General features: G+C 37.4%; 6 protein-coding genes across 10 annotated transcripts; 3 read left to right on the forward strand and 3 right to left on the reverse strand.

The window, feature by feature from the left end:
* The first annotated feature begins 16,276 nt into the window (after positions 1–16,276).
* Positions 16,277–37,431, forward strand: LOC110678781 (zinc finger BED domain-containing protein 4). 3 transcript variants are annotated; one of them, XM_021852124.1, is made up of 8 exons: positions 16,277–16,608; positions 25,805–25,930; positions 25,997–26,650; positions 26,992–27,109; positions 31,886–32,188; positions 32,379–33,103; positions 33,551–33,743; positions 36,507–37,431. In XM_021852124.1, exons 3-8 carry the CDS (start codon positions 26,420–26,422, stop codon positions 36,953–36,955), a joined length of 2,019 nt encoding a protein of 672 aa, XP_021707816.1. In that variant the 5' UTR covers positions 16,277–16,608; positions 25,805–25,930; positions 25,997–26,419; the 3' UTR covers positions 36,956–37,431. The 3 variants fall into 3 exon arrangements, with proteins under 3 accessions (XP_021707816.1, XP_021707818.1, XP_021707817.1); XM_021852126.1 differs by having other exon boundaries at positions 32,379–33,007; positions 36,507–37,430; XM_021852125.1 differs by lacking the exon at positions 25,805–25,930.
* A 17,173-nt stretch (positions 37,432–54,604) lies between these two features.
* Positions 54,605–65,417, reverse strand: LOC5573360. Of its 2 annotated transcripts, XM_001660788.2 has the most exons (4): positions 65,279–65,417; positions 55,300–55,528; positions 55,097–55,255; positions 54,622–55,027 (listed from the first exon to the last, which is right to left on the reverse strand). In XM_001660788.2, the coding sequence occupies exons 1-2, from the start codon at positions 65,314–65,316 to the stop codon at positions 55,375–55,377; spliced, it is 192 nt and encodes a 63-aa protein (XP_001660838.1). In that variant the 5' UTR covers positions 65,317–65,417; the 3' UTR covers positions 54,622–55,027; positions 55,097–55,255; positions 55,300–55,374. The 2 variants fall into 2 exon arrangements, with proteins under 2 accessions (XP_021706074.1, XP_001660838.1); XM_021850382.1 differs by having other exon boundaries at positions 54,605–55,027; positions 55,097–55,528.
* Positions 54,622–65,417, reverse strand: LOC5573361 (mitochondrial import inner membrane translocase subunit Tim10). Its single transcript, XM_001660787.2, has 4 exons — positions 65,279–65,417; positions 55,300–55,528; positions 55,097–55,255; positions 54,622–55,027 (listed from the first exon to the last, which is right to left on the reverse strand). The coding sequence occupies exons 3-4, from the start codon at positions 55,245–55,247 to the stop codon at positions 54,900–54,902; spliced, it is 279 nt and encodes a 92-aa protein (XP_001660837.1). The 5' UTR covers positions 55,248–55,255; positions 55,300–55,528; positions 65,279–65,417; the 3' UTR covers positions 54,622–54,899.
* A 16,190-nt stretch (positions 65,418–81,607) lies between these two features.
* Positions 81,608–103,335, forward strand: LOC5573358 (dr1-associated corepressor homolog). The gene is made up of 4 exons (XM_001660790.2): positions 81,608–81,924; positions 82,112–82,184; positions 100,591–101,342; positions 102,124–103,335. Exons 1-4 carry the CDS (start codon positions 81,883–81,885, stop codon positions 102,643–102,645), a joined length of 1,389 nt encoding a protein of 462 aa, XP_001660840.2. The 5' UTR covers positions 81,608–81,882; the 3' UTR covers positions 102,646–103,335.
* Positions 103,336–111,781: 8,446 nt separating this feature from the next.
* On the forward strand, positions 111,782–114,933 carry LOC5573356 (protein NRDE2 homolog). Its single transcript, XM_001660792.2, has 2 exons — positions 111,782–111,910; positions 111,977–114,933. The coding sequence occupies exons 1-2, from the start codon at positions 111,862–111,864 to the stop codon at positions 114,751–114,753; spliced, it is 2,826 nt and encodes a 941-aa protein (XP_001660842.2). The 5' UTR covers positions 111,782–111,861; the 3' UTR covers positions 114,754–114,933.
* A 12,654-nt stretch (positions 114,934–127,587) lies between these two features.
* Positions 127,588–129,500, reverse strand: LOC5573357 (muscle M-line assembly protein unc-89). 2 transcript variants are annotated; one of them, XM_021851612.1, is made up of 3 exons: positions 129,407–129,500; positions 129,218–129,348; positions 127,588–129,148 (listed from the first exon to the last, which is right to left on the reverse strand). In XM_021851612.1, the coding sequence occupies exons 2-3, from the start codon at positions 129,315–129,317 to the stop codon at positions 127,665–127,667; spliced, it is 1,584 nt and encodes a 527-aa protein (XP_021707304.1). In that variant the 5' UTR covers positions 129,318–129,348; positions 129,407–129,500; the 3' UTR covers positions 127,588–127,664. The 2 variants fall into 2 exon arrangements, with proteins under 2 accessions (XP_021707304.1, XP_001660841.2); XM_001660791.2 differs by having other exon boundaries at positions 129,218–129,476.
* Positions 129,501–144,179: the final 14,679 nt, after the last annotated feature.

The following is a 144,179-nucleotide window of genomic DNA, read 5'->3' on the forward strand; positions in this document are numbered from 1 at the left end:
TACCAGTACCATACGTAGTTTTTGAGCTTTTTTGCAAATTTTACTTCACATTTTGGAATTGCAATGCTCCTGGCTTCAACAATGGAATTTGTTAAAGTTTCAAGAGCATTGTCAATATCAAGTTTAGTTTCTAAAGAAATGTTAACATCAAGATTAGAGTCAATATACGTTTCATATATATTCCAGTCGGCTCGTAAATAATTAAAAGTGGAGCTGATAGGATTGAGAAACGCTTCATGGGATATTTGAAATGTAACAGGCACATGATCAGAATCAAAATCAGCATGAGTAACTAATTGGCTACAAAGCTGACTAGAGTCGGTTAAGACCAAATCTATCGTAGAAGGGTTTCTAGAAGAGGAAAAACATGTAGGGCTAACAGGGTATTGAATTGAGAAATATCCTGAAGAGCACTCATCAAATAAAATTCTGCCGTTGGAATTACTTTGCGAAATATTCCATGGCCGATGTTTGGCATTAAAGTCACCAATGACACGAAATTTTGACTTATTGCGAGTCAATTTTCGCAAGTCAGTTTGGAGCAAATTAACATTGAAAAGGCAAATAGGCAGCTTTGAAAGTATATTTACCAAGCTGTGTTTCAACAGAAAAACCTAAAGTTTCAAAAACTTGTTTCAAATGACGAAAACAGTTGATGTTGTATACGCCTATGAATGATGATTGAAACTCCCCCACATGCCTCATCAAGCCGATTATTACGATAAACAAAAATGTTAGGATCTCTTTTGAGTTTGGATTCAGGTTTCAAATAAGCTTCAGTGATAACTGCTATATGTATGTTATTAGCTGTTAGAAAATTAAACAGCTCGTCCTCTTTACCATTCAGAGAACGAGCATTCCAATTTAAAATATTCAAATTATTCTTTGGATCCATTAGAAAAACGTAATCCAATAACAATTTGATTAGTAAATTTTACACCAACCACCAGTCATGGTGGTGGTTTTGAACATTGCATCAATCATTGGATTCAATTTTTCAGTTAGAAAAATAAAATCAGAGGGAGACATTTTACTTGAAGTGGGTACATTATCTGATGATTTTCCGTTAGAATTTTCGGTAGATGAAGAGGCGAAGTAGGAGTTTCCTGGAGTTTTTTTTTTCATTTGATTTGAAACAATTTGAACGGGTACTCATAGTATGAAAAGGGGAGGAGTTCAAATTACCTGCTATGGTATCGCGATATCGGCATATGATTTTCCTTGGGTAGATCCATTTGAAATTAAAAGATTCGAAAGGCTACCCGGCGCAATAAAATTAGTTTGTGAATGAGCATGATTATAATCCTCCTGATGGATATGATTCTTAATCAAGCGATCGTTAACTAAAAAATGAGCATTGTTCGATACCAGGGGAATTCCGGAAACGACCGTTATCGTTACGGACATTACCGTCCATCTGCCTGGCACGACCCTCGACGACTCGCCTACGTGAATTGCAAGCCCAAAAATTTGACTTAAGATTGCCCCCGCAATTTGCGCATTTGAACTTATCGGACAGACCTCCTTGAGAGAAAAAGTGAGAAGAACCTCCGCAAATCCTGCATTTAGCATCCATGCGGCCATGTTTTGTTCCATGACCCCTCTTTTGGCACCGACGGCAATGAGTGGGGTTCTGGAAATTTCCTCCAGGCTTCTGAAAATGTTCCCATGTCACACGGAAAACGAACATAAATCTAGCTTTTTCTAAAGCTTTAATATTATTTAGATCTTTTTTGTTAAAATGAACTAAATAATATTCTTGAGAAAGCCCTTTCCGAACAATGCCAGATTGGGTTCTCTTTTTCATAATGATTACTTGGACTGGGGAAAATCCAAGTAAATCATTTATTCCATTTTTGATCTCTTTAGGTGACTTATAGTCACTTGAGAGACATTTCAAGACGACTTTGAACAAACGTTCAGTTTTGTCGTCTTATGTAAAAAAATGTGTCTCTTCTTTTCAAGATGCTTGAGAAGAAGCTCGCGCTTCCTCACTTGAATCAAAGAGCCTGAGCTAGAGACTGCTTCGATTTGGTGTTCGGAAAACTTGTCTAGAGCATCGAACTGATTGCTCATTTCGATGCAATCATCAACATCATCCATTTCACCATTGGGAGAAAGTCCGCATTCCGGAAAACGTCCTTTCTTCCATTCTTGCCACGTTTAGTGATAGTTTTAAACCCCACTTTTTTGGAAGGAAGTTGTGAATTCAGAGATTCACCCTTCCTTCTGTTTGTAGTTGCAACCTTGTAATGTGAATAAACGAAAGAAGACGTGACCTTCGATAGGTTTTTTATCAAGACGGTGTCCAAGAAGGACTACCACTGCTAGCTTTCGCTAACGGATCCAACGAAAAATCGAAGGCACGGGTCCTAACAAGGATCGTAAAGGGATCAATATTAGGAAGACATAGTACTGAAAAGTACTGTTTTGGTAGCATTGAAAATTACTGTTTTTATAGCACTGATAACAGCATTTATTCCGGTAGTTTGAAAAAAAAAACTTCCAAGAGCAGAGAGAATTCGTGTACGCACAGCACGAAGGTACGATGGGCACTCGAATTAAATTCCTAAGTTAGCTTAGTAAGAGACCGATTGTAAGTATTGCTGATAATTGGCCCATTATGAATTGAAAAAAAAAAGAAAAGTTTGAACCAGTAACACAGCCGCTGCTAGAATTTACGGTCTGAGACCTAGCCCTAGAGGGTATGGCACATGAAAAGCGCGATGGGTCCCTCTTGTAGGCTTCATCAAAGATCAAGAGAAAGGAATCTGTAACAGATGTAATCTACAAGACTCAATTAATCGCATATATTTCCGAAGATTTTTCTCAAAACAACAGAAACTCAATAGCGTTCAAAGACATTAAAGCGACCTATATTTACTCAACTCAACAGTAGCAACTGCTTATCTAAAATTAGAACAATCACTATTTCCATCGGGAAGTTTACTCCCTTGTTTTCCATGTCGGCTGTCTTTTCTTGAAACATTTTTTCTTTGTTAGATTCGTGGGAACTAGTTGATACACACAATCTAGTCAAAGCAACATCCAGTTATGGGCCCAGAACACATGAGAGCGAGAGACACATACAATCACGAAATTCACATGCATCCGCGCATTGCATAGAGTAAAGCAAGTCCGCCAACCAAACCGCAAATTATATGCATCAATGAATTATAACTGCAAAAGCACACTGCCGGCGAAGCCACCGTGTGGTGGATGACTATCAAATGCAAAACAAGCCAGGGAAATCGCACGCCATGAAGTGTTAGACATAGAAGGAAAAACGAGAGCTAGGGAAACCATTACAGATGACGCGTGAGTGAACCAAATTGTAAATTACCGTTAGAACCGCCACCTGTTTAAGAATGGGACCCACCACAACAAACTGTAGAATATGGACAGAAATGCGCCTTAAAATTCGAGCTTAGAGTTAACAGAAAGTAGTAGAGGGCACATATCAAAAAGCAAAAGTATAGCGTCTTCCCCTTGAGAACCTTACAAACCGAACGAACAAAGATCAAAACGATCACCTACACTGTGAGAAATCTTGCCTTACCTGTAACCGTGTACATATTCAATAAGTAGAATTCGCAAATCAAACCGCAATGAAATACTGCTCATCGTTTAACTTTTATTTGAATGTAATTTCTTCGATGATCTGTTGTTTTTTAGATATACACCTCTAGCGAAGTAGTGGAAATATTGTTTATTTAGTGTTTCATATACACGTTTTCTCACCGTTTCCAATCTCGAATGTTATCCGAATGATAGGACGATGACGTAGACAATATAGATCTTCATGTAGTTATTTTTACAACTGTTGTTAGCGAACAAGAGAATCTCCAATATCAAGCATTTTCGTTCTGTCAAATATTGTTTCGGTCATTAAATTTGGAAATCTATACACTTAGGATAATCCAAAAAGTGTCCACAATCAACACCCATCAAGTGCCTCCTGGAGCGTGTGACAAATTAGTCCCCCACCCATTCTGTAGCGATCAAAAAATTAGATTCCACAATAATGTACTGAAAAAAAAAACAGAACAGAAATCAAAAGCATGACTGATGATTGTAAAAGAAAAATACTGACGTACTTAGAGAACTTGCACCTGATACATTTGCTACTTAAATGGACAAATTTTGGCCCCGTGTCATTCGAACGGCTAAACTTCAGCCGAAAAGTTAGTGCGTTAAGATATTAAAAAAAAGAAAACATGTATTTAGTAGGGTTATTATGATCATTTATACACCATATAGGCTTGTTGTTATTTCGTATTTGTGGAAACAGTATTCAGTTGTTTTCGGAGAACTGAAATCAGTAGAGGAAAGCAAAGTTATGCAAAACAATATGCATTAGTGGTTATAAATCCCCCTGTAGGTATACAACACTGCAGGCAGGCAGCAGAATCAGCAGCTCAGAATGCAAAAGCAATATTAAAATCAAAATAAATTATGATATTGAACGTTTTGTGGTGCTGCCTTCAGTTCGGAAATGTATAGAGAAATCCGTGTCCTCTGCAGGTCGTCGTCATGGTCCAAGTCTCATGGCTGTAGCAGACAACAATCCTACCCTTTCTGTTATCACTGTTTGTGCCGTGTCAGGTTTTGCTGGTATAGCGTAGGTCAGTCACTTGATAACTAGGGCCAACTGTTCATCTGTAAATTGTTCAGATGCACGATTAACCCTTTCTTTCCCACTGCTTTGTTCGACAATTTAGCTATCAAAATGGTGTTTCTAAAAAAAGTGCTTGAACAAAAGTTGTTCCAAATAAGCTATATTATTCAAAACCACAATAAAAAAAATTGATTGTTTTTTAATAGTTTGACCCTTAGGTCACTTATTTCGATGTTTGATAAGACAAATGAGCGTATAAATTTATTTAAATTATTATTGAGTTACTCGCACCAATTCGGTTTAGCCCGCGTTCGTTCAAAATCGGTGGATCACCTGTGCTACCATGGGAAAGAGAGGGTTAACCACTATTCCATTTATGTTATATGTATTAGGTTTTCGAGAAAGATATGAAAACTTTGGATTTTGATACTATACTTCATTAATTTTTTCTGCTAGTAATTTTTATTTTCTCTCTGATTCACGATATTCTGCTAGTTTTACTTTTGTAAGGAAAATTTGAAAATTATCTTGGAACTCTTTTGCTAATTTTAGATGTAGAGAATAGCATTCCAAAGTTTTCACGTTAATTCTACTGTAAAGTGTTTAAATAGATCGTCTTAAAAGTTGCATTTCGACGCCTTTTTAATAATATTCGAGTTAGTAATGTCTGTTTTTTTTTTATAATTACTTTGTGACTTATGGGTGTAAGCCTGTGCTTTTTACACTGCTTTAAAAATAAATATCCTTATATAATTCAGCGATGCGTTTCTTCAACTCGATGAACTTGTTTCGCTCCCTTGGTTTGGTTTCCATTTTCACTACACTAAGACCCAATTGACAGTTAATGTAAATCAGGCGTTTACAAATTTACATGCGACCACTATAACAAAATGTACATAGGAAAAACAAAAAGACACTCTCAATACACGTTTTAAAGAACACGTAGCAGAAGTTACAAAAGCACACGAAGACACAGAAAAAGGACTAGTACACCATTTCAAATCAAAAGTTGCAGAGCATATTTACAATGAACAGCATTTACAAACAAATATTAATCTCTTTCGACATATTTTAAATCGTTGGAAGCTTGACGTAGCGGAAAGCATAGACATTTTCAAACAAAACAACAATAAATTACTAAACAAAGATCAAGGAAGTGGGTACTCTTGGCTGTTTAAACTTATACCTAACCTTCAAACACACAATACACAAACACATCAATTGACCACCTGTCAAACAAGTAGGAATTTGTAATAACAGTGCTTGCCCTATGGCCTTTAGTGCCGCATTTTCTGCACATCTTACTTCTGTCGGGACCATTGTAATTCCACGACTTATGGCTCTTCCCGAAACACTTGAAGCAAACTTCAGGAGGCTGTTGTATGCTCAGCCGGCAAAGCGACCAGCCTACCTTGAGTATGCCCAAGTTCTTCGCTTTGTTGGCCTCTGCGACCGGCAGCCTGATCGCCGCCACCTGGGTGCCCTGCAGGCCCTTTCTAAAATGGATGGACTTACTGGCTACGTCGATGTCACACTGCTCTTTGAGGGCAGCCGAGACCTCCGCTGCATCGGTGACCTCATCCAGATTTTTACACTGGAGAGTCGCTTCAGCAGTGAGGGATCTTACATCAACCTCGTCGCCAAGTACTTCTTTTGCCAGTTGATTATAGACTGCACCCCTTTCCTTGCCGTCCTTCTTTAAGATTAGTCCCCCTTATGCTCCGCACATCTGCGCCCAATGGCGATAACTTCGCCGTGCTTCGCATCGCCTTCAGAACCTCGGCGTATTTCGCTTCCTCCATTTTGATAACGAGGCCTCGCCTAAATTACTTACTAGGTCTTCTACAAACTTATTATATGGAAATACCATTTGTTAGTTCAAAATAACATCCAATTGTTTAGCATTTTCTAAAATTACTGAGGGTTTCTTCACGAAATGATGCAAGGAATTCTAGAAGTCTTCCCAAAATTGTCTTCAATATCACCAAACGAGGGTTCTTTCCACAAACTCTTCAGAGAGATCACCATCCGTTTTTTCAACTTTGCCTTTGAGGTATCTCCTAAAGTTTCTTTTGAGATTCCTGTTACAAATCTCTCGAAAAAATCTTCAAGTATTGCTTGAAAAATAGACTTAAAAATTTATTCAGAAATTTCTACTAGAAGCATTAAATGGTACTTCCAGGTGCTATTTCATCCTTCTAATATTTTACAAGATTTCCATGAGTAATTAAATTAAATTCTCAGATAAGTTTTTGTTTTGTATCTATATTTGTTTCACATAACTGTCCCTAAATATTTTATTAGAATTCTCCAAAAATCAATTTGATGTTGTTCCCGTATTCCTCCAAAACTCTCTCAAGAATTAGGTTCTTTAACTTTTTTTAAAAATGCCTACTTAAGAAAATTGAAAAAAAAAATCAAACATTTCTATTCATTTGCTAGCGGAATATGTTCAGTTCTTTCGAAAACTCTTCCGCGAACATACTCTTAAATTTCCAGAGAAATTTATTCAAGGATTTTTTTAGAGAATTATACTAGTGTTTCCATGGGATATCGTCCTAAGATTCTTCTGAAAAATTCACCAGAGATTCATTAAATAATTTTACAGAGACACTTTGAGAACATTTTGCAATACTTTGTTGAACTTTCAAAGAAAATCTTCAGAAATTCCACCAAGTATCCTTTCACGTTCTAGAAACTACTTCATACATTTTTGTTAATTCCGAGAGTCTTCCATAAATAACATCCAGAAATCTAAACACTCTTCATTTTTGGTTCAAAAACTTCTTCATGAAATCTCTGGCCCTCCCCTTGTTTATGCGACCTTTGCGCGATGGGAGGGCATAATCCATTAGCCCATATGATGGAAACCAAAGGCGTAACCTGTAGTGGTGGTATCACATTTTGGCTTAAAGCCGCGTCATAATTCATATGGCATAGACGCACTAATATGTCGGATGTGATCCAACGGACATTCTGCGTCATTAATAGAATTGATGCCCATTTCAAATAATCAATCTATTCGAAGTGGACATTAATACTATTGGTAACGATCAGTTTGCCTTTTGCTAACCAGAATGATCCGTAGCCACTCTTACTATTAGCTAGCTAGACACATGGTTATCATGTACAACGTAGGGAATAATACTCTGAGGAAAATGACTAGTAGATTCACTGAGTAGAAATAAGTGGCGACAATCTTATTTTAATATGGTTTTTACATTGCCATAAAAAGAAATACCTCTTTTGTAACAACGGTATAAATAATCTAATTCCAGCTTCATTTTCGCAAAACTTACAAGTAGAAAGTAGGCGTTGTGAAGCATTGCATTTGCCACCGAAAAGTGAATCTTGTAGGAGACTGTTACAGAAGCCTAAGGTAACTTTACTCTTAAATATTCACTATAAAAATGACTATGACTAAGACGCTGAGATCGATCATTAGGGTTCACTTGCTAGGTTCGAGAAATTTTTGAACAGACAAGGAAAGTGACTTTATTCTTTAAGGATATATGAACGTAATGATCAATAAATACTTTTAACAATAAAAAATGAAATTAACTAGAACTACTACTAAACAGCCTAATTTTGTTAAGACTTCACGACAATTTACGTTTAAGCCTCTAATCTTACGTTAAAGACAGGAGTAATCAGAATAGCACTTAGATGACAAATTATTCAAAACCATTTTACCTAGACAGTATTAGTAATGACACCACTACACTACTATTTCAAACAAATTCTGATGAAGCTGCTTTTTTTATTAGTATTATTTCAAACATTACATTCCTTTATTATATCTAGGTGTTCTGTGTTATTAGACAACACTATCATCCTAATTTGGTAAAACAAATTTAAGATTTTATTAACATTTTTTTAACAACATATTACATTTCATTTGCCGTAGCAGTTCAGATTTTTTACAGGTGAGTTGATTTCACCTGCTTATAAGAGAAAAAAAAACGCTTTGATTATACTCAACCTAACTTAACCTAAACATATAACGCATTAATCGTGGCAACGATTTTTGCCTGAAATTATTTATTATTTTATTTGACATTTGTTCCAATGTTTCAACATTGGATATTCTATGTAATTCATTGTTACTATACCAGGGAGGAAGCTTCAGAATCATTTTCAAAATTTTATTTTGAATTCTCTGCAGAGCTTTCTTTCTGGTATGACAACAGCTAGTCCATATTGGTACAGCATACAACATGGCTGGCCTGAACATTTGTTTGAATATCAAAAGCTTGTTCTTAAGACAAAGTTTTAATTTTCTATTAATAAGGGGATAGAGCCATTTTACATATTTATTACATTTCGCTTTAATGCCCTCAATGTGATTTTTGAAAGTTAAATTCTTATCTAGCATGAGCCCTAGATACTTAACTTCATCTTTGCAGGGAGTCAGTACTAGTATGAAGCGGGGGGCGCCATTCGGTTTAGTGCCAGAGGGACTATATCTATTTAATGTATCTGAAACTTGTGAGACCGCTTTAATTCCGGCGCCTGTTTGTGGAAGATCCCGGTGTGCTAAACGGTTTAGGACATGTTAACGGGGGAGGCTTGGTAGGTCCTCAGCCCGTGTCTAGATTGGTGGATAATTGTCTGCCAGGGTGTGGATTGAGCAATTACAATTACAATTAGAGCTTAAGCAATAAGTTTATTCATGCGAAATTGCTTGAAAAAATTGAAGTGAAATCAAAGAAGAAATTTATCGCTAGAATAGAAAACTGTGATCAATTTTTTTGGACTTTTTACACTATGTTAAATTTCAGTCATTCATCTGAAGAAAGCTAAGCCAACTTGAAATTCCTTGAAGAGATCTGTTATGAGCAGTTAAGCCTTATTTTTTTTCATTTATTTTTATTGATGTACAAGGGGGTCAGGGGCCAAGTCTCCAGCATAAGTTTAAAAACTCACACCTTCCATAATACACCGGAGGTTTTGGAGTTTCGGAAGTAGGCAACGCAACAGCTTTTACCAGAAGGTTCTTTAAATTTTGCTTCTACTCCAGACTTCCACTACACGTATGAATGATGCAAGGTCAAAAGAACATGGAATCAGTCATAAATATAGCGGTAGTGAAGTGTTTTGCCTAAGGATTTGGGAAAGAAGGGATTATGTTTGGTGTTTTGTAAATAGCTCTGTGGAACAAATTTGTTATTAGTTAAATCTTATTTCCCTTTTATTTAATAATAGGAATGATAATAGAAACGTTATACTCATCGTTTTTTCGGCTATTAAGCTGTCATGCAAATCATCTACTTATGTAGCTATTACTTGTTTCTGTTTGTCTGTTATTTCGTAACTAGTCATCTGAACTGCGTGTGTAAAAAATTTGTTCAATGTCGTTGCTGTACCAATATTTTGTTTTGTCATTTCATTTGTATGATATTTCCAATTTAAGATTTGTCGTTTCAGTAACTAGAATCCACATTGTTATCCAAACTTCTACAAACAAAGTCAAGTAAACTACCTGTGTAACTATTTATTTAATCTGTTTGTTTTGCCCTCAAAGTCTTTTTTACTTATATCCCCTTGCTCTTTGGATTCCCACGATAACAATCTCTGAAACTGATTATATACCACAAGAAATTAATCTGAAAGAGTGAAAATCTTAATGTTTCAATGTAGTACAATCCAGCTTTATTGCATGTGAGAAGTTCTTGGTGATATTCTCACAACGGCCATTCAGAATGGTTCGAGGGATGTAGATGAAAGATCATTATGATAAAATTAACGCGACGACATGTTAGTAAGCTCAAAAAGATTATTGTATTTGCAACTGTTAATTTAAATAGTTAAGCTAAGGGTCGGTTATTGCATATGACTTTATAGATAAGGAGAAGTATCCAGCTTTTTACGCTAGCTTGCTATAATCTTTGATTCACCCCTTTCTGACGTACCCTGAGTACACTATAATATTTTTATAGTTTAATCAAAGCAAACTATGCAGTTTTGTTTTTTTATGTATTTCATTTCATATAATGATTTTTTATGTTATTGCTGATTTTCTGTATTTACCACTATATTTTTGCCATTTTAGATTTATGATAAGCGCTCATAGAACTAAGGATTGATTCCTGCTAGTTCTCTATATTCCTTAAACTGAACAGCGTGAATAAGTGTTAAGAACTGTACGATGTAATATAACGTGGGAGATTGGGTTCTTAACTGTTAATTAGTTAATTATGACCGAGACTGTGATACGGTATTGGAAACGTAGTCAAACGCGCGTCTGTTCGGGTGTGCAGTCAGTAGATAAACTGTTTCTTTTATTGATACGAATCCACTGCTGTACCAGACAGCCAGTGGTGTAGCTAGGGTGGATGCTACAGTTCTCCCCCTTTTAGTTTTTAAACATATTTACAATGAATACGCAGCAAAACCTGACTGCCGCTCTACTGACTGTCGGCAAAACTCGACTGCCGAAAACTTCAAACAAAACTACGGCGAAACTTCACTGCCGTCTAAACAATTTGATCGGTAAAAACTACCAAAACTACAGAACACGGCAAAACATGACTGCCGATAAACTAATTCACTTTTGAATGCCTCCATGGCATATAAACAAACACAACAGTTCAATAGTACTCGTAATCGAAATCCTTCTTCAGACGCTTAGGTCGCTTAGAACGCCTGACACTCTCCTGTCGATTCTTCGATGGTGACGACTGGCACACAGCTCGATGCGACGGACCAGTCTGCGGCTCGACCTGCTCAGCCGGCAAACTCGACGATCTTCGTAGATCCTCCTCCACGTGTGACGCACTTCGACGGCGCGGAACACCAACCTCCGCCTCAGGACTACGACTTGCAACCCCGTTTCGACCGCCCCCGTCACTGTAGATGAATGAATCCGAAGGAAAACCGTAAAAGTCCTCTTCGTCGTCGTCGCTAAACCTATCGTCATCGTCATCGTCCTCTCTAGTACGTTTTCTGCGTTGGTTCCTCTCGCTCCTCCCCAAGAACAAACCTCGGCGCTTTGGGGTGCCAACCAGCTTGAGCTGGTTTCGGTGAGCGGAGTAGATTCTCCCTCCAACGGAAACCTGAAAAACATTTGATGAGATACGTCTGAGAAATTTGGCTTCTAACCATCGTCTAATATCCGTAGGTCTGAAATTTTTATAATAAACAGTATCTCCAGGACGCAGCTTGTCGATCCAGTCATGTTTCTTACGACTAGGACTATATACAACACGCTTATCCACTTCCTTGGGCTTCGTCGAATGATGTTTAAAACTATTCTTTGGATGGATTAAATCCAACAGCGTCTTAGGCTTAAAACTAAACAATCTTTCGGACGGAAACGAATGTCCATCTTCCAAACAAGTATTCCGGTAACCAAACAAGAAGTACGAAACCATGTCTTCAGTACTCAAACCAATCATATCCGGATCCAACAGAAACTTCTTTAAACCTTCCTTCACTACTCTGACCATGCGCTCCGCTTGACCGTTGCTCGATGGGTTGTACGGTGGACTCTTCATCACCTTCACTCCATGTTTCTCGAAGAAAACGATGAACTCTTTCGAGCTAAACGGTGGTCCGCCATCAGTAACAACTACGTCAGGTAACCCAAACCTAGCGAAAACGCTCATAAACTTTGAAATGACTTTCCTGGCATCTGTTCCAAACTTCATATACTCAACTTCAATCCATTTTGAAAAACTGTCCACAATGACCAGGAAAACCTTCTTGTCGAAGTAGAAGAAGTCTGCATGAATACGTGTAAACGGTTTTGTTGTAGGAATCCAACTGGAATTCGAAACTGGCTTTGAAACTGCATTCATCTGGCAACACACACTACATGATTTGACGAAACTTTCAATGTCACTGTTCATGCCATACCAGTAAACTGTCCTTCTTGCCATCTGCTTGATTTTGGTAATTCCTGAGTGATTCCGATGCAACAACTTCATCAACTGCTTTTGCAAACTAGCAGGAATAAACACACGATCCTGGTACAATAAACAACCATCGACCAGTTCGAGATCTTGATGTTGTGCATAAACGTCCAACAAACAACGTTCCAACTTTTTTGGCCAACCATGCCTCATGTATGAAACAACTCTTTGGATAAACTCGTCTTGTTCTGACTCTTTTGCAATTAAAACATGGTCCAAAGGAAACTCATCGTAAACATTCAAACTTTTGATAAACTCCTGTTGCAACGAAACTGGCACTTCAACTGGTAAAGGAAACCTTGAGCAAAAATCTGCATTGCCCATTTTTGATGACGGTCTGTAAACAATGTCGAAATCGTAGATGTTTAGTTCCATTACATATCTCTGCAGACGCGTCACAAACAACGAATTTTTGCCTTCCTTGCCAAATATGCCTATCAACGGCTTATGGTCGGTATACACAGTAAACTTCTGTCCAAACAAAAACTTATGAAACTTTTTGATAGTGCTTACAACGGCCAACGCTTCCAAGTGTAAAATTGGGTAGGATTTTTGTGCTTTAGTTAAACTGAAGGAGGTAAAACTAATGGGCCTCTCTTCTCCATTGATTTCATGAGCTATCACGCCACCTAACCCATAACTGCTAGCATCTGTCACAACAACGACAGGCTTTTTTGGATCGAAAAACACTAAAAGTTTTGAAGACAACAACGATTGCTTACTTTGATCAAACACACGACGACACTCATCGGTCCAGACAAACTTAACGTCTTTTTTGAGTAAACGATACAAACAGCTTAAACATGAGGATAAATTAGGGATAAACTTACCGTAGTAATTTATCAAACCCAAAAATGCCTTGAGCTCGGTGACGTTGTTCGGAACCTCTGCTCTACGAATCGTCTCGACCTTCTCTGGACACGGCAACAAACCTTTATCAGTCAACACATGACCCAGAAATGGCAAACTTGTCACAAACCACTTGCATTTTTGCAAACTAACTTTAATGTTGGCATTAGAAAGTCGCTCCAAAACCAAATAAAGCTTTCTCAAACAGTCCTCATAATTCTCACCCGCTATTAAAACATCGTCTAAGTAGCAATAAACACCATCAATGCCTTTCAAAACTTGATCCATTACACGTTGAAAAATAGCAGCACTTGAAGAAGCACCTTGTGGCAAACGATTATACGAAAACAAACCTTTGATCGTATTAATTGTCATGATTTTCCTTGACTTTTTAGACAACAACAACTGTGTATACGCTCCGGTCAGATCTAGGGAACAAAACACTTTAGCACCAGCTAGTGAAGCAAACATATCTTGTGCTAACGGCAACGGATAGGTATTCGGGATGATCACCTTGTTGATCGAAACCTTGCAGTCGATCACCATCCTGATTCCGCCGTCTTTCTTCACTACAACGATCACCGGCGATGCCCACTCACTCGCATCTATCGGTGTTATGACGCCATCTTTTTCCAAACTTTCCAAATGTTCAACAACTTTGTCCTTTAAACGCAATGGAACGTCATATGCACGCTTAAAAACCGGTGCTGCACCTTTCTTCAACACTAGATCTGCCTCAAAACCTTTTATAGGAGTAAACAAAGACTTATCAAAAACATTGGCAAACTTACTTTGAATATCGTTCACGACATGCTCCTCTGAAGTCGGCAACGACAGCTGGTTCAGGTTTGTACCACTGCCAAACGCATTCCTCCATTCAGGGAAAAAGATATCCAGCCAATCACGTCCAAGCAACGGTGTAAACGAACTTCCGCAGCGCAAAACAACCAGTTTAACGGATTTCCGTCTTCCGTTCAACTCAACTTGCACTGGAATCTGTCCTTCGACCACCAAACGACTTCCGTTGATCACCGCTAACTTCCTTGTACACTTCTGCAACGGTATATCGCCGAATTCTCCCTCGTACGTCTCCTTGCTGACGACAGAAACTGCAGCTCCACAGTCTATCTCCATTTCGACACGGATACCTTCGATCAAAACGGATCGAAAACACGGTTCATTGATTTTTCCGATGGAAGAGATCAACAAACACTCCATATCCTCGTCATCCGAGACAGATCTGTTTAACCGACGACGCAAACTTTTCTGGTACTCCGTCATCTTCGGCTTTGCTGCTGGAGAATCGACAAACTTCACGGATTTCTTCTCTTTGCTCTTCAAGTCGTAGCAGAAGCGACGCGTGTGACCATCTCTGCCACAGAAATTGCAGCGAAACTTCCGTGATCGTGATGAAGAACGATTTCTACGGTTAAACGAAACTGATCGGCTACGGCTCCTGTACCGATTACTTGGTCCACGACTCCTACCACGGGATCTCGCACGTGAAACTGTTGGTTCTTGCCTCTTACCAAGCCTGTTCAACACACTCACTCGACCGGGTTCACGAGAAACTAGCTTTCGGTTCGCTCCAGCTAGCTCCCTGTTGATGATGATCTTCTCCGCTTTCGCAAGTGTCAAAGCTTCCTCATCAAACAAACGCTGTTGCACATCCGGATCGCGAATGCCACACACAAGCTTGTCGCGGATTGCGATGTCCTTAAACTCGCCAAACTCACACAACTCCGCTTGCAGCTTCACAGCTAGAATGAAATCCTCCGCACTTTCAGTAGGGCCTTGAACTCGTTGATAAAACTTGAAACGTTGGATCATGTCGCTTTCAGTCTTGTCGTATCGCTTCTTCAACGAATCGGTGATTTCCTTGAACGACACCGTCTTCAAATCCTTTCCAGGAAACAAAAGCTTCAACTCGCTGTACACCTCCTTTCCGCATGCCGCCAGAAACGATGCTTTCTGTTCATTCGCATCCGCCATCTTGTTGTCGATGAACACCCATTCCATCTGCTCCAAGTACTGGCTAAACGGAATCGTGCCGGGTACATACGGCTCGATATGATTCACCAACGGCATACTGACAGCGATGAAAAACGACAAAAACTGAAAACGATTCGACAAACTATTACACGAAATTCAACTACAAATTTCTTTCAGTGTAACAATCGAATAAACTTGATCAAAAGAAACAGTTGACTAAACAAACGCAAAAATTAAAAACTTTTTTGCAAAACTTTTTTTTTTCCTATTTTGAAACAATTTGTCCCACAGTGCAAAACATAAACTGGTACTGTGTCAAACTAAACACTTTTCAACTTTTTCGAAACGATCGTATGCAACATGCAACGACAAACTTTATCAACGAAACGTGAAACACACAAACAAACCAAACAATTTTGTTGCTCAACACTAGCATAAACTTCAGTTGCTATCAAACATGAGCATAAACAAGTGCAACAATCTCTCGCTACAAACCAATTTCTCGCGATACAAACTTTGTTGCAAACAAACTTTGGCGCAACACACTACAATGTTGGCGAAACAAACTCCTCGTACGTGACAAACACTTCGGCTGTGATTGATTTACTTTTTATTATGGTTACACAAAGCCGGATCACAGTACGGGAAAACAAAATGAAACGCAAATTCTTTGCTTGCTAGGCAGAAGAAAATGGCTCATTAAACTCACTTTTAACACACAAACGGCATGCAAATAAAACACTTTTTCTCTGTTTATTTCCACTTTACGAGAAAAACTTACGGTTTTTGCAGCAAACCTGTGTTAAGTGAAACCAAACCAACTTCAACTGCAGTGTAGGTAGGGTTGTCGCAAATTAATCGATTATTTCGATTAATCGATTAATTGACTCATTAATCGATTAATTTTTCATCGACTGCGCAATCGCTCAATAATCGAAATAATCGATTAATTGAAGTCGATTATTTTTGTCGATTATCGCAAAAAAATGCCCAATCCTAGTTAGTGTCATGTTTTCCCTCCAAAATATTTTCTCTCTCTGTCCATTCTCTACATACCACCATGTGCAACGAAAACTGTTCTTGCTCTGTTGCTCTGTTCTTCTGTCAGTCTCAGTCATTCGTGTGAAGTAGTGCAGTGCGTCGTCGTTCCTAGTGCGTGTCTCTAATCTTTTGTAAGCTGTAATTTTTTTCAATCGCCGGAATTTCTAATCGCGTTCCGAAGTGAACAGTTCAATGGTAAGTTTATTAAATTATAAAGTGCAAAAAATTAAAACCAAGATAAAGCACAAACTGAAATCTAACCACAAACAGAGACCGCGAAATCAGATGGTTCCATTTGATTTCGCGGCCTCTGTTCGAGGTTAGATTTACATTTGGATAATTATTTGCGGGAATCAATGTGCATTATTTCTTTATCCTCACTATCCCATTTACGATCATTTAAAAATACAGCTGAATTTACCACTCCTCGAAGCTGCATTTAGAAATTCATATAAATTGTTACACCAATTCTCCCGTGAATTCATGTAAAAATGCAGGGTATCTACTACCTGGAAAAACCTGGAATTATCAGGGAATTTTATTCAACCTGGAAAAACCTGGAATTCTCAGGGAATTTCGGCTCCACTCAGGGAAATTATTTTGAAACAGTATAAAATGTCGTTTTTGTGACAAAAAATGTCCTCAATTTAAAAAATTTTCGGCTGCGCCGCTATAAAAACGCTAGTTGACATGTTCAGTCTTTTCAACGATTTTTAATTAATTAGCGTAAAACATATTTAGACAAGGACACTTAAGATTAGCAAATTGGTAAAGGCAAGTACAGCTCCAATTAGGTGTCGTTAATAAGCAGTTGATAAGTTGAAAAAAATCAAAAAATTTTACAAAAATGTATTTTTGTCTATTATACCAAAATAATAAACTTTGTAAGGAAAGATCAAAAATTACAATAGACACGAAAAATATTACATTTCTCAAGTGAGCAAATTTTCTTTTAGAGTCTAGATTACTGTGCAAGTCTCTATTTTTGGTTATGGTCTCTAAAGTCTTTTTTAATAAAAATTATCTCTAAAATCCCTTTTTAATCTGCTTGCAGTGAATTCTGATGCAAAATTATATTATAACTATTAGGCTTTTAGGCAACTAATCCACAAGTTCTGGGATCTCGCGAGGAATAAGGAGTACTTAGAACTCACATAAGCTTCATTTGAGGTTACTCTAGGATTCATCGCAGATTTTTTTAATTTTTTCTCCAAAACATCTAAAAAAATTTCTTTATGTTTCACTGGATGAAAAAATATTTAAAGACTTCTTTAAGGAATGTTAAAAAAAATAGGTATTTTGCATTCTTGAAGATGCTCTAAACGGGAATGCTGGAGGAAGTCCTAGGGAAATCAATGGAATATTCTTTTAGATGGATGATTCCTGATGTGATTATCCTTGGAATAAACCCAGATTGAATTATTGAAGATATATAAAACAAGATTCATGGAACAATTACTAAGAAAGTTCGTGACAAATCTCAAAACAAACTCATGAAGAGATCTGCAGAGTAATATGTGAAAGAAATCTATACTAAATCGAGCTGTTATACTTGTCGTAATGTCATAAGAAATTTCAAACAGGGCCTTAGGTCTATAAAGCTTTTATTTGTAACACGGTAATACTACTAACCCTGATTTCCCCAAAGAAAAAAATACCGAAACGCTCTCCAGAAATCCTGAATCCCATTTTAAGGGAAATAATATTTTTTCCTTTAAATCGAATTGACTATTTTTTTATGACTGATGATTTAAGACACTTTCAGATCATTTGTAAACATTCTTGATTTTCGTGGCAGTTAAGGTGGAAATGAATCAAAGCCAAACTTCAAATTTTCAAGGGCACGAATCTGGAGAACCAAACACCCGTTTGAGCTGAAAATTTAATCGATTGGTCACTACCAGCTAGTGACCAATCGATTATGTTTTCAGCTTAAACGGATGTTTGGTTCTCCAGATTCGTGCTCTTGAAAATTTGAGGTTTGGCTTCGATTCATCTTCACCTTAAATAAAAATCGCCTTTTTCCTGTATATACTAAAAACAACACCGATAATTGTTTTTTTTTTTGAAGCGAAAAATACTTTGAAATTTATTGTTCAATAAATTTATTTTCAAGGATACTTTTCATTTAAAAAAAGTTTTTTGCCAACTAAAATTGACTACAGTGGGATTCCGTTTTTGGCACGCTCCGTTTTTGGCATGCTCCGTTTTTGGCACCCCCCGATTTTGGCAACAAAATGGATCCGTTTTTGGCAACATTTTTCAATATCATTGAAGTTTGTATTTTTCTGTAAATATTATTGTGTCGTTTATTTTAGTCACGCTTTATTACCAGCCCACTTGAGTATGCCGGTAGACAATTGTTATTAGTGAAAGTCAGTTTTTTTTCAGATTTGGAACAGCTTTTCTTAACAAAGCAACATTGACATAAGAGAAACAAAAAGTCTAAAGATCACACAGATTTTCAATCTACAATTTCGTTTCGCCATTTCAACTCAATGTTCTTTTTATTGTAGAATTGAATTGTAGAACATGCCATAGCAAAAGAAGTAAATCATTTTTTAAGAAACGATCCAACATTATATTCCTGTATTACTCAAGCTAGAGTATATTACGTGCCATATCAAGATTCAATTCAAGTATGCCTGCCGCATGAAATTATCAAAATGTTCCTTACGAGATCCTGGTGACCCCTGGCTGGGTCTAGGGATTGTCTAACTGGATTCTGGAGAATCCTTACGTTTTATGACTCCTATGTTTGAGCTTCTAAGGATTTTCAGCGAAGTCTTGGAAATACTGAGCGAAATTTGGGAATTCCTATCGAATATTACTTAGGGGTTTCTTGCGGGAACCTGAGAATGTATATTGTGGATGCTGCGCAAAATCTGTTGATTCCTTGTAAACTTCTAAGATTTCTAAAGCAGCCTGTGAATTTTTAGAAGAATACTGCGGATTCTTAATTGTATTTTGAATATTTTTTGGTGAGATCTTGAAGACTCTGAATAGGTTTCCAGCGGGATGTGAGGATTGCTAGTGGCACTCTGGAAAGTCCTTATAAATTTTTGAGAATCTCGATCGGAAACTTGAGAGTTTTCAGCAATATCACAGCGGAATCTTGAAAGTTTGAGCGCTATCTTCAAAATTATTTAATATCATTGGGACTATACATAGTCTGTTGATGTAAACCTAAATAAATAAATAAATAAATATTAGCAAGCTCTTGGGTAGATGTCAATTCCTACCTGGCTCATAAGTAAGATCCAAAGAATTCTAAGCAAGATTCTGTGGAATCCTAGCCAGCTAGTTTAGAACACAAACGGGTTCTATACCATTAATAATTTGCAGAGGATTTTTTCATCCTTATTTAAAAGACAATATACACCGTCTTAAACCAAATGCACTTATATTATACAACGGACACACGCAACAATCATTCATTGAAGATGAAGAATTTTTGTTTGACGAAAAGATTCCTCCGACAGGGGCGAACCTCCACGAAATCGAACCAACACTCCGTAGTACAATACACCTAAACGATTGACTCCGCTAACCTCACGGCTACGAAACCCACATTTCTTTGATGTTCCTATTGAACGCTTAGTCAATATTATGTTCCAAAATATATAATATTTTTATGATTGGTACAGCAAATGATTTCAGCTGTTTTTGTGTGCTCTTTGACTGTCAAATCAATCATTTGATATCAGATGCCTTACTGTGCAAGAAATTTAATTTAAAATAATCATTTTAAAATTATCGAATATTGTCAAATTTGACGCTTGGGATTAAAATAGAAACCGTTTTTTCTGTAAGTTTATTTAACTAGAATCATTCAGTTTTGTAATACCTAGAACTTTTTTTTTGTTAATACGCTTCCAATGAAATTTCTGTATTCTTATACTACTTTGAGGAATTGTTCTATTCTTGAACAAAGGTCACTTATGCGATTATTGTTTTTACATGACCTAGGTATACAAATAGTATACATAAAGTTTATAAAATAGCATTGAAGATATTTCAGCTATAAAAAGTGTGTAGAACGTCTGTCAAAATAAATATGACGGATCTTCAGATTAATAACATAGTCATATCCTACGGAAATCTACTTTGAAATGGACCGTTCGGAAGTCTGCCATCATTTGGTTACATAATTATGATGGAACAACGTCAAAATGATATTTTTGAAATTAAAAAAATGGGTTCCGATTTTGGCACGGTTCCGTTTTTGGCAACTGAAAATTTCAACTTTGTTGCCAAAAACGGAATCCCACTGTATTTGGGTATTTTGAGGGATTTGCTCATCCTGGAATTATTTTTTAAAACCTGGAAATCTCAGGGAATTTCATTTCTGTAAATGAGTAGACACCCTGAAATGGCTTCATAGATTTTTCAAGGGATGCCTAGTAGAAGTTCTCCAAAATTTACTCCAAGAAATCCAACGTAAAGGTAATAATACTACAGGGGTTGTTGCGAGTCTTTTTTCAGTGACTTGGTCGCTATTTGAAACAAAAAGTCGCTAAAGTCACTTTTTTCAGAAAAATTGTCACTGAAATTGAAATTGAAAACTCATCTTTTCAAAAACAAACAGCATTGATTCTTCATAAGGGTTAATCAGCATTGATGGTTTCTCTTCATTGTTGCTCTCTTTGCATTATTGCAAAAAAACTGAATCACTGTTCGTAACATTTTTTTATGCTATGGAATAAAGAATCACTACATCTTGATTTATGTACAATAAATATTTCAAATTTAATTAAGTTGGAGGGAAATCAATTTGTCAAGAAAATAGTGGTTCCTGGCTGAATTTCTGAGTGAATTCAGCCGAATATTTCGTTTCTATGACATTTATGAAGGAGAAAGTAAAACTTTTTACAAAGACAAATTATATGAAAGATGCTGCAAAACTTAGGAAATGACATGGCCCGAAATTTCTGGCCGAAATATTTAACCTGCTAAATAAATTGCTCGTGAACTTTCTACAGTAATCTGCAATTATAGAAGGAATCTTAAACCTTCCCTTTTAAAAGAATTTCATCAAAAGCTCCGAAGTCAGAGACTGTATTTGTCCTGATCTTCAAAAGCAAGTACAAATTTTACTGAAAAAAAAAAAATTGTTTAGAAATTACAACAAATAAGTTTCCATTTTTACATTGTTTCTTTTTCTTCAACTATTTATGTACAAAAAAAAAACGTTTCTATAATAAATGCTTAAACATTGTATCATGTAATAATAATTGTAATAATTAATCATCAATGCAGTGGCAGTTTCCTGTTGTCAAATATACCTGTTCATGAGTTTTATCCACAAATATCATTCTAACAAATAGAGATTTATAAATAGACTATTTCAATCCTTACTATTTTATTTAAGTATGGAAAATTAGTCATTTCCAGGATTGTAGAACAGATAAACTTGAGTCGTCACTGAGTAATATGATTGTTTTCAATAATTAATTTACTAAAACTTTCAGTTGAAATGTAGATATGTTAAGTGCCCACATAATCATTTTTTAAATACGTATGCACAAACGCAAAAAAATTGTGCGGTAAAAACTAACATTTTAGGGGGTTAACATAAGCGCTCGCACCGACAATTTTCAGCAGACCAGAAATGTGCTTTTTTTTAATTTCTTGATTGATTTTACCATGTCTGTAGTCAAATTTAGATTGATGAAAATGATTCCTGTCATATGTACCAGTAATGTGGTGGGATGTCCCGCAAACATGGTAATTGTCTGAAATTCCATGGTAGTTTCAAGAATGGGCATAGTCAGCTAAAATAGTATTTTTTACCGCATATTTTTTCCCGTGTAGCATTAATTTGATTCGGTTTGTCTAGATTTTGTTAAAATCAATTGCCTTTTGAGTTACTTTTTATGTGGAAGAAAGGGTTTTATTTTGCAGAAATTATGCCATAGGTATAGTTTCTATTTCTATACCTGAGTTTCTATTCAATTTTTATTTTTAACTTTAGATTCTGTCACAATTTATTTTTTAAGCCAGTAAGTTGCTTATAAACAGTAATTTCGCTAAAAATTCTATCTCGACTTTGTTTCCCATCGTTCATGTATTTTACAAACTACGAGTTTTTCCGACGGAAATAATAAATTTAAAATAGTAAAAAAAATGTGAAGTGAAATCTCCCATTATGGCAATCAAGTCTTATCCCACAAAGATAACTGTTAAGAAATTTTTCAAATTACTGTAGTTATCTACATTCTTATTTCAAGATTTTTCATTTCTAGTCATTTTAACGACTATTTTTTGTAGTTTTGAAGCTACCTTTAGGTCACTTTTTGTTTACTATTTTGAACATTTTTGTCAAAAAAAGTCCAAATATTTTGCTGTCTGACCGCAATCAGCTCTTTAATACCAGCAATTTTCACAGGGATTACTCAGAAAACTTTCCCAGATACTCGCACAGCATTTATCCCAAATATTTTTTCACTAATCCTTCCTTTCTCCAGTTGTTGCTAGAACAGCAGATTTTTCAAAGATTCTTTCTGGAGTTCCTACCTTTCACCCAGGGACTACTCATGTAGTTACCGTGCACCCCCGCTAATTTGAACGGTACCTCATGCAAACCATCAGGGTTCATTATTAATTTGAACATCTAGTAACCCTAGAAACGTGTTTCTGGTTACCTCTTTCACTGTTTTGTTTTGATTCTGCGTTCCGTTCCACAGCGTTCCATCTCACTTCACTCCGTTCCATGAGCTAAATGACGTTTGAACCATTTTTAATCAGAACGATGTGCAAATTAGCGGGATATAGATTAAAAAGTGTTCAGATTAAATGTGGTCAAACCAACGGGGGTACCCGGTATTTTCAAACATTTTCTAGTAATTTAAATCTCTCTGATTTGTACAACATTTAAGCCCAAAGCTTCTTTTAGACATTATTGCAAGAGTTCATAAGGAATTTCCACAGTGGTTTTATCAGAGATTATTTTAAGATGTCTTTAGAAACGAATTTTCCTTTTAAGTATTTCTCCAATAATTTGTAGAAATTTCTTTGACGATTTTCCGGACACATGACTGGAAAAAATCTTAGAAGAGTTCTTTAAAGACTTCTTTTAGAAATTTCACACCGAATTTCGGAAGGAATTTTAATAGGAATCTGTAGTACCAAGATGCAAGTTTATTATCATGTTTTCATTTTAGACCGTTTAGCAACGATGCAATCTTGCGTCCTAAAGTGAATAAATGCTGACAAATTTGCATCATGTCACCTTTACACACCGAAGAGAGGATCGATGAAGAGATATCGATCATGCGACTTACAGGACAGTGACAAGATTACTGTTCTCAATTGCACATTTACAATTATACTTCTTGACGACATGCTACTGCAATACTTTGCAATTTTTTAAGTAAACAATTTTCTTATGTAGGGGAATTCGGGGCATAATGGACACATCAAGCAAATGCTTGTTTTAAGACCATATAATGACATGTTTGCAAATTACTCCCGCCTAGTTTTCAAGTTCAATATCAGTACGACGTGCTACATTCATTCATGGTTATAAAAATCATATCATATGCCAGAATAGTGAGATAGAAAATTAGGCCTTAAACAAGGCTAGTAAAAAGGTATCGGGGTAAAATGAACACTTGCATGAACTTTAATGATTCCAAAATATTTAATGTCTGTCAGTCGTTCCGATGTGTCAAAGGGCTCTCCTTCTATCATAAGAGCTAAAAAGAACCTTTCTAGGTTCGTTATTTGCTCAAAAATGAGATTCTCCCACCGCCTTGCTTATATGCCAATACTAAGCAGAGAAAAACTTAAAATCAAATTTTAAAGGACAATTGAAGCAAAACAAAAACTTTTTTGCCATCAAACATTTCTAATGCAATACAGATTTCATGCAGTGTACGAACTTTTGATGAAGTATGCATTTCTCAGAGATTGACGGGGTGTCCATTTCGCCCCGGGTGTTCATTATGCCCCTAATCCCCCTACACGGGCAAAGGGCGTGCACTGGGGCAGATCGCTGTTTTCGACGGCCAAAACCTCTAGTACTCTGCATCATAGAGGTTTTCTGTCTTCGATAAAATATTTTGGAATAATTTGTACTACATTTTGACTCATTCAAATTTGATCTAGATAAGTGAAAACTAGGAGCGTCCTAGCAAAAAAAACTTTCTTCTGCAAAATTATTCGTTGAGGCATTTTTGACATTTCTTCCGAAGACACTTACACTCTATCACTGACGTGGGTGGCGCTGTAGGCACTTTAGTGAAAACAGTTAAAAAATCGATTTTGACCATTTTGTTTTTCATATAAAAAAATGGATAAAAATGTTTTGTCATCGAGTTTGCAAAGCTGAACAATAAAAAAGTAATAAACCAACATTTACTAGCAAAATTTTAGATTTAATGATACCTTTAGTAAAAACAGTCCAAAAATAGTGTTTTACAAATCCTGGATAATCCATGAGCTGGCAGATGATGGCAACTAATTTTTTGTCCACGACTAGTCAATACATACGTTTCATTGTCGTGAAGGAAACAAAGTAGGCCGTATGGGGCTTTTATGCTAGAATAATTTTAGGATCGAAAAAAAAACAGTTATATCAGTATGTGATTTAAAATGGGATATATGTCATTAAATCTGCTTTCAGATTTTGAGAATAATGAGGTTAAAAAAACTATGTGAACTTCTAAAAATTCAGACGCATTTCATTTATTTGCATCGCCTTTAATAAACACAATACTATACTATAACTTTAATAAAAGTCGAAGGATAGATACACTCCCGTGCAAAAGTTTGTGTACACCCCCTCGAGTGTTCTGTCCATATCTCTGTGATTACACGTCCAATTGAAACTCTCTAAGCCGCATTCAAAAGTTTAAGAGTTATTCTTACTTCGTAAGTATGTTTCCAAAAACATGTTTTGAATTTTGTATACTAAATTTTTATTTAAAATTGTGACATTTTTCAGAAAATACACTGAAAAAACAGCTAATTTCCTCAGCATTGGATCGACCAAAATTTAAAAACAAGGTGTCATTAGAATCGTAATCTTATATTCTTTGAAGAGCACTCACGATTTTTTGCGGAAAAATCTGAAAACTATTCAAAATCAATGAAACAGTCATTCAAGTCATCGTGCAAAAGTTTGGGTTTACCCCTTAGTATGTATGTATCGTGCAAAAGTTTGGGTTCACACGAACCTTAGGTTCACACGAAATTAGGTTTATCACACGAAGAAGCTTTAGAGAAGTTTCTGCTTCAAAAACTTGTTTCCGTGTTTTTTGTTCGTGTTAGGGTCGATTTCTTCACCATGGCTTAAGCCGTAAACCACGCTTACCCATATAGTTAAACTAGGTTTAAGGCCTAAGCGAGAGTGAAGAAATCGACCCTTAGTCAAGGATTTTTTTTATAGCTTAAAATACTCTTGGACGATACGGCATGCATCCCCACGATACCATTTTAAAAAAAATTAAGGATCAACGCGAAAAGCATCAACAGCTAGTACACCTAATCAACAACTTGCTGCATACCGTGTTATGTAAGTTGTTAGTTAGCTAGTAGTTAGTAAAAAGAAAGTAAGTATGCTCCTTTATCTCTTTCACAGACGCACAGACTCTTGCGCTGGAAATAAAAACGGATATAGATGATTTGTTGATTCAGTTAAATCGCTCACCCGAACCAGTATTGTCTCCTACACCTGGCAATCAGCAAACATCTCTCGATCGTCGCCCATCGTCACCACCAACTCGTCAATCACCACTTCCCATTCTCCCACCACATCGGAAGGAATCGCCTGATTTGTTCCACATAACGCCGCCTTCGTTTTACAACCATCCGTTATCACCATCTCCTCGTCATCATCAGCCATCACCACTAGCATCCCCGGAACAGAAGCGTTCCAAGCAGCAATCACTAACTTCGTTTGAAGCATCAAACTCACTGCGTAATCCACAACAACAACATCAGCAACATAATAGAAAGCGTGCGGAAACGCCTGCAATTGGGAAGTGGCTATCAAAAAAAAACAATGGCAACAGGAAGAACAAAAATTAGTGCCGTTTGGCGACATTTTACAAAAATAAATAAGAGCACTGCACTCTGCAATTTGTGCAGAAAAGACCTTAAATTTTGTGGAAACACAACAAACTTGAAAAATCATCTTAAACTCAAACACAAAATGAGGGAGTTCATCGATCAAACAAAGCAGAAACATACTGACAAAGCAGAAACATCGGATCTTTCGTCCGATGAGGATGAGGTAAGAACTAAGAGAATTAGTTGTATAAGGATTGAAGGTCTTTTCTCATATTCCTTCCTTTTTTTGCTTAGACTACAATAATTCCACAAAAAACTCATCACGCAAATTTGCTTCCTTGTTGTCTACAATTCTGTAATTATTTAAAAAAAAACCTTCAATTGTCAACAAAACTTGAAATTTTATCTCCCTAAATTTGATGGTCATTTTTGTTAGAGGCTATTGTATTTTAACACTTCGTTTTTCTAAAACATTCGAACTGTACGTAAATTTCTAAGTATCTCAAATTTATCTCCTTTCTTCGAAAATTTTGTGTAAATCATTATTTTTTCTATGTTTTTTAGGACGAATGTAACGTAACCAGAAAATCAAAAGTGGAACTAGACACGAAAGAAAATTACAACTTTGGACTGCGTCAGCAAACAGTATCCGAGGCATTCAATAGACCGATGTCTTTCGAAGGTAAATTCTTTTCTTTGCTACTTTGGTTACCATAACAGTGACTGGTCGTCACAAATGCACTAATCTTAAGAAATAGTACAGACAAACAAAAGTAACAGCTAGAACAATAATTAATTTAAAACATAGTCTGATGAACCATAATACCTAATCACAGACAAACAGATGAAACACGTAGAATGATTTCACTTTGAACAATCCACATTAGTGACCATTTTGCACAAACACGATTATGTGTGACGGGTCACATAGAAAGCGCTAGTGTGACGCGCGCATCTGTTTGTGAGGTATATAACATATGGAATTTGAAATGATCGTTCAAAGCGTGATCGACTGGAATTTCATCAGTTTTTGGATTCTAAGCTGTTTGTTCTAACTGTTAACTGTTCTAACGCACAGGGTGTAATAGACACCCCCTTGTTATCTGACGATAAGCATATTTCACCAAAATTATATACACCTCTTTGGAATCTGTTTAATGGTAAAAAAGTTTATTTTGCTTCAATTGTTCTCTGAAATTTGACTTCAAATATTTTTCAACTTCATATATAAGCATGGTTGTAAATACTAACAAGTTTTTTCTTGTCAATGTGATTGAGGAGGAGCCATTTTGCATATCAGAACGTTTAACACTTAACGGGCCTTCCTTTGCCGGCCTTAAGGTGATTATAGAACGAAGCCACACCTCAAATTTTCAAGAACACAAGACTTGAGAACCAAACAGCGCTCCGCAGTTGAAAATCTATCCCATTGGTCACCACCAGCAAGCAAGCATTTTGATTAATTTTCAAAGCGAACTGTTGTCAGATTTTCTCGTCTTGTGCACTTGAAAATTCGAAGTTTGGCTTCGTTTTAAAATCACCTTAAGAATAGATTACCTATCGTGAGGTCCATTTGTTATCAGAATATCCCTAGAAATTACAGACTAACGTAAAATAGCAACCAATAATTCAGTAATCAACATTTCCACATTTTTTGTAACAACATTTGACAGCCACTCAGGCAGGCATGAGATCTTTTTGATCCAGTATGCGCATAATACTAATCATTTGTGAAAACTGATTTAGTGGTAACAGGCCTACTTCTTACTTGTAAGATGATACAATTTCTGGTTAAACCATTTCCGATTTTTTTTGTTGGTTCTACATTTTACATATTTTTCAGCAATTTTAATCAAACTTTCAAATGGAGCGTTAGTTTCTTGTTCAATGGGATGTTTTCTTCAAATGGGTTTAGTTGTAAGCATATTGGAAACATAAAGAAGTCGACCATTAAGGTTAATTTTAAACTCGTCTCCCATATAAGGACAAACGTGTCCATTTATGAGCCCCCATTCCCATATCCTCGAAACGAGTAAAAATGCTTTTCAATTAAGTGAAGAAACAATTTATCCATACATTTGTGATAAACAATTTTGCGAAACTTCACGTAATTTCTATTTTTCTTTCTTTAAACAAGAAGACATAGAAAAACAAGTGTTTTACTCATTTTGAATATATCGCAATTATTTGTGAAATTCATTCCAAATCTCAAAACTGAAAGTTTGATTAAAATTGCCAAAAAACATTTGAAATTTAGAACCGAAAAATAAAAAAATATCGGAAATGGTTTAACCAGAAATTGTTTCATCTTACAAGTAAGAAGCAGGCATGTTACCACTAAATCAATTTTCACAAATGATAAGTATTGTGCACAGACTGAATCAAAAAGAGCTCATGCCTGCCTGAGCGGCTTTCGCAAAAAATGTGATAATGATGATTACTAAATTATTTGTTGCTAATTTATGTTACACCCGATTCTGTTTTTGCACGGATTTTTTTTACACGGCCGTGCAAAAAAAGTTTCCATACATTTTTTTCCACCAAAACCTTATTTTTGCATGAAACGTCGGTACGCATCCCCCGTGCAAAAACAGAATCGGGTGTATTCTGTAATTTTCCTAGGGATATTCCGAGGAATATGAATGTCACGATAAGTAAACAATTATTAATGAGTACCTATCGAAATATTTAGAAATTGCAAATAACAATGTTATCACATTTTTTTACAGACATCGTCTCCTGATAAACCGATAAGCGCATGTAAGACCACTTACATGTCAGTGTCCAACCTATATAAATTTTGTATTTCTGCTGAGAGTTTATTAGACCAACCAGCCCATATATTCACATCACATCACATCACAGACACATAAATTTTCCGTAGTCGTATCCTTGTTGAACTCAAATGTTACTGGACTGCATTGCTCATTGCTTTATAAAATGGAGCAAAAAATTAAATCCTAATCAAGCATCTTCTTGAACCTATAATAATTATTATATAATGAACCAGATGGGTGGAATAGAAAAATAAGTAGTATTTATATGGTGCACATCCTCGTATGCTTGTTTAATGATCGTTAACATTCCAAATTCATATACAGTCAACTCTCCCTTACTCGATATTGAAGGGACCATCGAGTTAGGGAGGTATCGAGTTACAGAACACAAAACCAGTGCAAATGCAATCCAATGGACCATCGAGGTAGCCATGAAAACCAACTCTTACTATGGTTCTCTTACTCGATATCGAGATACAGAATATCGAGTAAGGGAGAGTTAACTGTATAAAAATGATGCCAATATTTTTCTGAAATGGTGCACGTTTCCCTGAAGCGATCTAGGGTAAAAAATATTGATTTGACTAATTCAATGGTTGAATAATTGAATTTGAAAATATATTGATATTTTGCTTATCACGCTTTTTTTGATGAAAAATGCAAAATTTTCAAACTTTGTCAAAAACTAATCCAGGGGTGCTGCAAATCATTTGAAAACGGCCTCTTTCTACACTTTTCTTGCACTTCAAGACCCATATAACCGCGTCCCTGATCCAGTCAAAAAAATTGTTTTGTCGAACAGTGATATAACTCCGATTTGTTTGGTATCAAAGCTAATTGGACTGCTTCTATAAACGCAAGCATAAAAAATAAAAATTTCAATTTTCAAATCAGAACTAGCTCAGTAAAATGTGAATTTCATTAAAAAAAAAGGAGAAATTCAGAAACAGGGTGAAAATTGAGTGCAGTCAACTCTCCCTAACTCGATTGTAAATATATATATATATATATATATATATATATATATATATATATATATATATATATAAATATATATATATATATATATATATATATATATATATATATATATATATATATATATATATATATATATATTTATAAAGACCATTTAGAATATAGTGAATTTTCAACATTTCAAAACGAGGCGTGAAAAGGTGAACTTGTACGGCAAATTGAAAGAGACAGTATCAAGTCTCGGGCATGTTGTTGGAGAAGTATCGACATACATTTAAGGGTCAAAGTATTAAAGTGATTATAGAGCGAAGCTAAACTTCAAATTTTGAAGTTCAAAACTCTTTTTTAATTGGGTAGGGGAAAGTTGACTGAATGTTCTCAGCACTAAACATTAAACGCATTTTTTGTTTCGTATTGTCAAACTATTTTGCAAAGGTATATCCAAAGTAGGTTGTGGTATTGATTATGCTTTTCAAGTAGCTGGTATATTGATTCCTTTATTTGTTGGTGATCTACCGTATTTGTTAGATTTTTTCGAAGAATTCTTCTTGACCACAACAGAAACAATGGCACCATTGATCAATATTACAATTTCTGTGATTTTCTACCAAGTCGAGAAGAGTTTCACGGGGTGGATCTTTTGAAATAGACTGAGTGCTTGTTGAAAATCAAGAGGTCCGTATTGAACCATATCAAAAGGTCCGGATTGGACAATACTCATTTTGTGATTTTCAAACTAGTTGTATACAAACAGTGCATATACAAGTCAAACCCATATGGTTATTTGAAAGTTTAGGTTAGGGGGATTCGATAATAAAATAACACAGAATGGTTGGAGAATTATTGTCACTTCTTTTACTTCTAAACTGACAGTATGGTTTGCCAAATCGCTTCGGTTTCTGTTTATGTCTTCCATCACATGAATATTTCAGTTATACAGTCATCTCTCCCTTACTCGATATTTCGTATCTCGATATCGAGTTAGAGAACCATAGTAAAAGTTGGTTTTCATGGCTACCTCGATGGTCCCTTGGATCGCAGTTGCATTAATTTTGTGTTCTGTAACTCGATGCCTCCCTAACTCGATGGTCCCTTCAATATCGAGTAAGGGAGAGATGACTGTATTATTGTTGAATAAGCCTTCTAAACATTATTACCTTGAAGCACTATGAGCTGTACTCTAAAAAACGGTTGTTTACCAACGAACGTTGTTTGAATAGATGTGAGTTGATGGACTCTCATTTGATTCCTGCTCTCATATTTATTCATACTTTGTCTCATTTTTGCAATATCGATAAAGAAGATTTGGAAAGGTTTTGACAACACAAAATCAACAATAATAATACCATTGTTATGATTGTATATTAATATTGGATCAATCATATCTACAGTTAATTCAACTGTTTTGTGTAGTTGAACCAATCATACCATATAGTTAAATCAACCAGTCCTATAACACTTCGCCGAATACCATTACCCCGAAAACCATCTCCCCAAAAACCAGTACCGCGGGTTTGCTCATTCTTATGGGGGATAACATTGGGGTGTTTCATCAAACACTGTCGTTCTTTTCCTAGACCTAGAATTTTGTACCTTGAAATAGTTGAACATCCATATTAATTAAATGTAATTAAAATTATTACAATTTGAAGTCAATACAACTTCCGTATCTTATGATACGGTACTTTGTTATGTCATTTCAGCCGGCGGCGAAAAATTTGAAAGTATTACGAGCTCCGTTATGTACATGGTAACGAAGGATGGACTTCCGTTGAATACCGTCGAAAAGCGTGGATTCAGAAGATTGATGCAAACGATCTGCCCGTTGTACAAAGTCCCGGGTGAAACCAAATTTACATCTTTGTTGCACGACAAGGAACAGAAGATGCGACAACTGATGAGAAAAAAACTCCAAGCTCAGCCACACATCTGCTTGACAACTGACATCTGGACCGAGATGATGCATATGAAAAGTTATTTGGGCGTCACAGGACATTTTGTACATGGTAATTTTGAATATTCTTTATTTAGTTTGGTATTTCTTTCATGAAATATTGTTTTGGGCGATATTTTTTAAGAGAGTAGTTTGAATTTGTGAATGTTCTAACTTTTACGTCTATTTGTCTTTGTTGATAATTTGGTGTCTTTGTATGTATTTGTCTTTGTTGATAATAACATTTTTTATTGGATTTGCAGAGAACAAGATCGAATCTTGTATGTTAGGAGTTGTGCTGTTTGATGATTCCAAAACCGGTGAGAACATTGCTGACACCTTGAAACACATCTGTGATCAATGGGAGATAACCGAAAATAAGGTTTTGATGGTGGTAACCGATCAAGGTGCTAACATCATGAAAGGAGTGAAGTTACTCTTTGGCAGTAAACGTCATATCCCATGCTTTGGTCATATAATAAATCTGGTGGCCAGCAAGTCGGTTCCAATATACAAACAACCGTATACTGCAAGACTGGAGCCAGTGATTGATGAGGAAGAAGATGACAGCGAATATATTGATCCGGATTCTGATTCACAGTTCTACGAAGTCATTAGTGTCATCAAGAAATTGAAATTGATCATAAAGTTTTTCAAATCCAGCGAAACCGCATCCCGAATGTTACGGGAACAGCAAATGACAGAAGGAAGGAAAGAAGGCCATCGTCTAGTTCTCATGCTTGACGTTAGAACAAGATGGAACTCAATATTGTCAATGGTCGAGCGATTTATTTTATTGACGAATCACGTTTCTACAGTACTATTGAGCTTGCCGAAGAGTCCACCAATGCTGTCGGGACAGGAACTGGGTATACTGAAAGAACTCATCAAGGTACTCAAACCTCTGGATAAGGTCACTGTTGAGATGTCGGGTGAAAGCTATTGTACTTTGAGTAAAGTCATCCCTCTCGTCCGCCTGCTAAAATTAGTACGTAATTCCCTATTAACTTCCCCTATTTCCTCATGTATGTTTTGTCACTTTCAATTTGCCTCGATGTGTCTTAAAAGTCATTCATACTTTACTTGGTGCAAACATGTGTTTGCTAATACATAACCATTACCCACATAACATTTATTTGCATCGACATTAAATTTAGATTGTTTTATGAAAATTTAATCAAATGTATGGAATTGCGATTTTCAGTTCATGATGAATTTCAAATAGTTAGTAAAATGTTAAATGCTTTTTCACTTCACTTTCATTTGCAGCGTAATTTCCTTTTTTTTTTATTATTGGTAGTACAAGTTGGCACATGGTTAGTTTTTAAATAATTTTATTTAATGCAGTATTGTGGCAATTTCTGCTTTAATGATCTTAATTTTTTTATAACTGTGAAAGGACTAATAAAATTTTCATTCCTATTTTTCTTGACAGGCATACTCTTCTATGGCACTGGAGACTCCGGAGATCATCGTTGTAAAAACCAGAATTGTAAAATCGATCGAATTTCAGTTCCGACACGTGGAAGACGTTGAGTTGATGGCAGTCAGCACACTTCTCGATCCGAGATTCAAAAACATACATTTCGAGAGTGCAGCTGCATCTGCCCAAGCTGTGAAGGTTGCAGGTAATAAATGAAGTTCTCATCTATGCATCTATTGCGTATTTCATGTACAACACTAGCTAACTAATTCACTAACTTGTTGCACTATAAATCACTAATAGCATATATTTAAGGATTATAAAATCAATGTGATAAAATGAGTCGATTTAATTTTTTGGCATTAAAAGTTCAATAAGGAATTTATAATATAAGATGTTGTTTAGATCCTAATTTTGACTGATTGATGTTGAAAAGTGTTTAAGTCATCCCGTTTGACGGTACAAGAGTAACATAAATAAAAGCGTGGTTTCAATTGACCCTTTAATCGACACGACTTTAATCGATTATAATTGAAGACGAAATACATTTCGAAATCAGTATGAAAACAATTAGCTTGTTTTTCAAAAGTAAATTGATTGTTCGTCAATAGTTTTACTATTGAAACAGTTAGTTGAGTATTGGGTTAATCTGATGTATATAGAATCATATTTATGTAACTATTGCATAGTATTTATTTGATTAGATTTGTCTCAAGTTCGTCGAAAAAAAAAAAAAGTGGTGCTACCATGGGAAAGAGAGGTTAAACTCTAATCCTCCAGGTGACTAAGTTGCGATTATGAACCATTGAAATGATGAATGTTGAATTAAATAGTTATTACATACTGAGTAACGCAAAAATTGGCAAATCTGATTATTTCTTCTAATCTAACTGAGATAGAATCTAATTCCACAATTATAAATTAAGAGTTTTATTTTTTGCCATCACGAACTATTTACCTAAGTAGGGGTGATCGGGGCGATATGGGCCACCTGAGGTAAACATCATGGAATGCATAGAAAACAGCAAAAACTATTGTGCTTGTACTATAAAATGTTTTCTTCCATGTTATGTCGATAATGATTGTTAACATCAACATGAAAATTAATTTAGGAAGGTTTTTGAGAACAATGTTTTTTTCTTGTGTTCACTACAGAGTTGCCTAATTTCAATCATATCAGCTGATGGCTGATGGTCTAAAACTATCACTATCACTTGCGAGCTATCAATATCACTTTGATTTGACAACCAACAGCAATGATGCGACATCGCACTCTAGATCATAATCACTGCGGAATGAGTGATCACGTGGTAATTATCCATGCTCTTACTGTTGTTCAGTGACCAACAAATAGTTTCAACCTATCTGCAACACTGTCAAAAATGTCGTACTGGTAAATGGCCATTTTAACTGCTTAGTTTAAGGCTAAACTTAACCCATCAGTGATATCCATAGTCTATCGCCATCAATGCACTTGTGATGGAGTAGACAGCGTGATGTTGATATGATATAGATTGATTCGAATTGTATCGCAGTTGGCCTGTACAAATCAGCAAATTTTAAGCGTTGATAGTGACAGCGAGCAACTCTGGTTCACTAACCATGGGGCATTATGAGTCACCTAACGGGGCATTATGAGCCACTTCATTTAGTCGCATGATCTCTATTCAAAAAAAATAGAGAAGTATGCTCATATTGCCCCCATTGCCCCTACCAGTGGTTCACAGCTCGATTTTATTCAAAAAATGGTCGACATAAATAGTTTCATAAAACAATTTATTTTTAATTTTCATACAAAAAATCTTACCATTGGGGGAGGGGGGTCGAAAACCTCGAAAATTGTCTTACGTAATTAATGAACCGTCCATTTCTCCAGTGATTTGAATTTCATCAAAATTTGGTCTAGAAAATCAAATTCTATCGCTTCCACTAAGGTTTCTATCACAATTTCAAAGTTAAAAAAACTGCAGTAATTTTCACATAGCGTTTATCTCAGGCTTTCCTCCAGTAATTTTTGCATTGATTTTTTTTACCGATCTCTCCAGTTGTTACTTCTAGAAGATTTACTGTAGATTAACAAAGGTTTATTACAGAATTATCGTTCCGTCTTTTTTTTTTTTTTCAATAAACCCTGCATCTAAGATCTTACTTCTTACAAATTTCTTTCCTCTTTTTTTCTTCAGCAGAAATTTTTACTTTATTTGAGCAAAATAGCATACCTAGCACTTTGTAATGAAGTTACTTTACTATTGTTGCTTCTATAATACCTCCCGGATTTTTATAAACATTTCTTCAACAATTTCTAAAATAAAAATCCTTGAAATTTTCTTGCCAAATTTCTTAAGAGATTTCTTTGGGAAACTTTTTGATGAATGTCTGCAATAATTTCATTAGAAATTTAGAAAGACTCTGTGCAAATTCTAATGGTAATATCAAATAAATTTCTTATTGAAATTCTAAAAAAAGACAATTTTGTACGAACTCTTCCAAAATTCCTCCGTTAAATACTGGTTGAATTCTTGAATATCTAGGTCCATGAAAATTTCTCAGGATGGATGGATTTCTTAAGAAATTCATAAAAATCACTCCCGAAGGAATTTTTAGATCAATATCTAAAACAAACTGTTTACAAATATCTGAATTGATTCCTGCAGAAGATACTGAAAAAACACGAACAGTAAATACTTTGTGTAATGTCATGAGGAATTTACAAAAAAAAAACTGCCAAAACCATTAGTCCTTCCACACATTAAGATCATACTAAAGACGAAATAAAGACCTTAATATTACGTGTAGTTGCCCAAAATTGTATGGCCCATGAAGTAACAGAGCAAAATCCAGAAAGCCATGAAAACTATACTGTGATCTGTCAATGTCTTCATTTTGTATTTAACCATACTGTTGATTAGAAATTGTATGTAAATCATGTTATGAAGGGTAAATTATATTCGTATTTTTTTATTTCCAGGAAAATTGCTGAGCGCTCAAATTGGCGAAACCACAAAGAACGTCGAAGATTCCATCCGGCTGGATAATCCACCTGATGCGGAAGACTTGTGGTCCATTCATGACAATCTCGTGGCGAAGTCATCAAAAACGTTTGTGGTAGAGACTGCTGGTGGGGTACCGATAGAGTTGAAGCAATACCTGAATGCTCCAGTGGCCCCTCGAACGACCAATCCCTTGGAATTGTGGGATAAGATGAAATCGCTCTATCCAAATCTTCATAAAATTGCGCTGCAGTTCCTTCCAATGCTGGCAACATCGGTTCCATCGGAACGCCTATTTTCGAAGGCTGGACAGTTGCTGACAAAAACTCGAAATAAGCTTAGTGGTTCTAATGTAGATATGCTTCTGTTTCTTCAATCATTGTCTGAGGAAACATGGTTCTCTGACAAATGCAATACAGCAGAATGACGAAAGAAATGGAAAATTTAACATATAATGCAATCGCGCTCATTGACTCAAGAACCTGTTAAATTGTTCATTTAATTCGCCGTTGCGGTGTATAACGTTTGGCAGACAGTTATTTTGTTTTTAAGAATTATAATATTGACAACATGATCAATAAACAATACATATTAAATACACTTCAAGGAAGTTTTTCAAAAAGGCGTGATTGATTTTAACTATTAAACATTTGTGCGAACGCAATAAATAGTTTAAAGCTTGTCAGAAAGAAGCATACCTGTCTAAACAAATCAAAAGTGCCAAGAATAGAATATGTCTCCCTCTAAAACTTTCTTTTTCCATCTACCCACAAGGGCTGATTTAAATTTCTCAAAACCAAAAGTTCGTATGATCTTCTGAATTCGATCCTTACAGATAAATCTCGAAGTTTGATCCCAAATACATTCACCCTCATTCTTGTTTTCGGCGGATCCAACTTACGATCGAATCCTATTAGTTTAAATCCATGACCCACTTGATATTGTTGTTTGCAGTTTTCGATCGAAAGAGCATTCGAACGTAAACAAGAATAGGGGTGATTGAGATTTACAAGAAACGCAAGAAACTTGAAAGCGATTTTTAAGGTTGCAAAATATAGCCTCAAATGAAATTTTCATAACTTCGTTATTTTCCAATCAATCTTGTTTTTTTAGCACCATTCTCTACAAAATTAAATTCATGGGCTTCAGTTTGTAGAACATCTGAAACTATCAAATTGTTCCATTTTAGTAAAAAGCAGCGATCTCCAAATGTATCTTCATTTCACTAAACATATTTAACTTTGCAAAATGATTGATCAAAAGAAGAAGAAAATTACTTTTTACTAATATTGCAGTTAACCCTCCATGACTCGATGATGAAGTGAAACATCGAGTTATGCAGTTTTTTAGACATTTTCCAATTTAAAAAATGGTCTTGATTTCTTAAAAACTTTTCTCACAAGCAGGAGTAAACTACTTTGCCATATCATGTTCATTAGTTACAGTCAAAAATACTTTACATTAACAGATTTTCGAAACATGCATACATACTCAGTAACCAAAGTTATTTAAGAAAAAAAAAGATCATAAAAAACAATAATTTGTTATTTAGCATAAATGTTTTCTTGCTTTTAAAGCGATAAGACAATAAAATAGAGTTCATTTATTATGTAATGCTATAGTATACAATTGACAATATTCAACCCCAACCTCCTCAACCAGCAAGTAGCAATAGAGCATACCACCCCTCCCTCCGAAGCGTAAGTAATTTGCGGACGGTGCCTAAAACTTAGATTGTTGCCTGAATATATTCACCTTTTTCTTGTGTTTTCTGTCAACTTGCACTTGTACTAAACCACCTAGCCATTAAGGGGAACAAAATATAGGGTCAAACAAAAGCCTTCTTCTTCTTATTGGCATTACGTCCTCACTGGGACAAAGCCTGCTTCTCAGTTCAGTGTTCTTATGAGCACTTATGAACTGAGTATATCGTGTGACAGGTACGATGATACTTAATTCCCAGAAATCAAGGAAATTTCCATTAAGAAAAGATCCTGGACCGAACGGAAATCGAACCCAGACACCTTTAGCGTGGCTTTGCTTTTTAGCCGCGGACTCTAAATAGGCCCCCAGACAAAAGTATCTTAGTATTTATTGAAAACCTTCAAGGCATGACACAAATGAAACTATGTAAAGGAGGTCTTTAATGCTCAAATTTGTGACCAAGGATGTCTACAACCGTTCTTAAATTGTTTCGCATTCTATTTCTTCAATCATTGATTGTGTCAGGGTTTGATTACGAGATATTTCTCCTTAAGATGACAGTTATTGGAAGGAGTGTGCGTAAAATATGGGTATTTAACGCCATTTTTGCTGTTATAGTAAGTCTTGTCATAATCAATACGATAAATTAAGTTATATTTCCAATGGGCTGTGAACCGTTCACCGATTCGTTTAACTTTTAGTTGAAACTTGTAAGTTAAATAGTAATTTTCCCTTCTGTTAAGAATACCCCTGCTCGGGTGCATGGTTAAATTTGACAGTTCAAAAGTTAGTTTCTACTCCCGGTAATTAGAGAATGACTAGCCGTCTGCTAACTTTGTTCTAAACTACTACTCGACTATCAAAATTCAAATGGGTAGAAGTTCAGTTTCGCCACTTGAAGGGAAAATAACTAACGAAATGTCATATTTTAACTAAAAGTTTAACGAATCGGTGAAACGGTTCACAACCCTAGACATAAATCCACTTGAGATTTGGTTTGGAACTAGTCAAAACTGAGTTGAACCGCGTTCACGTGGTGCTTTGCAGTACTCTATCGACGGATTACATTGATATACATATTTAATTATGTATATTATCCAGCAATGAGTACTCCTAGTTGAAAAAATAAGTCGATTAATTCGATTAATCGAAAAATACTGGACGATTAATCGCTAAAGATAATCGTTATTCTTGGACTGTAATCGATTATCAACTAATCGATTAATTAAGATTTTGCGACAACCCTAAGTGTAGGTACTGCCAGTATAGTGCAGCGCAAACTGTTGCTTTCCCTCCGTCGGCAGCAAAACAGCCCAACGGGATGAATGGCTCGCTCGTAGCAAACAAACTTCTCCCAGGTGAAAATCGCCAAAATATCACTGGGAAACCGGAAAACTTTCACTGATGTGCACTTCCCGGGACGCGAAAACAAATCTCCACCTCGTCGCCACTGTAATATAACGTGGGAGATTGGGTTCTAAACACTAATCAATTACTTATGACCGAGACTGTGATACGGTATTGGAAACGTAGTCAAACGCGCGTCTGTTCGGGTGTGCAGTCAGTAGATAAACTGTTTCTTTTATTGATACGAATCCACTGCTGTACCAGACAGCCAGTGGTGTAGCTAGGGTGGATGCTACATACGACAAATTTGGTGCCAAATCAAATACTTCAAAGATCAAATACTATTGATTTTGTTTGAGCTTCTTCGGCAAGACAGATCTTGGGTGACAGATGAACGTATTTATGGATTTCAGAAAATACTCTCGCCGAATTAAACAGCCCAAATCGTGGTCGTTTTATGACCTTTTTTATTTGAACGAAGCTTTGCCACAGCTCCACCCTAGGTCATGTTTTTCAGATCCTATACATGGTCTGTCTCTTTCAAATAATGAACCTATGGTTTAAACCAACTTACTTCCCAGTTGAGGCTATGTAATAGCATGTATGGAGCTTGGATCTGTTCATGAACGACATAGACATTGTCGAAGATCAAAATTTATACATTTAATACAGTCACAATCTGCAGATAATTCATAATATACAAGGAATATAAGTTTGAATTTCCTATTCTTTCGTGAGATCCACGACATACACATGATATTATAAACCGTGGTAAGATTCATGAGGTTTACGGGAGTTTGTCAAACATACAACGGCCGAGCCGGGTTTGGTTGTATTAACTCCTTGTACAAAACGCAGTTCTCTCAATAATACAGTGACTCAATCTCATTTTCGTACGGTGCACTGTTTTCATATCAAGTTGGTATAAATCTATTAAATGGTGCATGGACTTCGATATACTTTATCAATAATGTAGGTTGTAGATGTCATCTATTGTTTGGCAATGACAAACTGTATTCATTTGCTTAAATCTTTGGAATAATGGAAAAGCATTGAGATTGTGTCTATAATTGACCCAATTCCATATTCGTACACCTAACAAAAAAGAAATATACAGCATTCAAAACTAATTTTTAATGGACTAGATGATTACTTAAGCTCTTCGTTGTGTTGTTCAGATGCAGTAGAATACATTTGGAAAATTTAAAAGCGGACATATTTGAAACTTTAGTAAATTTTAGAAAAATACCAGTTTTCCCATGTTTTTTGCTAAAATATTCGGTAAGTCGAACAATAAATTGCATTTTTTTCTACATCACTTCCTTAAGAATGATAACTGCGAATATTGCACAAGTTTCAAGAAAATATAATCAGTTTTAGAGTAGCTAGGAGTGGTTATCGACAACTTATACTTTTGAATCTTAGGTAGTATAACATTTATAACTAATCCAAAACCAAAAATTTTAGTAAATTTCTTTATGTTTGGCTCCTAAATGTATATATATAATTCATAGTTAATGTTTTTTTTTTGTGTGGTATTCAGTTGGAGCTGCCTGACAGCTTAACTTGTCAAGGCTGAACCCTCGGTCTGGCTTTTGCCAAGTTTCCCCTCTACCAGGACCAATACTCAGACGGACTAGGCAATGGCGCACAGTGCTTCGAACGTATGGCACTTGGGGACAAAAGTCAAAACTGGATGTATTATTTGGTTTTGTCCTACGATGTTGAGGAGAAACTCGTTATACATAAAAAACACATCATTATTGGCATGAATGACACATATCACACCAGTAATGGCATAAGTGGCTTATACGTCAAGTTTTACATCTGACGCCATTGAACAGTTCTCGCTTTGGAATAAATTTTCAAAATAACAATGCACGAAAAAGTACTTGAGTCGTTTGCATAAACGATGTATGTGGTACGCGTAACCGTAAAAATGTCTCAATAACCAACTTTTTATGGAAAAAAATTGAGGTATGGATTATTTCAACAAATAAAGGAAACTTTATAAAATAAAATTATGTTAATCTTCTGTTTTTTAACAATATAATCGATTTACTAGCTAATAATCATACGAGAATACATCAATTGAATCATTATCTTCTTTTTCTACAAAGAAAGGGTTTCTATTTGATGATTATTAGAAACAATTTTTCTCTTTCCGGAAATTGATGGATTCGTGCAGAGGAGCATATAATGCATCAAGTCCTTGTTACTGTTTATTCTTAATGACTTTCTGGTATGTTTCAACCGATTTACCCTGGACAGGCTATGGATTACTTCCATCGCATCTTCGGATAAATTACCGATAAGAATTTCTAAAGCTTCCATTATGTTTACACTGTGCATCAGAAGTTTGTGCACAGTTACATGCATAAAATACCTACCATACTCCTTCAGGTAGAGCTGTCATGTTTGACCTAGAAAATTTCGGAATTTGGGAAAATCGATTGTTCTCCCTGAAGATATCACTCGAAGAATTGTTCTAAAGTTTTCAATAAGATCCAAATGAGAATAAATTATATGTTGCAAACTTTTCCATCTCCTACCGATAAGCGGAATTGCAGTTGAAGCTTCTAATGAGATATCCTTCATTATATTGGCTGCAGTACAATTCATGAGCTGTTGTAGATTGACCGTAGCAAATGTTTCTGATGCAGAAACTCTTGCCTTAGTGCGTAAAGGCTAGGAAGCAAGTTCGGAGGCGTCTGATTGCGCGGAAGCTGAACTGGCTTTGCTAACCAGTCGGAGTTTTGCTTCACAAACATTTTGTATGATCCTCCACATTAAGCCCATGTTTGGTTCATTTTGCAACCATAAAATTTGCAAAATGTCTATAGCTCGTTTTCAAATATCTGGAAGAAAGAATCAGTGCCTTAACAACTGTACATAAAATTCAAAACATGATTTTTTTCGATTAGGTGGATCGGCAGAATATAACTGCTCTTAACAATCTCTATTGATGATTGAGGCAGCATAACCTAAAAATCATAAAATGACATACAATCGGCAAACATATGCAGCTGGAATCACTTCCAGAATTAAAAATTTCTTCAAATTTTATTTTAAAGCGGATTTCAGAGAGGTACTTTGAGGTACTTTTTTGTATAGGCCAGAAGAAGATTAAAATTATTATTATTATTATTATTTGTCTTTATTAAAGAGGCTTTCAACCTGGCGGCCGGTTCACCTCAAAGGATTAAAATTATAATTTTCTTCTGTATTAAAAAGCTTATAGCTTAGAAGCATCTTTTTCTACAACTGTTGAAATATATCACAGGAAATAAAATTGGTACGACTTCTACTTATTTGTTTCAACATGGTCCATAACGATTTTTACTTTGAAAATATAATTAGGATGAGAATGAAGTGAATTTAAGAAAGATTGGGTTGACACGAAAATAATAAATAATATATAATGATGAAACAACTTATCAACACGTGGTGTTTTGGTTTGGTTTGATAAGCGCACGAACTTTCTAGTATTTGTACTACACTCTCAAAACATATGTTGACATCATGGCCTACTTATTTCGGTCGAATTTGAAAGTTGATTTTTTGACTTTTGTCCAAGGGACGAAGCACTGTGTGGCGCCCACATGAACACTTTTTTTTTTTTAAATTTCTTTATTAGTATCATTCCAAACATTACATTCATTTCTTATATCTAGGTGTTCTGTGTTATTTGACAACACTATCATCCTAATTTGGTAAAACAAATTTAAGATTTTATTAACATTTTGTTAACAACATATTACATTTCATTTGCCGTAGCAGTTCAGTTTTTTTTTACAGGTGAGTTGATTTCACCTGCTTTTAAGAGAAAAAAAAATGTTTTTAATATACTTAACCTAACTTAACCTAAACATATAACGCATTAATCGTGGCAATAGAAGATTGTAACGATTTTTGCCTGAAATTATTAATGATTGTATTTGACATTTGTTCCAATGTTTCAACATTGGATATTCTATGTAACTCATTGGTACTATACCAGGGAGGAAGCCTCAGAATCATTTTCAAAATTTTATTTTGAATTCTCTGCAGAGCTTTCTTCCTGGTATTACAACAGCTAGTCCATATTGGTACAGCATACAACATGGCTGGCCTGAAAATTTGTTTGAATATCAACAGCTTGTTCTTAAGACAAAGTTTTGATTTTCTATTAATAAGGGGATAGAGACATTTTACATATTTATTACATTTGGCTTGAATGCCCTCAATGTGATTTTTGAAAGTTAAATTCTTATCTAGCATGAGCCCTAGATACTTAACTTCATCTGACCAATTTATTGGAACCCCTCTCATCGTGACAACATGTCTACTTGAAGGTTTTAAATAAAGAGCTTTTGGTTTATGTGGGAATATTATTAGTTGAGTTTTGGAAGCATTAGGAGAAATCTTCCATTTTTGCAAGTATGAAGAAAAAATATCCAAACTTTTTTGCAATCGACTACAGATGACACGCAGGCTTCGTCCTTTGGCGGAGAGGCCTGTGTCATCCGCAAACAAAGATTTTTGACATCCCTGAGGTAGCTCAGGTAAGTCAGATGTGAAAATATTGTATAATATTGGTCCCAAAATGCTGCCTTGAGGAACACCAGCTCTTACAGGAAGTCTTTCAGATCTGGAGTTCTGATAATTAACCTGAAGTGTACGATTTGACAGATAACTTTGAATTATTCTAACAATGTATGTTGGAAAATTAAAGTTTTTCAATTTTACAATCAAACCTTCATGCCAAACACTGTCGAATGCTTTTTCTATGTCTAGAAGAGCAAGACCAGTAGAATAGCCTTCAGATTTGTTGGAACGGATCAACTTTGTTACACGTAAAAGTTGATGAGTGGTCGAATGTCCATGGCGGAATCCGAACTGTTCATTGGCAAAAATTGAATTTTCGTTGATGTGGGCCATCATTCTGTTCAAAATAACCTTTTCAAAAAGTTTACTGATGGAGGAAAGCAAACTGATTGGACGATAGCTAGAAGCTTCTGCAGGATTTTTGTCTGGTTTTAAAATTGGAACAACCTTAGCATTTTTCCATTTGTCAGGAAAATATGCTAATTGAAAACATTTGTTAAATATATCAACTAAAAATGATAAGCTACTTTCTGGAAGTTTCTTGATGAGGATGTAGAAAATTCCATCATCGCCAGGAGCTTTCATGTTTTTGAATTTTTTAATAATAGTTCTCACTTCTTCCAAATCAGTCTCCCAGGCATTTTCGAAAACGTTCTCTTGATTGAGAATATTTTCGAACTCCTGAGCAACTTCATTTTCAATTGGACTAGTAAGTCCTAAATTAAAATTGTGCGCACTTTCAAACTGCATAGCAAGTTTTTGAGCTTTTTCGCAATTAGTTAGTAATAATTTGTTTTCCTCTTTCAATGCCGGTATTGGCTTCTGAGGTTTTTTCAAGATTTTCGATAATTTCCAAAAGGGCTTAGACCCAGGGTCCAATTGAGAAATTTTATTTTCAAAATTTTTGTTTCTTAATTGAGCAAAACGTTTCTTGATTTCTTTCTGCAAATCCTGCCATATAATTTTCATAGCAGGATCGCGAGTGCGTTGAAATTGCCTTCTCCTCACGTTTTTAAGACGGATCAAGAGTTTAAGATCATCGTCTATAATCACGGATTCAAATTTTACTTCACATTTTGGAATTGCAATGCTCCGGGCTTCAACAATGGAATTTGTTAAAGTTTCAAGAGCATTGTCAATATCAAGTTTAGTTTCTAAAGAAATGTTAACATCAAGATTGGAGTCAACATACGTTTTATATATATTCCAGTCGGCTCGTAAATAATTGAAAGTGGAGCTGATAGGATTGAGAATCGCTTCTTGGGATATTTGAAATGTAACAGGGACATGATCAGAATCAAAATCAGCATGAGTAACTAATTGGCTACAAAGATGACTAGAGTCGGTTAAGACCAAATCAATCGTAGATGGATTTCTAGAAGAGGAAAAACATGTGGGGTAATCAGGGTATTGAATTGAGAAATATCCTGAAGAGCACTCATCAAATAAAATTCTGCCGTTGGAATTATTTTGAGAATTATTCCATGACCGATGTTTGGCATTAAAGTCACCAATGACAAAAAATTTTGACTTATGGCGAGTCAATTTTCGCAAGTCAGTTTGGAGCAAATTAACTTGCTGCCCAGAGCATTGAAAAGGCAAATAGGCAGCTATGAAAGTATATTTACCAAACTGTGTTTCAACAGAAACACCTAAAGTTTCAAAAACTTTAGTTTCAAATGATGAAAACAGTTGATGTTTTATACGCCTATGAATGATGATTGCAACTCCCCCACATGCCCCATCAAGTCGATCATTACGATAAACAAAAAAGTTAGGATCTCTTTTGAGTTTAGATCCAGGTTTTAAATACGTTTCGGTAATAACTGCTATATGCACGTTATTAACCGTAAGAAAATTAAACAGCTCGTCCTCTTTACCATTCAGAGAACGAGCATTCCAATTTAAAATATTTAAATTATTATTTGGATCCATTAGAAAAACGTAATCCAATAACAATTTGATTTGTGAATTTTACACCTACTTGGACTGCTTCAGTCATAGTGGTGGCTTTGAACATTGCATCAATCATTAGATTCAATTGTTCAGTTAGAAAATTAAAATCAGAGGCAGACATGTCATGTGATTTCCCATTGGAATTTTCGGTAGACGAAGAAGCGGAGTTACCTGTGGCGGTAGGGTTTTTTCCATTTGATTTGAAACTAGTAGAATGGGTACCCATGGATCGAACAGGGGAGGAGTTCGAATTTCCTGCTACGATATCGGCAAATGATTTACCGTGGGTAGATACATTCGAAATAGAAAGATTCGAACGGCTACCCGACGGAATAAAATTAGTTTGTGACTGAGCATGATTATGATCTTCCTGATGGGTATGATTCATGATCAAGCGATCGTTAACTGAAAAATGAGCATTGTTCGATACTCTACCAGGCAAATTCCGGAAACGACCGTTATCGTAACGGATATTATCTTTCATCTGCCTGGCACGAGCCTCAATGACCTTTTTGCGTGAAGGACAATTCCAAAAATTGGACTTATGGTTAGCCCCGCAATTACAACATATGAATTTGGTGGTATCTTCCTTCACTGGACAGACGTCTTTGGCGTGAGAAGAACCTCCGCAAATCATGCATTTAGCATCCATGCGACAATTTTTTGTACCATGACCCCACTTCTGGCACCGACGGCACTGAGTGGGGTTCTGGTAATTTCCTCCAGGTTTCTGGAAATGTTCCCATGTCACACGGACATCAAACAAAAGTTTTGCTTTTTCTAAAGCTTTAATATTATTTAGTTCTTTTTTGTTAAAGTGAACTAAATAAAATTCTTGAGAAAGCCCTTTCCGAACAATGCCAGATTGGGTTCTCTTTTTCATAATGATTACTTGGACTGGGGAAAATCCAAGTAAATCATTTATTCCATTTTTGATCTCTTCAGGTGATTTATAGTCACTTGAGAGACCTTTCAAGACAACTTTGAACAAACGTTCAGTTTTGTCGTCATAAGTAAAAAATTTGTGCTTCTTCTCTTCAAGATGTTTGAGAAGAAGCTCACGATCTTTAAGAGTTTCCGGCAAAACGCGACAGTCTCCTTTCTTTGCGATTTGGAAGGAAACCTTGATTCCCCTAATGGAGTTCAAGATCTCCTGCCTAAATCCCCCAAATTCGGAACAACTGACCACGATAGGCGGCACTCTTTGCTTCCTCACTTGAATCAAAGAGCCTGGGCTAGAGGCTGCTTCGATTTGGTGTTCGGAAAATTTGTCTAGAGCATCGAACTGATTGCTCATTTCGATACAATTATTCATTTCACCCTTGGAAGAAACTTCGCATTCCGGGGAAGCGTCCTTTCTTCCATTCTTGCCACGTGTAGTGACAGTTTTAAAACCCACTTTTTTGGAAGGAAGTAGTGAATTCAGAGATTCACCCTTCCTTTTGTTTGTTGTTGATACCATGTTTAATTAATAAACGAAAGAAGACGTGACCTTCGAAAGGTTTTTTCCCAAGACGGTGTCCAAGAAGGATTACCACCGCTAGCTTTCGCCAACGGGTCCAACGAAAAATCGAAGGCACGGGTCCAAACAAGGATCGTAAAGGGATCAATAGTAGAAAAAATAGTACTGAAAAGTACTGTTTTAGTAGCACTGAAAAGTACCGTTTTTAATTTTAGCACTGAAAAGTACTGTTTTTGTAGCACTGAAAAGTACTGTTTTATTGCTTTAGGTAGTTTTTAAGAAAACTTCCAAGAGCAGAGAGAATTCGTGTACGCACAGCACGAAGGTACGATGCGCACTGCCCACATGAACACTGTTTTTTTTTTATTCGTATTGTGACGTGGTAGTTTTTGAAAAGTACCCATATTCCCTTGCTTCTGAGAAAAGGAAGCATTGTGAAAATCAGCAGCTCCATCAGAATTTGTTTGAAATAGTAGTGTCATTACTAATACTGTCTAGTCGAAATGGTTTTGAATAATTTGTCATTCAAGTGCTATTCTGATTACTCCTGTCTTTTACGTAAGATGAGAGTCTTAAATGTCAATTGTCGTCAAATTTTAACAAAATTAGTAGTTTTAGTTAATTTAACTTGTTGTTGTTTAAAGTATTTATTGGTCATTACGTTCATATATCCTTAAAGAAAAAAGTCGCTTTCTTTGCCTGGTCAACAATTTTTCGAAACTAGCAAGTGTACCGTAATGATCGATCTCAGCGTCTTACTTTTCATAGTCATTTTTATAGTGAATAATGAAGAGTAAAGTTACCTTAGGCTTCTATTACAGTCTCCTACAAGATTCACTTTTCGGTGGCAAATGCAATGCTTCACAACGCCTACTTTCTACTTGTAAATTTTGCGAAAATGAAGCTGGAATTAGATTATTTATACCGCTGTTACACAAGAGGTATTTCTTATTATGGCAATGTAAAAACCATATTAAAATAAGATCTTCGCCACTTATTTCTACTCAGTTAATCTACTAGTCATTTTCCTAAGAGTTCCTAAGTATTCCCTACGTCGTATATGATAACGATGTATCTAGCTAGCTAATAGTAAGAGTGGCTACGGATCATTCTGGTTAGCAAAAGGCAAACTGAACGTCACCAATAGTATTAATGTCCACTTCGAATAGATTAATTATTTGAAATGGGCATCAATTCTATCAATGACGCAGAATGTCCGTTGGATCACATCCGAGATATTATTGCATCTATGCCATATGAATTATGACGCGGCTTTAAGCAAAAAGTGCCAAAATGTGATACCACCACTACAGGTTACGCCTTTGGTTTCCATCATATGGGCTAATGGATTATGCCCTCCCATCGCGGCAAGGTCGCATAACCAAGGGGAGGGATAATCCATAGTTAATGTTCCTATCAAAACATTTACATTTCATTACATTACATCATTTTTAATTTACATTTTACTACCAAACATGATTATAGAGATTTAAAGAATAAATATTATTGCCATAACCGCAACACAAACGTTTTTTAAAATGATGAAAACAACAGGATATATTCTATTAAATAGTATATCAATGCTCTCTGCTCATTCAAGTTATTTTGTATTTTTCTTATAAAATCAATAAATTGCAAAATAGGGTGCTATTATGAATATAATTTGAATATTATTTCAAAGATAATTGAATATTACGATGACATCAATTATGTGGAGGTATGTATAGCGAGGTTTAGGGTACTTTATTGTAAAACGAAGTTCGTAGTTCAAATTATTTTTACAGACAAATTCAAAACTAACATTTACCTGTTGTTTAGAATGAAAATTTGGTTTACATTGATTAAAAATATCATTTTAGAAGAGTTTTGAACTTATGGCACAACAATTTTCTGAACTCAAAAGGGATAAAAACTGTTTATGATTTCTGTAAACTATATATATTCCAACTAAATGTCTATCAGAGCTTACGAGTATAATCTATAGATTGGATCCAATGACAAAAATAAACGTTATTGTTCGAATTATAGGATTTAATAGCAAAAATCATTGGAAAACTGGCATTTCTCATAACTTTACCTAAATTTCATATATGACCACTAATAAATTGTCCAAATGTATTTCACTACATCTGAACATCATATGAAAGCATTTCAGTAATCAAATAGAGCTTCTAAATTTAGTTTTGAACGTTGTGCGTATGAATTTTGGTAGGTGTACGAATATGGAATTGGGTGAATTTTAGACATCAATTCAATACTTTTCTATTAATTCAAAGATGAATGTAAATGGAAACATTTTGTGATTGGTAAACAATAAATAACACCTGTTACCTTCAATGTGGATAAACTATTTGTAGCTCAAAACTTCATTTAATAGTTTTTTACTAACTTGATGTGGAAACAGTATCCTGTACGAAAATGAAATTGGGCCACTGTATGTACCCCTTCATGTCAATAAATCAACCGTGCCTAGACTAAACGCCATTCTCGTATCGATACCTAAAATTTGAAAAAAAAATAGATTAGTAAAAAACGAAGCGGCTTTACAAAAAATACTCAGGTGCAAAACAGATCCAGTGAAAATTATTGACATTTCAATCAACAATCGAAAAGCATGGCTTACTAAGACTTAATTATAAACTTGGTAAGTAAGTAATGTCAAAGTCAAATCACCCCCCACAGTTTTATAGCTAGCGTAAAAAGCTGGATAGCACGAACGCGAACGCGAACCTTCCGTCCTATCTTCAAGTGCTCCCCACAAGCACAACATTTCATTCTGGCACTTTAGAACGTCCATGTTCTAACTTGTTCACACAAAAAATCTGCCTCTATTCTGCCGAGTTGGCAGAACGCGCCCGTACCCCATTCTGACCCAAAGGACAGGGTTCAACTAATACCATGGTACCTAAACTACAAATACAAAAGTTACTTCTATGTTATTTCCACTACTACGCTCACGATAATTATGTTATGATCGTTAGAATAAAAACGATAGAGGTTACTACTACATAAAATAAATACTACCCAAAGAACGCTAATGTCGCCAGTGTTGGTGTGAATGCAAAGTAGTGCAAAACTGTTTAGAGAATTAAATAAGTTATTAATTACTGCATTCTGTTCAAAAATATTATATAATTTTATAAAAGAAAGTAAAAAAATGAAACATTTCAGTAACAACAGCGTCAACCTAATATAAAAGTCTATTTTCAATGTGTGAGACGCAAAGACTACCCACACCCACTATTGCGCCTCGTGGACTATTGAACACGACTTGTGTATATTGAACTAACACTACTATTAGAAATAGTGCTACTGATGAAGGTGATCGTTGGTTTCCCAGTCCTGTTAGTGATTTGAGTGTTAGTAGAGACTAGTAGTAGGCCCTGCCGCGTAGTTATCTGGTGTTAGATCATGCGACAGTAACTAAACTCTTGCTGAAGGTGTAATAAATCAAGTGTAAAATATATTTAAGCATTGAAACACCTGTCATTATATAACTTAAACTACTAGATTAACTTACATTTTATAAGTTATAATTACGATCAATTTTAGCGATCAATATATAAACATAAGAGTAATTTCACAATATCAACAATATGTAATGCCAACTTGATGAATCACCGTCAATCCCATCACTCAAGGGCAGGGTGTTATGAGTAGTTAAGCCTTATTTTTCGACAAAAATGTAGAAACATTGCGCATATCTTACAGAAGAGCAAGTCTGGTTCAAACGGTAACCAATCGAGCGACAGCCAGACGGTTAATCCTCTGGGTGTCGCAGGATTCACCGAAGTTAGAACCGCTATGCTGATGCTGTGTACGACAAGCGAATTTTTTTTCACTGTTGCTGTACAAAATAAAAGAACGTAGAGTGCGTCGTGGAAGTCCAAGCAATCGTGTTTTTGAATTTTTTTTGTCGTGGCGTCGTGTCTGATTCATGTTCGAGTGCGAGAATATTTACGTGTTCAGTCGAGGATGAATTACCAACTGGTGAGCTCGTTTCATGCTTATAATTAACGCATTTGTTTATCGTTGCAACGTAACATTAGTGTTATGTTCATACAAACTATGGCCGGTTCGTCATTGCAAGTGTTTGCATTAACCCTCATTTTTGTTTTAAATAATTTCATTATACATACATAGCTTTTTTTTTTATTACTAAAAATAACCTTTTTTTTATTTTTCGGTATTTTGAATGTCGACGTATTTTTTCCAAACTTCTACACGGAAGAAAATTCCGTGGTTAAAATTACTATTTTAGCTGATTACGCCCATTCTTGAAACTACCATGGAATTTCAGACCAATTTACTATGTTTACGGTACATCCCATCACTGGTACGTTTGACAGAAATAATTTACAACTGATTTCGACTACAGAATTGGTAAAATCAAGCGCATTTCTGGTCTGCTTAAAATTGCAGGTGCGCGCGCTTAAATTAACCCCCTAAAATGGTAGTTATTACCGCACCATTTTTTTTTGCGTGTACTGATGTATTTTCATCGCCAACCTGCCCCCCCCTGTTTCTACGCCAATGGCCCTATCTTACATAATTGGGGTCGTACTGGCGTTAGTTCGAATGTGCTCGATGCTCTCGTAGTATACTCGTAGTTCCATACCTTGTCCGTTTATGTCGCGACCAGTATGCCTTTATCAGGATCTTACTGCCATCAATCCTGATATGCCGGTTGACACTCTTATGTCCTATCCACTTTATGAAGTGAACAGTCCTTAATTGTGGATACTGGGCGGAATCAATAAATTTTGTATTCGACCAACAATCATAGTTAAAGAATTTCGCAATGTTTTTTCAATTGTTGATGACTTAATTTGAGTAGAATTGTTCGCATAATACAAAATTTTAAAACATGATGATTTTCTTGCAAAATTCTTATTTGTTGGAATTTTGTCAAAATCTCTGAAATTATTTATAATAGAAGAATAAAAATTCAAGAAATAAGTCGGAGATTCCTTTTAGATCTCTGCTGAAGATTATAAAGATTCTTGCGCTATTGATTCAACAGGGGCCTCATAAAATTCGTACCGTCAAACGGGGTGACTTGCAACACTTTTCAACTTCAATCAACTAAAACCTTGATCTAAACGTAATCTAAAAATCTAAATTCCTTGTAGAGCTTTGAATGGCCGGCTCGCCTACAGAATGAGATGATGAAAAATTGAATCGAATAATTTTGTCATATCAAAAGTCATCAAAAAGGTGAAATTTTTTAAATGTCCTTGTGCGGGGTGACTTGCAACACTCACTGCTAATTTAGTTTTTTCCAACAAAATGTTAAGGGGGGTCTGTAGCCTTGAGGTTACGCTTTCGCTTCATAAGCGGAAGGTCATGGGTTCGATTCCCAGCCCCTCCACAAAAAACCCGTCCAGCCACCAGAAGACGCCTCACGGAGGACCGTGCTTTGGGGAGCACGTCCATCCTCCGTCAGTATCAGATGGTGACTGAGACAAACTGACCCTCTTCGCAGGCAGCTAGCCTCACTAACAGCTGAGCTCTCTTCCTACCTGCTCGGTGTGAGAGTAAAAGAGTAGGAGAGAGTGAAACTAGATGTAAATATAGATAAGTTGAAAATAGATCTGTATCGGTAAAAAAGCTACAAGATCGACTGAGTCCGGCACAGTAGTGGCCACGAGCACAGAGTGCCTTAAAAAAAAAAAAAAAAAAAACACTTTATAAAAAAAAAAAAAAACAAAATGTTGATATTTTTTATTAGTCACACTTGTTAATTATTGTTATTCATGTATTTAAAGCATTCGAACCAGTACAAGAACATTTAGAATACATTTTTGTAAGAAAATAATTGAGCTATTTTTGTATGGGAAAAAGAGGCGTTAAATCATCAAGGTCCAATATCTTAACTGAACAATATTTTTAACGAGTGTTTGTAGTTGATTGATGAATTATTACTCTTTTGATTATAAAGTAGACCTATCACAAAAGTTTTTAACTTTTATAAAACTCTAAATTGCTTAGAAATAAAGTGTTGCAAGTCACCCCGCATGGGTACATGTGTATAAAAATTATTTTTATTAAAAAGTTATTGCTACAATTTCGTAAAATAAAGTTCGTCATATAATCACTTATTAGTTATAGAAACAACATCTAGAGTATTACTTTTGTACATTTAATCTATCTCATGTTTTCAGGTCACGATTTCGAACCTCCATCATGTATCAGTTTTCTAGACATTTAAAAGAATTATGTTTATTGTATGAACATATTTATAATAACAGTTTTAATCGTGGCCCCTACTTGAATTGTGAGTCACACGTATTGAAGCACCGTTTTAAAACGAATTTTCTATTGAAAATTGTGTTTTATAGTGAAATTTAGTTGTAAATTACAATGTGTTGCAAGTCACCCCGCCGTTGCAAGTCACCCCGTTTGACGGTACCGTTTTAAATTCGTTCAAATCTAGCCTAAAATCATATCTAAAATATTCCCAGAATTTTTACCGCGAATTCTCCTACAATCCCAACAACACAATTTCATGCAATTCACCAGAAATTTAATCACAATATTCACAAAAAAAATAGGAATGTCTTTATTTCTTGACACTTGTGCTTATTCTGCGCGGCGTGTGAGTCGAGACGAGTCGCTCTCACCTCGAGTGACGTAAGACGATTATTGTTAATCAAATGGAAGCGACTCGACAATTCTAGACAAACATTTGAAACACGCACATCGACATTGGTAAACAGTGGATTTGCAAGACGCCGTTGAGCCCCATTCAACTCGATCACGCTCACCAATATAGGTACTTACCAGTATCATGAAAAGATAACATTGATCTTCCTGATAGGTGTGTTAGTTTGCGTTGGTGGGCTAAAAAAGGCTCAACAATAACGTTTCTGAAAAAAAAAAAATGCTGAAGACCTCCTGGGCCCTTTTCTAATGTTTGTCCAGAATTGTCACCTCATACGACTCGTCTCAGGTTCTTTCTCAGTAGGGACCTAACGCCAGAAGGAAGAATATAAAACTATTTCACAAAATAAATTCACATTTTTCGAACACCATTATTCTGGTTGAACATTCCTTTATTGCTTCGCATTCAATAGAACATTCGCTTCTAGGCGTATTTCATACATAATAAAACTTATGAAACGCTCCGAGGCCATTCCACGACTACGAGCACTGGAGGTTTTATTTTACAATCACAACGAAAGTGGTTTTAACTGCATTCTTGGCGCAATCATAAATGAACAAGGAGAGTTAAATAAAAAAGAATCAAAACTAACAAACTATAGCCAATCTACTATTGAGCTAAGGATTAATATATTGAACCAGCAACAGCTCTTTATACACCCATCTTCTTCTTGAGGTCATCGTCCTGGGCGGACATCGCCGTAAGCTTCTTGCCTATCCGTTCGTGAATCTCCAGATACTTGGCCACGCAGCGGTCCAGGCAAACGGATTCGCCTTTTCCTGCAATAAAAAAGATAAAGTGTCTATTGTTATTGAACGAATTCCATGGAACGGTCAAAGCAATATTACCGAGTTCTGCATCGCTGTACTTGGGTGGGATGCACTTTTTGTGGCACGCCTGGGTCATCCGACTGTACAGGTCGGACATCATCTCGATTTCCATCTCCTGCATAAGCTGCAGCTTTGCCTGCTGGGCGGCATCCATCTGGGGCATGCTCATTTTGATCGCTGGGGGGATGTTTCTGATTTACTGAATCCGAGGTAGTAAGCACCTTTTGTTTGTTCCTTTTTCCAATCTATTATTTTATATTATTCCAATAGTTTATTATCTTCGATTTTCCAGTAGCCTAGGACTGATAGCGACGGGCGTTTTCTGCTAGATATTCTCCTTCGTTTGATTTTCTCATCCGTTCACGAATTTTCATATTTTCATAGCGGTTCTTGTCGACGGTACGCTTTGAATAGACGAAGCCAGAGATTCCTGCGACGGTGATAAAGCCCCTGTTTTGGAAAAAAGATCAATAATTTTAATTGTTGCTGTTAACTTGTTGCTTTTTGAGAAATTCGAGAGAATCTTTTTAGGCTCTTGAAGTCATTCTAGAAATTCTTTAAGGACTCTTCATTTTATAAAGTACACCTTGTTCATTTTTTTTTTTAATTACTGAGATCGTAATCGATTTTCTGTGCATCGTTCAACTACTTTCTATGAGGTTACGAAAATATAAGGTCTAACAAAATGCGTCTGGTGTAAGAACGAGATTTTTTTTCCAAAAGCTCATAAGAAAAGCTGTTCTTCAAAGTTAAACATTATTTGTGCATAACAACTTGTAAGGAACCGCGGGGCAAGTGGGTAAATGGGGTAAGTGAAAATAATTGGTATATTTAACTGAATATGTGAATTAACGTTTTGAACTCATGCGTAAACCTTTGAGTTCATTGAGAACATTACGATAGTTAAGAGATTTCTGAGATTTTTCAGCCATTATTGCTTAATAAAACGAAATATTGTTAATTTGTCAACTATCACTCCGTAACTAGTTGACGGCGTGCAATATTATTTTAATATTTTCAGCGGAAAAAAGTTGCGGAAAATAATTTTCTGTACCACTTCTAAGTTGTCCTCTCTGACAGTTTTAAACTGCAATAAAAGAAGTTTTAGAATTAATTCGACATATACCTAAAAAGAACTAAATTGAAACACCTTCAATTTTCTAATCACGTGGGGCAAGTGATAAGTTTCTCATTAGTGTTTTAATTCATGTTTTCTCTTTAGATAGCTATAGGTGTTCAAGGTTCGCAATTATCATAGAACAGAACGTGCTGATAAATCAAGTGCTAAAAAAATATACTCAAAGCGTTAAAAGCTATTGTTATGGCCAAATCATGGAACTTCTCTGAAAAAAAGGTTGCCAAATATTACGAAATTAATATGTTTACTTCGGACAGCCGAAGGAAGCCGTTGATCGAAAAGTTCCAATATAAGAGAACGCACGGAAATCTCGTGGAATGTATATGTAAAGCTAGTTCAAAATATAAAAATAGGGTATATGTGTATCCACATAAAAAAGTTTCTAAATACTTTATGAAAAATTCCATTTGATTCCTCATGAAGAATTATCCGACGTCATATCCAATTTTCTTAAAAACAAAAAAAAAACGAGCAATGGAAATTCTACAGAGCAGAAATGCAATGTAAGTACTAACATTGGAAATGTTGCAGTTATAATGTTGTCGAATCATTTCAACAAACATAACTGAACAGAAGAAAATTTAAGTAACAAGAATAAAATTTTCTTTATTTACATGTTACTTATGTTATTGTTCATTAGAACGCCTTAACAAATGTTAAAGGTAATAGGAATCGTGAATGTAACTGTTAGTTTTTGAATTTATTGTTCAAAAGGATAAACTTTTCATTTGCACCACCTGTGAAAAGTAAAGAGACGTTTTTAAAAACTTTTTCTTTAATTTTACATAAAAATCAATTTCAGCATACTGCTTATATTTGGTGGTAGTCAAGCTAAAAAATATACACAACCTCATTTGTTTTAATTTAAAGTCTCCCAACATACAAAAATTGACCCGACATACAAAAATTGAGGTCAACCATCTAAATTAACAGTTGCAGTTACAAAAGTTTTTTTCTGAGTTTAGTAACATGTCGTCACGTAATTTCCGTTGTGAGAATATCACCAAAAACTTCTCACATGCATTAAAGCTGAATTGTCCTACTTTGCAACATTAAGATTTGGTTATCGTGGAAATCCAAAGAGCCAATTTGGTATGATTTCAGTGTAGGCCAATCCAGCAATAAAGCATGTAACAATAGGGTGGGGCTTATTTCCAAAAATCTTTCGTAGTCAGGATTTACAAAGTGGAAAATGATCATCGGTCCCAAAATAAAATCCTGTGAAAATATGAGAATTTTTGGTGAAGGTTTAGAGGTGGCGCAAAGGGCGTATGTGCAGTTTTCCCATTTTAGTGAACTTTGAAAAATTTTGGTATGTTTTTCAGCTTGTTTTGGTGATTTTAGGGCCCCTTAGGGCAAAAAATCACCTCAAAATTGCGATATCTCCACTCCTTTAGATGATATTTGACGAAATATATATTATGAATGCGATTTTTGGCCCTTGAATGGGTTACGCTGACTGATTACTATGAACCCGAATAAGCATATGAATAGCTGGGGAGAATTCCTATGCTAGTAGAATGGAACAAAGAGCAAAGAAGAATGAGAGAAAGAACAAAGAACACAGAAGAATGTAAGGTGGGGTGGGTTAAACAGGTGGGAGGGTGAAACTAGTGATGTCTTGAGCGTAACTGAGGAATCTAGAAAACGATGAATATATTTATTGACTACATTTTTTTTTTTTCAATTTTTATTAACGAGATTTTTAGCTCTCGGGACCAACGGGTTTACTTCCCTTCCGAAGGATGTCGCCACTGAAATTTTTAGTGACTATCTCGGGGATGGGATTCGATCCCAGATCGTCAGCGTGAGAGGTGTGTGTTCTAACCACTACACCAGGTCCGACCCCTTGACTTCTATTTAATATTACCTACTTCAGAAATATTTCGAGCAATTTTTCTTCAAGTAGGGGAAGAGCACCAATTTTTTAACCATCTCTAGTTTTCGACCCATGTAAACGATTTCATTGAAACTTATTGGAACTTTATTGGACTTTATGGAAAAATTGCAATAACGGCTAAAATGTCCTTAATTCCATGCGAAGTTTCATCATTATTCTCCTGGTAGATATAGATAAATGCACGTCACTTTACTGCTTTAGTTCAATAATCGTTTGGTTGTTTTTTTTTTCTGAATGATGATAGCATTTTATCGAAAGGGACCGTTGCAAATTTACATCCTGGAAATTCAGCCTCACGCAGTATCTATTAAATTCATAACTACCGTGAGGGCCCCTAACTCTGCGCAGCTCCTAACTCTGCGCACTTTTACCAAAATCCACCAAAATCTGGTAAAATACTTAAATTTTTGTTTACATTTTTTTTTCATATATTGCTACAATAGTAATAAAAAAGTACGCGAAGAACTTTCTTGACACATTTACGTTTATTACTTTAATAAAAAATAAAATAGCTTTAAAAATATTGAAAAACGTCCAAATTGACTGCCCGTTAGCAAAAATGCTAAGGGAGTACCTCATCACTTAAGTCATTTGAAGCAAATTAAACATAATATATTTCAGATTTTTAGTACGTAGGCACTAGTTTATTTATCGAGCAATCATCACTGGTAAAGTGCAACTTTTTTTTATTCATTTTCTTATTCTTCTTAAGTGCGCATAGTAAGGAACCATTTTTCAACTATGTTCCTTACTATGCGCAGCAGTTATAAAACGTTATTTTCAACAAACAATCAACCCTCCAGAGGTCGATATTGAAGGGAACCATCGACTTATCGACACCATCGTGATATGGAATAGAAATGCTTTGGAAAATGGTTTGAGGGGACCATTATAGTAAGGGAAGATTAAAAAATGACGTCCATCATATTTTAAGGATTTCTACATTCCGTCCGCTCAATCCCTGTCGCGATTTTTTTACAGTACCTAATGCATGCATTGTCACATTTTCATAGACTCTTCCTCCCCTCAATTTTGGACGTAATTTTTGAATGCTCCCTAACCATGCAATAAAATTTTTAATTATTTAATAATTTAGATTTTTTGTATAGTTCCATGAGTCAATATCGAGTAATGGAACATCGAGGTTTAATCGTATTTGCTATATAGAAACGCCCATAAAGTACTGTTATTGATCTGCAATAGGAATCGTTCATTAATCGAACCCGAACCGAACTAAAGAAAATTTGGTTTTTATATTTTCTAGTGAGAATACATAAACAGTCCAAGCTAATTTTCCTTTACACGCCTACGAAACGAAGACGTAGTTTGTACCCTTTTTGTATGTTGGTTTAGATTTTAGAAAACTAAGTTAATTACATGTTTTGAAAATCATATACACCCCCATTCTTATTTATTATTTTGAGATTGCACTTAATGGCATTCATTAACAGTAATTATCATGAATTCAATTATAGATAAAATTCAGTTAATGTTAGAAACATTCCACGCTCCACTAGGGACGTAATGCCGAATATAGTAAGAAAATGAAGATTAATTCAGAGTTCAACTGCTAGTAATGCTTTTAGGAAAATACTTTAACTATTATAAAGAATTTATCGAGTGCGCAGAGTTAGGAACCTAAATGCGCAGAATAAGGAGCATTGCAAAAATGAGTGCGCAGAGTTAGGAACACGGACACCCTTAAGAAAAAATAAAAATTTGCAATAAAAATCATTACTTAGTGAAGCTTTTATATTTTTTCTTATACATAAGATCAATAAGTATTTGCTCCCAAAATTTCAGACTATTGTGTTTAGTTTTCAATTAATTACAGCTGTTTGAAATTTGAAAAGCCTTAACTGCGCAGAGTATGGGGCCTTCACGGTAATTTATATAATTATTTATATATACATAGGACATCCTGTGAAAATTCCTTCATGTAGCTCTGTCCTAAAAATATGTTTCAGAACTGTGACGACTTAATTTCGGTTTTATTTGAGAGGTTTTCAAACTGAAGTGCTTCATCTCTTGCACCCTATAGAAGCTCGTACACTAATTTGAATTTTGACTACCGATTTTTTTTACCTTCTGCTGTTGTTTATACACATCGATTTCAAATACAGATGTAGAACGATGTATTGAACTTCATCTGCATTTTCGTTTGTCCGAAGTTATGTTGAAGGTGTTATGGCGGAAGTGAAGTATTGGAACCCCAAACGCAATTAATTGCTGAAATGGCATCATAATCCAGAAATTCCTGTGGAAATTCTAAAAAGAAGTGTTATTGCTGGAAAGCAAAAATCGTTTATGGATTTACCTAATAAGGATATATCGTGTGGGATCAAAATCCGAACACCTAAGAAATGAATCTAAACCCTTCCACTTCATATAAAACTCCTTCTATTTGTATGAAGTGTACGGATTTTGAGCCTGTGTGGATTTGGGTCCCTCTGTAATTTCTTTCAGATTATAAAAGCAATTGCTGGAGTTATATCAAACGGACATTCTAAAATATTAAATGAGTGTTAAACTTGCATATAATCACATCTCATACATCCAACCGAGATATTTTCACGACTCCATAGTTGATTCTAATATAATATCATCAGTTACACCCTCCCCCCTGTTTAACCCACCCCATCTTACATTCTTCTGTGTTCTTTCTCTCATTCTTTTTTGCTCTTTGTTCCATTCTACAAGCATAGTAATCCTCCCCAGCTATTCTTATTCGGGTTCATAGTAATCAGTCATTGTAACCTATTCAAGGGCCAAAAATCGCATGCATAATATATATTTCGTCAAATATAATCTAAAGGAGTGGAGATATCGCAATTTTGAGGTGATTTTTTGCCCTAAGGGGCCCTAAAATCACCAAAACAAGCTGAAAAGCATACCAAAATTTTTCAGAGTTCACTAAAATGGGAAAACTGCATATACGCCCTTTGCGCCACCTCCAAACCTTCACCAAAAATTCTCATATTTTCACAGGATGTTATTTTGGGACAGATGATCATTTTCCACTTTGTAAATCCTGACTACGAAAGATTTTTGGAAATAAGCCCCACCCTAATGTAACAATCACTAACATTTCTTCTCTCTTTATCTTTGTTTTCATATCAAACCCGCTATTACTACGAGGAACAATTTATCGGAGAGGAAGAACTAAGGGAGCGTACTGGCTGAGAAAAGATAAGTCAAGCGTGTGCTAGAATAAGGGCAAAAGTCGCATGATCGATTTCTCTTCATCGATCCTCTCTTCTGTGAATAAAGGTGATAATATGAAAGTTTGTCAGCATTTTTTCACCTCAGGACGCAAGATTGCATCGCAGCCAAGCGATATAAAGTGAAAAAATGCTAACAAACTTTCATCTTGTCACCTTTATTCACAGAAGAGATGATGGATGAAGAGAAATCGATCATCTCTTCTGTGAATAAAGGTGACAAGAGAAATCGATCATGCGACTTACGCCCTTATTCCAGCACACGCTTGAAGTATTATGTTTAAGATTAAGATGAATTAAGATGTTGCGTTGCCTACTTTCCAAACTGCGAGACCCCCAGTGTATTATGGACGGTGTAAGTTTCCAAACTTATGCTAGAGACTTGGCCCCATGACCCCCTTAAACATCAATAAGATAAAAAAAGAATTATTTTTAAATTTCATCGAGGACTTTTTTGACCAATTTTGTGAAAAATAGCATTGGATATCATGATTATTAATTTCATTTATGAGACTTTCAGCCCACGGACTGGATCATTCATGATCGAAATCTTCGATAAATCTCAAATGATTCCTTAGGAGGCATTTCCAATGAACCTCTAATGATACAATGTATAAATTCCAAGAGAAATTCCTCAGGAAAATTTTCCGTACGGGAATTTCTTGTTGAAATTTGAATGAAATTTTATACAAACATTTTGTAGGAATTTCCTGAAGAAGCCCTGTACGAAAATATAGGAGGAAATGCCCGAAAATCCGTGGATAAATTCCTAGAGGACTAAGGATTTTCTTGAGGAATTGCTGGATGATTTTTTAAGGAATATTTGTAGGTTGTAATTTTTGAAGCTCTGTATCTTAAGAAAAATTGATTTGGTTTGACCTGGTTGATTTCGTGGAGCGAATTCGTAAAAGAAGCATTATGATTCCGAATTCCGAAATTCTATTCAATCAATTCCGAAAAATATCTTCATGCAATAACTGGCGTAATGTGACGAGATATTGCCACAGAGTATTCACTAGTCTTGTCTGGTTTCATTTTTCCCTAAAGTTCCACCCCAGGGTAAACCGAATCATAGTTTCCCTAACATCACTAAAATTTTCACAGTTGCTTGTGGGAGTTCAAATGAACAAATTGGAAAGGTCTATCTGAAGATTTTTACGAGTTGAGTTATTTTTTCTTATAAAATGGGCCTTCTTACTACGTAAGTATTAAATCAGTCCAATAATTTGATTGATGTTCAACATGTAGGTGGACAAAATTTAACACAATCGCATTGTTGCTAATGTTTGTAACTTACATTTCAAGGAAGTCTTCAAAGACTTTTCCAGGCATTTGTTCAGGGAAAATGTCATGGAATTTGTCTAGAAAATATTAGATTTAAAAAAAAACCTGTGAGATATTTCTACAAAGAAAATCTTAGAGAAACCTCTAATGAAACTCGAATAAGTTCTAAATTCACCCTCGATGAATTATAATTTATGAAAGAGCTTATGGAATCTTGTGAAGGTTTTAGTAAATTTGTTAGATACATTACTAAGATAATTGGAAACAGAAATCAATCACATCTCGCACATTTTTCAGTAGGAAATCATGGAAGAACATCGGACGAAATCCCTAAGTAATTCATGTAGGAATGACAGGACTGGGAAAATTGCTGTAGTGTAACATGTGTGCAACCTTGGATAGACTTTTGCAGATTCCATAGGGTTTTTTTTTATGAGAAATTCATTTAGAAATTTTTGAATGAAATGCTGGAAAATACCTAGCAAAAATTCTAGAGGCATTAATGATGAATCACAGGTCGAATTTATTGAGGAATTCTTGGAAAAGTTTCTCATAGATTTTCTCAAGGACTTCTCTGAGCAAATTCTTGAGGGTAACCATGAAAGGCGTAGGAATTTTTGTAGGGTTTCTTGGAAAAATCTTTATATTCTTTTTAGTAGTGTTTGATTCTTTGGTCGCGTTACTTGCTCATACGGGGGCGAGAGATGAACACTTGTTCGGCGTACTACGTACTATCCGGTTAAGCGTGATATATTATTCTCGGCGTTCTGAAATTTGTGAATGCACCCTAAGCTAATCCCAATCCCCATTCATTAAACCTCTGTGCAACTTCGATTGCTCTGGTCAATCACGGAGTTGCAACCACGAATTGTACGGTCATCTATGCTCATGCTGAAGCCAAAATCTTTTAGTTTTTTCTTAAACTCTGAAATAAATCTTTGAGAATTTTCTCGACAATTCGGCTAAAGTATCAGTAGTGGAACAGAATCTGAAAGAAATCCTAGGATAGTCTGGAAAAAAAAACAAATTAAAGGGAAATTACTGGAGCTAGTAGCACAAGTGTGTTCGAGGATTTTCTGGAGCAAATTCTAGAGAAATTACTCTAAGGAGCCTTTGAAAATTCGCTGGTAAAATTTCTGGGAGAGACATTTCTAGAAGAATTCATTGGGTGCCTTGAAAATAGGAACTTTAGAGACCTTATGCTTGTAAAAAGAGACCGAACGAAAATCAAAAAGAGACCATGAACTTTACTTGGTTCAAAATTACAAGGATTAGTGTATGCATTTTTTCAAGATTTTTGTCAAGAGATTTCATTAGAATCTAATTCAGGTATTTTCCCAAAACAATATATCTATTGATTCTTGAACGGCCTTCTTAAGGAATTCCTCCTGAATTTAGTCCAAAATACTTTCAAGAACGCAACTTTATTTTTTTCAAGGATATCCCCAGAAATTACTCCACAATAAATTTCTTCAGGAATTGATTCAAATACTCTATCACAAATACTTTGATAAAATCCTGGAGTTCATCCAGTGGTCATTCAAACGATTTTGCTAGGATTAAGTCCAAGATTCCCGTTTATTTCCATGAGTTTTCATTAAATTTCTCCAAAGATGCTTCCTCTGAATTCTTAGTATTTCCTCCAGAATTGTCGTTCAGTTTTCCTGAGATTTCAATCAATAATCTCTACCTTCAGAAGTTTCTCCAGAAAGTACAGTAGAAATTCTTTGAAAATTTCTCAAGAAAGTGCTCGAAGAATTTATCCAGATTTTTTTCCAGGTATGTCTCCTGAAAAATCTGGAAATTATCGCTAAAACAAATCCTGTAGAAATCTCTAATGGAACTTATGTAGAAGTTCCTGATGAACTCTTTTGAGAATTTCTGAAAACTCCTTAACTTCAGAAGAAGTTTTGGAGGTTGTTTTAGATGAACTGATAAGATAATTATTAAAAAATAATCAATTGAATTGATGTAGTATTTGCTGGAGTGAAACCTCGACTAAAATTTTGAAGAACCCATGGAATTCAAGTATAATTGCTCAAGAATTGTTTGGTAGAACTGGAGATATTTCTAGAGAGATTAATTTCTGGAGGAGTAATCACTGGAACTCCTTCAGGAATTTATAAGTATTCCAGAAAAAAAACCCAACGAATTTCTTCAAGTATTTGGGTTACCTATTATAAGTGTCTCTTTAAATGAAATCTTTGGAGAAATCACTAAGGTAAATTCCTGTTCATCGAGAAATCTGAGAAGACAAAATCAGAAAAATAGCGGCGTAATAGTCTCTGAAGGTTGTATAATTTTGCCTCAGAATTCATTGCTAGCAGAATATGGGAAAATAGACCTTTTATCAAAAATAGTCTTTTTAGAGACTTACGTTATAATAGAGACCTGCTACCAGCCCTGGTTCTTAGATTCTCAAGCTAAGGTTTTCAATTTGATCATAATAAAAGCTTGAAAATGTGGATTATATACAGAGTTTAACTATGCTGTAAATCATGTTTAAAATTTATTTGGAAAGGACCTGTCCCAGGTTTGAGAGAGGCCAGTCCCCTCCCTTATTTACGCCCATGGGCCCATATTGAATATGACTCGGTATAACCTTGTAAGCGCCGTTTTGCTTTGAGCAATCACAATGGAAACCCGAAATCACTTACCAGCCAATTCCGATTTTCGCTAGATGGTTCAATCGCATAATTTATTACGAAACCAGATAGAATAAAACTGAAGGAATCACGTTTTTCCAGAAAAATGTAGTCCACCAACAGGAACAAAACAACACTTCGAGCTGCTGGTTCTTACGAAACAATCATCCGTTCTGCACTGCGGGATGGATGTTTGAAGTTTCTGCAGCGAGGCTTGTGCGTTACGAAGAAGCTGTCAAAGTGACGTACAACTCGGAGGGTTCGGATTGTTTAACCGCACATAACGTATCCCGAATGATCGGAGAACATTGTGCATCCTATTATACTGCTTCGCGTTGAAAAATGGGTTAGGCCCCAAGCACAATGTGAACGGCAACGCGGTACAACGGCAAAACGGCATGCCCATCTTGATCTACACTGTACTTATCAATCCAGTGTTGACTAAATCCTTTTCAACATTGACTTGACAAGTAGAGTGTAGCTCAAGATGGGCTTGCCGTTTTGCCGTTGTACCGCGCTGCCGCTCACATTGTGCTTGAGGCTTTAACCAACGTGCGAAGTTTGATTTTTAACCAACTTCGCAGCGTCGCAACTCGATTCTCAATAGTGCGCATAATGCACACGGTGAAGGGCATAGATGCGCACTATAGCGAAGCGACTCGCGAAGCGGCGATGTTTGTCAAAAATCGAACTTTGCACGTTGGTTAACCCATTTTTAGTCGCGAAGCAGTATATAATCGCTCAGAAATCCGATCCTGTCCGAATAGATAAGATAGCGAAAACTATGCGCAAGTTCGATTTAAAATCACTAAACCCATACAGATTGTACTTATAAATAGGAAAAAAAGTGACAATAATTTAATTACTGCATTTTACACATCATCACTGTGACATAATTTAGTGACACCATAACCTGTCAGAACGCACCGTATCACCGGCCCGTTTGGGTTCATTCTGTTTATTCGTAAAAAAAAACAATCATTAGTATCGTGACCAGTTTTAGATTTTAGTTGAGATTTCGTTGGTAAATTTTCGGGTGTATCGCATTGCTTGCTAGACAGTGTGTACTCCCCGGGAATCATGGAAAAAGGATTAATAGAATACCTCGACAATGAAAGTGCTGAGGTATTAAATTATGCGGATCTACTTTTTACATAAATTTTATAAAGTGTGCTATCAACATATCCAAAATTGCATGTGAAACGAAGCCGGGCTCACAACTGCATAATTCTCAAGGTGGCGAAAGTAAGTAAAAAGCTCAGTAACAGATATAACACTCAGCAATAAAAATAGTCACAGAATTACTAAAGTTTATGCATTAATGACTATTTTCTATCTTCCTCTCTTTCATTCTGCTGTGATTTGTTACACTAAATGTCATTTCGACTGTGTTGAAGCTTAGTGATGCCTCAACCCAGGAGAATTGACAAATAGGAATAAAATTCGTCTACCTCGGATCCTTGTTGGCGGCTGACAACGCTGACAACAATGTTAGTCGAGAAATGCGAAGGTGCATTATCAGCGGACGTCGTGCCTACTATGGGCTCCAGAAGAAACTGTAAAGATGGTGTTCGCTACGGATCCGGTCGGAAAAAGAAGGCGTGGGGCGTAGCGAGCTAGGTGCATTGACCAGGTGCACCAGGACCTGGAGAGCGTGGGTCACAGTCGAGGATGGAGAGAAGCGGCCATGAACCGAGTGAATTGGCGAGGCTTTATCAAGATAATACCTCAGCATCCAGAGATTTGCTGCCGCTGTTTCGCTTAGCTCCCTCGGTATTATCGTATTTTCTGATGTTGTGCGTTGTGATTTGACGTATACGACGAATAGTACTCCAGAAAACCAGGTATTATTGGAAGTGACATCAATTGTGGTGTTTTAGTAGCCGAAAAATTGATAGAAATTGAGCTGGAAACAACGATCACAATAATCGTATGCTGCAACAACACGCAGTCCATCTCATTGTTATCGCCAATTCGCTGTCTTATTTACCTACTTGTGTTTAAGACCGGCACCGTCAATAGGGTCCTAAAGCCCTGTCCCAATTTTAGTATCAAACGCTTAAGTTTAGGGCAAAAACACATGTTTACTCAATTTTTAAATGATTTTCATTTGTTTAAGTCCAAAAAACATTTTTTTATGATTTTTGCGATTTTGTATCACCCCTTGGTTTAAACTCAAATATTGGGTATATTTTGTTTTCCGTGTCCCTTCCGAAATGTCAGATAGGAACAAACCCAGTGTTAAAACTATTAGCCCTGTGGCATTTTTGTCGAAACAGTGAATGTCAAATATGATCACAAGTGTCAAGGTTCATATTTGGAACCATTTTTAAAATTGAAGTTTAAAAATGTTATGACCGTTATTTGAGCTAGAAAAATGGTTGTAGTTGCAAGAACATGCTCTTTCGTATTATTAAATAAAAACAAGAATTCATTAAACATTTAGGACCCAATTCCGTCACAAATAGGGTTAAAACCATGCAATGAATAGAAACTGCAAAACTTGCAAACTTGACTGCGTTGTTGGCGAGAGCGTTGTTTGCGAAGACTTCTGCGTGGAGATGAATCGTTTTCATGCCAAATGTGTCGGTTTGTCCGAGGATCAAGGAAGAGCCTGTTCTCAACGGAATATTTTTTGGATGTGTGACGAATGCACAGTGCTCATGGGAACCATAAAGTTCCGTGCCGTGGTGAATAAAATGCGATCTCATACCAAACCGCTTGAAATAGAGATTGAACGACTAAAATCGGATGCTGCAGAAATGCGGGAAAAATGAACACTTTGCAGGACCACGTAACAAATAAATCTGTCGCATGTGTGAATGAACCTACACATGAGGAAGAATTCCGTTTTTCACCTAGTACTAGTTATGTACCTCTTTCATCAACCAGAGTCAGCGTTAATCGAGCGAATGAAGGACAGAGCAACGATTCTTTGAAATTGCATATTTCGAATATTGCAAACGACGTTGCAAATGATTAATAAGTCTATCGGAGTTGAGCAAGTTCGTTATATCAAGTGTTTGGTGCCGCCATGGAAGGATTTATCGTCTTTAGATTATATTTCTTTCAAAGTTGAAATAGAACATTATTATCGTGAGACAGCGCTGAAAACTTCAACTTGGCCGAAAGGAGAACGATGCAGAGAGTTTGTCAACTTTGGGAATAGAACCTGGAGACGTGCGTGGATAGAGGATCGCTTCATGTTATATGTTTCAATTTGATTGAACAAAATAGTTGCTGTTATGGGGCCCAGATAGCCGTAGCGGTAAACGCGCAGCTATTCAGCAAGACCAAGCTGAGGGTCGTGGGTTCGAATCCCACCAGTCGAGGATCTTTTCGGGTTGGAAATTTTCTCGACTTCCCAGGGCATAGAGTATCTTCGTACCTGCCACACGATATACGCATGCAAAAATGGTCATTGGCATAGTAAGCTCTCAGTTAATAACTGTGGAAGTGCTCATAAGAACACTAAGCTGAGAAGCAGGCTCTGTCCCAGTAGGGACGTAACGCCAGAAAGAAGAAGAAGAAGTTGCTGTTATTAACGATCGTGATTGTAGTCCTATTGTTTGGTTTGTACGATTGTTGTAAATCGAGTTGATGTGTATAATTTTTGTTGCTTTGTTTTGGAAATCATAGTTATAAGTTACATCATTGGGGCAAATGCCTGTTGATGGTTATTGTCTGTTTCATTGACAACGAAACGCGCCGCCAACTTTCAAATAAACCGACAAAATCGTCGCCAGCAAACGAATCAAAGGAGGTGATTTGCCGTTGTGTTGGTAAGACTGTTGAAATGTCAAATTCACACCGGTTGGTTGGCTGGCGACGGTTTCACCGGCGACGATTACAAATCGTCGCGTCCGATAAGGTGCAAAATTTACAATATCAAATCAATAAATAAATAGATGTAAAGTCAAATACGTAATAAGTAACGTCAGTTGATACACTGATAGGCAAAATAAAGTTCCCACCTCACAAGGGGTGGATCACTTGTTCAATGCACATCAAATGTACATTCATTTGCATCAAATGCATTTTTTCAACATTGAGATCAACTTAGCCCTGGTGTACTATCGAGTCGTATAGTGCTATAGCAACGAGACCTTGTTTGTTGTGCATGTTTCAAATGCTTTGTTTCCGATAAACCAAATCTCATAATTCTTATGTTTCCGATAAATCATTTCCAATATGTTTATACTAATCAACCTTATTCCTTTCAGCATATCAAGATGATCATTTACGATCAAATTTTTATTTAATTATTCGAGGTCTAATCGATGCCACTGAGCGGTCCTCCGAGGCTTTGAGCAGCACCAACTGAATTGATTGAGCATATCAGTATTCCAACCACTTCATATATGATTTCATGGATGGTAGAATTTTTTACAGGAACAATGAGCTTATCGGAGAGAAGAGGAGAATGATGGCTTGGTAGAAATAAATAGTCTAGAAAACTTCTTCTCGGGGAGCCTGGGGCCTTTGATATGCATTCAGCAGTCTAAATAAGCAACACTTTGCAAGGTGAAATTATTTGGTTTGATACATAAAACTCTTTATCGAGCTCTACAATCAAAATCCGAAGAAAGAGCCATGCATAAATAATATCACGATCCAAGGGAGGGGGAATTGGCTCATTCTGATCATTCCTACAAAATATTTAAAGATTCCATCCAAGAAGTGTGACAAGCCTACCTAACATAATTTTGTGGATATTTTGGTAAATTAGATACCTTCCTTCATCTCAACAGTGTACATTAATATAAAATCCTCATCGGATCTGTTCTCTTCCTGAACAGATAAGGGTTTTAGATAGTGATATGCCACTTTGCAAATATCATCTCTAAATATCAAAACCACTGTCGTCGCGGAAAAGCATTAGAAACTGTGTTTCTTTCTGGAAATCTATGCTAGGTACCCAATTTTGAAAGGGGTGCAATCAATTCGCATCCAGATGCGCTCCAGATATGGCAAAGGAATTAGTTGGAGCTCGTCTGAAGCTTCGTTGAAACGCCCACACAGCTGCCGGTCTGCAGTAAGGTTTTTGGGAGTTCCTTTACTACTATCAGCATCGAAAAATAGCACCTTCGCACTGGTTCCGAATAAGTGGGTTGCCTTACCCTCTATCAGTTGGGACGAAGGATTATGAAGACCGGTTAGAACACGAGGTATCATTGGCAGTGATTTGTTTAGGGAGTGCAGAAGCTTTTTTTCTTGAGCGCTTCGAAGAATGAGTTTATTTATGTCAAATTGCCAAGACAAGGATAGCAAATAAACATTGGAGCAAGCCATGAACTGCAAATTTGCTGAGTGTGCATTTAAATGCATTTAAATGTATGAAATTTATCAGATGCATCAGAAGTGATCCACCCCTTGCCACCTCACCAGTTTTCGAATTTCTCTCATTGATTTGGTTCACATTAAAGTTAACACACTTAAATCTTTTTTGATATTTTATTTTTGATATTCTTTTAAAGTTGCACTTACGAAATTTTGATAAAAAAAATAATTTTAGTCAAAGAAAAAGAAAATCAATTTGTATTGAAAAAAAATAGTGACAAAATAAAGTGCCCATTTCCTTCTTGGCCCCAGAAAAGATGATTTAAGAAAAATAAAAAGCAATTTAATAGTAAATGTGTCCTCCTTTGGCCTTAAGGACTTGCTGGAGGCGCTTCGGCATGCTTTTCACCAGGTTTTGTAGGTGTTGTGGATCTAGTTTTTCCCAGGCGCGCTCCAAGGCTTCAAAATAATTATTTTTGTTGGTAACACCAGTTTTGTCAACCCTGGCATCGAGAATCGCCCACAGATTCTCGATGGGGTAGAGGTCTGGGCTTTGTGGAGGCCATTCCAGCGGTTTAATCCGACAAGATCGTAAGAAAGACTTGGTCTTCTTGGCAGTATGCTTCGGGTCGTTGTTCTAGAGAAATATGAATTTCTCTTCAAGGCCCGTCTGGATCAGCGAAATCTCCAGATTTTCCCGCAAGATGTTGATGTAGGAATCTGCCGTCATTATTCCGTCGATTTTCACGAGGCTTCCTACTCCACTCCACGAAAAACACCCCCAGACCATCACATTTCCTCCTCCATGCTTCACCGTTCCTCGGATGTGGCGCTCTGGACCACACACGAGCCCCCTGCTTTCGGTTAAACAGCTCGAGCTTCAGGAGCGCTACATCCAAGGAACGGTGACGCATGGAGGTGTGATGTGATGAAATGTGATGGTCTGGGGGTGTTTTTCGTGGAGTGGAGTAGGAAGCCTCGTGAAAAGCGTCGAAATAATGACGGCAGATTCCTACATCAACATCTTGCGGGAAAATCTGGAGATTTCGCTGATCCAGACGGACCTTGAAGAGAAATTCATACTTCTCTAGAACAACGACCCGAAGCATACTGCCAAGAAGACCAAGTCTTTCTTCCGATCTTGTCGGATTAAACCGCTGGAATGGCCTCCACAAAGCCCAGACCTCAACCCCATCGAGAATTTGTGGGCGATTCTCGATGCCAGGGTTGACAAAACTGGTGTTACCAACAAAAATAATTATTTTGAAGCCTTGGAGCGCGCCTGGGAAGAACTAGAACCACAACACCTACAAAACCTGGTGAAAAGCATGCCGAAGCGCCTCCAGCAAGTCCTTAAGGCCAAAGGAAGGCCAAAGGAGGACACATTAACTGTTAAATTGCTTTTTATTTTTCTTAAATCATCTTTTCTGGGGCCAAGAAGGAAGTGGGCACTTTATTTTGTCACTAGTTTTTTTCAATACAAATTGATTTTCTTTTTCTTTGAGTAAAATTCTTTTTTTAAGCAAAATTTCGTAAGTGCAACTTTAAAAGAATATCAAAAATAAAATATCAAAAAAGATTTAAGTGTGTTAACTTTAATGTGAACCAAATCAACGAGAGAAATTTGAAAACTGGTAAGGTGGGCACTTTATTTTGCCTATCAGTGTACGGCAATATAGCAGAAGCACGCCCGGATAAAAACGTATCATTCAGTGAATGGAATAAACCATTAATGTACAATATAACGTATTGGATACAATACAGCGTATTGTAAGTGAATGTCGAAGCAATATTATTCATGTTTGGATATACAATTCAAAAACAATATAATATGTTGTAACAGAACATTGTATTGTTTTTAATTGGTTTTATACCTTACAATTTTGGTCAAATTCCTATTTTCGCGTAAAACAACTGTTGCTTTTTTCTATGTAGCTTTGCTGAAAGAAATAAACAAAACAAGTTCAAAAAGCAAGAAATGTTGGGTGGAAAATATTCAAAAAGTCAAAATAAGTAGTTTTTTAAAAGTCACTTGACATTAGCTGACATGCAACCATGATACAGTTTGTTGAATTGTTTTTGTATTGTACAACAATACACGAATTGCTTATCAAGACAATACATGAACAATATATCATATTGTGTTTTCAAAATATTTGTATGAGAAAATATCTATATTTGTATTGTTACGATACTTAACCACCCATACATTATATTGCAAAAATCTCATATACCATACAGTGAACTGTTGAAAACAATATATTGTACTGTAATTGTATTGTCATTTCACAAAATACTGTATTGTATTTCCAATATATTGAATGGTACTGTTTCAATACGTTATATTGTTTTTGTATTGTATTTTTTATCCGGGCGCACCTTGCATGCAATACACAATCCAATAGTGTACTTTACATGTGCGTTACGTGTTGGTTTTGTTAGCTACGACTAGTGATCCTTTATAGAGAGATAAGCGGAAGTAAAATGGAATGATTTGGCAACAGACCAGCAGTGCTGATTTCGCTTGGCGTCGAGAATAATTTTGTAACACAGACATGACTTCCTCATTGCTATAAAGTGTATTTTGTTCCGTTATAGATCTTTGAGCTACATATCAAAACTAATAAACAGCCAAAAAAATCAAAAACTAAAAATCGCATTGACAAAAATTCAAAAAAGTAAAACATTTCATATTTTTGCTTCATGCAAAATTGCTTTTACCGAAATAATTTCAAGCGGATTACATTACTCCTCAAGAAAAGTTCAAAACAAACATAACGCATGTTCGTTTGGCTCCAAGGGGGTGGTCACTCTACACAATGTGCCCGGCGCTGCTTGGGCACACCCAGGCGCACTTCCATAAAAGATTACAGTTTTCCATAAAAGGTCGCTATAAAAATCACAGTGAACTGAAATTTTGTTCTTAGCAACCATTGATATTCGTTTGTTGTTTGCTTCCCGTCAAATGATGGGAAAATGTATATGATTTCAGAAGGAAAATCTTACTTATTTATTGTGGTAATTGTGTTTTTTTATTCCTCATTTATCAATTTTTGTTCGATCGACGTTACAGACTAGTAAACTATAGAAGAAGAATACCGCAGGCGACGCAATTAGAACATCTTCTGCAGACAGAGATAGGCGGGCTAAAACGTGAAAAAGTTATTCTAGAACGAAAACAAAAGACACCACCCTGTAGTGTTTTGTTTTTTCTTTTGATGAAACTCATATCGAATCCCGAAGTTGGAATGAATGAGTAAAAAATATGTTGAGTTATCGAAGACCAAATTAAACACACAAAATACTATGGCAAACGGCCAAATATGACCACCATTCTATGGGAATGTCCTCCCTTGCCTCCCTGAAAGTATCAACGTTGCTATGTGTTCAACGGTTTTCAGTGGTCCAAAACGACTTACGTCTCATTGCGTTCCTCAGTCAAAGGAGATATTATTCAATTATTCACTCACAGATCCTCATACGATCCCTTCTCTTCCACCACGCCCTTTCATTATCGGTCCAATACAACAGGGCCGTTTCCCAAACCTTCCCATTGAAGTAATATATGTGTCACACAAGTAATTTGGCCATCCTAATAGTACGGGATCCTATCAATATTACGTGAAACGTATTCCGGAATGCCGTCGTCTTATGAAAAGTCTTTCCTTGTGAAACAAAACCATCCGTTACCTCCGAAGTAATCGTAATTAATACCGTGTAATTCTACCCAAGCGATCATGACTCTATCTAAGGCTTCTAAAATTTGCGCAACGAGATGCAAACGAAAAAAAAAATTCAGATGTCAATGTTTGCTGAGAATGTTTTCCTGTAATTTCAGTTCAATGGATTTTTATAGCACTTGGAATAATAGCAAGCTTGGCACGCTTGGCACACTTTGGCGCTCTGAAGGCACAGCATGGAAAAAATATGTGCCAACGAAGTGTGTAGAGTGACCACCCCCTTGTTTGGCTCACACTTTGACAGCTCTCGCTGCTCGATTGGCTCACACTTTGACAGAAATGTCAGCTTCCGCGAATCTCTCTTATAAAGGATTTCTAGCTACGACGCCATCCAATATATGGCAAACATGGTGGGAGAATATTTTTGTGGGACAACATTTTTCAGGTGTGAGTCTATTGGAGGGCAAAATCCCCAATATTTGCCTGAAAAAGTTCACAAACCAGAATTCCTGCGGGAAGTGTGGCGCTATTGATGTCGAAGGCGATTCTGCATGTGAAATTGTACAGGAAGTCGTAGGAACATCAGTGCATCAAAACTTGAAATGACCACAATGATACTTAAAAGGACTTTCTAACGAGATTCTAAACCTGGGTGCTGCGAAATGAACTATTTTTCATTTCCAAGCAAATCTTGAAACATGCTTCTTGTGAAGAAATGAGTTTGTCGTAATAGTCTCTCAAACGTCACTTTAATTTCTCTGTTTACTAAATTTCGCTCTCTGATTTCTCTCTGAAGAGCATGAATGCGTTCTAGCTCGCATGACTTTCTCAGTGTGAAACCGGCTAATAGTGGGTCTGCGAGAATAGCGTGGATTTATTACATTTTATGTGACTATGCCTGTGGATTACAACGCTGAGTTCGTTCAAAAGTTGCCGGAAGAGCAATTGAAAGGATCATGTCAGCTTCTATCATTTATCGATGGATGTCTAGTGATAATTATGACTGACGGCTGACCCACGCATGATGGTTGAATGTTGCGCATGGAATGTAAAGTATTTATCTTTGTGTGTATATTAGGTACACCGTTGTTGAGATAATTATATATCTTAAATATTATTAAGACCGTTGAACAATTTGTTGCAATATAAAAAACAACAAAAATAAATACATTTTTTATCTCTGAGATAATAATACTTTCTCGTGAAGCTACATAACTGTCTCGCAAGTAACATAACCACAATTTCGAATGTTTGGCTCCGGCAATCAGGCTCCTGCTTGACAAGCATATTGAGTCAGACCGCAGTACACAGGGTATCAGGTATCAGAAGGCCGGCTCCAAAGGCACGTTCCCCACCAGTTGGGAGATTTGTGCCATCGCCATATTTGAGCCTATTTCATCATCTACCCGATGGGAGAGGAAAGGGAAGGGAAAGATGGGAGGAAATAGGAATGGGTCCCTTGAAGAGGGAAGATCGCATAAGCGAAATGAGAGCATGTAGCTCCATACCACAATGGGTTCGAACAGCGCCCTAAAAAGGGCACTGCAAAACGCGTGAGCGTAAAGAGAGCCTATAGCTCATTACCACAGCGGGTTAAGAATAACAGGATGTCCTGAAGATTCAGGCTTCTGTATTCAGTTTCACTTAATAAGTGTTTACCAAGTAATTGGAATCGCATTTGCGCAAAAACTGGACAGTTACATATCAGGTGATACGAAGTTCCATAATCGGAGTCACAACTATCACACACAAATGAGTCAGCACGCTGAATATTTGCCATGTGATAGTTGAGTCGGCAGTGGCCTGTCAACGCTCTGACCAAGAGACTGCAATTCTGCTTTGACAGATTTGTTAAATACTTCGCCACCTTTGGAGATGGCTCAGTAATATACAATTTTGTTTGACGACACGACTCCAAACTATTCCAATATTGCTTGTGCTGAGTTGCCGCCCAAGAGTTTATCTGAAGCTTCACCCAGCACTTCGAAATTGGAATAGCCGGCTCAGGGCCAATGAAGTCATGCGATGCTCCATCGCGAGCTAGCTCATCAGCCAATTCATTTCCAGCGATGGAAGAATGGCCAGGTACCCATACAAGGTTTACAGAGTTGACTGAATTCAGTTCCTCAATTTGAGTTCGACATGCGATAACAAGCTTCGACCTTGAGTTGGCCGAAGCGAGAGCTTTTATAGCAGCCTGACTATCTGAACAGAAGTATATGACTTTACCCATTACGCGCTGTTGAAGTGCTGATTGCACTCCACACATAAGAGCAAATATTTCCGCCTGAAAAACGGTGCAGTTTCTACCAAGTGAGTAAAACTGATTCAGCCTTAGCTCACGAGAATATACTCCTGCACCAGCTCTACCTTCAAGAAGGGAGCCATCAGTGTAACATACTATATTGTTTGATATACTTCTTTCCAAATAGCCAGACGTCCACTCTTCCCGTGAAGGGAATTGTGTGGTAAATGTCCTGTAAGGAAAGTTACAAGCAATTGTGAGATCACTTGGAGCAAGGACAATTTTGTCCCAATTCACCAAAAGTGGAAACAACGAAGTGTGTGTAGATCTACGATTCACTGGATTTTTCTCCAGTAGATCCAGTACCCATAAACGGTAAGAGCAAGAAAGTGCTTCTTGTTTAAGATATATGTGTAGTGGCGCAACGTCGAAAAGGGCCTCGAGCGCTGCTGTGGGAGTTGTAGAGAACGCACCAGACATCGCCATCAAGCACATCCTTTGGAGATGGCCCAATTTTGATTGGATTGTTCTCACTTCGCCCTTTTGCCACCACACAAGACATCCATATGCCAATATTGGTCGAACAACTGTTGTGTAAATCCATTTGATATATTTGGGTTTGAGGCCCCAAGTTTTACCAAAGGTTCGCCGGCATTGACCGAAGGCCATGCAAGCTTTTTTGACTCTGAAATCAATGTGAGGTGTCCATGAAAGTTTGGAATCTAGAATGACTCCGACATACTTTACTTGATCAGTCACATTAATCTCAGTGCCAAAAAGACGTAAAGGTCGAATTCCATCGCGGTTTCGTCTTTCCGTAAAAAGAACAATAGATGTTTTATTCGGGTTAACCGAAAGGCCATATTGGCGACACCAACTCTCGACTACCTGAAGAGCACTTTGCATCAGGTCGAATAGGGTGCTTATGCACATACCAACTATCAGAGCTACATAGTCGTCGGCAAATCCATAAGTTGGAAAACCGCAATTATTGAGTTGCCTCAATAGCGTATCTGCTACGAGATTCCACAAAAGTGGTGACAAGACTCCCCCTTGGGGGCATCCGCAAACACTCAATTTTCGAATCGCTGATTGACGCAATGTCGAGAAGAGATGTCGGTTTTTGAGCATTTGATGAATCCAATTGGTAATCATTGTAGGTAGCCCATGGTTTCGTGCGGCTTCCAATATGGCATCGAAAGACACGTTATCAAAGGCACCCTCAATATCCAAGAAAACACCCAAGCACGATTGCTTCTGAGCGAATGCTTTCTCGATATCGTATACAACTTTGTGTAAAAGAGTCACAGTGGACTTTCCAGATTGGTAAGCATGTTGATTCACATGAAGAGGCATGTTTGCCAAATAAACATCACGGATGTGATGATCGATAATCCGTTCCAGACATTTCAGAAGAAAAGAGGTCAGACTGATTGGTCTAAAACTCTTCGCTTCCTCATACGACGCACGTCCTCCTTTTGGGATAAACTTTACAGTAATATCACGCCAGGATTTGGGAATGTACCCGGTAGCAAAACTGCTTACAAGTAGCTTTTTCAAAACATGTTTGATAAACTCAAATCCCTTTTGGAGCAGAACAGGATAAATCCCATCCGCTCCTGGAGATTTGAAAGGAGCAAAACTATTAAGTGCCCATTGAATCGATTCAGTAGTTACGATACTGCGAGCCGAGGCCAGAGACTCGTAACTACATGAAAAGACATTTGATTCATCCGTAGATGCTATGTCCACACATCCGGGGAAGTGTGTATTGAATAAACATTCTAAAACTTCTTCATCGGAAGAAGTAAAGTCACCATTAGGTAAGCGAATTTCGTTCACTTGGAAATCCTTAGATTTTGCAAGAATTTTGTTCAACCGACTGACTTCACTCAAACTGGAAACATTTGTACAAAGGTTTTTCCAGCCGGATCGTTCAGCAGAACGAAGAGCCTTCTTGTAAGCCTTGCGAGCTGACTTGAACGACTCTGATCCAGCTGAACGGCGTCTGTTCCAACTCCTTCTACATTGTTTCCTGAGTCTAGTCAGATCGGAATTCCACCATGGGGTCCCTCTTGTAGTCTTTACAGACCGCAGAGGACATGCTTCTTCAAAAGCTTCCATAATGTAGGATGTTGTAGTATCAACGGCATCATCCAGATCACTTGGATTTTCAATGGACGGAGAATATCCATGAAATTTGGTCGCAACCAATTCAATGTAGAGTTCCCAGTTTGTTGACCGGGGATTCCTAAAACGCAAAGTCTGCGCAGTTACATTTGAATGTTCAAAGAAGATGTAGCGATGATCAGATAATGATTCCTCATCTGATACATGCCAATTCGTCAACTCGTGACTGATTCTATTCGAGCAGAGCGTTATGTCTAACACTTCTTCTCTATTAGAAACCATGAAGGTTGGGCGATTGCCTATGTTAAGTAATCCAAGGTCTGTACTACTTAAGTATTCCATCAGACTGGAGCCTCTCAAATTGATATCCGAGCTGCCCCAGATGATGTGATGAGCATTGGCATCACTGCCCACAATCAGCGGAAGGCCTTTTGTTACGCAGTGTACGACAACTCGTTTGAAGTCATCCGTTGGGGATGGTTCATCATGTGGTAAATATACCGAACAATAGACGTATTTCCTGTTGAGGTCACCAACAGAAACATCGATTGTGACAGCACATACATCTCTGGTAGTTAACTCAGAAATGAGTGTAGCAACGATTGCTTTATTAACGAGCACGCATGCGCGGGGCATGGAGCGCGAGTTTGCCATTTCAAGCTTGCTAAAAGTAGCAAAAACTGGGTCCACAAGGTTACCTAGATAGAAGTTCCCTCTACGAAAGTAGGGTTCTTGAACTAGCGCCACTTGGGCTGCACCATTTTGCATGAGTCTGCAAAGATTGATCGTTGCTGTTCTTTTATGCTGAAGATTGATCTGAGCTAACCTAACCGTAGCCACTACCCAAACTAGGCAGGATTAAGCTTTTTGCAATCTCAGCACGAAAAAGACCAGCAACGAAAAAACCAGATCGGTATCTATTTAAAGTCGCCAAAGGCGAAAGAGCACAGAATACACTGTGTAAAACGCATAATGCGAATCCATATAGGTGATAATTTAAATTAAATGTCAACATATTCATAATCCCACCCTTATTAAGCCTCAAGATAGAGACTGAAGAAGGGCAGCCGATTATCTCGGAGAAACACAAGGTCACCTGCACCATTGCTCCGGGTAGCACAGGAAGGACTCAATACTGTGGAGGGCGCCCTGGTACCCCACAGGCTCCGTTTGCGGTTAGGTTTTATTTAGACCCCCCTAACCATTCATTCTTAGGCACGGTACGCATCACACCATAAATTAGGGGTCACCTGTGAGGTGGACTTTTACCACCGGAACAGGCAATCCGTAGTGTTAATTCTTAGCCAGTTGAAACAACCGCTACCGACACTACGCGGCTATCTAGGCTGCTCGGGAAAAGGAGGTTAATATTGATGATTAACTCCTGACGTGCCCAAGCAGCGGTGAAAAGCAATTGTCAGCTTCTATCATTTATCGATGGATGTCTAGTGATAATTATGACTGGCGGCTGACCCACGCATGATGGTTGAATGTTGCGCATGGAATGTAAAGTATTTATCTTTGTGTGTATATTAGGTACACCGTTGTTGAGATAATTATATATCTTAAATATTATTAAGACCGTTGAACAATTTGTTGCAATATAAAAAACAACAAAAATAAATACATTTTTTATCTCTGAGATAATAATACTTTCTCGTGAAGCTACATAACTGTCTCGCAAGTAACATAACCACAATTTCGAATGTTTGGCTCCGGCAATCAGGCTCCTGCTTGACAAGCATATTGAGTCAGACCGCAGTACACAGGGACCCAGGTATAAACGCAAAGTGGATTAAGAAAAAAAAACTCAGCAATCACAGAAAAAGAAAACTGTCTTCGCGAGTCTCATCTTAGGGTAAAAGGCACGGTGTTCATTTTATCACTCCTGTTCATATTACCACCACTTCCCCTATATAATTTGGCCGTTTACGGCAAAATCAAACGGAAGTGGCCAAATTATATACGTGTAGGGCCTATTCACAAATTTAATAACGCTTTAGGGTTCATTCAAATATTACGTAAAGCAAAATTTGTCAATTTTTGACCCTCTCCCTCCCCCACGTAACAGCTTTTGTATGGAAAATTTTAAATTTTTGTATGTACCGTAACATTATGTAAGACCCCCTCCCACCCCCTGTTGCGTTACGTAATATTTGAACGATCCCTTAGGGGGTGGGTGAACGTTGTTACGGCTCATGGAAAAATTGTAGAGCATCAATACAAAAAGTGTCACGAGGGTGGGTGGGTGTCCAAAATGGCTGATTTTAGCGTTATGAACAGCGTTGTTCAGACTCATTTCCCCGAAAATAACATTTTCCGAACTACGAAGCCACGAACTACTACAACCATGCTCTATACTCCTAAGATAGAAAAGCAGATGGTTAAGCTTGAGTACTGCACACAAAATCGATCAATTTTGATCCCAGAGAGCCACAATTCAAGTTTCGGTGAAATGAAATGAGTGAGTGAGTGAGTGCGAATCATTTCACCGAAACTTGAATTGCGGCCCACCGAGATCGAAACTGTCTGATCCCATGTGCAACACTCAAGCCCAACCATCTCCCCCCATCTCAGGAATACAACGCACAGTTATAACAGTTCATGGCTTCGAATTTCGGGGAAATGAGTCTGGTCAACACTCGTTATGAAATAAATGAACAAGCCCTAACGCTCTGTCTAAAATGTATAAAACACCCTACATAAATAATAATACGTTGGTTAACCCAATTTTTATCGCGAAACAGTATATACAACTAGATGGGGATTATTCTCAGTGTAGAATGGTTTCTAGAAGAGAATAAAAAAACAAGTAGGGCTATCAGGGTGTTGAATTGAGAAATATCCTGAAGAGCACTCATCAAATAAAATTCTGCCGTTGCGAATTATTCTATGAGCGATTGGATGATTTGCGGTAATACAGCCAACCTCCCATGCGTTACGACTTATTTACGCCGCACATTGAAACACGCCCTTTGCTGAAATCTGCAACCCGCACAACAAAATCCAACAAAACGCCAAAAGCTGGCCATCAAAGTGCAGTGCAGTGAGAAAAGTCACAGAAAAGAAGAAGCACAACATTGATTGTGTGTGCGGTGTCTGTTTTTTTCCCGAGAAATTTTGCGTCCAATATTTCCCCAAAAAATCCGGAACAAGTCCGGCGCGAACAAGTGTCCCCCACTGGTGCGGTCGAAACTCAAAAGTGTATCCCGGTTCCCGGAGGAAATTCCGTAGGCGGGTGTCGGTTTCCGGGCGGAAAAATTGCCCCCACTCGAAGTGAGATGCCGTCGAAGAAGAAAAAGTACAATGCGCGATTTCCGGCGGTAAGTGGTTTGGGCTGGGTTTCGGTCCTTTCCGCGAGGGCGGGGGAAAAGTGGTACTTGTCCTGGTTCTGGTTCTGGCCAGTTCGGGTGACCGGATGGGGAGGATAATCCATGGGTGGGAACGGGCTTCCAATTTGTTTATTCTCTGCCAGAAGTGAGTAATGCCCCTATGTTTTGTTTCTTCCAGGGAAGGATCAAGAAGATCATGCAGACGGACGAAGAAGTCGGTAAAGTGGCCCAAGCGGTTCCCGTTATAATCTATATCCTTTTCAAAAGAAACGGTTTGCGTAAGTCATTGGAATTGGTTTTAGGTGCTTCTAGCAGGAACAACAAGGCAGGAAATGCAAATTGCGTAGGAGCGTAATATGAATCAACAATTAAATTGTACGCTTTGGTATCTATTTTCTTCGAGTTGTTTGTTGGCTATCGAATAGGAGACTGCATTCATGCGTCACGCAATTTATATTTGCATGCAATGAAGAATGGCACTTAATTGATGCATTCCTAATCTTTATGGTGGGTGGAAGTGGCGTCGATATGATTGTTTGTCTATGTGGGAAAGTTATAATTTGAGGGTTTATTTGTTTCGTTAATTTGATTACCTAAATTATTATACTCTTGTGTGTAGCGATTGTGGTGCTGCACCAAGCTAGTTATAATACGCTATAATACAGGGCTGGTAGCAGGTCTCTTTTTGAGTCTCGGTTTCCATTTTAATTAGTCTCTATATTAATGGAAAGTCTCTAAAGGCTTTTTTCTCCTTATTCTACTTGCGGTGAATCTGTTTGCAAAATACTACAGGCTCCAGAGAAAACTTCACAGATTATATAACGCGAGAATCTATCTTCTTCTTCTTTCTGGCGTTACGTCCCCACTGGGACAGAGCCTGCTTCTCAGCTTAGTGTTCTTATGAGCACTTTCCACAGTTATTAACTGAGAGCTTACTATGCCAATGACCATTTTTGCATGCGTATATCGTGTAGCAGGTACGAAGATACTCTATGCCCAGGGAAGTCGAGAAAATTTCCAACCCGAAAAGATCCTCGACCGGTGGGATTCGAACCCATGACCCTCAGCTTGGTCTAGCTGAATAGCTGCGCTTTTACCGCTACGGCTATCTGGGCCCCTATCTGGGAATCTATCTAATATATTCAAAAAATTCTTCCGATATTTTTCGAGGAAAAGTAGTAAGAATCATTCTATTTATTTCTACAGATTTTTCATCTAAAATACTTTCAGGGACTTCTACAGGGATTCCTCCAGAAATTCTTCTGGACCTTGCACTACCAACTTTCTCAGAAATTCTTCCAGCGATTTTCGCTTAGAGGAATTTCTCCAGAATTTGCTGCAGGATATTTTTGAGCACGTCTATGCTACTACCTCCAACTAGTTTTTCAGGTACTTTGATTTGTTTTTGCAAATACTGTCCTAGGATTTATCTTCCGATATTTTTTCCCGATATTCCTTCAACCGGATTCTCCAGTTCCTCTAGGAGATCTTCCGATGATTCCTATAGAATCTCTTCGGAGAAAATTCACAAATGTTTTTAAGGCGAAGTAGGCCGTCATTGAAATTTGTACGGATCGTTGATGATTGTTGCTAATTCATCTCAGGATTTCGACTCAAAGAAAATCAGTTGGTTTTGCACTGACACAGATGAAAAAGTATCAGCTTACTTTATGCTTATTAGCGCGTACACTGATACTTTTTTAAGTCAATATAAACTATCAAGACTGAGTTTTATCACATCACTTTGAAATGCAAGCTGAAAAGTCATCATTTTTGCCAAAACGAATGACGGGCTACTTAGCCTTAAGGAGTTTTTGAAGAGATTCATTTAGAGATTCTACCAAAAAGCTCTGGAAGAATATTTCTGCCTGTTCAAGTGTATACTTTCAAAAATTTATCCTCCAAGAAAATACTTCAAAATTGCTTTGGCATTGTCTTTGGTATTCTAGGAAATCTGTTGAAAAGTTGTCGAGAATTCATCAATAAATTTAATCTGGGACTCATCGTAAATTGATTTTTTCTCTAGGAATTTATCCAGCAGTTTTTCAATGGATTACTCTTACAGTTTGGGGGCCTTCATTAGCCGAGTGGTTAGAGTCCGAGGCTACAAAGCAAAGCCATGCTGAAGGTGTCTGGGTTCGATTCCCGGTCGATCCAGGATCTTTACGTAATGGAAATTCCCTTGACTTCCCTGGGCATAGAGTATCATCGTACTTGTCACACGAATTACAAATGCGAAAAATGGAGGCAAAGAAAGCTCTCAGTTAATAACTGTCAGGATGTCTACTACCTGGAAAAACCTGGAATTATCAGAGAATTTTATTAAACCTAAAAAAAACCTGGAATTCTCAGGGAATTTACACCACCCAAAAAATTTCGGCTGCGCCGCTACAAATCGCTTGAGGTGCTAAGTGAGTATCTTTTCGGGTATGAACTTTTATCGACTTCCCAAGAAATGATTGAATGAATGATATTTGATGAATGATTGGTGCACGATACAAGATTTTAAAAATTAATCAAAATTTGAAAAACTGGAAAACTAATTTTGAGAAGGTAATCTGAAATCCAAACAACAAACCTATTTTGCTTACAGTGAATTCTGATGCAAAATTATGTAGGCTCCCGAAAATCTTCAGAAACTGTCACGCGACTCTTCAATTGATTCTTCAAAAAATTCAACTCAGATTTTTCGAGGAAAAGCTTCAGGAAGTGATTTCTCCAGAGATTTCATCTGGAATACTTTCAGATTTTTCAGAAATTCTTCTAAAGATTCCTCTACTAATTCTCCCAGATATTTTTACAGCGATTTTTCAAAGAGTATCTTGACAAATTTCTCCATATTTTGCTCCAGGAAATTCTTGAACACTTCAGCGTTACTATCTCTAGAAATTTGCTCAAGGATTAATTTGATTTTTTTTTACAAACACCATCTTAGGACTCCCTCCAGATTTGTTTTCACTAATCCTTCAACTGACATCTTCCAAAGATTTATATAGATTTTCTTCCAAGAAAATCCGCAAAGGTTTATTCCAAAGTTCTTGAATAAAAAATCAGGGGTTTGGTTTTCCAAAAACCCGACTAAAATTTTGAGAACTTTTCGAACTTTTCAAAGAATTCTCGCGTAACTTTTCAAAACGTCCTAAGTAACAAATGTAAACAAATCGAGATTATCATTGCAAATCATTTGCGTTGCACCACTTAGAAGCACACTAGAACACTCGTTCTGATATATTAACAACAAATTAATCTATTCAAAGCTTAACAAAATGACCAATGTTCAAAACTGCATCGCTTTTAATCAATTGTTACATTGGACCTTTGATCAGAGAACCAACCACATGTCCTATGTAACATTTATGAATAAACACGATTCTAATGTTACATTGGACATTCCTGAATAAAGCTTTGGAATGGAGTTTAAAAGGTAGAATGATTTGTAGAAGCGTGTCTGAGACACTACTTAGATGCATAGAATGCCATAATAACTGCTTCTCAATCATTTCAGTCGATATTTTCAGAGTCGCACTGCCTCGCAAAATTGAAAACGCTCAAGTGACAAAAAGAGAATGAGTTACACAAAACTGTATTTTGGTCTTTTTGCCAAACCATGTTTTACCGTTTCGCTGGATTGGATCAGCTGCAACATCTCTTTTCATAGCGCATTGCGTGCATATAGGGGAATGATATTGAGCACAAGATTGAGCATCATGATGTCATTGTATCAATCTGATTCAGATGCATGGTCGATCAAGCATATAAATATGCTTCCCGGCAGCAACACGAGCAACGTACATGCGCGATTTGCTCACACATTTTTGCAGAGCGATCAATCACCGAAGAGAGGAGAAGCTGTATGTATTTGTTAGACGTGGGCTCCTTTCTCGAGTTCCTACAACAAGATGGACGGCGTCGTCATCGTCATCATTCCCCACCGCAATTTCGTGTTTCAACCGACGGCTGGTGCCGATTGCAACACAGCCGTCACCACCACCACGTCATGCAGTGGGAAACTCTCACATGATCATGTGGGCGAAACCGTCATAAAAACGGGGGGAAAATTGAGGGAGAATCAGTGAGAGAGCAAAATGTCCTACATACAGCTCAACGTTTCCCCTCCTTCTGTTGTTACATAGGACACATAGGGCGATGACATATTGCAGGAGTAGAGAAGGGATAAAAGGAGAGAAAAGAAAAGAGTCAAAGCTCTCTCAATGCAAACTATACGGAAAACGCGCTTACCTGGTATACTGAAGGCGAAGCGAAGAGGTTGAAAGAGTTCTGTGAAGCTCATTTGCTGCTTCGACGCGCAAGAACGCTAGTGAACGCTAGAGGAATGTGATATGACTGCGCTCGTTTTGGGCGTGAATGGAGCACGGATCAGAACGTTTGGTAATGCATTAAATCCATAAATAGGAAAATTAATGGTTGATGTATTAACTTTTGTAACTTTTTTTTGTAATTTAATTTTAATCCTTTTCCTTCAATCTAGCATGCTTTGATACCTCTGTAAGTCGATACCTCTCTAACTCGATATTTTCATGAAAAGTTCCAAATGTCCTCCAAACGTAAATAAATTTCATGAATTTGATTGTTATAATTAAATTGATAGTAAAAATAAAGTTTACTGCCAATTTGTGGGTGCTATTTTTTTATATTTTGCTGAACGGTAAAAAGTGTCACATAGGTAAATGTGGTAAAATTGTATTATTTTTTACGTGAAAATAACTATTCTGAAAGTATTTTGTCAAAATTATAAAAAGTTTAAAATTTTCAAAAATATGTGTTCTGTATCTCGATACCTCTTCAACTCGATGGTCCCTTCAATATCGAGTAAGGGAGAGTTAACTGTAATTACAACTGATTTATTAATACACTGTTAATCAGTATTTTTGTTTTTCAAATTATTTCATTGCTTTCTCCAGTTGATCACTACTTCAGAATATCCTTTTTCATTAAATGTGGTGGAAGAATTCCTACTTGGTTTTGCTGGCGTAAATGAAAAACTGTTTTCGAACGTAAACAAGAATAGGAGTGAATAATATTGTGCTTGTTCAGCTCTAACCTCTGTTTTAAGTGTCTATGATACTGACATATTACATTACTAACATTTTTCAACAATAAAATAATAATGACTAATTATGATTCGTCAATCGAATATAACTTATTGCTATTTGTTTTGTTTCCTGTATATATTTTCCTAATAATACGAGTTAAAAAGATGTCGAAGAATATGAACAGTTGATCATGTGAGCCTGATGTTTGATTTAAACTATCAACAGTTTAAACATTCGCTCTTGTATAATTTTAGGAGTTCTCTTGGCTTTATATGACTCCATTCAGGCGATTTGAAAAACAGATTGTTCACTGTCAGATGGTTTAGCAACCAATAAACTAATACAAATATCTAAATTCGAAAATCAGATGGATTTTCATCGAAAATTCAACAAAAAGAAAATGCAATATTATTCGTCCCATCCTCCTCACCTATCTAAAATAAATCAATCCAATCCTACGTAAAACAAAACCAAAACAACGCCATCATGGGTTCCAGCCAATTTGATCGGATAAACCTTGAGTATCTGATTTTGCAAAACGCCTCTAAAATAATGAATTCACATAAGAATTCTTGATTACGATGCAATCAAGTGACAATTAAATTTTGTGAAATTTTCAGAAATTCTGTGCAATTCTATGGCTTACATAAAACAAACTTGCTTCGTGTGGATTGCTTTGTCAATGCGGTATAGAAAAAAACGATAAGACATGTTTGCTAAATTCTCAAACCGTATTACCTAGTACAAACTGAAGTCGAGGATGTAAAAGAGAAGCGTACGTGTTGAAGGTCTCTCCATGCATGTTGTATGAAAATCGCGCTTACATGGCGTACTGAAGCGATGCGAAGTGGCATGGAAAGTGTGCTAAAGCGTGAAAGCAGTGCGTGTGGTGCTTCGACGCGTCAAAACGCTAGAAGACTATTTAAACTATTTTTTGCAGCACTCATATTGTGCGTGAATTTGGATCTGATGAAAACAGTTTTGAGAAAATTCAATTGACAAACACAAAAAGGGTTCTTATTTATATTTGAAAAATAAAATGTGCTTTGTACCACTGAACTGATTTTCAATATTATACAATAAAATTTCCTAACTCAAAATTATCATTTGGCCATTCCATAGAAAACAATAAAATCTCACAATGTTCCATCACTTATAAATACAAGAGTCGTTATATTTTCAATTATTATAGCCCCAGCTTTTACTATAATAAAGTATTAAATTGTTCTCAAATTTTACCTAAAAACGAACTGCATTTGGAGCCATTCGTGATCTTGTTTATGACATCGAAAGGATCCCCTTTAAACGTTTACAGTGCTCGAAGGAAAGGTACACATTTAAAAGAATATTTCATTCCGTAGATACAAACATGATCTTATATCTATAACTAGTGTGTTGCTTTAGTAAATGTAAAGCAATTCTTCGTTCATAACAATAGAAGTTTAATCATTTAATTTTGTGTGAAAAAAGGCATTAAACTTCAAATTTCTCGAAAATTATACTTATTTTTTAATATTCGGTTCACACTTAAACGTTTCGCCGAGAACCCAACAGCTGAGAATTTGGTAATTTTTCAATCCACCAAGATTTGGTAAACATCCGAGATATCGGTAAAAGTTTTGCCGATTTTGTTCTCGGCGATTCTGTTTAAGTGTGTTGGCCTAATAGCCATCATTATGCACAACCAGTACACACTTAGAAAATATCACCGACTCCGGTAATTTTTTTTAGCGAAATATAAACCGCTGAGCGCTCGGTAATGTTTTCGGTAAAGCTAAGGATTACCGAACAATAAAATGGAATGATCAGAACAAAATAAATTTCATATTGATGTCAAAGTCCATCGATTTATTTCGCGTTTTTGTTTTTATACCGTTTGAAGATGAACTGCTCGTCTGTTTATGAAGATGGGAAACCAGTGGCATCACCAACAACTCGAACGCGCGCTTCAAATCTTGAGCTACAATCCTAGCTCATATGCAACTGTTCACCTCTTTTGCAAAAAACCGCCACCGAATCCGTCATAGGTGTTTATGTTGGTTTATGTGATGATGCTATCCAGAAACGTAATTGGGCAGTTACAACAACGACAAGTACTACAACGAAAATATTTTATTCAACCTTAAACAATAGGTTTTTTTAATAAAATCACTCAGGTCGTACCTACTTACGGAAAACAATCAGAGAATATTAAACGGATGCAATACTATCGCGTTGACTATCACACAGAAACAAATATGGCGGCCTCAAATATATCAAATTACAATTTGATCGGTAACGAAGCCAACCTTCGAATTTTCAAGTGCACAAGACTGGAGAATCTTTCAACAGTCCACGATAAAAATCAATCTACAGTTAACTCTCCCTTACTCGATATTGAAGGGACCATCGAGTTAGGGAGGTATCGAGTTACAGAACACAAAACCAGTGCAACTGCGATCCAAGAGACCATCAAGTTAGCCATGAAAACCAACTTTTACTATGGTTCTCTAACTCGATATCGAGATACGGAATATCGAGTAAGGGAGAGTTAACTGTAATTACTTGCTTGTTGGTAGTGACCAATGGGATAAATTTTCAACTAGGAGTGCTGTTTGGTTCTCAAGTTTTATGCTCTTGAAAATTTGAGGTGTGGATTGGCTTCGTTTATAATCACCTTAAGTATTGTAGCACTACGAACTGAAGTACGGTGAAAAATTACAGTCTACGGCGAATCTAAACAATTTACAGTTTTTTCGGTAAATAAAACGGCGATTTCGGTAAAAGTGGACGAACATTGTTTTGATTTTTTTATATATAATATAGGGGGGTTCGGTAAATCTCGTTTGTAATACCGAAACTTCAGTTAAATATTTATTTACAGTACGTTGCCGGTAAAAAACATTACCGAACAACGAGAAAAAATCCAAGTGTGTACCAATTATGTTTTGATCTTGAATTAATCAATTTGTCTTTTTAATAGTTATTTTGGTAGTGATTCAAATTTAAGAACTGTGTCATGAAAATCTGGATTAACTATTCATTGGTTATTTCATTAACGTGCTCAATCGTGTGTTCAGTCATGTAAATTAACAACAACTCATTAATTCTGTTATAATTTTAATATTGCATATACTATTAATCATATCCTAGGATTGCTATTTCTACTTGTTTCGTTTAGGTTTTATGGGTTAATTCACAAATTTCATACGCAAAAAATTGTCATATTTCACACCCAACCACCCCCTTGTAACGCAATTTGTATGAATATGTTTCAAATTTTATAGGAGCTGTAACATCTTCAGTACACCCACCCACACCTTAAGCGTTATTAACTTTGTCGGACCTACATAGAAATTTTTATTGGACTGGAGTGACGGCGTGGCATTGAATAAAATCAAATTGTTGTTGTTCGTGAGAGACTTTAACCCGAAGGTCATTCGTCTCTTCTTCAAATGAATAAAAACAAAGCACAGCTGGTGCCTGCGATTACCACACCGCAACAAAATAAGCAGTTCAACTTGAATGTTGAAGCAGTTCAACGCACGTGGATACAAAATGAAATAAAACATGATTGTTGTGTGCTCAAATCAAAATATCCGATGTTACTATAACTGAAACAAAATGACAGAAATTAATGTCCAATGTAACAATTGTTGATACAGAACGACCTATGTGATTTATTCTATGTACATATTTTTGGTCAAAACGTCCTATCTGATGTTTTTATAGATTTCAGTGTAATTTCCAAATAAATTGACAAAATTTCATTTCATACGTTGAACTCTATTACACTGCTTCCCTCTACAAGCAACACAGCGGGGAAAAATTGTTTCATTTTGATACAGTTTCAAAATATATTTTCACAACCTTCAAGCTCGATTTACTCGAAATGTGTGAATTGTTAGATAGGCCGTTTTGAAAAGTTACGCGAGAATTCTTCAAATTCGACCTTGTGTTGCATCATTGAGTTCCTCCTGATTTGTGTAAGGTACCGTGGGGCAAGTGGGTAATGGAATTCGCATAGTTGAGATTCTTCAAATTCTAGAGACTTTAAATTGAAACAAATGAGGTCGTGTATATTTTTTAGCTTGACTCCCACCAAATATAAGCAGCATGCTAAAATTGATTTTTATGAAAAAATGAAGAAAAAAATACAGAAAATATTTTTGAAAAATGTCTCCTTACTTTTCATTTGCCCCAAAAGTGGGGCAAGTGAAAAGTTTACCGTTTTGAACAATAAATTCAAAAACAAACAGTTATATTCACGATTTCTATTAGCTTTAACATTTGTCCAATGTCCAATGAACAATAACATAAGTAACATGTAAACAAAGAAAATGTTATTCTTTTCACTTTAATTTTCTTCTCTTTAGTTATGTTAGTTGAAATGATTCGACAACATTATAACTGCAACATTTCCAATGTTAGTTCTTACATTATAGGACAGCAATTGCATTTCTGCTCTGTAGAATTTCCACAGCTCGTTATTTGTTTTTGAGAAAGTCGGATATAACGATATAACGGGAGAAATCAAACGGAATCCTTCAATAACGTATTTAGAATCTAATTTAGACCTATACCCCATTTTTATGTTTTGAACTAGCTTCACTTAGACATTCCACGAGATTTGCGTGTGTTCTCTAATATTGCAACACTTTAGTCAACGCCTTCCTTTCAATTGGCTGCCCGAAGTAGACATTTTAATATTGTAATGTTTGGCAACATCTTTTAGAGAAGTTCCATGATTTCTAATAGCTTTTAACGCTTGAGTATAGTGTTTCTTGAATTATCAGCACGTTATGTTTTTCTATGATAATTGCGAACCATGTTTACTTATGGCTCCTTAAAGAGAAAACACAAATTCAATCTATAATGATAAACTTTTCACTTACCCCACCTGATAAGAAAATTGACGGTGTTTAAATTTAGTTATTTTTAGGTCTACGTCAAATTAATTTTAAAACTTTTTTTATTGCAGTTTGAAACTGTCACAGAGGATAACTAAGAAGTGGTACAGTTTTCCACTGAAAATATTAAAATAAGATTGTACGCCGCCAACTTGTTACGGAGTAACAGTTGACAGGTTAACAATTTTTCGCTCTATTATGCAATAATGGCTGAAAAATCTCAGAAATCTCTTACCTATCGTAATGTTCTCAATGGCCTGAAAGGTTTACGCTTGAGTTTAAAACGTTAATTCACATATTCAGTAAAATATATCAATTGTTTTCACTTACCCCATTTACCCACTTGCCCCGCGGTACCTTATAAGAATTCCTCCAGAATTTTCTTGAAGAATTCCAACAGTTCTTCCAAACATATCTCAACAAAAAAAAAAACAAACATACAAAATCCCATGGAATCTACAAATTTATAAGTTTCCATACAAATTAACACATCAACATTTTTTTCCAGAAAATCCTCCTACACATTTTTAAGAGATTCAGTCCGATTTTTTTCAAGTAGTTTCTGCAGAAAATGCTGCAGTTTTTATCCAGAATTTTGATTGAAACGTTTTCTTAATCATCCTAACAATATAGCTAGAAACTCTTCTAAAATGTTCTCAATGGTCTATGAGTTCTTCTGTAACCCTTATTCATCAAGGATGGCTCATAAAAACTTACACAACCCAAGTAACCATAAGCACTAATAATAAGCCCTTAATCAGCATCATAAATGCGTACATGCATTATAATGACACCACAAATGCTTACACACCCTATAACAGCACTTCCGCTGCATAGAAACCCTATTACAGCATCATTAATGCTTCTAAGCCTGATGCATACGGGCATTAAATAAGCACTATATTGGCTCTATATTCGCATACAGGGCCTGTTTAAATGCCATCCAGTGTTTTGACAGATATACCACGTGCTTTGTGTTTACATATAGTGGTGAGAGGGAGTCAAACATAAGTCTTCTCACTACTACAATTGCAGCTTTTATGACGGGGAAAAGTGGTGGTTTAAATTGGTCACTTTTCTTTCCAATACTATTCATCTTATGTGGGCGAAGGAGCAAAGGAGCAGAACTTCAACAACTCAACAATACAGGTGTCGCAGGTTCGAGACGCAAAATGAGGAATTTCATCATCATAAAACAAGGATCAATATGTCGCAATTTCAAGTCCTCAAAAGGATTAAAACCACCAAAATGAATAAGTCTGATACGGAGAAGTACTATCTCAATCATTTCATTACATTTTGCATACTATTCGAGGTTTCCATTTTCATTCATTTATTTATTTACCTCGTGTACCAGCTGCTTGGCCGCATACGCGAAAGCTCTCTGGCTGCGTACGCGAAAGCACAAAATATTCGCCCGAAAAACCTGGCGAAAGTAACTGACGTTTCTCACGTGGTCTTATATCAGCACTAGTGATGCCGAGAAGCACGGTTATATCTTCGCATTATAATGGCACGCTATTTCGCCTTTTCTGGCATTATAATAGCATTATATGCGTATATAAAACTGACAAGCATCAAATGATTACCCTATATGCGCATATAATGCTGTTACCGTGCCGCATTATCGTGCTTACTGGTTACTTGGGAAGGTTACTTTAAAATTTGCTTCAGAAATCCCCCACGAATATTTTTGAAAGTTTTCTCAAAATAAAAAAAAAATTCTGCAAGAAACGCCTGAAAACATCATGGAAGAATAGTTAAAAACTTCCTGGAAATCTCAAAGAACTGCTGTAGGAATTTCTAAAGAAATCTCTGAGTAGAGAAGTCCCTAGAGCCATCTTTGGAGAATCTTCTGGTTGAATTTTTGAAGAACTTCTAAAAGGAAATTTTGGAGGATGTCCTAGGAAAATCAATGGAAGAATCACTGGATAAAATCCTGGAGGACTCAGATAAAACCTGAAAGAATCATTATTTCTTTTTTTATTCCTGATTATGTTGTGTTCTGAAGATATCCCAAACAGAATTCTTTGATGAATTCCTTGGTAAACTTCTCGAAAGGATTCCACGGGAAATAACCACTACATTAACTCCTGAAGAAATTTAACAGCCTCGGGCTGCAAATCTATCAAATACATAAATGTATCCAAGCTATCGAAATTCACCGCTACTCTTTTTCGGCAGTAAGTGTTGTGTGTTGTCATACTTTTTCAATATTTGTCCCTTGCCCTCTTATCTATTACTGCTTGTATTGTACTATTCCTATATCCGTTAAGCCTAGCCGTCTCAAAGATATAATCCAGTTCTTTTGATTTTCCAGTTTCCCTTAAAGGAAGGGTTTGCATTCTATGTATCATATGATGAAAAGCTGCCATTTTATGTTGTAAGTGTGGTTGGAAGTACTCGGAATAACTCGCATAGTATTACATAGTATTACGCCATTACACACACAATACCAATACAGTTGCAAGAATCAGCTAGAAATGTAACTGAAGAGTCATTAAAAGAAAACAAATTCCAATTAAGAGGGCAAAATAGTGCTGAGGATAAAGTTTTGAGAGAACTTCAAGATAAGTTGGTATACTATGTAAAAGCGGACAAGGGCAATGCAGTGGTTATTTTGGATAAAGATGATTATGATAATCAAATGAACGAAAAAATAACCACTGGTCCCTATAGGCATTTTAGAGTCGATCCACTTTCCACAATGGTGAGACACGTAGAAAAAACTTTAAAAGAATGTAAGCCACTTCTTGGAGATAACACTAGCCGCCTCAAAGTTTCTAATCCAGTTCTACCAAGAATTGCAGGCTTGCCAAAAATTCACAAAAATTCACATTAAAAAATCAAAATGTTTTAACGACAAATCACGAAAACTGAGTAAAATTCGGTACACATGTCAAAAATGCGTTAATAAACAAGATGAACACAGTGAAATTGCATCGAGTTAGTGAAAGTTAGCGGAAAAACTATTTATAAAGCACCAACATTGTTGGGTACACTTTTTTTAACTAGTTCATTTATTTGAGGCTCAATCGCGTTTAACGCTTTACGGAGCCGAAACTAATTTTTTTTACTATTTACAATACATTTTCTTTTTAGTACCAAAATTAGAACGGGATGGAGCCAGGGTACTCGTGGCAACTCGAGGTTAGTGGTCACAATTTTTGAAGGAAGAACATGGTAGGGATTGGGATCAGTGTTCTCTGCTGCTCATCCGGGAGGTATATCGTGGTAGCTCGATTATCGTATCATGGCGTTGGTACCAATTTCTTGCCGGTGTTCGTCTGCCGGATGGCCAGGATCCTCAATCCAACACAAAGGTGACAACACACAAAGAAAAAACTGGAGAAGAGAACACAAGAGAATTAAATGTGTATACAAGACAAGACAGGCGGAAAATTGCGACCATATAAATGAAAACAATAGTCTTTTTACATCCAACTACAAAAATTCATTTGAATTAGTTGATTTGTTTTTGAATTATGGCATTAAGTATCTAATCCATTTTCGTTCAAGATATGTCCAATGTCACACAAACTGACAGTAGCGTGCAGTGTTATTAACATGGAGGGGCATAATTTCAATGATCGAACATTGTGTGACATTGTTTTTGGGATACCGAAATAATAGAACAAAGGAGAAGCTTAAAATGTAGGGAGACTTACAGCTTCGGCACTATTCGACTATTATCGGCATCCAAATTTCAAACGCCAAATTCACAGTATTATTCTATAAAAACACGTGAATTAAAACATTCAGATGATTCTTTGTTCTGTCCGCTTCTCACACTAACAAGATTTCCGAGACTGAACAAACAGAGCCAGAGATGTCATCAATTCTAATGAACACGCCTCAAAATGCGACTGATTTGGAGCTGCCGAAGTGATTCACCAGCAGTTCTTATGGGAAAGTTGCCGAACAGAATGAGGCTGCCGACAATAGTCACACTGACAAGAGATGTTCGCAGCTTTGTAAAAACGTTTCCAAAAGCATTTTGACAAGTCTTTCGGTGTAAATCGAAGCAACGCCTAAATGTAAACAGACAAACACGGAATTTATTTGCTGATGTCCGAGAATATTACAAAAGAAGCACGGTATCGGCTTAGACTGCCGAGAATACGTAATTCCCCTATGAGCAATTCTCGCTGAATCCAGGCCGCCATCGGCACCCATCGTTAGAATTCCAATTTTATGTCACTGATCGCTAGTTTTCGATAAAACTTAAGGGTGGTCCTTTCTGTTTTCTCAAATTGGTTGACCCTTCGTACGCCAGCTAGCTGAACAGTTTGCGAAAAAGCCCATGTTTAGATAAATCTTGGGTTCTTCTTCACGGGATATGTCTCCTATTTCGCTAGGAACACATAGCAAACTTAGTGGCATCGTATAGAGAAAGGATATAGCTTTCAATTAAACTTGAAAAAATTTTGGTTTATGTGTTGATCACCTACCCAGTTCCTAAAAACAAATACGACATTTGACAGGTTCTAGTACCGTTGTTTTCAAGTTTTGTTAAAGAGCAAAAATGAGCGAATTTCGCCGTGAAATGAGCTATAGGTCACTCAACAGCGATATTCTTTCTCTTTCGTTCTTCTAGGAAATTCATTCGACAGGAGCTGTTTCTTGTTTTTTAGTTTCCCATAGAAAGCGAACAAAGTTTGACTATTACAAGCGATCATTTTATCCATGATTCATGAAAACATTGTGTGCTACTCGGGATATCCGGATTTTGTTCGGTATGGTCACAAACCATCTGAAATGTTTCCAGTTTCATCTAAACGAAATGAGGTACACACGAATGGTTTTGGAAAAATTGAGCTAATGACCACTTCTCTTGAAACAATCAAATTATATACAAAGGAACCCGTCCTGATTCAGGGTGTCTACTACCTGGAAAAACCTGGAATTATCAGGGAATTTTATTCAACCTGGAAAAAACCTGGAATTCTCAGAGAATTTGAATTACAATCAGGGAAAATATTCTGGGCTAGTAATTCATGGTAGAATATGTTCACTACAAAGGATTTTTAGTGAACATTTTATATAGGTTTGTACAACATTCCTCTATCAATGAATCTAATAAAAAATACCATAGAATTCTCAAAAGTTCATCTAAGGTTCCACATTGATTACTACTACAGCTGTTTTTCCAAGAAATCCTCCGATCATTCCTACACAATTTCGTAGCGATTTCGTTTTTCAAGGAGTTGCTTCACAGAGATTCAATATTGATCTGTTTCTTTTTGTTTCAATAATTTCAGCAATTACTCTTAAGTTTTGTCAAGTGTTTTTCTAAAAATCCTTATTTATCAAAAATTACTAAACAACTTACACAAGTTTTTGTAGAGGTTGCTCTTGCTGGAAATTCTTCACGAAAAAATGCTTGAAAAAATCTGGGAAAACTTCATTGAGAAATCTTTAAAATTTACTGGAGGACTTACTGTTAGTGGAATTTCCTGTTTCTGGAATTTCCAAAGAAATTTTAGAAGCTATCTCTGGAGTAATTTCTCAAGATATCCTCAGAGAAATTCCTAGTCAAAATCTTAAGACCGCACGGGACGTCATCATAATCACTCTATCCATTTCAAGAAGCAAATCCCAAGAACCACTCCATATATCGATGCGAAAATGTATCGCTATGATTCTATATATGTAGTGCACAACCCAATAAATTTTCAGCTTCATCGGTTCACTAAAACTCGAGATTTGCTTCCACAAAGTTTTGATGATAATTGTTAGAGTGAGACGAAAGATGGGGAAAATAACACGGTCTCCCGTGTCACCTTAAAGAAATGCTGAAGGACAATTATGTAGGAAATCCTGAGAAATCCCTGGAGGCATTTCTGGTTGAATATTGCAACATGTTTGATCTTTGGGCAAATACCTGAGATTATTTCTGATGAAATTCCTTGAGAAAATCATTGAAAGTGAAGTAATACAAACACTATTATTTGTCGTAATGTCTCGAGGAAGTTCAAACAGAAAAAATATTCTTAGAGAAATATCAGGGCTGATTCCATAAAGAATCAAACTTTTTTCTCCTAGTTCCTGTTAGGTCGCGATTTGGTTTGGCCTCTTTTTTCAAGCAAGAGGTTTCTGAATTTTCTAATTTCAAAACACTCAGCCATGCTTCATGAACAATTTCTAAAATATTGGAAAATATTCAATTTCGGAAAAACCGATTCCGGATAAGTAATCTGCAATTTGGAAGTTGTTTAAACTTTGAAATATTTTTCTACAATCATGATTCATGCAGAGCTCTTGAAAGTTTTCGAATGAAATGCAAATAATTAATCATTTACCTAAATGACCACATTTGTAAATGTTATACAGATCGGGTTCGATTGAACGGGTACTTTATTATCCGTGTTTTAAACACGATGATGGAAAGAACTTTCACAAACAAAACTCCATCATTATTGAATACAATTCATATAAAGATTCGAATTAAGGTTTAATATGTTTAGCACATTGCTTTAAAATGTCTAAAAGAGTGAATACACTTTAAAACACTTTTTTAAAATTGCCTAAATTGTGTAAATTTAGTTTGTTTTGGTCAATTAAAATTAAAGTATTTCTTGAACCTGGAACTAATTTATAAAACCCGGAAAAACACCCTGTGATTGGTCCTGAAACCGGTGTAAAATGCCGCAAAAAAAAAAAAAAATGATATGTCTTGTGAAATTTGCCTTTTCCGCCAGGCCGTACAGAACATATCTGGAGTGGCCAGGTCGTCCTCCTGAATCCTGAATGGTCGTTGAACTATTAAAGGACCATTTCCACTTATTATTTGACAAATCAGGAAGTTTGAGGTGTTGCACGAATTGTCTTGGAAAAACTTAGAAAATGGACATTTCTCTCGAGTTATCCGGAATATGTGCGGTGTAACCCGGTCCACAATGGTCATGGATGTCCAGAACATTTATTTTCGTTCTTGTTTCCACAAATCATGAAGTTTGATATGTCGCACGAACGGTTTAGACAGCATTGTGGAATTGGCCACTTCCGCCAGGGTGTTCGGAACACATCCGGTGTGACCAGGTCAATCCCGAATGGTCGTTGAACTTTCTTATAACCATTTCCACTCATTATTTGACAAATCATGAAGATTGAGGTGTCGCACGAATGGTTCTGATAACATTGTGAGAATGACCACCTCCCCCAGGATTTCCGGAACATATCTGGCATAAGTAAACGGATTGTCGTGTTTAAAGAGGTCATTAACACTTAATTGTGTATGGTTGTATATATTGATAGTGTTTTATGTATAAAAATATCTAATAGCACCGAGTAAAGAAGTTAAATTCTTTGAATTCGTATTTCGACGGGTTTTGACCCCAACGGAATCCGGAATAACTCCGTAACCATTAGGTGAACCAGTTCCGTTTTGCGGCCCTTGCCAATTTAGACAAATCTGGATCGCATGCCATTGGTTTCAAGAAAATCGGTTGGAAATTGACTTTTTAACAGCTGATTGAAGATTTGAAAATCCTCAAAAACAGACGTTGGGTACGCATAGGTAATTGAAAGGTCTACTTTCTGGATGTCCTTGACACTCTGAAAAACATGACGAAGACTTTTCTGTCTCTTTTGGATTACAAGAGAGAACTAGTTTAGCACGCTCTATTTTACATGCTCACTAGCACCACCTATCGGCAAATTTTCGAACGAAAATGCTTGCTTTTCGCATGCCTTTAGCCTTCTGAAAAACTTTGCCGAAGATTCGAACTTTCTATCTCATGTGGATCACGAGATAGAACTTGCTTAAAACATTCAATTTTACATGCTCACTAGCGGCAAAGTTGCGAACCAAACTGCCTTCCGGGTGTCCAACTTTGCAGAAGATCGGTTCTTTGCATATCATAAGGATCTCGAGGCAAAGCATTGTAAATTTACCTATTTTGAGGTGATGCTAAACTTTTTGGGGGTGATTCAATATTCAACTAGGTGTTGCAATACCTACTTATTTTAGTGAGTCCGTATTTATGACGGGTAGTGTATATGGAGCTTCGCCCAGCACTTCAAAATTGGTCAATGAAATCATGCGATGCTCCATTGCGAGCTAACTCATCAACCAATTCATTCCCATCTATGGAAGAATTACCAGGTGTGCATACAAGGTTTTCATAGTTGAATGAATTCGGTTCCTCAATTTGACTATCTGAGCAGAAGTACAGTCAACTTTCGCTCGTTGCACTAAAACTGTAGCCCACTTAGTGAAAGACTTTCACTAATCGGGCTGAGTTTTGAGCTGTCAATTAATCTAGAACAAAAGAAAATCAGAGCTACCCGAGCTACCAACATTGACAAAATTCGTTTTATGTCAGAAAGTGACGCTTGTCTTCGTTTTAGATGGGCTATAGCCCACCTACCGGAAGCCCAATTAAAACTAAGTGCAATTAAACATAGTGCAACGAACGAAATTCGACTGTATTTGGGTTAACGGTTTACGAAGACTCTGAATTCAATTTGAGATGCCTAGCAAAGTGTAAAATCTACCTAGAATGACTCTGATTTAAATCAGATAAAGTACTTGATTAGTCACATTAAGGCAATAAAGTAAAGGTAAAATTCCATCGCAATTTTGTCTTTCCGAGAAATGTGTTCTTTGAACTAGTGATTGGAGTTATAAGACTTATAAAATCCAACTTTTTATAATATGTACTGTAAGTCACCCTACAACACATACAATATTCCTTAACTCCCGTCAATACCTCGAACCCTGGAGCTGTTCGTCGAGTCGTTGCTGACCAAGACGCTTCGCATCACAAACGCCCGTAACGCGAAAACCCTTTCGCCCTCGCACATGAAGCAGTGCATCATCTCCGAGAGTCGGTTCGACTTCCTGCGGGACCTGGTCAAAAACATCCCGGACATTGGCGTCAACGAGGAACAGCTATCCGGTTCGGAAGCTGGGTACGGCAACGAAGCCGGAGCATCTCCGGCGTCCACATCCACATCGTCCTCCTCGAATGGAGGAGGAGGAGGAGTCGGACAGTTGCATGGCAGTGAACCCATTTCCAGTGCCGTATTGTTGCAGCGGTCAGAGTCCTACACACCGCCCAGTAGTACCAGCTATGTCAGTACGCTTCCCATAGCACCTCAGCTTCAGATCCCAACGCATCAACCGCCGAGTCAGCCCCAGCCAAACAGCAGTCTGAAGCGACCGTTCAACCATGCAAACAGTTTGAACTTCTACAAAGAGATATCGCTGGAGGATTCGAGTAGCACTACCAGCATCGGCCGGGAGCCTCCTCCGAAGCTAACAAGACTGCATTCGGCACCGGCAGCCAGCGCCACGACAACGAATTCGATTCCCATCAAGATCGATATCCTACCAAATCTGGCCACGGTCGCCGCTGCGCCTTTGTCATCTGCGGCTTCTTCTAGTTCAAACAACAACAACCAACAGTCACAGCTGAAGGCCAACAACGGCGGGAGCGTGACCAGTAGCAATAGTTTCAAAGTAAGTTACCCAATTCTTTTCTATGTTCTCATCGATTTTAGATGTATTTGCATTTTCTTAGAAAAAAATGTAAGAGTTATTAATCCTTTAGGAATAAATTTTGTTTCGAATTTTTTTGTTCAAGGAATTTTGTGTATGAGTTCTTCAACAAACATTCAGAGAATGTTATTATGAACAACTTTGCTAAAGATACTTTTGTTTCGGAATTTTCAAAAGCAATTTTTTTGTTCAAAATCAAGTAATTTCACTAGAAAATGTGTTCACTGTATTGTATTCTTCAACCGAAAAACAGTAAACATCGAATAATTTTTACTTTTGAACAGAAAAACTGCTTTTGAAGTTTCGATGATGATGATGATTACGATGACGGATCTTCTCCCTTTAACGATCAACGCTCCGTCATCGTAATCATCATCATCATCGTAACTTCAACAGCAGTTTTTCTGTTCAAAACTATTTTTTTTCGACGAACATACCGTGTTTCGGTTTGAGAGTAGAATACAGTGAACACATTTTCATGTGAGCTTCCATGAATTTGAACGATAAAACTGCATTTGAAAATTCCCAAATTGATGACGTATCCTGCCCCCTTAAAAACTCGAAGTTTGTCCATAACTTGTCTCAACATCATAAAATATATAACCATTATCCACTTTATTATCAACAATTTCTCCGAAATCAACAAGAAGTAAAACTAGTATTTCCCTGTCGAATTGTCTGTTGTACCACCTATAAGTTCCAATTGATTGCTACTATTCAACTTCCACACCACGTTTTCCAGATCACATACAAAATTGCGCCGAGCAACAATCCGCCCACACCGACCGTGATCGAGCAGCCCGTCATCAAGTTGGACTATTCGAACCTCAAACTCCCGATGGCGACGACCGTCGACCAATCGAAACAGCCGGCGTCGGTACCGTCTTCTTCTGCGCGCCACCTACAGCCAACGATCAAGATCGACTTGAGCAACATTAGCAGCTTTAGAAATACGCCAACCCAAGTGCAGTCGGCACCGGTAGCTCTGATGGCCGGAAGTGGAAAGCCACAACAGCATCAACAAGTGCCTTCTACGCCAACTACTGCCAGCACTCCGTCGACGCCGCTGTCGGCCCTGAGCAGTGCCTCGTCCTCTGGTTCCTCCATCTGTGGCGGAAGCTCCATCACCAGCAGTAAAAATCCGTACGTTTTTCAGCAGCAGTCAGTGGCCTCCACTAGTACCGGAAGTGGATCAGCAGCTCCACTCTATTCCAGTGTATCCTCGGCTATTCCCGGAATGGACGAGGACTATGATGATATCTAAGACCCGATAGGGAATATCTATTCTCTGTTCTACCCTATATTGTTTCTAGTTTGAACTGTTTTCAATTGCATTTAAGTAACAACTATTCTATCCTTTTTGCTCCTTCCAAACTGCATCCTTCCTTTCTCTATCAAAGAATTGTCTATAAATCTAGAAATTATAACCCAACAAAAAGCAACTGAAATACGAGTCTAATTAAGTCTCAATTTTGTACAGAACGCGGCAGTTTCTTCTCGCCTCCAATTGTGAGAGCGGGAATTCCTACCGTTAGATTTTAGTCGTTAAGCTGTTTTAGTTCAACTATGAAAAACATAAAAAAAAACATTCAAGCAGAGAACTGCAACAAGAACAATGATTTCGATTAACACAAAACTACAAACCCGTAACTGGTAGAAGGAAATGTTTAGTTCAAATGTGCACGTTTTAGTATCATGCATGAGAGGAAAATAACGGAGTAGTTATGTTCTTGGAATACTATAATAATCGCGACTCGCGAGAATGTGTGTGTTTGTGTATTTGTGTTCTTGTGTGTGACGATGATGGTTTGTATTTTCACGGAATTGCACCACTCTGAAGCACATCCCCACGCGCGCGCGCACCTAAATATACGTCAGATCAATAGGATGGAATAATTTTTGTACAACCCAACAAAATGCCGATATTGACGAAATAAATTAATTTAGGAATTAACTGGGAGTAGCACCTGATTCGGATGGAAAGTTTGAGAAACACCGGTCCATAATGATGCCAGCTCAGACAAACAGACGTGATCCTGACGTCCATCGTTGCTTTGATCAATCTTGTGAGCCTCCCGGGAAAGCAGTTCTCCTCCATGATCTTCCATAGCTCTACACGGTCAATACTGTCCTCTGCCGACTTAAAAACGACGAACAGATGGTGCGTAGGGACCTGGTACTCACAGCATTTCTGGAGAATTTCCTGCATAGAAAGGATCTGGTCCGTTGTCGAGCGGCCGTCGATGAAGCCTGCTTGATAACTTCCCACGAACAACGTGGAGATAGGCTGACCATAAGCCAACCAGATAAAAACGGGACAAATAAAAAACAAAAACGGGACAATTTTAAAAGACATAGATTATGCGATTGTGCTACTTTTCCCCGAATGGCCCGTTTCTCTGAAGCCATTTCCCCGAATGGCCCGTTCCCTTGTAAAGCAATGCAGCTCAAAAAAGTGCAATAATCCAGCTTTTTAAAACCACTAATGGCTGCCAAAAGCAGGCTCGCTTTCTGGTAGGGATCGGTTAATTTGACGTTTGGCTTGGGTCGTTTATATGGAATGGACCCAAGCCAAACGTCATATAATTTGATCGCTACCAGAAAGCGAGCCTATTTGTGGCAGCCATTGGCGCTCGTAAAAAGCTGGATAGTCTTTACCCGAGCAGGCGAAAAAGCTAAGTAATAGCAAATTTTGATATGGACATACAAAAGCGATATTAACTTGAAAGATATAAGAGATAAAAGATCTGAAAATAATATCTAAAATTTACTCCTGGAATACTATTAGCATATCATATTTAGCTTTTATAAGATCTCACCAATATCAGCGAGCTTTTCCTTAGATCTCCCAACATCAAATTTAGCTATGGCTCAGAAGTTCTAGGAATAAAATTTTTAAATTATCTTCAATTCTTTTATCTCTTATGTCTATCATATCAATATCTCGATTTAATGGTCAGAACTTTGCTTCTGCTCCACTAGTGTGTTGAGTTGAAAGATCGATAAGCTACCAAAGAGGGAGATATTTGATCATTCTCGACTAAATACATATTGCCAAAAATACATATTGTTCACCACCTTGAAATGCGAAAGGTTCTGACAATTATGAGTGTTATGACTTTTCGGAGAACTGAGCTGTTCAGGGAAACGGGGTTTTCGGGGAACTAGCATTCTGAGAACTGGCGGGAGAACGACATTCGGGAAACCGCCATTCGAGGGAAAGTAGCAGAACCAGATTATGCAATCCCAAGCTACATGTCTGTATGATTCAATAAAAATCACTTAAGAACCTTGAAGCGCAATCTTTGATTTCCGGAAAGCAGCGTTTTTTAAGTATTTCCCAAAAAAAATCGTTACACTTTTCAATTTTTCCAATTCAAACGTAAATTTTTCTAATATTTCATTACTTTTTTGAAATATCCACTTTTAAACAGTTAATTCAATCAATTGCGTATCAGTTGATCTTTATAATTTTAGGTATTATAGAATAATTATCTTATGAAGATCCGTATTTTGGAAATCCTCCAAAACTTGGCATAAATATGAGTAAAGAAACGCAAAAAGTTAAGCAGAAGCATGTACGGATCAAGTTTAACTCTGTTTGAGAAACTAATAATTGCTTGGAAAGTAGATGAGTAAGACAATATACTCTGAAATATTTCTAAAAACTGTTTGTTATGACGTTATCAATGTTATTGTTTTACTGGTGTTGAAAATTATGTGCCAATCCTCCATATCCTAAAATACGGGACAATTTGAGCATTTTCCATAAAACGGCGGGACAGCCCGCCGAGGGGATGAAAACGGTACTGTCCCGTTAAATACGGTACGTATGGTCAGCCTACGTGGAGATAAATTCATAGGAGAAAAAGGGGTTCCTAAAAACATCGGAGAGATATAAATTGTAGGGAACCGTGGGGTGAACTAGTGTGCCGCCAGTTTTTCGTTGTTTTTCAATAGTTAGAGGCTTGAAAACATATGGGGTCCTTGGGAAAGTTTGTTCAGTAAATTAATAGAAAGCTTATGAGTAATTAAAAAATTTTCACGGAAATGGTCTATTAACACTTCAGTCGTCGCGCTGTTGTATTTTGTACAACAGTGGTGAAAAAACCTCGCTTATCGTACACAGCTTCAGTGGCACGTACAGAGGCTCATGGACATGGTCACATTTACTGCATTGCTCAGTGATTTGTACTAGATTATAGTAAACTCAACAGATTTTTGTAAATACCTGAAGGTCGTAGACACAAAAGTCAATTTGGACAAATTGAGTTGTAAGATTGTAAAAATAATAGAATCGTTCTGGTGGGCTTCGATCCCACGACTCCCAATACGCTAGACTGGGCGCGTTAACCAACTACGCCACAGAACGGGTAACGATTCTGCAGCGCAATCGGCCAACCTGAAACCAAAGTCCGTCACGACCCCATTTTCTCCTTCACAACCCTACACCTCCTTCGGCTCTCTGAGATGCCCAATCCGACTCTCCTAAGCGTGCCTACGAACCTTTTGTGTCTACGACCTTCAGGTATTTTCAAAACACCGTCGGCTGGTTAAGCCGTAATAGACATGACAACCCTAGTTGAGTAAATTTGAGCGGCGATCTCTCTATCGCAAAAGGGGTCGATATGACGAGATACGACCACGTCGAAAGCCGGACCCATACTAACCATCTTTTTTTTTTATTAGTATCATTCCAAACATTACATTCATTTCTTATATCTAGGTGTTCTGTGTTATTAGACAACACTATCATCCTAATTTGGTAAAACAAATTTAAGATTTAATTAACATTTTGTTAACAACATATTACATTTCATTTGCCGTAGCAGTTCAGTTTTTTTTACAGGTGAGTTGATTTCACCTGCTTATAAGAGATAAAAAAAAAAGTTTTTAATATACTTAACCTAACTTAACCTAAACATATAACTCATTAATCGTGGCAATAGAAGATTGCAACGATTTTTGCCTGAAATTATTAATGATTGTATTTGATATTTGTTCCAATGTTTCAACATTGGATATTCTATGTAACTCATTGGTACTATACCAGGGAGGAAGCCTCAGAATCATTTTCAAAATTTTATTTTGAATTCTCTGCAGAGCTTTCTTCCTGGTATTACAACAGCTAGTCCATATTGGTACAGCATACAACATGGCTGGCCTGAAAATTTGTTTGAATATCAAAAGCTTGTTCTTAAGACAAAGTTTTGATTTTCTATTAATAAGGGGATAGAGAAATTTTACATATTTATTACATTTGGCTTGAATGCCCTCAATGTGATTTTTGAAAGTTATATTTTTATCTAGCATGAGCCCTAGATACTTAACTTCATCCGACCAATTTATTGGAACCCCTCTCATCGTGACAACATGTCTACTTGAAGGTTTCAAATAAAGAGCTTTTGGTTTATGTGGGAATATTATTAGTTGAGTTTTGAAAGCATTAGGAGAAATCTTCCATTTTTGCAAGTATGAAGAAAAAATATCCAAACTTTTTTGCAATCGACTACAGATGACACGCAGGCTTCGTCCTTTGGCGGAGAGGCCTGTGTCATCCGCAAACAAAGATTTTTGACATCCCTGAGGTAACTCAGGTAAGTCAGATGTGAAAATATTGTATAATATTGGTCCCAAAATGCTGCCTTGAGGAACACCAGCTCTTACAGGAAGTCTTTCAGATCTGGAGTTCTGATAATTAACCTGAAGTGTACGATTTGACAGATAACTTTGAATTATTCTAACAATGTATGCTGGAAAATTAAAGTTTTTTAATTTTACAATCAAACCTTCATGCCAAACACTGTCGAATGCTTTTTCTATGTCTAGAAGAGCAAGACCAGTAGAATAGCCTTCAGATTTGTTGGAACGGATCAAATTTGTTACACGTAAAAGTTGATGAGTGGTCGAATGTCCATGGCGGAATCCGAACTGTTCATTGGCAAAAATTGAATTTTCGTTGATGTGGGCCATCATTCTGTTCAAAATAACCTTTTCAAAAAGTTTACTGATGGAGGAAAGCAAACTGATTGGACGATAGCTAGAAGCTTCTGCAGGATTTTTGTCTGGTTTTAAAATTGGAACAACCTTAGCATTTTTCCATTTGTCAGGAAAATATGCTAATTGAAAACATTTGTTAAATATATCAACTAGAAATGATAAGCTACTTTCTGGAAGTTTCTTGATGAGGATGTAGAAAATTCCATCATCGCCAGGAGCTTTCATGTTTTTGAATTTTTTAATAATAGTTCTCACTTCTTCCAAATCAGTCTCCCAGGCATTTTCGTAAACGTTCTCTTGATTGAGAATATTTTCGAACTCCTGAGTAACTTCATTTTCAATTGGACTAGTAAATCCTAAATTAAAATTGTGCGCACTTTCAAACTGCATAGCAAGTTTTTGAGCTTTTTCGCAATTAGTTAGTAATAATTTGTTTTCCTCTTTCAATGCCGGTATTGGCTTCTGAGGTTTTTTCAAGATTTTAGATAATTTCCAAAAGGGCTTAGAGCCAGGGTCCAATTGAGAAATTTTATTTTCAAAATTTTTGTTTCTTAATTGAGCAAAACGTCTCTTGATTTCTTTCTGCAAATCCTGCCATATAATTTTCATAGCAGGATCGCGAGTGCGTTGAAATTGCCTTCTCCTCACGTTTTTAAGACGGATCAAGAGTTTAAGATCATCGTCTATAATCACGGATTCAAATTTTACTTCACATTTTGGAATTGAAATGCTCCGGGCTTTAACAATGGAATTTGTTAAAGTTTCAAGAGCATTGTCAATATCAAGCTTAGTTTCTAAAGAAATGTTAACATCAAGATTAGAGCCAACATACGTTTTATATATATTCCAGTCGGCTCGTAAATGATTGAAAGTGGAGCTGATAGGATTGAGAATCGCTGCTTGGGATATTTGAAATGTAACAGGGACATGATCAGAATCAAAATCAGCATGAGTAATCAGTTGGCTACAAAGATGACTAGAGTCGGTTAAGATCAAATCAATCGTAGATGGATTTCTAGAAGAGAAAAAACATGAGGGGCTATCAGGGTATTGAATTGAGAAATATCCTGAAGAGCACTCACCAAATAAAATTCTGCCGTTGGAATTACTTTGAGAATTATTCCATGACCGATGTTTGGCATTAAAGTCACCAATGACAAAAAATTTTGACTTATTGCGATTCAATTTACGCAAGTCAGTTTGGAGCAAATTAACTTGCTGCCCAGAGCATTGAAAAGGCAAATAGGCAGCTATGAAAGTATATTTACCAAACTGTGTTTCAACAGAAACACCTAAAGTTTTAAAAACTTTAGTTTCAAATGACGAAAACAGTTGATGTTTTATACGCCTATGAATGATGATTGCAACTCCCCCACATGCCCCATCAAGTCGATCATTACGATAAACAAAAAAGTTAGGATCTTTTTTTAGTTTGGATCCAGGTTTTAAATAAGTTTCGGTAATAACTGCTATATGCACGTTATTAACCGTAAGAAAATTAAACAGCTCGTCCTCTTTACCATTCAGAGAACGAGCATTCCAATTTAAAATATTTAAATTATTATTTGGATCCATTAGAAAAACGTAATCCAATAACAATTTGATTTGTAAATTTTACACCTACTTGGACTGCTTCAGTCATAGTGGTGGCTTTGAACATTGCATCAATCATTAGATTCAATTGTTCAGTTAGAAAATTAAAATCAGAGGCAGACATGTCATGTGATTTCCCATTAGAATTTCCGGTAGACGAAGATGCGGAGTTACCTGTGGCGGTAGGGGTTTTTCCATTTGATTTGCAACAAGTAGAATGGGTACCCATGGATCGAACAGGGGAGGAGTTCTAATTTCCTGCTACGATATCGGCAAAGGATTTACCGTGGGTAGATACATTCGAAATTGAAAGATTCGAACGGCTACTCGACGGATTAAACTTAGTTAGTGAATGAGCAAGATTATGATCTTCCTGATGGGTATGATTCATGATCAAGCGATCATTAACTGAAAAATGAGCATTGTTCGATACTCTACCAGGCAAATTGCACTGAGTGGGGTTCTGGTAATTTCCTCCAGGTTTCTGGAAATGTTCCCATGTCACACGGACATCAAACAAAAGTTTTGCTTTTTCTAAAGCTTTAATATTATTTAGTTCTTTTTTGTTAAAGTGAACTAAATAAAATTCTTGAGAAAGCCCTTTCCGAACAATGCCAGATTGGGTTCCCTTTTTCATAATGATTACTTGGACTGGGGAAAATCCAAGTATATCATTTATTCCATTTTTGATCTCTTCAGGTGATTTATAGTCACTTGAGAGACCTTTCAAGACAACTTTGAACAAACGTTCAGTTTTGTCGTCATAAGTAAAAAAATTGTGCTTCTTCTCTTCAAGATGTTTGAGAAGAAGTTCACGATCTTTGAGAGTTTCCGGCAAAACGCGACAGTCTCCTTTCTTTGCGATTTGGAAGGAAACCTTGATTCCCCTAATGGAGTTCAAGATCTCCTGCCTAAATCCCCCAAATTCGGAACAACTGACCACGATAGGCGGCACTCTTTGCTTCCTCACTTGAATCAAAGAGCCTGGGCTAGAGGCTGCTTCGATTTGGTGTTCGGAAAATTTGTCTAGAGCATCGAACTGATTGCTCATTTCGATACAATTATTCATTTCACCCTTGGAAGAAAGTTCGCATTCCGGGGAAACGTCCTTTCTTCCATTCTTGTCACGTGTAGTGACAGTTTTAAAACCCACTTTTTTTGGAAGGAAGTAGTGAATTCAGAGATTCACCCTTCCTTTTGTTGGTTGTTGATACCATGTTTAGTTAATAAACGAGAAAGACGTGACCTTCGAGAGGTTTTTTCCCTAGACGGTGTCCAAGAAGGATTACCACCGCTAGCTTTCGCTAACGGGTCCAACGAAAAATCGAAGGCACGGGTCCAAACAAGGATCGTAAAGGGATCAATAGTAGAAAAATAGTACTGAAAAGTACTGTTTTATTGCTTTAGGTAGTTTTTAAGAAAACTTCCAAGAGCAGAGAGAATTCGTGTACGCACAGCACTGCACTAACCATCTCATTGCGATGCGCACTGCATACTAACCATCTCATTGAGCCAACGTTGGCTTATGAGTAGTGTGGCACAAACAAGGCAACAGTGCGACGCTAAAAATAAAATCTCTCACTGTTGCACACGTGCCTACGCGCTTAGGAGAGTCGAATTGGGCATCTCAGAGAGCCGAAGGAGGTGTAGGGTTGTGAAGGAGAAAATGGGGTCGTGACGGACTTTGGTTTCAGGTTGGCCGATTGCGCTGCAGAATCGTTCTGTGGCGTAGTTGGTTAACGCGCCCAGTCTAGCGTATTGGGAGTCGTGGGATCGAAGCCCACCAGAACGATTCTATTATTTTTCACAATCTTACAACTCAATTTGTCCAAATTGACTTTTGTGTCTACGACCTTCAGGTATTTTCAAAACACCGTCGGCTGGTTAAGCCGTAATAGACATGACAACCCTAGTTGAGATTTTTGTAGTCGGTTGAAAATCGTTGGTGCAGTTCTTAATTTTACCATGGATTCGGTAGATTATACAACACAATTTGTTTGCGTGTAACATTTGCATGAGAAATTAGATCCAAAAGGGAAAATCACCCACCCAGCGCAAAAAAATGTGCATAGTTTTTAGCGTTGAGCACGTCGGCTGTGGGAGCGGTTGTGTGTCATGCTGTCAACGAATCGGGGTGGTGGCGGGATGCATACGGCATTAACGCCATCTGTTAGCTTATTGCCACTTGGCGATTTATGGCGGCCATGTTTTTACACAAGTGGCTGAGTCTAACTTGAACGTCTGTCTGCGATAATACCCTTAAATGATCGTTACTCTTGTAAAATAAATTGGCGTGAAAGTGTGAATTATTTTTAAAGTGATTGTTTTGATATTTTTGTTCAGTGGGTGGTGGACTGGGTGGTAAGCGAGAAGTTAAAGCCACGTGCTTTTACGAACTTTCACTGTAATGTAGCAATTTGCTCCCTAGGTGACACCACGGTAGAATTTACACAGGAATTTTGAATATATTTGTTCCTGCTTAAACGTCTGTCTGCGGTAGAATCATCTCGCACTTTTAAGGCCCAAACGCAATGATTTCGGAATGCGCAACCGGTTCGTCAGCATGAATCACATCATCTCGACTGAGCTGTCAACGAATAAAAGTGAACCAACAGTGTATCGACTAGCATGTTATAGTTCATCCTGGCGAACTGGTTCCGCTTTCATTACGTTTCGCATTTTCGCACTTATGAAGCCGCACTTCGCCGTCCAGTAGTGAAATTTATCAACCCTTTTGCAGTCGACCTATTCACAACGAACTCCCGATTTGTTGTTTGTGGAACATGTTTTCAAAAGCTTAACCTTGTTTGCAGGAGCGAAAGGGCGCTGTAAACAAAAACAGCTGATAAGTTTATTCACATTCACAATCCGTTTTTTTTCCAGAAAAATGTCCCTTTTTCCGGCCTATTCGGCGGACACAGCCAGTACTTTCCCAGGTGAGTTACCGGAACCATCAATACTATTTCGTCGACCATTATTTGTAACTTATGTCCCGCTTTCAGTGCCAGCCAAACCGAGTGACCTTGCGTGGCTTACAAACCAGAGTTTTATCGCGATCCCCAGCAGCGCTTCGACGGAGGCGGTTGGAGACGATACAGCGTCCGACAAGGAGGAAGATAGACCTCGGGACAGTAGCAGCAGGGGACACAAGCAAAAGCGGAAAAAGAAACACCACAAGAAGGACCGGAAGCGCCACCGGGGAAGTGGCAGCGATTCTGAATCTGGAAAGGAAGTGCGCAAACCGGTGGAGAAAGTTTCGGAGGTTGATTACTATACGGATGTGGAGGCGTTGAGGATCTATTTGACGGTGGAGACGCTTTACAGGCCGGCTTGTCCCAAGTATAAGTTGGGGCCGTACAGATTCCGGCAGGCGGGGATGCCGCGGTCGAGGGGAAAGGTTCAGCGATACTTTGGCTACTTCCGGAAGTGGAAGGAGCGGGCGAGCGAGGGGAAGTTGGATGGGAAAGCGTCGGACCGGGAGGTGGAGCTGGAGAAAGCGGCCAAGAGTGATTCGTCGGTGGAGAAGTGGATCGAGTATTATCGGTACAAGAGGGAGAATCCGATGCACTTGGATAGCTATCAGAACCACAAAGCGGAATTGGCCATCGTGGAGAGAGCCATGCAGCGGCATCCGGATGACGATGAGCTGCTGGGGCTGTATTTGGAGACTATCGTGAAGGTTCATCCGACGGATGAGGTACTTGAGCTGATCCAGAAGCAGATCCGGCAGGACAATACGAATGTCCAGTTGTGGGATGCCCTGATTGCCAACAAGCAGTCGTCGATGGCCCAGTGCATAGCCCCGAATGTGCTGAAGCTTTACGAGAAGAGTATCCGGGCACTGTTCTTGGCGAAGAGGAACGACGAGGTGATGTTGAAGTTCTTTAAGAAATGTGCGATCTTCTGCAGACAGGCTGGATTGTGGGAGCAGTTTTTCGCATTGATTCAGTTGACTGTGAGCATGAATGTGAGTGCGGATTTTGCCAGTGGGAAGCACCTGTTCATGTCACCGGAACAGTACGGCCAACTGGTGGAGTATGAGGAATTGATCCTGAAGTCGGGGCTTCCAATGAACGAGATCTGGCTAAGGGTGGAGAAGTTGCGGAGTGCGTTCCACTTTTTGCCATTCCAGGGAACGCAGATGTGCAGCGATCCGCAGAGAATGGTCCTGCAGGAGGACATCGTGGGATTCGTTTATCCTCTGATCAACAAGGAATACGCCTTTGATCTTGTGATCTTGATTCTGAAAATGATGAAGTATCCCTTTGAGAGCTGTGCTTTTGAGAGCTGCTCGGTTTTCAAGCCGGAACCGTATGAGTCGGACCACGTGGAGCAGATTTTGCCGCTCTTCTTGAACCTGACAAGAGATAAAAAGGTTGATCTGGTGGTTCTGAATATGATCAAGGAACTGAGCACGCCTCCGTCCTTCATCAACACCAATCTGGCTTTCGAATCGTACTTGGATGTGATGCGAGAATTTCTAGTGTCAGCTGCGGAACATTTCTCCGATGTCAAGAACGTCATCCTTCTGCTTTTATACCTGAGGTTGGAAAGGATCGTTTTAGTACTCGACCGAAATGCAGGTTCCCTGACCGATCAACGCAAGAAAGCAACTCGCACTCGGGTCAAGAACCTGCTGAAGAAGAGTCAATATCAGAACAATTTGAACTTCTACATCGAATACGGATTGATCGAGTACGAAATGGAAGGTCTTGGATCAAGCTGCTTAAAAATCTTCAACACTTCGGTGCAGGTGTTCTGCGGGCAGGACGACTTCCAAGATGATAACGATCTCTTCAGTCTTGTTTTAAAATTCATCGAGATTCTCCTGAAGGAGGATAGAAAGCCACAGGCAATCGGGATCATGACCAAACTCGCTCTAAACCCCAGAACTATCAACTTCGATGTGACGGAAAATATCTCGGATCCAACCAAACTCCTGGCGCTTCAAAAGCTTAACGATCGAGTCAACCAGTACCTGAGAGAAGACTTTCACGCAGAGCACATGCCCGTTGAGCAGTACTTCGTCACAAGCCCGCTAACCAACAGCATACGAGCCTATCTCTACTATCTGGCCCTGGTCAAATCGAAAGCGGAAACGATCAAGCGGATCGATGGGCTGCTCTTCCACTTCAATGACCTGGGCAATCCGGCACATCGCTTCATTCGGGAGCAAATCTACGAAGTCTACCTGAAGGTCCTCGAATTTCGTTTGGACGAATTCACCAACGACTGCTTCCTCCAGGTCATCGATCGAGTGCTCCATGAGTACCCGGACAACCTGACCGCCATCCGGATGTGCAGCTTTTCCGAGTCACTCACGTGGTTCCAAATGCGGACTATTCTCGGCAAGCACTTGACCGTCAAATCGGTCCTCCTGATGGTCACGGCGGCTCGCATCCGAAGTCTGTACGCTGCCCTAGAACCCGGCGAGGAAGACAAAACCGACGATCAGGTCTACAAACGAAGAATCCTCAACCTTCTCAAGCACTCCCTTCGAAGGGACTCCCCGCTGCGGCAGAACGCCCTCCTCTGGCGATTGTACATCCGAGAGCTGTTCGATCAACCGGCCTCGCTCCAGAAAGGCGACAACGTGCTGGAACAATGCAAGCGGACACTTTACCTGGCGTTGGAAGCCTGTCCCTGGAACAAAATGCTCTATCTGGATGGGGCGTTCTTCGCACCGCAGGAATTGTCCCAGCTGTTGGATCTGCTGATGGAGAAACAACTGCGAATTCACGCCATTCCGGAAGAATTGGAAATACTGAGGGACGAATGAGTGTTTTTTGTGGTTAATAAATGTAGTCTAAAGCAGTTAGTATTTATAATTTCCAGTAGTTTGAAACTTACTTGAAAAAATAATATAATGATGTAATTGTTTCTGTTTTATAAGTAATACCTTTGACGCAATGCTCAGTTTTTTTTGGAGAAAATCAAGTACAGGTATGTTCCGCTTTTATCACGTTTCGATTTTTTCACGCTCCGATTTTGTCACTTTCCGATTTCGTCAACAAAGTATTCCGTTTTTACCAACACAAAAAAAAAATATTATTTTTTTAAAATGCTTGGAATATAAACTCAAAACTTATTTAAAGCAACTTAAATGTTTTTCAATAGCCTCAGAGTTGAATTTTCGACATAATGTTGATGTTGATCACCTACGATACATGGTAGGTGTCAAATCATATACGATTCAATAAGGTTTTATTCCTTCTTATCCGCTAATCAATTAGAGTTTTCAAATTTAGCATGGGCTGATGGACAAGATTGATGCATCTCTCAACATTCGAGAGTTGCTCTAGCCACGTCCTAGCAACCAGGCTTGACAGAACTCCTCCGCGATGCAAAAATGAGGCGATTCTGATGTTTTATTGAGGAGTAAAAATTGCACTCAACATTCTCAACACAGGTCCCAAAACGATTCGAATGAGAGTGCAAAAAAGTACGAGGATTTTTTTTCTGGTACTCTTTCTCTCTTGTTGCTAAGGTCACATTTATCCACACTTTGAAAGAACTCTTGAGTGTCCCGCCCGATCAAAACAGCTCTCGCGGAGTTTTTATGGTACTTTTTTTTATTGAATTTTGCTCTGTTCTGCATCTTCCTCGCTGATTTTTCGATGCCTCTCTGCTTAGTATTTTTTCAGTCTCACGCAAAGATGAAACGGCAGCACGCTGCTCTAGAGTATGTTACTAAACTTTGATGATGTACAGGAGTATAATCAAGCCTGCTAGCATCGCCTGGAATTCGTGTTGCAGAGACCTCTCCTTATTTTTATATAACATGTGATCATATAATTTTCTATGTGAATGTGATAGTCATAAATCAATCAGAATGATCAGTTCTTTGTAACAAATAATGTACCTGTGAATGAACTCAACAATATTTAAGTAATGGCAAGGAACATTATCGAGTTCATTTTATTTTTGATAAGACTGTCGATCCTGTCATATTTTGTACATTACCTTTCACCTCTAAAACTCGATAATATTACACAGATTATAGCATTAGCCATTGATTAGGTCCTGTTTCAAGGGTAAGGGAAGAGGTCCAGCAAAACTTAACAATCTATTGAAATATTTGGAATCTTCATACAATAAGTTTGCACCAAGGAAGATATAAAAGGGCTTATGGCTAACAGTTTGAGAAACTGTTGATACTGAATCGTCGCACGTCACGCACGTTCCCATCACAAATTTGTTGGGATCTTAATTTTTTAGCGGGCACACCTCTTCGTGGAGACCAAAAGTTTAATAAAGAGCTAATACCAACTACCTTACGCTTATTCATAAACCTTAGCAAAAGAGATTCTAACCAAAAAGTTCTATTTTTGTTATGCTTGTTCTGGAATTTGTACACTTTTGTGTTCTTGATAAACCTATTCAACATCGTTTTAGCAAACAAAATAGTAGAATTTTAATTTAGGTTAGTGCTAGCCAATTCGTCATCCAACGCAGAACTAAACGGTAAAGGTGACGCTGTTCTAGAATGGCGATTAGTGCATCCCAGTCGAAGTTGGTAGTGATAGTGAAGAAAACTCACCCAATCATTCTACACAATATATTTTCACAATTAAAAGCACAGGAAACCGAAAATATTAATTTAAGCTTGCAAAACTATCGAAACATACCTCCACATTTAATCACCAATCGGATGTCAAATGTGTGCAAAATATACCTTAGCAAAATAAAAAAAACTCTCAGTGAAAAGGCTCTTCCTCAGTTGGGATGTAATGTCTGTATGGCATTACATCCTAACTAAGGAAAAAGCCTTTTTCTCAGATTACTGTTCTTATAAAAAGCAAAAGGATAAGCATGGACAGAAGAAAACTAAATTGTTTCGTGTCAAATCTTTCTTGAAAAAAGACAATTATCAGCTTGACCCACTTCCTTGTAGTTATTTTTACAAATATGACGCATCTCATTATGTAAATCTGCCAATCTGCTAATCTGCTAATATCAACGCACCCCCTAGCCATGGCCAATCTGCGTTGTTTACACAAACATCCCTATAAACCCCACGCTGGGAAATACGTTTACCGAAAACGGCGTTATGAGGCTCTGCACTGCATTCCTGTATTGGATTTACTTTAATGGCATTGTTGTTAGCAAATTCACAAAAAGTAAAAGAGAAAGAAAACATGATTTGTGCAGGCAGAGCCCCATAGGCCTTGCTATACCCGTTAGCACGCCCGACGCCCACCGATGACAGAGTGGGTACACTGAAATGAATTTTATTGTAGAAACTACTGATTCCATGGTAAAATTAAGAACTGCACCAACGATTTTCAACCGACTACATTAATCTGTCAACTCTACTAAAACATAGTCAACATCACTACACAAGAAAATATATTTGGTATATTTAACCAGAGTTACAGTATTTATGACTAGAAACATTCTTTATTTGACAAGGTTGGCATTATACTTTTGACTACATTGTGCTGTACGGTGGGGGTCACGGATTGAAAAACTATGTTTTGTAGTGGATGCAACCATCGACATGGTCACATTTATTGCACTGCTCAGTGATTTTTACCAGATTGTAGTAAACTTGACAGATTTTTGTAGTCGGTTGAAAATCGTTGGTGCAGTTCTTAATTCTACCATGGATTCGGTAGATTATACAACAACATTTGTTTGCGTGTAGGCTCGCACCATCGTCCCGCCCTTCTTACCTATTTTTGAGATAGGCAGTTCTGTCAGGGTGTAAATAGTTATTATTATGCATGTAATCAAACCGATTTACGACCTTCCACGTGTTAACGATCTTGAGGTGGGGTGCGTGCCGGGTATGCGTATCTTCCTGTTGTGACATCACTTCTCCACAATGGCTTGGAGGTTTCCTTCTTCATTTCGGTTGTTCTGGAAAGATAATAAAACAAGGAAAGGAAGGGGCCACATCACTCCACAGAATGGCGGCCCATCTGATATTAGTTTGTGTTAAATAATTATTGTTGTGAGTAGAGATCCTAAAAGGGAGAAAAGGAAAGTTGATAATCTATCATCATTATGATTTCAGTCCTAATTTCATGATCCGTTTAATAAATTTCGCGTATGATTCGTCAATTTTAACAATTTATACATGTGTATTCGAAGAAAACAGACTACGAGCATTTATTACCTTGCAGATATTTATCATTTTCTACAGCCTAATTTAATAATACCTACATTGGTTGTAACAAAAATTTGATCTTGGGATGTTGATTTGCCTCCTAATCATAGTTTCGACAATAGTCACATGCTTACTATCCCTTATGGCAGTGTTGTTGATTCTATTGTCTATCGCTCATCAGTTTCGCGCCACCCGGCAGGGACTTGGTCCTGTGTACCCAATACTCTGCTGTGTCTTAACTTCACGCAATACATTCTGTAGATGTGTGATACAGTTTGCGGAATATTATGATTTATCACTTCGTTCAGATGGAAAATTCTGTTATGGTACCATATTCACATATCAGATAACTCCCACCTGGAACGATGTAATACATCGGAGACACGTAGATTCAGATGTATGTATACGATCTATGCCTAGTTCGGCTCTGATCGACAGGCAATCAGTGTATTCAGTTTTTCAACTAGCTTGAAGCGATGAACGTTTCAAGACAAGCTCTCCACTATATCTGCTAGCAATCACCGGTCGTCGATAGACATTTCGGTTCTTTTCTGCTAAAGAAAGATCCGATTGTATGCCAAAGACTATGGCTCATGCTTTTCAATACAGCTGGAAAAACAAGAACTACACCCAGCACCAAATAGTACGTAACTATGAGGCGGACCGGAAGGTTTGATGAGCAATCCCCACCATGACGCATCTCATTATGTAAAGCACATTTATGTGATTATCGGTTTAATATTCCATATTAAATACAATGAATATCTAACCAACAAAACTTAAACTATTATAGATTTATCGTATTAAATAATCATATTGATTGATTAGAGTCTGCAATCAACTTTATTTACGATATTATACGAATGAACAAACTTTATACCAATCACAACTCCGAAACATCAATGCTGTGCATTTATATGATGAAATTGTGAATTATACTGGCAAAACTGCAATTTTGTTTAAAAATTTGCAAAATAATTTGCCTATGAAAATTATTCCGTTTTTGTCACGGTTCCGTTTTTATCAACTGAAAATTGCCGATCGTGTTGATAAAAACGGAACATACCTGTATTTACAGAAATATCTGAAAAATAAAAGATTCCACAGGAACTCCGAGAAATTCTTGATGGATTCTTCGGAGGATTCCTGCGATGAAAATTGATAATTTTAATAATTTATAACGAAGGAAGAATGATAAATTTAATAAAATACCTAATCAACGGAATCTGCGAAATCCTATGAGACGAATGAGTACTTTTTGTTAAAAAGTAAGAGGTTGTTTCCGAGATACGACCGCCAAGTTGACGTTGGATAACGTTAGCTTCTTCTATTTCCTGATTTAGGACCGTCACGAACTTATGAAAGATTTCTAGGTACTGACAAAAAATCGCATCAATTTCCAAACTATTTGTTGCATGTCAATTCTGATCTATTATGGACATTGAGTGTTATTATTTGGTTGGTTCGGTTAACACTTCAACACCGATGGAACCGGTCGATGGAAGATGAAGCATGAGCGGTAACTTATGCTCTCCAAACAAATATACCGGTTGAACGTTAGGTCCATTCATGATCCACTAAGATTGGTTGCTTTAGTGGATTCCGAAGCCAGTTTAAGGTTGAGGCTCTTGTCCATGAAGTCCGCTAACTCTGTGTACTTCTCTTTGCTCAAATCGATGTCGAAGTTACCTGTCACGATGATTGGCATGGTCTCCTTTTGATACTCGAAGAAGTTCCGCGCCATAAAGAACTTCTTCTGCTTCATTGTGGTATCCGGAGAAATGTAGAGGCAAACCAGTAGTGCCCGACAATTCATTATAGTGATCTCGGTAGCGCAAATATCACCATAATCATCTGACAAGCCCAGCTCTACATCATAACAGGTGCAGAATTTGCGAATCTTGTGCGCCACAGCAATCGTTGTTGCTGGCGGTGAAATCGATCAGGACTTCTTGATTAAGGTCACGGGACGGTGTTTTAATCACCCTCTCCATTTGAAAAATTAATCTCAAGTACCACTCAATATATCGATGCGAAAAATGTATCACTAGCATTATATATATGTAGTGCACAACCCAATAAAATTTCAGTTTAATCGGTTCACTAAAACTAGAGATTTGCTTCTGCAAAGTTTTGATGATAATTGGGTCCTAAAATGTTTAATGAAATCTTGTTTTTATTTAATGACACGAAAGAGCATGTTACTGCAACTATTTTAGCAATTTCTCCCGCTCAAATAACGGCTAAATCATATTTTAACTTTAATTTAAAAATTGGGTCCATAAATGAACCCTGACACTTTTGATCATGTTTGACGTTCGCTTAATCGACAAAAACACCACAGGGCTTTTAGTTTTAACACTGGGGTTGTTCCAATCTGACATTTCGCAAGGGACACGGAAAGCAAAATACACCCAAAATTTTAGTTTAAGCCAACAAGTGTGACAAAATCTAAAAAAAAATGTTTTTTTGACTTAAACACAAGAAAAACATTAAAAATTGAGTAAACATGTGTTTTTGGCCAAAACTTAAGCGTTTGGCATTAAAATTGGGACAGGCCTTTAGGACCCTATTGTTAGAGTGAGACAAAAGATAGGGAAAATAACACGGTCTCCCGTGTCACCTTAAGATCGATCTGCGATTCCAGAGCGCGACCGTCATGGCCCTGCAGGAAGCGAGCGTGGCCTAACTGGTCGGTTTGTTTGAGGATACCAACCTGTACGCCAAGCGTGTCACCATTATGCCGAAGTACATCCAGCTGGCTCGTCGTATCCGTGGCGTAGGCGCTTAAATTGCATTGAAGCACAATTTCAAACAACAACCCTTTACAGGGCCACTATTGAATAATTAATATTTAGTTATCAATTGTAATTTCGAATGATAAGCTTTCAACGGAGATAAATGGCAAACAAAGTTTTATCTAGGTTCCCGTCGCTCGGGTCGGGCGGCGGTAGCATTTTTGCAGTCTTCTCTGTGTGTGTATTTCGATTCGATCGACAATTTCTTACCAAATCAAAACGTCAACAAAGCTGTTGCTGATAAGTTTTAGCTCTTTGTTCGCCAAGTTGATACTGATCGCTCTAGTATGCGACGACGACAACGGCATCATTCAATCATCACTAAATGCGAGGCAAACCGTGATGGATTCTTAATTCAAGTGCGTTTGCGATTTATCCGACTTATGCACACACTGTCGACGATTGTCCGCGCGCGCACAATGGGAATTTTATTTCTTGACACTGTGATTCTCGAGAAGCATTATTTAGCCACCGTGATAAATGATTGCATGCAAATTACTGACCAAAATCTGAATCAATCACATCCAATCACCAGTAATGTAACTCTCCACGGTAGAAAATTCTCACAACTCTTTCAAAATGAAATGGTCGTCCTGAAAAGGACGGTTGGGGCTAGTCACCGTCGATCGAACTGGGTTGTCAATCCATTGTTAGACAGAAACACACCAAAAGATTACCAAAGACGATTAAATCGAAATGCGGTCGGTAATTTTGTGCTTCGTTGTTTTCATTGGTTTGCTCACTCCTCCGACGGCAATTCAAGGTTTCTAGACGAGTTCTCCACGAATTTGATGGTCTAGCTGGATGCCCATGGCCATGATGAGCGATTTCACGGAACCCGCAGCATTTAGCTTAGGTTGGGAATAAACAAGAGCAGAAGCAGCGGCAGCGACGAATGTGTAAAATTTATTCCGATAGGAGACCTTCTCCGGTTGCTGGTCGACGATTGACTGATGTGCGCGGGGCTCATCGAAGCTTGGTTGGCCTCGACTGAACACGATAGAATAAAGAGGAGTAAGAAGAAGGCCGAAAAGGGCGTTTCCCTATGCATGACGAAAGTGGCTAAGAAATCGAGCAATGATGTCTGTGCTAGGAATACACAAGAAAAATGTGCTTTTCTGGAAAATAAGACAAGCCTTGATATTTATCGATTTATCAATAGTTTATTCATGAAAATCAATAGTTTTAATTATTGGAGTCGATTCGTAGAAAAATTTCTAATATTCAATGGTTAGCTATTGATAATCAATAGTTTTCTTTTGTATGAAGGAAAATTTCTGATCCATGGGTGCCAAAATGATGAAAATTGTTCAATGAGAATTTCTTTTCAGAAGCATTCTAAATATGTCGCAATTTTGTTACATATGTTCTCATAAAATATGGCAAGTCTAAGAAGCTGTTGGAAATGCCACTCTATTTTACAATCGTTGTGAAATGTTGTGACTGCACTGCAGCAGCGTCCGCGAATACAGTATCAAATTGTCGTGCCATCAATTATCCATGACAAATTAAATTTTGTATGAAGCTGTGAGATTGATTGAGAAATATAAGATGTAATAAGGTCGAAAATATTATTCTTTCAACTCTTTTCAACACATTTGATGGCCCTGAATAGCGCCGATTTGCTTATACGACGAACCAGCTAAATGACGTGACGTGGATGGCGCACAAGAGCAACGGGTTGTTGATTACCGGGCATAAGTCGAAATCGGCAAACGATGCTCACTCTTAAAATCTTGAGCGATTTCACAAGTCCGACGCTCGATTAGAAGCAGCTCCTCGGATCAGCAACTCAGATGGCCTGTGGTATTTCGTTCCTAGCGGACTTGCTTCTTGACCACCGATGCTGAATTCAAAGTCGAAATCTGCAAGCGCGGATAAATTTGCGGCGGCGATGACGACGGCTTGGACGCTTTTCCGAGCGGCAGTACACTGAACGAAATCCCCCGCCTCGAATTGAATGATTATTGACTCATCCAAGCCCCATACCAATTTTCAGACACAATCAGGATGATTTTCATCTTCGCGAAAATCAGCTGTTTACAAACCACTCCGAATGAAAATCATCCAGTCGTGGAATGATTTTTATCCTTCAAACAGATGCCTCTAATTGAATGATTATCATACATACATGTAAACAATCCCTTTTCAATGTTAGTTATTAATTGAAAATAAATCAAATCAAAAGTTAAGCACTACAAAACGTTGTTGGCATTGCTTTATATTTCTTAAATGTGATTTAAACTCATTATTTTACGTCTTCAGTTTTCATGAACAGATGCCGTGTTGCAACGAACGTAATTGTGTGATGTATGTAGCTCCATGGAACCTTAATACTCGGATGTTAGCGACCTGTGGTTATAAGGCACTCTTAAGAAGTCTGAAAATAAACCGCAAATGAGGATAAGATAAGATTCCAAGTGAAATTACCTGTAATTTACACGCAGCAATGTTTTCCAAACCACGCTGCCGCCACCATGATGTTTACGTTAAGATTTACAAGATTAATTTGACGTTTAGGAGCATTCCCTTTTCGTCTGATATATCAGACAATAATTGAATGATTTTCGGTATGGGACATGGGAGAACTAATAATCCATCATAAATTGCATGATAATCATTTGTGTTATCATCATTCGATTTTCTGCAGAATGTAATTCTGTTATGTTCTAATATTCATCTCTAATTTGGATGATTTTTGTTCAATAAATAGTGGATGCATCATATTCTTTCATAGTCATTCAAAATGAAGAATATGAAGTTTTATAACCATGTGAATTACAAATCATTCAATGTGCGACCGGAGGTTTCGTTCGTTGCTCGGAGAAGCGCCCAAGCCATCGTCATCGCCGCCGCAAATCAACTTTGCGTCTTCCTCTTCCGACGACACAAATTGAACTGTGACGGCGGGAGCAAACGCAAAGCGAAAATGACTCGCCCGACCGTGTTCACCACGGTAGACACAACAAGGTAGGCTATTCCCACGTGTAAACAACGATTTTCCATCAAAACATGTGTCGTCATTCCTATCGTCAAGCATGAGGCCTTGAGGATAGTAAAGGAGAGCAGGCATTGCTTTCTTTTGCACTCGTTCGAGTTTGCGATAGGAATGACGTCACTGCCAAATGTCATTTTTCGGAGTATAATACCTTGCTTCTTTTTACCGTGGTGTTCACAGTCCGACCGCAAAAAGAAGACTGAGGGAAGAAGCAGGACCGGTGCGCTTTTATAGTCAAGGCTGGTAGCGAGTCACTTTTTAGTGACTTGGTCACTTTTTTGAGGCTAGTCACTTTAAAGTCTCTTTTCTGAAGCCATTTCAACTAAAGTCACTTTTTTCGTCAATAAGTCACTTTTTTCAACTATTTTGAGCTAATTTTTCGGGAGAAAATTTTGAATCGGCCTTCTTAATTTAGGCTAAGTTTTAAGTTTTAAGCTTCTACCTAAAAAATCCTGGAAAACCTGGAATTATCAGGGAATTTTATTCAACCTGAAAAAAAAAACCTGGAATCATCAGAGGATTTCGGCTATACGCAGGAAAAAAACCTCGAACCAGTAATTATTATGACAGAATATGTCCTTTTTGTAACACAACACACTTCTCGATGTTCTACATCTCGATATCTCTCCTTATGTCGATGATTGTTTCGGTCCTTTGATTCTGCATACAATTTCTCTCTCCATATCTCGATATCCTCCTTATCTCGATATCTACATATCTCGATGTGTTCCTGTTGATTGTTTGATCCCAATTTTCTCTCCATATGTCGATATGAACATTATCTAAGGTTACTAGACCAGATTTAAGCGATTCAGAACAATTTGGAAACTTGAAATGAAGTTTGTTTGTTTATTATTTTCCTAGTAACGGAGTGATTTTCAATCTAGTGTTCATTAAATTACTGTTCTTTGTCTCGATCTCTCCCTATCTCGATGGTCCCTTCGATATCGAGATGTGGAGAGGCGACTGTAATTCACTTTAAATTATTTTTAATATTCCGAATAACTTGTTTAAATAACGAAGTAGGGCTTAGGATTGCTAAGATGAGAAAGGCAAATACGATTCCCAGTTCTAGTTGGGTATCTTTCATGAGCATATGAAATAAATAATATTTGTAGGAAAAGATTAAAGCTAGTAAAAATAGTATTATTTCAGGTAAGCAGATCTTTTTTAAAGGCTTGGATACTATTTCAATGCATATCTCTAAAATGTGTTTATTTTTAGTTAAGGTCTCTAAAGACATTATAATCAATATGGTATCTAAAGTCACTTTTTTGCCATAACCCTCTCTTTCCCATGGTAGCTCCAGAGCTCAATTAGTTTTTGACGAACTTGAGGCAAACCGAACCAGAGGAATACTATGCATTAGTTTCTACAGTCAACTCTCCATAACTCGATATTGAAGGGGACATCGAGTAAGGGAGGTATCGAATTATGGAACACAAAACCAGTGCAAATGCGATCTGAGGGACCATCGCAGTAGCCATCAAAACAAACTTTTACTGTGGTTCTCTAACTCGATATCGAGATACGAAATATCGAGTAAGGGAGAGCTAACAGATAATCTAGATAGATTCTATACTTATCAAATTAATCCAAAAGTCAATCAGGTTACTATTGTAAAACAACCAACAAATTTTAAACTGATTTTGAAAAAAGTAGACCCTTTGAAATATTGTTTTTTGAATTACCTTGTATAAAAACGCATTTTCATAAAGAAACTGTCCGTTAAAGTCGTCGGAAATAGATGGTTAATCTGCTTGCAATGAATTCTGGTGCAACATTCTAGAGGCTCCAGAGAAACCTTCAGAGACTATTACGTAACTATTTATCCAGAGATTCCTTCTGGAATACTATCAAGAACTCCACCAGGAATGTCACCAGCAATTTTTCAATAGAAGCTCAGAGGAATTTCTTCTCAATTTTATATTAAAAATTTTAGAGTATTCCCACGCTACTACCTATAGTAATTTTCACACACTCTGAAGAAAAAATCTCAGTATTTCCTCCAGATCACTGATTTTTTCACAGATTTCTTCAATCGCTACTTCTAGGATTCTTCCCGCATGCCCTACAGAAGTTTTTACCCAAAGGTTTATTATAGAGTTTTCGAAAAAAATCGACATTTTTACAAGAAACCCTACAATAATTTTTTCTACAGTTTTCATTTATTCCAGGCCTTTTTATAAGGATTCTCTCAAAAATTCATCCAAAACTACTCTCTGGAATTTCTCAAAACTTACTTAAGGTATTATTGGATAAAATCTTTTCCAAGAATTGCTCGATGAATTGCATCTAGGATTCCTCATTAGATTCCTATAGAAATTTGTCCAGCATTTCTTCAAAATATTATTACTGCGGCTCAAACACTTCACTGATATTTTTTTCAAATACAAGACCTGCATAGATTTCAATTTCATTCAAGGTTCCACACTAGTTAATACAGCAATTATTTCAGTTATTGCTCCGACCATTGATGGATTAATATGCTTCTATTATCATAGAAATTTATCAAGAAATATATTCATCAAGAATTCGAGAGATCTTTCAGTTATCCTTGTAGGTATTCATCATTATAACTCACACAAGTTTCATCAGAAATTACACTAGGTTTTTTTTTTTATAAATTCCTCGTAAATTTTTCAAAATTTCTCACAAAAAATATGATTTTTTTTAATTTTTATTTTTTTTTCGTTCGTGGTTTTTCTTAAAAAAACAGATTGAATACATGAAGGTATATAATTTACGGCAAAACGAAAAGTTACTTGTCGTAATTTTACGAGGAAGTCTTAGAATGTGCATACCTTCCATTGAACTTACTGATGGAAAATTTCTTCCTTAGTTTGAAGGACGCGATTTAAGCAATATTCCAATCAAATTCGATCTTCTGTCATCATTTTTTATTTGAAATATCGAATAATGCATAAAAATATTGACCTTATTAGGTAGTCTTCTACTGGAGTTTAAATGGAAATGTGAAATGACAAAAATTTTAATTATACAAATGTTCCAAATTCTTATTAAAATTTACAATATAAAATATTTTGGTAATATAAAAGACACAACATTTTGAAAATATTGAAAATCTACTTAAAAGGATTATTTACGTAAATATAAAATAACCTGTTTGAAAAAAATTTTAGGCGATATCTTGTAAATTTGGAAGCACAATAAAAATGTCCAAATATGGTACTCAACTAGACCTACTACCTGCAGAAGATCATATGGAATATTCCCTATCATGATTGATATTGATCGTAAAACAGTATACTAGAATTGAAATAGGCTTGCTTTTTAAGTCACTTTTTCGAAAATAGAAAGTCACTTTTTAGTCACTTATTTCTCAAATTTGGTCACTAAAATGACTTTTTTCGGTACCAATTCTTGCTACCAGCCCTGTTTATAGTGGGAAACGGAACCCAAAAATGTGCTTGAACGTTATTGGTTAGATAAGAAAGGGGTCAACATTTTACGATTTTTCAATAGTTTGTTGCCAATAATCAATAATGTCCTCCATTTGAATCGACGCGTAGATAAATTTTCGATCGATTGATGTATAAATATTGAAAATCTATCGACAAATGGCTGAGTTATTAGCGGTCAAAACCTGACCATTTTTCGTTACATGCTCAATTTTTCGTTTTTTGAAATTGTACCCCCATATGTTGCCGAAGGACGTTATCCAACGTCAAAAAAAAGATTGTATCTGAATCAAATTCAAATTCTTTATTGCTAAGTAAACGAGTTAATAAGTTATCAACGAATGGCACGTCTGGCAATGGTCAGAGTTGGGTTGGCGTAAACTCCGGATTCCAGAACCCCGGGGGAGTCTCGTGCAGCTGCGCCAATCGGCATTCGCGGCAGTTCTGGGGCAGTTTACTCCGGGCCACGTCCGTCGAGTGGCCACAATTAAGCAAATGCTGAAATTGTCTCGTACAGTCCGAACAGCGTCGTTCATTGGGGACTGCCGGGGGCATTTTCAGCAAGGGCTTTCTTAACAGATTGAAGTCCGATCTCGGTGGGATAAGTTCTTCCTTTTTAATGTCCCGCTTGGATGGTCCCATGACGTTCAGCACCGACTTCCGGGCGTCGTCTTCCTTTCGGCGTTCCTCTCGGATGGCTTTCATAAACAGATCGGTCTTGTTCGGTTGTGTTTCCTCGATCGTAATGATCTCGTCCTGTGAGGGGGGCTTCACATAGAGAACACTGCTCGTATCGGAGTCCTGTGAGTCTTTCGCCAGAACCGGGGATGGTTTGGAAGACTTCGAAGGAGATTTTTTCTGCGTGAAGGGTTCTAATTTGATGCGAGGTGCTGGCTGAACCGGATGGGCAAATTGCTTCGATCGACTCAGACCCTTTTCCGCTTCCGAGAAATAGGTTTGATCGATATCGAAGTCCTCGTCGCCAGGAGTATCCCTCGCCTTGAACTTTGGCGGGGCAATTAGCGTGGATTGCTCTTTTTTCTTGGCACTCTTCAGGAACCGTGTGCCGCTGAGCGCCGTAGTCGAAGTTGGACTGGGAACCACAAACTCCTCGAAATAGGTCTCGTCGTCGTCCGCGAAAGATTTGTTCATGCAGTCCGGGAACTTCAGCTTGGTTTGTCGCATTCGAGTTCGGTTCAACAGCGATCCATCCTTCTTCGAACTGCTGGTCGGAGTCTTTCGCATGGAAATATCCATCTTCCCGCCGCTACTGCCGGGGGTCGTCTTCTTCGCCGTCCACTTCCCTACCGGTGGCATCAAATTCTCCTGCTCCTGACCCTTCGGTTTCGGAGTGGCCAGCTTTTGGCGCATCGGAAGCATTGCAGCCTGTTTGCTCGTTTCGGGCGACGTCTCGAAGCTACTCGAAAACCGACTCAAGGACAGAATACTTTTCTTCGCCTTCTTCTTATCACTCCCCGCTACCTTACACTCGTCCACCCGGACCGGATCCTTCTTCGGTGGAGTCTTGGGGACATTCTCCAGCTGTATTTTCACCGGTGACAAAGGCTCCCTTCGGGACGGGCTTTGAGTCAGGGCAAAAAACGAATCCTCCGTGTCCGGGAAGTCTATATTCTGGTCCAGGATGGAAGCCGACACTTCCGGGTTGCTCCGGTTCCGAGGCGTTTCCTTCTTCCGGATGACCGTGGCCGACGATGGCGAATCGAAGGACTGAGCTTTCCGGCGCTTGTGTGGGGAAGGAGATGAAAGTACCTTAGGTGGCGCTTTCAGCAGATCCAGCATTTCGTTGTAGCCGGAGTTGAGGTCGGCCATAAGAGTCTGCATACCTAAAAAGATTCGAAAATGGAAACGATCAGTGTTTAAGAGCGGAAGTAATCCTCGGTTCGCATACTTACACAGAACCGTTTCGATTACGTTGTCGAACATCCGGAGGAACTTGTGGTGAATCTTCCGATGGTCTTCGCACTTCTCAATCAGGATTTCGTGGTCACACATTTTCGAACTCTCACTCACTTACTGCTTTGATCTAAATAAAAGGCATCATATATACTAAGTTTTTAAGAATAATCTGTTATTTTTTTTACTTATTTCTGAGCAAAAACTAAAAATAATCAAACCGAGCGCCAAAGATTGTTTTGTTTTGACTTTCATGACGTTTCTTGGGTTGTGGAACATATGTGGAACGTATTCAGGGGGTAAGTGGACGGATCTTTGCGTGCCCGTGAAAACTATCTTAAGAGTCCAGAGCTGTGATGTTAAAGTCACCAAAATAGCTTTGGTGAGCGAATTTGACGGATAGCGCCGACAATTTTTGTCGCATAGGATTCATCGAGTGTAGCGCGGTTGTTGCACCATGGCCAGATTCATTTCCCGAGCGCGTGCACGGAAAGAAATAACAATTGTGATTAAAAAAAAAAACAGTAGCGGAAAATCAACTCCTTCCTATAATTGTTTTTAATCCACTTCGATACCGTCAATCCGCCCCCAAACTGGATGGCGTACACTCAGCTTAACGCAATTTATAATTAAGTATTGAGTTGTATATATTAGTATATATTAGTTGTGGTGCTAGAGGACATCTTGAAAATTCAGTGAGATTCTTTCAGAAACCCTTCTGAAATTATTATATGTAGTTATTTCTTTGATCGCTCTGATTTTTCCAATAACCTCCTTGGGACTTCCTATTGGACTATCCCAGAAACCCATCTTGGGTTATTATGGAAATCCTTTCAGGATTCTGCTGTAAAATTCTGGAATTGTGCCGTAAAATTCTGGAATTCTGCCGAAAATGATTTAATGATTGCTTTCCAGTGTAATGGAATCTATTTTAAAAATCTGGGTTCGGGGATTCTCACAAAATTTCTCGGGATTTCTTCTGGAAATCCAATCGAAATTATTATTTAAATTCTGATATTTTCCTCGTAATTCTTCAGTATTTCTTCCGTGAAACTCTTTGAAAGTTCTTCAAAATCCCTTTGAGATTCTTTCCGAAAAATGTCTTAGATTATACCTATTATTCTAGAATACTCTCGGAAAGACGCCTGAGACTATAATCAAAAAAATCTATTATTTCACTTCACTTTCTTCCGTGCAAATTCTTGGGATTCTTTCGGAAATTCCTCTGGAATTCTTTTGTAAACCCAATGGAATTCTCCCAGAAATCCCTGTGGAATACTTCCGAAAATCCTGCTAAGAATCTTCCAGATGACGGGGATTTTTTTAAATCTTTATTTATGGAAATCATCCGAAAATTCCTCTGTAATTGTTTGTAAATCCTCCTTATATTCTTACAGAAATCCTTCTTATATTCTTACAGATTTATTGCTATTGATTTTATTGTTTCTGCCTGAGATAATTTTGTATATCCAGAATTATTCCGAAAATTTCTTCGTGATTCTTTAGAATTTTTTTCTAAGATTTTTTGAGAAAAAAAAACTCTGAGATTCTTCTGGAAATTCATAAGGAAGTGTTTTTGATTTTTTTCGTGATTTATCATTGATTTTCCTTGAAAATTTTCTTAAATCCTTGGCAGAATTTTCTGAAAATCCCTTTTGACTTCAAATGGAAATCCTCCAAGAAAACTACCGGACAGCCATGTTGGGCAACCCCCTGCAATGCGTGAATCCGCCCCTGCCCGACGAACAACGAGTGGGAGCTTTGTAGAGAAAAAGCACATTTTCAGTACTTTTGTATCCGTCAGTAAATAAACAAGTGAAAGAGTAGTCTCCGCGTTGATTTTCCTTTTTTACTACGGAATTCCCGTTTCCACTGCGTGTTTGGCCTTACTCTGTCCTTGGTCCGCCAACAGGTCATGGGCCCAGAGTAGGAAGCGTAAAAATCGGAACGATTGTGTTACGGAAGTCGCGGATTTTTTCGTCGCGAGTGTTTTTTCGTTGTTTGCACGCGAGCACACAACAGGAGGAGAAAATGGCGGAGCAGCGTTTCCCAATGCCAAAGCTGACGAACCACAACTATCAAGTGTGGAAATTTAAAATGGAAATGCTCCTAGTGAGGGAAGAGCTTTGGCATGTCGTGTCCGAAGCGAAGCCGGAGCCGGTGACACCGGAATGGACAAAAGCGGATACCAAGGCTCGTGCCACCATTGGTCTATGCATAGACGACAGTCAAACGAGCTTGGTACGGCGGTGTACTTCTGCAAAGGACGCTTGGAAATCCCTCAAAGACTATCACGACAAGGGATCGGAAGTGTATTTGTTGAAAAAGCTGACCCATCTCGAATTAGCGGAAGGAGGTGACATGGAGCAGCACTTGCAGGACTTCACTGAGTTGCTGCAGCGCATTGCTGACATCGGAGATGAAATTCCCAGAAAATGGCAAGTTGCGATGCTGTTGTGTTCTGTACCGGAATCATACGATGCCTTAGTGACAGCCCTCGAGCAGCGGACGGGTGACGAACTGACTCTTGAGTTCGTTAAGTCCAAACTGCTGGCAGAAGCAGAAAAACGACGAGAGCGATCGGGAGCTGCTGTTGCTGCTGGCGGCAAAGCATTGAAAGCGGAATATCATCGCACACGTAGCCGTGGCGGAGGAAAATTCGTTGCTAGTGGTAGTGTCAACAATGAAAGTCGGGTATGTTACCACTGCAAACGACCGGGTCACTTGAAAAGGAATTGTCGACAGCTACAGAAGGAATCCCTCGATGAACCAGGAAAGAAGAAGGAAGGTAACGCCACGAAGAAAGAAGAAGATCCTAAAGTGAAGCAAGTTCAAAGCGTACTGGAAGGACCAGTTGCTTGGATTGTCGGCCATGGAGAACCGTCCAGTTGGTTCGTTGACAGCGGGGCCTCCCGGCACATGACGGGGAATCGACAGTTCTTCAAGGATCTGAAGCCTACGAAGGGATTGAGTGTCACGCTGGCCGATGGTGAAAAAGCGGAGGTGGCAGGTATCGGAGCTGGTACGCTCGTTGCGGTTAACGGGCATGGAAAGGCCACCGAAGTTGCCATGGCAGATGTATTGTACGTACCCAAGCTGACAAGTGGTTTAATCTCGGTGAGTACCCTTACTAGTAAGAGTTTTCGGGTGACGTTCAATGAGCATGGCGGTGAAATTTGTAACATCGGTGGCGATGTGGTGGCTGTGGCCAGTCGCTATGGGAGTCTGTATAAGCTGTGCACACCGGAGCAAGCGTTGACTAGTGTGCAGCCATCTCATTCGTTGGAGTGTCAACACACTTGGCACCGTAGACTCGGACATCGAGATCCCGAAGCTGTCAAGGCAATTTTTGAGGATAGTCAAGCGGCCGGACCTAAATTGGTGGACTGTGGAATCAGAACGACTTGCCGTTGCTGCCTAGAGGGGAAAATGGCACGAACCCCTTTCCCGAAAGCAGTGGATCGTGGTTCGAAGGACGTATTGGACGTGGTACACACCGATATCAGTGGTCCGATGGTCAGTACTCCAAGTGGAAATAAATATTTCCTTACACTTATCGATGATTTTACTCGAATGGCGTTTGTGTTTCTTCTCCGGCAGAAATCTGATGCAGCCGGCAAGATACAAGAGTTCGTGGCGTTTTGTAAGACTCAATTCGGCAAGACGCCTCGCATTTTGCAATCCGATGGCGGAGGCGAGTATATAGGCCACGATCTGCAGAGCTTCCTGCGAAAGGAAGGGATTGTGAGTCAGTTAACAGCACCTTACTCTCCGCAACAGAATGGTGTGGCGGAGAGAAGGAATCGATATTTGAAGGAAATGGCTTTATGTATGTTGCGAGATGCTGGCCTAAATGAGAGGTTCTGGGGCGAAGCTGTACTCACGGCAGCATACATCCAAAACCGTGTACCGACGCGAACATTGGGAATGTCTCCATTCGAGAAGTGGTATCATCAGAAGCCATCCTACGATCGTTTTCGAATCTTTGGATGTGAAGCTTGGGTTCAAATTCCCGCCGAACGACGGAAGAAAATGGAGATCAAGGCTCGGAAGCTTATTTTTGTCGGGTATTCAAACCAGCATAAAGCTTACCGATTTCTAGACAAGTCAAATGACCGTATTATTATCAGCCGGGACGTCAAATTTATGGAAGACGTAACATGGGATAAGGAACCATCGACGAAAGCTGCTGAGCCGATTAAGGAGCAAGAGGAGTTTGTTGTGGAGCTAGATCCGTTGCAGCCAACTGAAGCTGAAGGCGCCGAAAATGTTTCGAACTACGAGAGTGCCGAAGACGAAGCGGATCAAGAACCAGATAGATCAACTACCGGACCCAGTGGAGTGCCTCGTCGGTCAACTAGGGGAGTAATACCTGCGAGATTGAACGATTATGTGCTAGGATTGGCAGCTGCTGACTGCGGCGGAGAACCCTCAACATTCGAAGAAGCTACGACATGCACAGAGAAGGACAAATGGCTAGAGGCGATCAACGAGGAGCACAAGTCTCTCATTACGAATGGAACATGGGAGCTTGTAGATCCCCCAGATGACTGCAACGTAATCGGTTGTAGGTGGATATTTAAAAAGAAGTTAGACGCCGCTGGTAACATCGACCGGTTTAAAGCAAGACTAGTTGCTCAGGGGTTCGGACAACGCTATGGATGGGATTACGATGATGTTTCGGCCCCTGTTGCGATGCAATCCACTCTTCGAGTATTGCTGACTATAGCTGGACATCAAAAGTTGCAGGTTGAGCACTTAGATATAAAAACCGCATATTTGTATGGAACGCTGGAGGAAGTGATTCATATGCGACAGCCACAAGGTTTTGTGGTTCCGGGCAAGGAACATCAAGTCTGCCGACTGCGCAAGAGTATGTACGGCTTAAAGCAAGCTGCTCGAGTATGGTACAATACGATGACTGCGATTTTGAAGGATTTGGGATTCGAGCCATGCCAAGGTGATACCTGCTTGTTCCGGAAACGTCTCGAGAACGGTCTATTGATGTTTCTACTATTGTATGTGGACGACATATTGATTGCGTGCAAGTATGGTGAGAGGATTAAAGAAGTGGAAGAAGCTCTTCGACGTAGACTAACAGTATCGACACTTGGTGACATTAGCTGGTTCCTAGGAATACAAATCATGAAGGATAGTGATGGATTCTACACTTTGTCGCAGGAGCACTTTATTAAGAAGATCGTAACACGATTCGGGCTGGATGGAGCAAAGGGCTCTAAATATCCTATGGACACCAACTATTTCAAGCTGAGGCTTGACAGTGAAAAGCTGAAGGATAACGCTAACTATCAGAAGCTTATCGGATGCCTGCTGTATCTTTCTACACATAGCCGCCCCGACATCACAGCATGCGTAGGCATACTGAGCCGATGTGTAAGTTGTCCTACCATCACCGATTGGACGGAAGCGAAAAGAGTTGTTCGTTACCTGATCTACTCAATTGACTATGGGCTGAGGTTGGGTACGAACAACGAACGAGAACTGTTGTTAACGGGATTCTGCGATGCCGACTGGGCAGGCGATACGGGAGACAGAAAATCGTGTAGTGGATTCCTGTACACTTTAGGAGGAGCGACTGTTTCATGGACGAGCCGTAAGCAGGGATGTGTTGCAATGTCGACGATGGAAGCAGAATATATAGCTCTTTCGGAGGCTGTGCAACAAGCGATGTGGTTGCGATCCCTATTGGAGGAAATGGATCAGAAACAAGTCAGAGCAACAGTTATTTTTGAGGACAACCGAAGCTGTCTGGACTTCGTCGCTCAAGACCATCAGAAACAGAGGTCCAAGCACATCGATACTCGACTGCACTATACGAAGGATCTGTGTGCATCTGGAAAAATCAAATTGAAATACTGTTCTACAGAAAATATGACTGCTGATATCCTCACCAAACCCTTGGGATCGCTGAAAATGAAGAAGTTCGCATTGGAGTTAGGATTAGTATCAATTCCACGTTAAGAAGGAGTGCGTCAGGGACGAATACACGAGGAGGAGTGTTGGGCAACCCCCTGCAATGCGTGAATCCGCCCCTGCCCGACGAACAACGAGTGGGAGCTTTGTAGAGAAAAAGCACATTTTCAGTACTTTTGTATCCGTCAGTAAATAAACAAGTGAAAGAGTAGTCTCCGCGTTGATTTTCCTTTTTTACTACGGAATTCCCGTTTCCACTGCGTGTTTGGCCTTACTCTGTCCTTGGTCCGCCAACAAGCCACTGGGACTTTAAAAAAAATACCTATGAGATTCTTTGATTACGGATTTCTTTTTCTGAGCATCTCTAGTGACTTTTAAATGGTTCTGGAAATTCCATTTGAAATTATTCCGTAAATCTTTCTGGAGCTCTTCTGGACATCGTAATTATTCTGGAAAATATTCATGAAATCGTCTGGATGTCTGTGACTTTTCATTGAATCTTCAGGGGTTCTTGCGAAATAACTTCTGGGATTCTTTTGGATATCACTGTAAAAAAAACATTCAAAATCCATTCGAAATTCTCCTGAGATTGTTTCAGGAATTTACGAGAATCCTTAAAATAATTCCTTTAGAAATCTCCCTGATAATATTTAAGTGATTTCTCTATGGTTCTTCTGTAAATCGACCTGGGATTCTTCCGGAAACCCTCCTTTAATTCCAAAGCAATTTCCAGAAAAATTTTCAGAAGGATATTTTTAAGAATCCTGTATATTTTTCCCTAAGAATCTCAATGTAATTAAACAAAATACCAGAACAATTTACGGTTGAATCCCACAAAAACTTCCGGTGGAATTCTTGAATGCTTATCATTCAAGCAGAATTCCAGTCGTATTTCCGGATGAATTTCGGCAGGTTTTACGGAAGAATCCCAGCAGAATTTCTTGAAAAATTCCAGTAAAATTTCTGGAAGAATATTTGAAAGATGTTTTGAAGTCCTCCAGCAGGATAACAGAAAGAAATCTGGGGGTATTGTAGAAGAATTTCCGAAAGAATCCTAGAGAGATAGTCGAAATAATAACAGTTTTCTTGAAAAATTCAGGAAACTCCCAGAGTCTAGAGGTAATTCGGGAAGAATTTCTGCAAGAATCTTTAACAGAAGCATTTGAACGATCCTCAGAAAGATTTTCGAAAGTATCCCAGAAGGCTTCCCGAAAGAATGCTAGAAAGATATCTGGAAGATTTCCTACAGGATTTTTGGAAGAGTCCCAGACAAATTTCAAGAATATGGACGTAAAAATCTCAGTGGCATTTCTAGAATAATTTCAGAAAGATTTTCGGAAGCATCCTCGAAAGTATTCTAAAGGGATTCCAAAAGCATCTCAGGTGATTTCCGGAAGAATACCAGAGGTATTCTCATAATAATCCCAGAAGTATTTCCGGAAAAAGGCCAGAGTTATTTTCGGAGGAATTCTCGACGAATTTGTAGTAGAGTCGTAGTACATTTTTTGGCAAAATGCTCTAAAAATATCCAGAAGAATTGCATCAGGATTTTTGTTAGAATCTTCCATTGAATTTCCGAAAGAATCTTCGAAAATTTCGATTCGAATTTGATTTCCAGGATTTCAAAAGTAATCCTTAAGGAGATAAACGCAAACTCACATACAGATTTATGCAAATATTCCAATAAAATGTCCAGAAGAATCACAAAGGATATCCGAAAGAATCTCAGATATAGTACCGGAATGCTAACGATTTTTTTTAGATGAGTCCAAAAGCGATATCTGGACGTATTCTGTGATTTCCAGAAGAACTTAGAGAAAAATCAGAAATAATCTCAAGATTTCCAGAACAATCCCAGAGAGGTTTTGAAGGATTCATAAGTGATTTAAGGAAGAATCCCAGGAGGGAAATTCCATAGAATTCTGGAGTAATTTCTGGACCAATGTTTTTTTATATGCTGTATCAATATTTACAAGTAATTATAATAAACAAGTATTTATGGAACAATAACAATTTTAATTTATCGCCATAATTGAACGACAATTTTAATTAGAATGTGCATCCACCACATCATCCCTCTCAGAAGGATTGTGATCCAAAATATTTTTTTTTTTGCGGTGATTCAGAATTGTAATCACATACTAGTTTAATTGTATGTGGTGTCATTCAATATTTAAAATAAGATTCGTTAAGCCGAACATGTTGATCCTTCGACATGAACCAACGAGCATTGCTTGAAATAATGAGATTTTTTCGATTACTTTGATTACTGATTTCTTTTCTGAGGATCTTCTAAAAGTTACTTTCAAATGATTCCGAAAATCCCGTTTGAAATTATTCCATGAATCTTTCTGCAGTTCATCTGGACATCGGAATTATTCTGGAAAATATTCATGAAATCTTCTGGATGTCTATGAATATCCTTCAAATCTTTCAGGGATTCTGGCGAAATAACTTCTGGGATTCTTTTGAATATAACTGTAATTTGGATTTAGAATTCTCATGGGATTATTTCAGATATTAACGATAATCCTTCATACAGAAGTGATGTTTCTGTGAATCGCCTTGGAATTCTTCTGGAAATCCTTCTATAATCCCAAAACAATTCTCAGCAAATTTTTCAGAAGGATATTTTTAAGAATCTCAATGGAATTTCTGAAAAATACCAGAACGATTTACGGTTGAATCTCACGAAAACTTCCGGTGGAATTCTTGAATGATATCTGGAAGAATGACAGTCGTATTTTTGGATGAATCTTAGCAGGTTTTACAGCACAATCCCAGCAAAATTTATTGAAAAATTTAGAATAGAAAGATATCCGAAAAAAAAACTCCAACAGGATTTTTGTAAGAGTCCCAGGAGTATTTCAAAAATATTGGCGTAAAAATCTCAGTGGAATTTCTTGAAGAATTTCAGAAAGATTTCCGAAAGCATCTCAAGTCATTTTTGGAAGAATACCAGAGGCATTCTCATAAGAACACCAGAAGTATTTCCGGATAAAAATCTAGAGTTATTTTTGGAGGAATTCTCGAAGAATTTCTAGTAGAGTCGTACATTTTTTGATAAAATCCTCTTTAAATATCCAAATGGATTGCATCAGGATTTATGGTAAAATCTTCCATAGTATTTCGAAAACAATTTTCAAGAATTTCAAAAAAATTAAATTTCCTGGATTTCAAAAGTAATCCTTAAGGAGATACACGCAAAATCACATACAGAGTTCTGCAAAAAAATCCAAAAAGATGTCCAGAATAATCTCAATGGGATATCCGAAAGAATCTCAGAAGTAATACCGGAATGGTAACGTTTTTTTTTTGATGAATCCCAAAGCGATATCTGGAAGAAAATTCAGAAATAATCTCAAGATTTTCAGCAGAACAATCCCAGAGAGGATTTGAAGGATTCATGAATGATTTAAGGAAGAATCCCGGGAGACGCTCCCAAAGAATTCTAGAGTACTTTCTGGAACATTTTTTTTCATATGATTTATATATAAAAATATTTTGATTCAAATATATTTCTTGTGTAGCATTAAGTTTAACTACAGACATAGCTCGTAACATCAATAATAAATTTAATTTATAAATCTAATAAATCTAAACAGATCCAAATTAAAAAACAGTTCAAAGAGATAAATACCATTCTCATGAGTTTTTGAGAATCATATGGTCGGTGTTTAGACAGACTAGACTAGATGAATTTTGGAGCTCTAAGGATACGTAAAGAACTCCATCAATTTCAAATCTTCCATGTTATTTTGATACAAATGTATCATCAAATAGATAAGTTCCATTATTACAGTAAATATCTATAATATTTTGATGTTTCACATGTTTGGGGTACATTTTTCTTACTCGATTGAAAAAAAACACTTGGTTCAGTCTGTCTGAACACCGACCATATCTATGTTTGCTATTTGATATTTAAATACTTGAATTGTGCTGTATCAATATTTACAGGTAATTATAATAAATAAGTATGTATAGAACAATAACAATTTTAATTTATCCCCATAATTGAACGACAATATTAATTAGAATGAGCCTCCCCCACATCATCCCTCTCAGGAGAATTTTGATTCCCAATATTTTTTTTGCGGTGCTTCAGAATTGAAAATATCAAAAGTCTATTGTAATCACATCCTTTTTGTTCAATTGCATGTGGTGTTATTCGATATTTAAAATAAGATTCGTTAAGCCGAACATGTTGATCCTTCCACAAGAACCAACAACAAGCATTGCTTATGTTAAGAGATTTTATCGTAATGCACAACCAGCCTAAACGTTCTTCCCCTTTTGTATATGTACTAATTATAATTTCAAATTATTTTAATTAAATTAGTTGTGTTGTCTACTATTGTACACGGCAATATGTTTCAAAATAAGTGGAGCTGCTTTTAAAACAAACTTTAACATCGATCAACCAAACCATAGAATATCCAATAGCGAAAAAATAATAATAATAACCGATCATTGCAAATCGAGCCGAACTGGCGCTCTTTCCGTGCGCACGCGCTCTTTCCGTGCGCAAGCGCTCTGTCCGTGCGCACGCGCTTTCTGCAAAGCTGTCAAACAGACTTTTGTGCCTTCCTTCTTTCGCTCTCCTTCAACTCAACAACTCAGCACGATCCACCTCGCGGTGGATTGGTGAGCTGTCTGGTTGTTGCAGATGAACACTTATCGTGTAGCGTGACATCATCATTGACAGTAAGCTTGCAACTCACCAGACAAACGATAGGTGTAATTAACAACTGGACTAGGAGCTGTGATGAGCTGTGATGTTAAAGTCACCAAAATAGCTTTGGTGAGCGAATTTGACGGATAGCGCCGACAATTTTTGTCGCATAGGATTCATCGAATGTAGCGCGGTTGTTGCACCATGGCCAGATTCATTTCCCGAGCGCGTGCACGGAAAGAAATAACAATTGTGATTTAAAAAAAACAGTAGCGGAAAATCAGCTGATGATCATTGTCGTTCTACTATTATCAAACATTTTAATAAAAATAAAATGCTTTTAGAAGTGCGCAGCAATGCTAAATCGGTCTGATGTATTCTGCGCAGTTCATATGTATTTTCCACACGTTCTCCTATAATTGTTTTTAATCCACTTCGATACCGTCAATCCGCCCCCAAACTGGATGGCGTACACTCAGCTTAAGATGATTATAAAACGAAGCCAAACAAGGGCACAAGACGGGAGAATCTGACAACAGTTTGCGTTGAAAACCAATCAATCTGCTTGCTTGCTGGTGGTGACTAATGGGATAAATTTTCAACGGTGAGAGCTGTTTGGTTCTCAAGTCTTGTGCTTTTGAAAATTTGAGGTGTGGCTTTGTTCTATAATCACCTTAACGCAATTTATAATTAAGTATTGAGTTGTAAATATTAGTATATATTAGTTGTGTTGCTAGAGGACTTCTTGAAAATTCACTGAGATTCTTTCAGAAACCCTTCTGAAATTATTATATATAGTTATTTCTTTGATCGCTCTGATTTTTCCAATAACCTCCTTGAGACTTCCTATTGGACTATCCCAGAAACCCATCTTGGGTTATTATGGAAATCCTTTCAGGATTCTGCTGTAAAATTCTGGAATTCTGCCGTAAAATTCTGGAATTCTGCCGAAAATGATTTAATGATTGCTTTCCAGTGTAATGGAATCTATTTTAAAAATCTGGGTTCGGGGATTCTCACAAAATTTCTCGGGATTTCTTCTGGAAATATAAACGAAATTATTATTTAAATTCTGATATTTTCCTCGTAATTCTTCAGTATTTCTTCCGTGAAACTCTTTGAAAGTTCTTCAAAATCCCTTTGAGATTCTTTCCGAAAAATGTCTTAGATTATACCTATTATTCTAGAATACTCTCGGAAAGACGCCTGAGACTATAATCAAAAAAATCTATTATTTCACTTCACTTTCTTCCGTGCAAATTCTTGGGATTCTTTCGGAAATTCCTCTGGAATTCTTTTGTAAATTCCAATGGAATTCTCCCAGAAATCCCTGTGGAATACTTCCGAAAATCCTGCTAAGAATCTTCCAGATGACGGGGATTTTTTTAAATCTTTATTTATGGAAATCATCCGAAAATTCCTCTGTAATTGTTTGTAAATCCTCCTTATATTCTTACAGAAATCCTTCTTATATTCTTACAGATTTATTGCTATTGATTTTATTGTTTCTGCCTGAGATAATTTTGTATATCCAGAATTATTCCGAAAATTCCTTCGTGATTCTTTAGAATTTTTTTCTAAGATATTTTGAGAAAAAAAAAACTCTGTGATTCTTCTGGAAATTCATAAGGAAGTGTTTTTGATTTTTTTCGTGATTTATCATTGATTTTCCTTGAAAATTTTCTTAAATCCTTGGCAGAATTTTCTGAAAATCCCTCTTGACTTCAAATGGAAATCCTCCAAAAAACCAACGGAAAGTCACTGGGACTTTAAAAAAATACCTATGAGATTCTTTGATTACTGATTTCTTTTTCTGAGCATCTTTTGAAAGTGACTTTTAAATGGTTCTGGAAATTCAATTTGAAATTATTCCGTAAATCTTTCTGGAGCTCTTCTGGACATCGTAATTATTCTGGAAAATATTCATGAAATCGTCTGGATGTCTGTGACTTTTCATTGAATCTTCAGGGGTTCTTGCGAAATAACTTCTGGGATTCTTTTGGATATCACTGTAAAAAACATTCAAAATCCATTCGAAATTCTCCTGAGATTGTTTCAGGAATTTACGAGAATCCTTAAAATAATTCCTTTAGAAATCTCCCTGATAATATTTTAGTGATTTCTCTGTGGTTCTTCTGTAAATCGACCTGGGATTCTTCCGGAAATCCTCCTTTAATTCCAAAGCAATTTCCAGAAGAATTTTCAGAAGGATATTTTTAAGAATCCTGTATATTTTTCCCTAAGAATCTCAATGTATTTAAACAAAATACCAGGACAATTTACGGTTCAATCCCACAAAAACTTCCGGTGGAATTCTTGAATGCTTATCATTCAAGCAGAATTCCAGTCGTATTTCCCGATGAATTTCGGCAGGTTTTACGGAAGAATCCCAGCAGAATTTCTTGAAAAATTCCAGTAAAATTTCTGAAAGAATCTTTGAAAGATGTTTCGAAGTCCTCCAGCAGGATAACAGAAAGAAATCTGGATAGTCGAAATAATAACAGTTTTCTTAAAAAATTTAGGAAACTCCCAGAGTCTAGAGGTAGAAGAATTTCTGCAAGAATCCTTAACAGAAGGATTTGAAGGATCCTCAGAAAGATTTTCGAAAGTATCCCAGAAGGCTTCCCAAAAGAATACTAGAAAGATATCTGGAAGATTTCCTACAGGATTTTTGGAAGAGTCCCAGACAAATTTCAAGAATATGGACGTAAAAATCTCAGTGGCATTTCTAGAATAATTTCAGAAAGATTTTCGGAAGCATCCTCGAAAGTATTCTAAAGGGATTCCGAAAGCATCTCAGGTGATTTCCGGAAGAATACCAGAGGTATTCTCATAATAATCCCAGAAGTATTTCCGGAAAAAGGCCAGAGTTATTTTCGGAGGAATTCTCGACGAATTTGTAGTACAGTCGTAGTACATTTTTTGGCAAAATCCTCTAAAAATATCCAGAAGAATTGCATCAGGATTTTTGTTAGAATCTTCCATTGAATTTCCGAAAGAATCTTCGAGAATTTCGATTCGAATTTGATTTCCAGGATTTCAAAAGTAATCCTTAAGGAGATAAACGCAAACTCACATACAGATTTATGCAAATATTCCAATAAGATTTCCAGAAGAATCACAAAGGATATCCGAAAGAATCTCAGATATAGTACCGGAATGCTAACGATGTTTTTTAGATGAGTTCAAAAGCGATATCTGTAAGTATTCTGTGATTTCCAGAAGAACTTAGAGAAAAACCAGAAATAATCTTTAGATTTCCAGAACAATCCCAGAGAGGTTTTGAAGGATTCATAAGTGATTTAAGGAAGAATCCCAGGAGGGAAATTCCATAGAATTCTGGAGTAATTTCTGGACCAATGTTTTTTTATATGCTGTATCAATATTTACAAGTAATTATAATAAACAAGTATTTATGGAACAATAACAATTTTAATTTATCGCCATAATTGAACGACAATTTTAATTAGAATGTGCATCCACCACATCATCCCTCTCAGAAGGATTGTGATCCAAAATATTTTTTTTTTGCGGTGATTCAGAATTGTAATCACATACTAGTTTAATTGTATGTGGTGTCATTCAATATTTAAAATAAGATTCGTTAAGCCGAACATGTTGATCCTTCGACATGAACCAACGAGCATTGCTTGAAATAATGAGATTTTTTCGATTACTTTGATTACTGATTTCTTTTCTGAGGATCTTCTAAAAGTTACTTTCAAATGATTCCGAAAATCCCGTTTGAAATTATTCCATGAATCTTTCTGCAGTTCATCTGGACATCGGAATTATTCTGGAAAATATTCATGAAATCTTCTGGATGTCTATGAATATCCTTCAAATCTTTCAGGGATTCTGGCGAAATAACTTCTGGGATTCTTTTGAATATAACTGTAATTTGGATTTAGAATTCTCATGGGATTATTTCAGATATTAACGATAATCCTTCATACAGAAGTGATGTTTCTGTGAATCGCCTTGGAATTCTTCTGGAAATCCTTCTATAATCCCAAAACAATTCTCAGCAAATTTTTCAGAAGGATATTTTTAAGAATCTCAATGGAATTTCTGAAAAATACCAGAACGATTTACGGTTGAATCTCACGAAAACTTCCGGTGGAATTCTTGAATGATATCTGGAAGAATGACAGTCGTATTTTTGGATGAATCTTAGCAGGTTTTACAGCACAATCCCAGCAAAATTTATTGAAAAATTTAGAATAGAAAGATATCCGAAAAAAAAACTCCAACAGGATTTTTGTAAGAGTCCCAGGAGTATTTCAAAAATATTGGCTTTGGTTTGGTTTGACTTTATTAACGAGATTTTTAGCCCTGGGCTAGTTCATCTC

The sequence above is a fragment of the Aedes aegypti genome, chromosome 3 (genome assembly GCF_002204515.2).
Source record: "Aedes aegypti strain LVP_AGWG chromosome 3, AaegL5.0 Primary Assembly, whole genome shotgun sequence".
NCBI lineage: Eukaryota > Metazoa > Arthropoda > Insecta > Diptera > Culicidae > Aedes > Aedes aegypti.

Excerpts from the sequence above, each read along its gene's own strand:
- LOC5573361 (XM_001660787.2), bottom strand. The coding sequence starts at position 55,247 with ATGAGCATGCCCCAGATGGATGCCGCCCAGCAGGCAAAGCTGCAGCTT. Across the intron at positions 55,028-55,096 it reads GTACAGCGATGCAGAACTCG|GAAAAGGCGAATCCGTTTGC; the intron begins GTAATATTGCTT and ends TTTTTATTGCAG.
- LOC5573360 (XM_021850382.1), bottom strand. The coding sequence starts at position 65,316 with ATGCGATTGAACCATCTAGCGAAAATCGGAATTGGCTG. Across the intron at positions 55,529-65,278 it reads GCGAAAATCGGAATTGGCTG|GGGCTTTATCACCGTCGCAG; the intron begins GTAAGTGATTTC and ends TTTCCAAAACAG.
- LOC5573356 (XM_001660792.2), top strand. The coding sequence starts at position 111,862 with ATGTCCCTTTTTCCGGCCTATTCGGCGGACACAGCCAGTACTTTCCCA. Across the intron at positions 111,911-111,976 it reads CACAGCCAGTACTTTCCCAG|TGCCAGCCAAACCGAGTGAC; the intron begins GTGAGTTACCGG and ends TCCCGCTTTCAG.
- LOC110678781 (XM_021852124.1), top strand. The coding sequence starts at position 26,420 with ATGGCAACAGGAAGAACAAAAATTAGTGCCGTTTGGCGACATTTTACA. Across the intron at positions 27,110-31,885 it reads TAGACCGATGTCTTTCGAAG|CCGGCGGCGAAAAATTTGAA; the intron begins GTAAATTCTTTT and ends ATGTCATTTCAG. Across the intron at positions 33,104-33,550 it reads TCGTCCGCCTGCTAAAATTA|GCATACTCTTCTATGGCACT; the intron begins GTACGTAATTCC and ends TTTTCTTGACAG.
- LOC5573357 (XM_021851612.1), bottom strand. The coding sequence starts at position 129,317 with ATGTGTGACCACGAAATCCTGATTGAGAAGTGCGAAGACCATCGGAAG. Across the intron at positions 129,149-129,217 it reads CGTAATCGAAACGGTTCTGT|GTATGCAGACTCTTATGGCC; the intron begins GTAAGTATGCGA and ends GAATCTTTTTAG.
- LOC5573358 (XM_001660790.2), top strand. The coding sequence starts at position 81,883 with ATGCCGTCGAAGAAGAAAAAGTACAATGCGCGATTTCCGGCG. Across the intron at positions 81,925-82,111 it reads ACAATGCGCGATTTCCGGCG|GGAAGGATCAAGAAGATCAT; the intron begins GTAAGTGGTTTG and ends TGTTTCTTCCAG. Across the intron at positions 101,343-102,123 it reads CCAGTAGCAATAGTTTCAAA|ATCACATACAAAATTGCGCC; the intron begins GTAAGTTACCCA and ends CACGTTTTCCAG.